The 144179-nt window shown below is 39.3% G+C and overlaps 2 protein-coding genes across 2 annotated transcripts in view; both read right to left on the reverse strand.

Annotated features, from left to right (window-relative positions):
* Nucleotides 1-28368: 28368 nt before the first annotated feature.
* On the reverse strand, nucleotides 28369-118721 carry pid1 (phosphotyrosine interaction domain containing 1). Its single transcript, XM_061925681.1, has 3 exons — nucleotides 118527-118721; nucleotides 69459-69605; nucleotides 28369-30447 (listed from the first exon to the last, which is right to left on the reverse strand). The coding sequence occupies exons 1-3, from the start codon at nucleotides 118554-118556 to the stop codon at nucleotides 29947-29949; spliced, it is 678 nt and encodes a 225-aa protein (XP_061781665.1). The 5' UTR covers nucleotides 118557-118721; the 3' UTR covers nucleotides 28369-29946.
* A 2811-nt stretch (nucleotides 118722-121532) lies between these two features.
* dner (delta/notch-like EGF repeat containing) overlaps nucleotides 121533-144179 on the reverse strand; it is a 114986-nt gene continuing 92339 nt past the window's right edge. The window contains exons 8-13 of the mRNA XM_061925682.1: nucleotides 142159-142392; nucleotides 137045-137167; nucleotides 136855-136968; nucleotides 131231-131362; nucleotides 130872-131118; nucleotides 121533-126906 (exon numbers count right to left, since the gene is read on the reverse strand). Coding sequence (XP_061781666.1) covers nucleotides 126795-126906; nucleotides 130872-131118; nucleotides 131231-131362; nucleotides 136855-136968; nucleotides 137045-137167; nucleotides 142159-142392 — 962 coding nt within the window. The 3' untranslated portion in view covers nucleotides 121533-126794. The remainder of the gene's footprint in view (nucleotides 126907-130871; nucleotides 131119-131230; nucleotides 131363-136854; nucleotides 136969-137044; nucleotides 137168-142158; nucleotides 142393-144179) is intronic.

Here is a 144179-nt window from a genome sequence, read left to right on the forward strand (position 1 = left end):
CACACAGAAAGATCCCGAGGCCGGGATTGAACTCACGACTACTCAGGACCTTCGTATTGTGAGGCAGACGCACTAACCCCTCTTCCACCGTTTAATTGTTTGTGTTTTTTTAGCAATTCGCCTTTCCTTTAACATTTTAATTAGAGATTTCCGATAAATGCTTTAAAATGTAATATCAGAAATTATCGGTATCGGTTTCAAAAAGTAAAATTAATGACTTTTTAAAAACGCCGCTGTACGAAGCGGTACATATCCGGTAAAACACAGACGTAGGCTAGTATACTCTGGACTGAAACTGTGTGCCTTCATTGTTTTTGTAGCTGTCGTTTTGAGGCATGTTTAAAAAAAATAAAAAATAATGCACTTTGTGAAAGTCAAAGTATAGTATTTCCCATAGTTGTAGTGGGTATCAGAATTATCTCAGGGAGAGCATGTTCCAAATTCCAAGCTGCTGTTTTGAGGCATGTTAAAAAAAAAAAATACACTTTGTGACTTCAATAATAAATATGGCAGTGCCATGTTGGCACTTTTGTCCGTAACTGGAGTTGAAGTTGTTCTCTTATTTTGGAAAACCTTGTTTTTGATTGATTGATTGAAACTTGTATTAGTAGATTGCACAGTACAGTACCGGTACATATTCCGTACAATTGACCACTAAATGGTAACACCCGAATAAGTTTTTCAACTTGTTTAAGTCGGGGTCCACGTTAATCAATTCATGGTAAAGTTACATTGTTTAATGCATCACAACAAAATTAGGCATACTAATGTGTTAATTCCACGACTGTATATATCGGTATCGGTTGATATCGGAATCTGTAATTAAGAGTTGGACAATATCGGAATATCGGCAAAAAAGCCATTATCGGACATCTCTAATTTTAAGTCATTTTAATTTTGTAACAGCTGAATGAGCAGCACAGTTACAGTATAAATAAATATGTATGAATGAATTAGTCATCTTTGTTGTTAGTAGGCATATGCCTAAAATAACTTAAGATGCATTTAGAAGTCGATGGAAAATTACAGCCATTAAATGTGTGTATGCTTTATTATCCGACTAATCGTTAAGATAATCGTTGACTAATCGAAATGATCGTTAATTGCAGCCTTACTCCAGATCCAAGATACCACAATGTGTTGTGAAATCTTGTCTTCAAATGTGTTCAAGCCTCACATTATCAGTAGAAGAAACAAAAAAACAAAAAGAAGACTTTCCTTCCAGATGGGAGATATGTCTTTGTATGATTTAAAGAAGACATTATTATTCATGAGGAAAAAGTCAATTTGTTTCAAGTAGAACATCTACTTCTCCTTGTCTTATTTATTCATGTGTTGAGCGAGCTGCAGAACCTGCTGGGGAAGAGGCCAAGGACAAAGGCTCATTAATGATGTCAAGAGGCACCGACAACCTCCACAATTTTAGGCCAACAGTCGAACAAGACAATTTGTGGCGCTAGTAAGAAGAAATGAGGTTTGTATTCACACTGACTTTCTATATGTGTGACTGACCATACTATAGATCTAATAAGATGTTAAACTGGACCACTAGCGGTGTGCCAGCAAAAGTATGCTCACTTCAGCTACAGGACTTTTGGTTTTTGTGACTGTTCCATTCACTATATTGCCAAAAGTATTTGGCCACCTGCCTTCACTCGCATATGAACTTGAAGTGCCATCCCATGGAATTGTCCAAAATGTTTTGGTGTCCTGGAGCATTCAAAGTTCCTTTCACTGGAACTAAGGGGCCAAGCCCAACTCCTGAAAAACAAACCCACACCATAATTCCTCCTCCACCAAATTTCACAGTCGGCAAAATGCAGTCCGAAATGTAGCGTTCTCCTGGTAACCTCCAATATAATCGGACTGCCGATATTATCGGCCGATAAATGCTTTAAAATGTAATATCGGAAATTATCGGTATCGGTTTCAAAAAGTAAAATTCATGACTTTTTAAAACGCCGCTGTACGGAGTGGTACACGGACGTAGGGAGAAGTACAGAGCGCCAATAAACCTTAAAGGCACTGCCTTTGCGTGCCGGCCCAATCACATAATATCTACGGCTTTTCACACACACAAGTGAATGCATGCATACTTGGTCAACAGCCACACAGGTCACACTGAGGGTGGCCGTATAAACAACTTTAACACTGTTACAAATATGCGCCACACTGTGAACCCACACCAAACAAGAATGACAAACACATTTCGGGAGAACATCCGCACCGTAACACAACATAAACACAACAGAACAAATACCCAGAACCCCTTGCAGCACTAACTCTTCCGGGACGCTACAATATACACCCCCCGCTACCCCTACATCCCCCCCCAACTCAACCTCACCCCCCGCCCCCCTAACCCCTCCCACCTCAACCTCCTCATGTCCCAAATTCCAAGCTGCTGTTTTGAGGCATGTTAAAAAAAATAATGCACTTTGTGACTTCAATAATAAATATGGCAGTGCCATGTTGGCATTTTTTTCCATAACTTGAGTTGATTTATTTTGGAAATCCTTGTTACATTGTTTAATGCATCCAGCGGGGCATCACAAGAAAATTAGGCATAATAATGTGTTAATTCCACGACTGTATATATCGGTATCGGTTGATATCGGAATCTTTAATTAAGAGTTGGACAATATCGGAATATCGAATATCGGCAAAAAAGCCAATAGAATAGATCATGTTGATTTGGACAAAATTAAAGCACTGTACTTTTAGTACATAGTGGAAGCTTTACTTTCTAATAGAGATTTCCCAATCATGATCATGGGATCGGATCGGAGGCCAATATCTGCTTTTTTTAAACTTGATCAATGATCATCTGATGAGCTGCCGAGCGCAGCCGATCTTTACCACAGCTGTGTCCTAGTGCAGTTGGTTTAGACATTTTTTTTTTTTGAATTTTTACCAAGAACCACCTCAGAAAACACTTTGCTCTCCAAGTGCCACCATAATGACCAACATTACGGCCTGAATATTAATTTAAAAAACAAGGCAGAGGTTTTATTCAACAAGCACGTTGAATATTTTTGGCCACTGTTGCATTACGCAAAGTTTGAACGGTAACACTGTTTGAATATAGGAAAATAAAACACCGTACCTAAGTAATGAATCAAATCAAATTAATGGTTTCCAATGGCCTCGAAGGCATTATTGTTACATGTATACTGGACTCATGGAAGAAGACCCATTTAAATAGCCCAAGGGGAACAATTACTGGATTCTCCCCAGGTGCTGACAATCCAGCCTGTGCTACTGGTGTAAACCAATAATTTATGTAAATAATATGTAAATGAGGCATGTAAACGAGTGTTAAAACATGTCAGCTCATGCCTTCAGCATAGAGTGACATATTTTTAAAATGTATTCTAATAAATCATGTCACTCTCATGGCATCAGACTCCCCTTGCAGCTGTAGCTGCTGTTCTACCCTGTACGGTTTTAGTATATATATTTTATTTAATACATCATACCTTCTGTCACCAACAAGTCTGTCAGAGAGCAGCACACTAGGGTGGTGTGACATGTTGACAGTTTCAATAACCAAGAGACTACCCTTCCTGGTGACAGCTCGTTTGACCTCCAAAGAGCTTTTAGTAACTTAAAATGTTTTAAATACTTGGATCAAGTCAAAACTTTGCATATTGTGTCTAGAATGAGAGTAGATTTACAGTCTTTAATGCCACAGTTATTAATGTGTGAAGTCGAAACTGAAGCAGTCACATATGGTTATTTTTACACAGAAGTTAAGCACTAAGCTTTTTAATACGTTTTAAAAAAGTGAAATAACAGTGCATATGTTGTGCAGGCATCATGGTGGAATTAGCATAAGCCTCACAGTCTGCAGGTATGGGTTCAAATCTCCGAAGTTGACATGTTCTCTCCCAATGTTCTGTTACGGCATTTCGTGAACACCAATCCAAGTCGAAGTCTTTGAGCATGAACTAAAGAAGCCTACTTGGATGAAAGGCCAAAAGACAAACTGAAGAGTCCAGGTGTGATTGATTGAATGCCCTGAGAATACAATGACCTGGATGAATGAGAACATCCACGGACTCGTATTCGGCCGACGTTTCATGTTGCGGTATTCGGTGGTAACGGCATTTTGTGGTACACCATTTTCTGTTACATCATATAGTCGTCACTCCGTTTCATGGTTTCGGCCTTTTGTGGTTTCGGCCTTTTGTGGTAAAGATGTTTGGTGGTTATGGCGTTTCCCGTTACGACATTTTGTATTACGACGTTTCGGACGTTTGTATTACGACGTTTCGTATTACGTTGTTTTGAATTACGCCCCTTCAAATTATGATGTTTCGTATTACGACGTTTCACATTACAACGTTTCGTTATTACGAGGCTTTGTATTATGTTTCATGCTGCAGTATTCCCTGGGTAAAACATTTCATATTACCCTATTTCGTGTAACAAGGTTATAAGTTATGATATTGCGTGGTTAAGGCATTTTATGTTAGTGTTTCGTAGTTATGGCGTATCGTGGTTTCCGCGTTCCGTGTTGTGGCGTTTCAAGTTACGTTTTGCACTACGACGTTTCGTATTATGTCGTTTCATGCTACGGCGTTCCCTGGGTAAAACATTTCATATTACGCCATTTCGTGTTACAAGGATTTATGTTAGGGTATTCCGTGGTGAAGGCATTTTATGTTAGTGTTTGGTGGTTACGAATTTTGGTGGCTACGGTGTTTGGTATTACGACGTTTCGTATTAAAGCATTCTCTGGGTAAGACATTTCATATTATGCCATTTTGTATAACAACGTTTCATGTATCTGTATTCTTTGGTTACAGCATTTGGTGGTTACGGTGTTTTGTGGTTACGACATTTTGTGGTTACTGCGTTTAGCGTTACGGCGATTCGTAATACGACGTTTTGTATTACGACGTTTCGGACATTTGTATTACGACGTTTCGTATTACGTTGTTTTGAATTACGCCCCTTCAAATTATGATGTTTCGTATTATGATGTTTCACATTACGATGTTTCACATTACAACGTTTCGTGTTACAGTTCGTATTACAAGGCTTTGTATTATGTTTCATGCTGCAGTATTCCCTGGGTAAAACATTTCATATTACGCCATTTCGTGTTACAAGGTTATAAGTTATGATATTCCGTGGTTAAGGCATTTTATGTTAGTGTTTCGTGGTTATGGGGTATCGTGGTTTCCGCGTTCTGTGTTGTTGCGTTTCAAGTTATAACGTTTTGCACTACGACGTTTCGCATTATGTCGTTTCATGCTACGGCGTTCCCTGGGTAAAACATTTCGTGTTACAAGGATTTATGTTGGGGTATTCCGTGGTGAAGGCATTTTATGCTAGTGTTTGGTGATTACGAATTTTGGTGGCTACGGTGTTTGGTATTACAATGTTTCGTATTAAAGCATTCTCTGGGTAAGACATTTCATATTATGCCATTTTGTGTAACTACGTTTCATGTATCGGCATTCTTTGGTTACAGCATTTGGTGGTTATGGTGTTTTGTGGTTACGACATTTTGTGGTTACTGCGTTTTGTGTTACGGCGTTTCGAGTAATGCCGCTTGGAGTTACGTTTTGCGTTACGTTGTTTTGCATTGTTTCGCATTACGACATTTCTTATTACAACATTCTGTGTTACGATGTTTCATATTACGACGTTTAGTGCTACAGTATTCCCTGGGTACAACATTTCATAGTATGCCATTTTGTGTTACAAGGTAATGATAAATGATAAATGGGTTGTACTTGTATAGCGCTTTTTTACCTTCAAGGTACTCAAAGCGCTTTGACACTACTTCCACATTTACCCATTCACACACACATTCACACACTGATGGAGGGAGCTGCCATGCAAGGCGCTAACCAGCACCCATCAGGAGCAAGGGTGAAGTGTCTTGCTCAGGACACAACGGACATGACGAGGTTGGTACTAGGTGGGGATTGAACCAGGGACCCTCGGGTCACGCACGGCCATTCTTCCACTGCGCCACGCCGTCCCTTTAATATTACGGTATTCCGTGGTTAAGGCATTTTGTGTTACAGTGATTGGTGGTTACGCCGTTTGGTGGTTACACACTTTAATGTTACAGCTCTATGTTATGACCTTTTGTGTTACAAAGTTTCATGATTGCATATGCACTCTAATATATCAATAGTATCCAAATAGAAAAAGACAACTAATTAACAAAATGAAATAAATACACAGGTGGAAAAATATGCCGTCGCACACTACTACAATGATGAGAGACAACTTGCTTTTGTTTGTTTTTTAGTGATTTTTTCAAATGCCTTTAGCCTTTATTAGGACTCTCAAGTGTGAGTCAGACTCTTCTAGTGGCAGTGCATCAACAAAAAGGAAGGTGAAAGTGAAAAGCAAAGTTAAAGTAAACATCGCAGAATGCTTAGAAAGTCAGATTAACCAGAATGTAAACAGCTTCTTCCATTACATTTTTACATGCGAATGAACTAATTCACTTATCTTCCTTTTTCTTTCCAATGTGAAGAATGTCACACAGTGCATTGTCTCTATGCAATCATTTTGTCCACCTATGAAAGCTATTTTTACACGTTCATCCTAGTCATCCTTTTCCATTTAAAAGCCCAGTAGAAGCTACACTAGACCACCCCAGCAGATAAGACGAAAACACGGTGCTGTGACGCCTGCCCTGTTTTCAAAGATGTTTTTGAAGGTGTGATATAATCCATCTCCTTGCTTCCCAAGAACACACTGAGATTCATGGCTTCAGGGTCAAACCAGCCGGCAGCCTGCTGCTTCAGATGCTCTGACTAAATGTCATGACCGTAATGCTTCTCCTTCTGCTGGAGAGCTGGAGAACACATTGTTGGAAAGAAGTGTTGATGTTTGCTTAGGTCCACACCGAGATAGCGCCTTTAGACTTAGACTTAGACAAACTGTATTGATCCACAAGGGAAATTGTTTATGTTGTCCTGTGGATCATCCAAAAGTGGAAATCCGGTCAAAACATGTGAAAACATTCTTCAAAAATTTACAAAATGTGACATTCAGACACACTTATTGGACATTGTAATAAATAATGGGATTTTAAAAAAAATAAAAAAATGTATTTGTTATATTTTTACAAAATGTATATTTTAAATTACAAGCCACCAGGATCTAGGGATTATCTTGATTATTAATGTATAATTAATTAATCAGGTCAAATAATTTGACATCTGTTCAGTAACATATGTTATGTTTTATATTTTAAATACTAACTAAATATAAAATGTATAAATATTATTTTATTTCTTCATATTCTGACAACATATTTCTTCTTTTTCGTACAAATTACCAGTATCCAGTATACCATACTTGCCAACCTTGAGACCTTCAATTTCGGGAGGTGGGGGGTGGGGGGCGGGGAGGGGGGCGTGTTTGGGAGAGGGGCGTGGTTGGGGGCATGGTTAAGAGGGGAGGAGTATATTTACAGCTAGGATTCACCAAGTCAAGTATTTCATATATATATATATATATATATATATATATATATATATATATATATATAAGAAGTACTAAGTCAAGTATTTCATATATATATATATATATATATATATATATATATATATATATATATATATATATATATATATATATATATATATATATATGTCTTAATAAGGTTATCCAAAAAATAGTGCTCGATACCGTAGTAGAGCGCAATATATGTATGTGTGGGGAAAAAAATCACAAGACTATTTCATCTCTACAGGCCTGTTTCATGAGGGGGGGTGCTCAATCGTCAGGAGAATCTCCTGACGATTGAGGGTACCCCCCCTCATGAAACAGGCCTGTAGAGATGAAATAGTCTTGTGATTTTTTTCCCCACACATACATATATATATATATATATATATATATACATACATATGTGTGTATATATATATACATATACATATATATATATATATATATATATGTATCCCTCAACAAGTGACCGTCCAGACCTGTCATCCCTCAACAAGCGCAGCGAAATTGTCACAGCATGCCGCCATAGACGGAAACACCTCCTAGGTAACACATGAGCCAATCACCACGCCCCTAGGCCAGCCTGTACCCACCCACTCTGTGCCCTATATAAACCATGGTATGCGAATGCTCCCATTAAAATCTTCTGATGATTGAGGGTAAACCCCCTCATGAAACAGGCCTGTAGAGATGAAATAGTCTTGTGATTTTTTTTCCCACACATACATATATATATATATATATATATATATATATATATATATATATATATATATATATATATATATATATATATATATATATATATATGTATATGTATATATATATATATATATATATATATATATATATATATATATATATATATATATATATATATATATATATATATATATATATATAAATAAAAGAAATACTTGAATTTCAGTGTTCATTTATTTACACATATACACACACATAACACTCATCTACTCATTGTTGAGTTAAGGGTTGAATTGTCCATCCTTGTTATATTTGTCACTATTTTTCTAACCATGCTGAACACCCTCTCTGATGATGCATTGCTGTGTGGCACGCAAAAAGTGCTTTCATCAAATGCACTAGATGGCAGTATTGTCCTGTTTAAGAGTGTCACAACATTGCTGTTTACGGGCAGACGAACTGCTTTACAGTAGACAAAAACGTGACTGCTGTTGTTGTGTGTTGTTACCGCGCTGGGAGGACGTTAATGAAACTGCCTAATAATAAACCTACATAAGAAACCAAGAACTCGCCCTCGATCATTCTACAGTTATAACGTCATTGGGCAGACACGCTGTTTATATTGTGTGCCTGAATTTCGGGAGATTTTCGGGACAAAATTTGTCCCCGGAGGTTTTCGGGAGAGGCGCTGAATTTCGGGAGTCTCCCGGAAAATCCGGGAGGGTTGGCAAGTATGCAGTATACCTACAATTAATCAAATACGTTAATATATTAAATATACTGTGTGTAGTGATAATAGTAAAATGATGGATTTTGTATGAAATCATTAAATGTAATTAGAACTGGATATAAAATGTACAATAATTGTATTTTATTTTTATTTTGACAACATATTTATTTTAAATTAAAAGTTATCAGGCATTATTAAATTAAAAATAAATCATAACTATTTAACTAAGGCAGGGGTCGGCAACCCGCGGCTCTAGAGTCGCATGCAGCTCTTTAGCGCCGCCCTAGTGGCTCTCTGGAGCTTTTTCAAAAAATGTATGAAAAATGGAAAAAGATGGGGTGAAAACAATATATTTTTGTTTTAATATGGTTTCTGTAGGAGGACAAACATGACACAAACCTCCCTAATTGTTACAAAGCACACTGTTTATATTAAACATGCTTCACTGATTCGAGTATTTGGCGAGCGCCGTTTTGTCCTACTAATTTTGGCGGTCCTTGAACTCACCGTAGTTTGTTTACATGTATAACTTTCTCCGACTTTCTAGGACGTGTTTTATGCCACTTCTTTTTCTTTCTCATTTTGTCCACCAAACTTTTAAGGTTGTGCATGAAAGGTGAGTTTTGTTGATGTTATTGACTTGTGTGGAGTGCTAATCAGACATATTTGGTCACTGCGTGACTGCAAGCTAATCGATGCTAACAGGCTATTTAGGCTAGCTATATGTACATATTGCATATGCCTCATTTGTAGCTATATTTGAGGTCATTTAGTTTCCTTTAAGTCTTCTTAATTCCATGACACACTATCTGTATGTAATATGGCTTTTAATTTTTTGCGGCTCCAGACAGATTTGTTTTTGTATTTTCGGTCCAATATGGCTCTTTCAACATTTTGGGTTGCCGACCCCTGAACTAAGGTAACATTGTAAACATTTGTATAGTCAAATATATCACATATTATTATTATATAACTACATTTAATTTATGTATTAATAACAACTTAATATGGGACTCACAATAACTTTATTTTTTCAAATTTGGATAAATATACTTTTTCCTCCAAATTAAAAGTTTCCAGGATCCTTTTTTGGAATATACAAAATAATGTTTTTCCCAAAAAATAGTCTGGGATATGAATAATAATATCAATCTGAAGTATTTTGACATCAATTCAATGAATTGGAAACAGAAACGTTGAAGGGTATGACTCATTGCGTGCTTTAGTACCAAAAAAAGTTAGTGTGTCTATGCCTCTAAAAGCTGAGCTATCATGACACCTGGTGGACAAACAAGATCATGACGCCTCGTCCTCAACTATATTCCACTCTCCTTTTTTAGGCAAAAACGTCATTACTGTTGGCTTCTTTTGATTGATTTGGAGACAGGACAGATTTCCATCAAGAAGCTTCTGGCATCATTGTGATTGGGCAAAATGAACATTATGTGCTGGACAAGATTTCGCCACTTTTTGCCGCAATGGTGTGAGTAGGACTTTGCGGTTTCTTCTGAGAGCAGATACATGAAAGCGTGAAGTGAAGTGAATTATATTTATATAGCGCTTTTCTCTAGTGACTCAAAGCACTTTTAAATAGTGAAACCCAATATCTAAGCTCCATTTAAACCAGTGTGGGTGGCACTGGGAGAAGGTGGGTAAAGTGTCTTGCCCAAGGACACAACGGCAGTGACTAGGATGGCGGAAGCGGGAATCGAACCTGGAACCCTCAAGTTGCTGGCACGGCCACTCTACCAACCGAGCTAAGCCGCCCTAAAGCGGTGGTTTCACCAAGATTTTGCGATTCCTCTTAAGCTTGGAGCAGATACATTAGTTGTAGTTAGTGATTTATAGACAACATCATGGAGCTTAATAATATTCACGAGGGACACAAGCTCCGTCGCAAACACCTGGGCTAAAAAGCTAAGAAAGAGAAGGTAACACGATAGTATTCTGTTTTGCATCCTCTTCTACTGATGTTTTTTTTTTTTTGTACTTTGAGGTTAATTTTGCTTGAGAATTTCAAGAGAAATTCACATTTCCGGCAGCTTTCCAAGGGTGGGAACACACAAGGATGCAGGGTTAAAAAAATAATAAAAAGTATGAAAAATGTCCCAATAAGCATAAGAAAATGCCATTGACAAGCAGACACTGAATATAAGGAAACACAGGCTATGGTGTCCATATTAGGGATGCACGATAATGGATATTTGAACCTATACCGATAACCAATAATATCTAGACCAGTGGTTCTTAACCTTGTTGGAGGTACCGAACCCCACCAGTTTCATATGCGCATTCACCGAACCCTTCTTTAGTGAAAAAAAAAAAAAAAAAAAAAAATTCTAATTCAAGACAAAGTTATATGTTTTTGGTAAAACTTTAGTATGGGGAACATATTCTAAGTAACAAAGACTTAATTTAGAGTTATTTGGTTAGGGCCAGGGTTAGAGGGTTAGGATTATAATAAGGCCATGCCGAATAAGGCATTAATAAGTACTTAATAATGACTAGCTAAGAGCCGATATGTTACTAATTTGCATGTTAATAAGCAACTAATTAATGGTGAATATGTTCCCCATACTAAAGTGTTACCATGTTTTTTTACTGGTGCACAAAATGAACCGTGCATGAACATCACCTTGTTCAAAGAACAAAACCAACACAGTGCATAAACTCACAACAAATTAAACACCTGCAAATCAGTGTGACTTCTGCTGTTGCCGTATCCGTAATACGCCGATAGGGAGAAGTTTTTATTTACACGTTGAGTCGGGTGTGTCTTGACCTCCGCCAAACCCCTGAGCCCGACTCACCGAACCCCTAGGGTTCCATCGAACCCAGGTTAAGAACCACTGATCTAGACCTTTACAACCGATAACGACAACCAATATTTATGTATGTTTGTGTGTGTGTTCATATATATATATATATATATATATATATATATATATATAGATAGATAGACATATACACACACACACCTATGTATAGGTATGTATATATAATTATATGGGTGTGTAATATATTAATTTTCTTCTTTTTTTTTTACAGTACAGACTAGTGAAAATGCAGGGACTAAAAGTGTGAATTTTATTTAAATTGTTATTTTATATGATATTATCTATGTATACTGTATATATACATACAGTCGTGGTCAAAAGTTTACATACACTTGTAAAGAACATAATGTCATGGCTGTCTTGAGTTTCCAATGTTTTCTACAACTCTTATTTTTTTGTGATAGAGTTATTGGAGCACATACTTGTTGATCACAAAAAACATTTATGAAGTTTGGTTCTTGTATGAATTTATTATGGGTCTACTGAAAATGTGAGCAAATCTGCTGGGTCAAAAGTATACGTAAAGCAATGTTAATATTTGGTTACATGTCCCTTGGCAAGTTTTACTGCAATAAGGCGCTTTTGGTAGCCACCCACAAGCTTCTGGTTGAATTTTTGACCACTCCTCTTGACAAAATTGGTGCAGTTCAGCTAAATGTGTTGGTTTTCTGACATGGACTTGTTTCTTCAGCATTGTCCACACGTTTAAGTCAGGACTTTGGGAAGGCCATTCTAAAACCTTAATTCTAGCCTGATTGCGTTTGCTGCGGTCGCCGCTATTAACTCTAGGTATTGGCTTCACGATGGTGAATTTAAAGTGACATCCGGTGATCAGATTTGTTGCGTTTGAGCTTGTCTTTTTCCCTCCAAGTAGAACTTCTGCATTAAATGTCTTCCTGTGACATGGTAACGCCCACACCAATGACTGCAGCGCTACAGTATGATGCTTTTCTCGGTACGCAACAGACAGTGCACGTAGTATCACTGTCATGTCTGTGTAATCATGTTTTGTTTTAAGTCATGTTTTGTTTAGTTATAGGACTCTTTAGTTTCTGTCTTTTCACTCCCTTGTCTTGTTTCCATGATTACCCCATTAGTTTCACCTGTTCCACGTTTGGACTCATTGTGCACTCTTGATTGTCACCATAGCAACCCATTAGTTTTCACCTGTCACGTCACGCACCTGTTTCACGTTTTGAGTTACGCACCTGTTTTCGTTAATCAAGTCTGTAGTATTTAAGTTCAGTGTTTGTCTTTCTGGTGACATCCCCACATTTATGCTCGACCCATTTCTAACTCCTTTTCATGTCCATCATTCACGCTGCTCCTTTTTTGTCCATGCCAAGTAAGTTTTCTTTATTCAAGCCACAGTTTGCAAGTTTTGTTTAATTGTTCATAGTTTCTGCCCTTGTGCAAGTTTTGTGTTTATAGTCAAGTTTTGTACTTCCGCCCTTGTGCGCGCCTTTAGTTTGTTCCTTTTGTTATTGTAAAATTAAATATGTATTCACCTGCAAGTCATATCTGGTCCAAATGTTCATTTGCACCACGGGAGAACAAACCACGCCATAGTCCATGTCGTGACAGATGTCACCAGCAAAAAAGTTCTCCCGCAAGACATTTGGACAATTTTGACGAGGGAACATGGGCGGTCCTGCGCGCGATGGAGGAGGAAACTCTGCGCTACTCCTCCGTGGAGTACAGAGACTCCATTTGGTCCCAGGAATGCGGGGACGCAGCGCAGTGCCGGAAGCGCCGCTCCCGACGAAGGACTTCAGGAAGAACTTCCGCGAGCCAGCAGGACACGCCGCTCCCACAAGCCCCTCCCCCTCCAGGCGGAAGCAAGCAGCAGCCAGCCCGGCTTCGCCCGGATGACGTCAAAGACCAGGATTTTTTTTTTCTGAATTCTTTTTCTTTTGATTCCCCGCTCCCCAGGACTCAAGCCACACCCAAGACACAAAACAATTTTTTTTCACCCACTCAATCCCAGGTAGAAAAAAGACAATTTGGACAATTTAAAGGGGAAGTTTCTGCCCTCCTCCGCCCACCCCTACAGAGAGTTCCAGACCGCAGGGAGCGCGTCTGGTATCCGCCCCTTGAGGGGGGGGGCTAGGGCTGGGAATTGTTCAGGTGGCGTGGCTCAGCATCACGATGTCAAGCCACAGCCTCCAGCACGGCCGCCACCACCAGTCTTCCGCCATGCCAAGCCACAACCCCCAGCTAGGCCACCTCCACCTGCACCAGTAGCAGCACCACGGCTAGCACCACGGCTAGCTGCTCCAAGGCTAGCACCACGGCTAGCTGCTCCAAGGCTAGCTCCACGGCTAGCACCTGTCGCAGCTCCACGGCTAGAACCTGTCGCAGCTCCACGACTAGAACCTGTCGCAGCTCCACGGCTAGCACCTGTCGCAGCTCCACGGCTAGCACCTGTCGCAGCTCCACGGCTAGCACCTGTCGCAGCTCCACGGCTAGCACCTGTCGCTGCACCACGGCTAGCTGCTCCACGGCTAGCACCTGTCGCTGCTCCACGGCTAGCACCTGTCGCAGCACCAAGGCTAGCACCAGCTGCCGCACCAAGGCTAGCACCAGCTGCCGCACCAAGGCTAGCACCAGCTCCACCACGCCAAGTTCCACGGCAGACTCCAGTACCCGTACCACGCCTAGCCGCATCATGCCAAGCTCCGGTACCAGCTCCACGCCAAGACCCGCCATGCCAAGACCAAGACCAAGACCCGCCATGCCAAGACCAAGACCAAGACCAAGATCCGCCATGCCAAGACCAAGACCCGCCATGCCAAGACCAAGACCCGCCATGCCAAGACCAAGACCAAGACCCGCCATGCCAAGACCAAGACCAAGACCCTCCACGCCAAGACCAAGACCCTCCACGCCAAGACCAAGATCCTCCACACCAAGACCCTCCACGCCAAGACCAAGACCCGCCATGCCAAGACCAAGACCAAGACCCGCCATGCCAAGACCAAGACCCGCTATGCCAAGACCAAGACCAAGACCCGCCATGCCAAGACCAAGACCCGCCATGCCAAGACCAAGACCAAGACCAAGACCCGCCATGCCAAGACCAAGACCCGTCATGCCAACACCTAGACCAAGACCAAGATCCACGCCTAGACCAAGACCAAGACCCACGCCTAGACCAAGACCAAGACCCACGCCTAGACCAAGACCCACGCCTAGACCAAGACCAAGACCCACGCCTAGACCAAGACCAAGACCCACGCCGAGCTTCGCCGCCGGACGCGCCACGCCGTCTTCGCCGAGCTTCGCCGCCTGACTTGCCACGCCGAGCTGCCACGCCTGCAAAGATGACGACGCGCCTGTCTCCTCGTCAGCCACGGATATGGCCGCTACCTGGTCGCCCGCCACGCCAAGTGCGCCCACCTCCCAGTCGGCCACGGATGTGGCCCGTCCCGGGTCGCCCACCTCGCCTGCTGCAGCGGCGTTCCACTCGCCGCCGCCACATGACTATGCCTCGATGGATTCGGAGCCACTTGGGCTGGCGACCCACCGCCATGTCCCCCTCCCGCCCTCCCATGACTCTTGTTAATTTTTTTCTTGGACATCTGGGATCTGTCCGTAAGGGGGGGTTCTGTCATGTCTGTGTAATCATGTTTTGTTTTAAGTCATGTTTTGTTTAGTTATAGGACTCTTTAGTTTCTGTCTTTTCACTCCCTTGTCTTGTTTCCATGATTACCCCATTAGTTTCACCTGTTCCACATTTGGACTCATTGTGCACTCTTTATTGTCACCATAGCAACCCATTAGTTTTCACCTGTCACGTCACGCACCTGTTTCACGTTTTGAGTCAGTCCATCATTCACGCTGCTCCTTTTTTGTCCATGCCAAGTAAGTTTTCTTTATTCAAGCCATAGTTTGCAAGTTTTGTTTAATTGTTCATAGTTTCTGCCCTTGTGCAAGTTTTGTGTTTATAGTCAAGTTTTGTACTTCCGCCCTTGTGCGCACCTTTAGTTTGTTCCTTTTGTTATTGTAAAATTAAATATGTATTCACATGCAAGTCATATCTGGTCCAAATGTTCATTTGCACCACGGGAGAACAAACCACGCCATAGTCCATGTCGTGACAATCACGACATCACAAACAGTATATGCAACCATGCCATAGGGGAGGGGAGGGGAGGAGGAGCCAGGCACAACACGAAGATGATAAGCCTTTATCATTTCCGGCTCTCTTTATTGGTTGATTTTTCATTATTGAATTATTGATGGGACGTTATACATAATTGGCTATTATCAGTCAATAGTTATCAGCTGGCGATATCCTGCATCCCTAGTCTATATATCACCATATGTATATGTATTTGTTGTTCATAATGTTAACCATATCAGGTTAGAAGTAATCATGGACCAACATGCAATTAAGTGATGAAAATAATTAGGGATGTCCGATAATGGCTTTTTTGCCGATATCCGATATTCCGGTATTGTCGAACTCTTAATTACCGATACCGATATCAACCGATACCGATTTATAAACCGATACCGATATATACAGTCGTGGAATTAACACATTATTATGCCTAATTTGGACAACCAGGTATGGTGAAGATAAGGTCCTTTTTTTTAAAATTAATAAAATAAAATAAGATAAATAAATTAAAAACATTTCCTGAATAAAAAAGAAATTAAAACAATATAAAAACAGTTACATAGAAACTAGTAATTAATGAAAATGAGTACAATTAACTGTTAAAGGTTAGTACTATTAGTGGACCAGCAGCACGCTCAATCATGTGTGCTTACGGACTGTTTTTATTGATATATAATGTAGGAACCAGAATATTAATAACAGAAAGAAACAACCCTTTTGTGTGAATGAGTGTGAATGAGTGTAAATGTATCTTGTGTTTTTTATGTTGATTTAATAAAACAATTTTATTTTTTTTAAATAAATAAATAAAAAACACAACAATATCGATAATAAAAAAAACGATACCGATAATTTCCGATATTACATTCTAAAAGCATTTATCGGCCGATAATATCGGCAGGCCGATAATATCGGACATCTCTAAAAATAATACTTTCACATGACTTTATCCTTACTGTCTATGCAGGAAAATACGCTACAGTTCTGTAGATGACATCACACCAAGAGGGGGCAACATTGAGCCTGGCGATGGAAAGGTGGCGTTCCAAGTACAGTTAGGTATAAACAGATTACTAGAGATGTCCGATAATGTCTTTTTTGCCGTTATCCGATATTCCGATATTGTCCAACTCTTAATTACCGATTCCGATATCAACCGATACAGATATATACAGTCGTGGAATTAACACATTATTATGCCTAATTTCGTTGTGATGCCCCGCTGGATGCATTAAACAATGTAACAATGTTTTCCAAAATAAATCAACTCAAGTTATGGGAAAAAATGCCAATATGGCACTGCCATATTTATTATTGAAGTCACAAAGTGCATTATTTTTTTTAACATGCCTCAAAACAGCAGTTTGGAATTTGGGACATGCTCTCCCTGAGAGAGCATGAGGAGGTTGAGGTGGGCGGGGTTGGGGTTGAGGTGGGGGAGGCGGGGAGGGGGTAGCGGTGGGTGTATATTGTAGCGTCCCGGAAGTGTTAGTGCTGCAAGGGGTTCTGGGTATTTGTTCTGTTGTATTACGGTGCAGATGTTCTCCTGAAATGTGTTTGTCATTCTTGTTTGGTGTGGGTTTACAATGTGGCGCATATTTGTAACAGTGTTAAAATTGTTTATACAGCCACCCTCAGTGTGACCTGTATGGCTGTTGACCAAGTATGCATGGCATTCACTTGTGTGTGTAAAAAGCCGTAGGTAATATGTAATTGGACCGGCACGCAAAGGCAGTGCCTTTAAGGTTTATTGGCGCTCTGTACTTCTCCCTACGTCCGTGTACCACTCCGTACAGCGGCGTTTTAAAAAGTCATAAATTTTACTTTTTGAAACCGATACCGATAATTTCCGATATTACATTTTAAAGCATTTATCGGCCGATAATATCGGCAGCCCGATATTATCGGACATCTCTACAGATTACTTAAAAAAATATTGATATTATGGGAAATGACGACCAGATAATTTTTCAGGATCAAAAAAACTAAGAGAACCTGCTAGTGAAATTTTGATCATCTGGACGCTATGGGTCTCGTTTGACTAACTGGCTTTTGGCCACTTCAGAGGCACCATTTTCCCCCAGACTTTGAGGAGATGCGCAGAAAAAAATGTCTATCTTTGCACCTTATTCCAAGAAAATAAAGTTCACATGACGACACAAACATAACTTCCACATTTCGTTTTCCCCGGAGACCGAGCACGCCATCTCATCTGTAGGAGATTGCGAGTTTTGTTCCAGCACAGAGTACAGCGAGCTTTGAGACCTTATCCCGCTCCACATTTCATTGTGACAGGAATCTAACCTCATGCGAAAGCTTCAGGGACCAATTCCTCCAACAGGATGTATGAGCAGGGGTCTGGTCATGATCACAGGAAATACTTTATGTCAAAGGCATCTTGCTCTGTGATAAACATTAGCTTGGCGTCCTTCACATTTGGGTTTGATCAGCATGTTTGTTTATTGCTAGATTCCGTCGCGGTGTGGCTGTCACCATATTGTGTAACGTCTGTTTTCAGTACAGACTGAAGAGGAAGGAATGTGGTCCACTATCAGCACACCCGACACATGTCGCACACATACAGTGTCTCATATTCACATCCATACCTTAAAAGTTGGGCCCTTGACCCGTTCCTGGGGTGGATGACGAGCGGCCAGCTGGATCAGTAACAACGTAGTATTGAGAGCTGACCTCACCCTCAGTGGAGCAGTTAGACAGGCTGTCAGGGTGGCCTCTTTCTGGGGTCCGCAGGGCCCCCCTCCTGTGCTCGTGCTGGAAGTGGGTCAGTCAGGAAGTAGCTGGAAGAAAACGGGACATGAGGCTTTGTTAACGGGGAGTTATAAAAGCGCTGATATCGGGGTCAAATTATCTACTGTAATTATGGTTGATGCAACATTGTATTCATTAACAGAACAATGTTTGCACTGTCACTGATACAAACCCCAAGACGTGTGATATGAATATTAAAGCAAGCATGTTTATTTTGATTTGGAGTGTAACAACAGTGTCTGCGTGTTGTGATCATACTTGCCAACCCTCCCAAATTTTCCGGGAGACTCCCGAAATTCAGCGCCTCTCCCGAAAACCTCCCGGGACAAATATTCTCCCGAAAATCTCCCGATTTTCAGCCGGAGCTGGAGGCCACGCCCCCTCCAGCTCCATGCGGACCTGAGTGAGGACAGCCTTTTCTTTATGACAACAGGGTGACAAGAACTAAATCATCCAGACTACAGATACATTGTATTATTATGTTTATCTTACCTAAAAATAAATATATTTATTAATAAAAAAATTAAAAAAATTGTTTTACTATATTTTGCTAAAAACATCAAAATTAATTGTATTTGTATTTATTTTTTCTGACTTTTTATTACATCCAGCCATAGAATTATACATTAAAATAAACATATTTGAAATCATTAATTTTAAATGATCATAATAATTCATTTAAAATGACCATATTTAATTATTAAAATAATTACTTGTTTATCAACAACTTTAGCATTTTATTCATTACATTTTGAAGCTCTCAGAAGCCAAGTTATGTTATATTCCTTAAGATTTATTTATGCAAGTTTGAAGTATCAATTATCTAAACACAGTTTTGTTTGCATACTTTCAGGATGTAGATATATATATATATATATATATGTACGTATGTATATATATATGTATGAAATACTTGACTTGGTGAATTCTGGCTGTCAATATACTCCTCCCCTCTTAACCACGCCCCCTCAACCACGCCCCCGTACCGACCACGCCCCCCACCCCTCCACCTCTCGAAATGGGAGGTCTCAAGGTTGGCAAGTATGGTTGTGATAACTCTTTCAAAACAAACGTGCATGTTGGGTTTTTTTCAAAATCAAAATTTAATAATAAACAAATGAGCTACTTAAAATGTGACTCATCTCAGACAACATTATTTTGTAGACAATGTGATGAGGTAGGGAATATTCTTGGAAATCGTAAGCTAATATTCATGTTACCTTCATTACGGCAAATATAAATGCATTTCTTAGTATTTTAAGTAACAGTATCACTGGAGGACGAGGCTAAACACATTGCACGCCGAGAGAATGCAGCATGCCAATAGCTAAGCTAACCGCCTGAAACAACGCCAGGGAATAAGTGCTTAGTAAAGTTTAAGAAGTGTAGATGGAAGAGTGTTACGGAAACTGGAAATTAACAAGCAGATTAATAAGAGTCCAGAGAGAGGATAATATAACAACTGTTGGTGTGTCAGCGTTGTCACAGTCAGTAAACAACACATAAGAGGACAGCGGATCGATCTATAAATTGGTGATGTCAATACCAAGAGGGTAGTATCAGTATATGATCGATACGAGACTGAGGAGATTAATATTTTTATTTTCTCAAAAATATTTTGGATGTTGATTTTGTTAATAATTATGTGGACACGGGATGACATTGAGGGCAAAACCCAATGGTTTTAAATGAGTAGTGGATAGTAGTTTTTACTTTGGTTTAGTAATAGTGTACTTCGGACTTTGTTTTGCTCAAACAATTGGATGTAATAAAAGAGAATAAGGAACTAGTTTAAGTATTGTTTTAATATTGTGAAACTGTTAGTAGCACTCTGCACCAGGAATATATTGAATAATTGAATACACTCATGGATGATCTGCATTGAATCGGCAGCATAAAACCCCTGATCTAAACATTTCTATAATAGCGCAATGTGTTCGGTTTACAGGACAGACTAGTGAAAATGCAGGGACTAAAAGTGTGAATTTTACCTAAATTGTTATATATATATATATATATATATATATATATATATATATATATAAAATATATATATATATAAAATCTCCTGACGATTGAGGGTACCCCCCCTCATGAAACAGGCCTGTAGAGATGAAATAGTCTTGTGATTTTTTCCCACACATACATATATATATATATATATATACACTAGGGCTGCAACTAATGATTAATTTGATAATCGATTAATCTGTCGATTATTACTTCCATTAATCGATTAATAATCGGATAAAAGAGACAAACTACATTTCTATCCTATCCAGTATTTTATTGGGGAAAAACAGCATACTGGCACCATACTTATTTTGATTATTGTTTCTCAGCTGTTTGTACATTTTGCAGTTTATAAATAAAGGTTTATCAAAAAATAAATAAATAAATTTAAAAACAAATTTAAATAAAAAAAAAAAAAAGGCTCTGCGCATAGCATAGATCCAACGAATCGATGACTAAATTAATCGCCAACTATTTTTATAATCGATTTAATCGATTAGTTGTTGCAGCCCTAATATACACACACATTTTTTAAATAAAATTCACACTTATAGTCACTGCATTTTCACTGGTCTGTTGTGTAATTATTTTTTTAGAAATAAATAAATAAGTCTGTATATATATATATATATATATATATATATATATATATAAATATATACCGTATATATAAAAGGCAGCACGGTGGAGGAGGGGTTAGTGCGTCTGCCTCACAATGCGAAAGTCCTGCGCTCGGGATATTTCTGTGTGGAGTTTGCATGTTCTCCCCGTGACTGCGTGGGTTCCCTCCGGGTACTCCGGCTTCCTCCCACCTCCAAAGACATGCACCTGGGGATAGGTTGATTGGCAACACTAAATTGGCCCTAGTGTGTGAATGTGAGTGTGAATGTTGTCTGTCTATCTGTGTTGGCCCTGCGATGAGGGGGCGACTTGTCCAGAGTGTACGCCGCCTTCCGCCCGATTGTAGCTGAGATAGGCTCCAGCACCCCTCGCGACCCCAAAAGGGATAAGCAGTAGAAAATGGATGGATGGAGATATATATATATATATATATATATATATATATATATACACAGTATATATTTTCACTAGTCTGTCCTGTAATTATTTTTTTTATAAATAAATAAATTATATATATATATGTATGTCCTGTAATTATTTTTTTTATAAATAAATAAATAAATTATATATTATATATATATATAAAATGTATTTATAAAAAATAATTACATATATATATATATATATATATATATATATATATATATATATATATATATATATATATATATATATACATATATATATATATATATATGTATTTTTTTTAAATAAAAAAATTAATTATATATATATATATATATGTATATATATTTATATATATATATATATATATATATATATATATATATATATATATATATATATATATATATATATTATATTTCATGGTAAAGTATAATTTTAGAATGCGGGGGACAGGTATTTTGCAGTATTAAATGTATTCCTAATATTTCAAATTGTACCAATTATATAAACAATACAAATAATAATTATTTTAAATGTACATTTTATTTCCCAGAGACTCCAATCTTCATATTAAAATGTTTACACAATAATAAACAAATGTGGCAGTTTGCAACCTATGACGAATCACTGCAGAGGATGCAGTACTCGCAGTTGCCAGCAGGAGGCAGTGTGCTCCTACGTAGGACATCAACACCCCAGCATCCATTTTGCCTCCAATTCTCTTGCTGCTTTTGAGCTGCAAAATGATGGCCAGCAATAAAGGCAGCTTGTTATTTAGTTATTGATGTGGCCACTTTGAAGGCATTCGAGCACACGAGAACTATGAGCACAAACAACGCGATAAAAAAACAAAAAACAGAGATGGAATGGCAGGAATGAGTAAAAAGTCTCACAGGATTCACTAAACTGTCAGACGTCCCCCTAAAACATGCTCCCAAACCCTGGGAGGTTTTGTTTATGAGATCGTCAAAGCATTGAGACCACACCAAGATCTGTTGTTACCCATAAATGTCCATGAAGGCATCAAGTCTACTCACAGGGGAACATGTTAGTACAATAACAAACTTTTTTGCATCCTATCACTGACATAAAACAACTAATCCAGATTGTAGGATTTTGAATAAAGTTGTTTTTGGACCTGCACCAACGTGGTCTGTCTCCATGCCTACAAAGGGTAAATGTGATTTTATGGAATTTCCACAAATAAAATAAAGTTTTCACAAATCAAAAACTGTTTTATGAACCTAGGGTCTGTGGGATAAACTAGTCCTGATTTGACACATCCAAGTACAGAGGGTTTTGACCTGGACTAAAGTGGTCTACATGTCTAAAAATGGGTTAAAATGGGCATTTACTGCATTTTCACAACTAGATTAAACATTTAACTAATCACAAACTGTGTTTTATGAACTTTCAGGGTCTGTGAGATAACCAAGTCCAGATTTGAGAGCTTTAAATACATTGGGTTTTGATGTGACCTGGACTAATGTGGGCTACATGCCTAAAATGGGTTAAATGTCTATTTACTGCATTTTCACAAATAGAATAAAACATAAACAACATTGCAAATCACATACTGGATTTTTTTTTTTTAATCTTCAAGATTTGTGCGATAATGTAGTCCAAATTTGACACCGTTTAAGTACAGTGTAGATTTGGGATTCATGGTTTTCGGAAAGAAGCCGGATCCTTAGGAGCCGTTTCTTTCAAAGAGCCGTTCAAAAGACTGGCTCGTTATTATTGAGTTTTTTTATGTTTTTTTATCAGACAAGTTGAAAAACTTATTCGGGTGTTACCATTTAGTGGTCAATTGTACGGAATATGTACTGTACTGTGCAACCTACTAATAAAAGTCTCAATCAATCAATCAATCAATCAAAAGGGAAACAGTAGTATCAGTTATACAATAAGATGTAGATGAGGAAAAAAAACATGTGCACAAATATTACTTAGGGATATTCTGAAATATTGGCTATATACAGTATATATTTTTTTGGTTGGTTTTCATTCATTCCATGCTCTGACAGTGACATCCCCAGTTTGAATTTTCCCTCACCTAAAAACATGTGTAGAATTTTAACAATATAGGGCAAAAAATAAGTTAAAAAAATTCAACGCATTAATAGATATAAAAAGTATAAATACAACTATAATTTTAAAAAATAAGACATAATAAAATTGTGAGTACAAAATTGGTGTGTGTGTACGTTTCAACTACTACCCTTATAATAGTTAACCTAAAATATCAAACCAAATAAAAATGTTAAAATAAACAAAATATAATTTTAAAAATGTTAATAAAATCTAAATATTTCTATAGTTTTACAAGTAATATATATATATAGATATAAATGTTTTTGATTAATTCAAATGCAGCTAAGTTTTCTTTGACTAATTTTTCTAGCCCTGTTGCCTGTCAGGAAGTCCGCGCACGTGCAGAGTGGGCAATTTATCGACGCAAAAATGTATCTGTGAATAAAAAAACAGCTTCCAAACAAATGGCTCACATCTGGGAATCGGTTCTCGTTGTTCCCTTAGAGGGGCCTTATTGAGCAAAAACAACTTTTCTTATCTATTGGTACCTGCTGTTGTGTACGTGGGAGCTTCACAAAATCAAACCGGCAATGCAAGGATATTTACAAAATGATCTTGCCTTCCTTCATACTTCCACCAAACGAGCTGTTTGGGATTTGCACAACCTGTGATGTCACCGGTCGAGATAAAGTTCACCGGATTATCTATATATGGTATAAATGTGCTTTGCACGCATCCGCCATTGCAGTCCATCTTGTAGTCAATAAGCTTCTTTTTCTCTATTGTCTTGTCCTCCCCTGTTGCCATTTCTAATACAAAGTAGCATTTAGTTCTTACTTATATCTGTCAGTAGACTCGCTATGGAAGCGCTAAACACTACAACAAAGAGAAGACGTAGTCGAAGTAAATAAGACTTGTCTACAAACCAACGCATTCTGAAGAAATGGTCAGAAAGTGGCTTGAAGATTGTCTGTAAAACATACTCTATGCTACATTTTAACCAAATAACCACCATTACATGTTATGTAGACCAGTGGTCCCCAACCTTTTTTTTGGGGCAGGGGGAATTTTAATGGTAATTTTTATTTTTTTTTTGTCATAAAAAAATACAATCATGTGTGCTTACGGACTGTATCCCTGCAGACTGTATTGATATATAATGTAGGAACCAGAAATATTAATAACAGAAAGAAACAACCCTTTTGTGCGAATGAGTGTGAATGAGTGGGGGAGGGAGGTTTTTTGGGTTGGTGCACTAATTGTAAGTGTATCTTGTGTTTTTTATGTTGATTTAATAAAAAAAAAAAAATAAATAAAAAAAAAAAATATATATATATATATATATATATATATTTTTTTTTCCTTGTGCGGCCCGGTACCAATCGATCCGCGGCCCGGTGGTTGGGGACCACTGATGTAGATCATAAGGAAGTGTTTTGAATGTAGAAAAAATATTGAATATGATCTCTTTAAAAGAGTCATTAATAAGACTCGATTCGTTCGCGAACATCACATCTCTCTTACAGTGGTTTTTGACCGAGACCTGGACTAATGCGGTCTACATGCCTAAACAGGTGTAAATGTGTTTTTATTGGACTTTCACAAATAGAAAGAGGTTTCAGAGATCACAAACATCTTAATACATTATTATTTTTATTTTAAATGGTTCCATTGATGAATCCAGTCCAAATATGAGATTTTAAATAAATTGTATTCTTATGTGGACCTGAACTAATGTGGCCGACAAGCCTCCACATTAGTTAATTGTGTCTTTATAATATTTCCTTAAACGTCTTAAACGTTGTTATAATGATTATTTACACAACATTTTTATGTTTTCGTATGTGCTCTTATTTTGTCGGAAGCTAACTTCCGGTTTCTTATGCAGATGTAATATACAGGGTTTTTTTTGTTTTTGTTTTCATAAACAGACAAATGGATTTAATATTCCTCAAACAATCCCATGTGTTTGAAGTGTAGATTTTCAATTCTAGTTTAAATATTATGTATTACTGATGAAAATTGATCATTGAAAGGCTAAGAATATCATAAATCACTCGTAACTTAGGTGGCTGACCGTAGTACTTAACAGCAATATTAAAGCTAAAGAACCTGACATAAGTGTAGCTTGTTTTATACCACTTATTTGAAGAAATATTGTAAAAACAATTAAATTGTAATATTTGGCAACATATTTAAGCATCACAATTGTTAAATTGGTTCAAAATTACCTTCAGTGGCACACATTAGGAAATCAGCAAGTACAATTTACACCTGTTTACCTGACAAGCCGCCATTTTGAGGAACATCCTGGTATTTTGGTCACATGACAACAAGTTTCCCCATACAGTCGCCCCTCGTTTATCGCAGTTTATTGAAATTGACTATATTCATAACTAGAGCATTAAAAAACCTGTTTACGACTGTATGCCCAAATCCAGCACGCCCTGAAAGGGACAAGCGGTAGAAAATGGATGGATGGATGAATACGTTTTTCAACCTTTAAAATATAGCATTGCTGGCTGAGGCTAAGCCAATGAGTGGCCACGATACTGAACAGTGCACTCTGATTGGTTGAGGAGCCGTGTAAAAGACAGGCTCTTTATTATAGTTCTGTTTTTAAAATGTTATTAAGAAAACAATCACTGGCAGCAGTTATAGATGTGGAACTGGATCATTTAAATTTACACAAATATTACTTTATTGGTGGGAATTATTTAAAAATATTAGCTCTAAAAATATCGGCTATAATTTTATTTTGTTAATTTGTTTTCATTGTAAACAGTACTACCCACATGCTTTTGACTGTGACATATTATTTAGAATTTTCCTTAACCTTGAAATATTTAAAAAAACAAAACATTTTAGCATTATAAAAATACACAAATGAGAATTAATAACCTGCGGTGAGGTGGCGACTTGTCCAGGGTGTACCCCGCCTTCCGCCCGATTGTAGCTGAGATAGGCTCTAGCACCCCCCGCGACCCCGAAGGGAATAAGCAGTAGAAAATGGATGGATGGATGGAATTAACAACATGTATTTCTCTATATAAAAAGTAAGAATAAAAACTAAAATAATAAAGATGTAAATAGAAAAATGTACAGTACGCTTGAACTACTTTACATATCAGAACAAATAACCTAAAAAGATGATACAAATAAATAAATACACAAATAAAAGTAAAAAACATAAATAAAAAGTTAATAAAAATGTTACTGTTTTCTTTCAATCTTACTCATTGTTTGTTCCAGTTGGCAGTTTGGTGACGCTATATCTGCATTTACATAAAAAAATCAAATAAAAAAAATGGCTCACAACTGCTAATCAAATCTTATCGTTCACTTAAAAGAGCCGTTCAAAAGACTTGAATCGTTTGTGAACCTCACATCTCTACACTACTACTGTAGTCATGGTTGCCTTAATGCAGTGGTCCCCGGTACCGGTCCGTGGATCGATTGGTACCGGGCCGCACAAAAAAGAAAAAAAGAAAAGAAAAAGAAAAAAGAAAAAACTTTTTATTTATTTTTTAAATTAAATCATTCTGTTATTAATATTTCTGGTTCCTACATTATATATCAATATAGATCAATACAGTCTACAGGGATACAGTCCGTAAGCATACATGATTGTAATTTCTTATGACAAAAAAAAATAAAAATAATAATAATTAAAATAACCAATCAGAAGCCTGCGATTTTAACGCAGAATGCAATGATTGGTGTTCATAGCTGTCAATCACAGACAGCTCTGCTTCGTGTAGCGAGGGTGTACTCTCTCTCGGCAACGTTGTTTTTTTTCCCACTACTCCGGGCGGGGGGCGAACCCAGGTGTGAGAGGCGAGCGTGCTGACTACTTAGCTAAAAGTCGCGAAAGAGATGTATCCGTGAATGAAATAATTAAAAAAAAATTGGTAGTATTGACATTTTTAGTTCATTTAACCATGTGTATTTGTGAAAATGAGTAATTTTGGTTAAAAATCTGGTAGTATCTGCTCGAAATAAAAAAACATCAGTAATGTAGCTGATAAAGTCACAATATTTGAAGCGCGATGTGGCGAAGAACGACTGTAAGTAATGGGAAAATGGATTTAAGTCAAGTCTTTATTATTAGTTGGGTACTCGAATACCCGTGAATCAGCGAAAGCTGCGAGCTGAGCGAGTAAATATTTCCTTTTTCGACCGTCACGTCTCTTATTATTTACCAATAAAAGATGAAACACATCGAAATGGCTGCTACAGCCTTTAATTTTGGTGTAAACATTTGGACTGCTCCGTTCTACATTAAACGGATGTAATCCCTAAATGGTTACATGCAATATTTTTGTCCCCATCCATCCACTTTAATTAAATCTTTTGTTGTCTGGGTTTTTTTTTTCCAAATCCACTGTACTGCTGTATTGAATAAATCATCAAACCTGTCAAAATATAATGAGTAAAGTGTGTGTGCAAGCTTAGGCTGTACTGTACTGTCTTGGCAATGCGTCAGAATATTGGGAAACAGAACATACTTTGTTTATGTCCTCCCACACCACGACCACAACAAGGACTTCACCAATCCACTTGACATCAAACAAGAGTTAATGGAAACATGTGAATAAAACGATGGCGTCTGGAGAATAAAAAGAGAGCCTCACACGACATTGTCTGGGTAAATGCTTTATATGCAACTGTTGCTTGATCTTTGCAGACACTGTATAGAAAACACTTAGGTAACATTTGTCAAACATTTAAAGCAAGTCTGAGCTTCCAAACAGACTGGACAGAGTAATCAACAGTTTTCTCCCACTTGAACCTGCACACGTCTCTTGCGACCACATTCAGTCTCATCCAACACACACACACACACGTATATATCACTTCTATCAAACTCTCCACTTATGATTCACAGTAGGCTTTATAACACTGTTCCTTTATGGTACGATATATGTCAGCTTGTTTTTAAATTTAAAATATCTATCAACATTTACTCTGTAATATTCGGGAACTGACATATTTGTATTTACATAAGCTTATCAAGTGGGAATCCGACACAATGTGCACGTTTGTACAGTATGTAGAATTAAACGTATGGCTGAACATTTGTTGTAACTTAGCTTGAAGCCTTGTCTGGTTTGTAGGCTGCGTGTGGACCAGCACTGGTTCAACGTTCTTTTTGAAGAAAATCCCCCAATCATCTGCTGACTATAGTACCATTAGAAAAGAATAATCCCAGAAAGCTCCTTGATGGCGTGAGGAGATGTTGGGAGATGGTGTGTAGCATTTTTAACTCCTCATAATTTGGCAGATAGGATGTCTGTCGGAAGGCTCCTTGGTGTCAGCATCGCCCTCAAACTGGGCACAGTACCTTGCTTGTTTGAGGAATTCCTCGTCTCAAACCTATCACGCGACATCCATCGCCTCAACTATTCATCTGGCCTTTTTCCGTTTTCTACGAAGGCTGTTTTGCACACAATCACATACAAACACGGAGATAGAACAGAATCCGGACACATTCATGGCCACACATACTAAATAGGACTTAGACCATGTGGGATGGAAATCGAGGCACGTAATCTGGCAGGCACCAATAAGCCTGGATTTTGGTATGTTTGAAACAGAAATTGGACATGAACGATTGGGATGTCCCAGAGCTTCCGGCCCGTTCAGAACATCTGAAATATCTACCCGGTACCTACGTTCTTCTGCTGCCTTACACCTACTGAAGTACCTTTGTAGTTATTGATTTAAGTACCATCCACACCAGTAGATGTCTTTGCAGGGAAATTATTTTTTGGAGAAGGTACCATAAGGTTTATGAAGTGCTTTCAATGTATAACCTTGTTTGTGTTGATCAAAGATGAAGGCATTCATGCACATAGAATCAATGCCGTCTCCAGAACTCTCGATTGGGGCCTCGAATAGTCAGATGCCAAGCACTGCTGGGTCCTGATAAAGGCTTTCTTAAGACAGGGGTCTGAAGAACAGGGATTGCATTTTGCTTGAAGAACTAAATACAAGTACCTCTGTTTGTGGATGTGGGAAATTGGAATGTAAATATCTAAGAAATGTCTTCAGGGTCGACTTTAAATTTGAAGTTGTATCATCAAGAAGAGAGTCCGCTATTGATGTCCATTGAGAAAGTAATAGGGGAGAATGAGAGAGAGCAGCTAATCTGACCGTCCTTCCCTTCACCCCTTGTCTTGCAAGAATGGGGATCAGGAGTTGTGATGATTGGCAGTTCAACCGTCGTCCGGGGTGGAATCTTCAGGCGTAGACAACTCCTCAGCGAACTCATCTGACGAGCCGCTCTTATTGATGCGCCCGTCGCTGCGCATACTGTGGAAAGTCTTGCGGAAAGCCTCCATCATCGAGTGCGCAAGCTTCTTAGCCTCCAGCTTGCTCTCGCACTCCACCGCGTGGCAGTGCATCTGGAAGGACAGGTCGTCGTTGATCTCCCGATAGATCCAGGCAAATACGTTGGGTCGGACGCTATGGTCGGCTGTGCAGTACGCGATCCTTGCCACCTGGTAGGTGTCCATGGTTACTGAGGCCTCTGCTTGCCCGTCCAGGTGGTGGAGACGTACCTGGAAGGGCCGTATCTCCAGCAAAGAGCCGCCCGATGGGACCATACCCTGCTGTTGAGCGAGGCCACGGTGCTCCACCAGACCAACCACCGCTGACTCTGTGCAGCCGGACAGGAAGTTGGTCCCAGAAACCGTCACCTTGCCCAGGTAGGTCACCTGCAAGAAATGACAAACAGTTTCTAAGACTGATAATGTCCGTGAAGGAAGAAGATTATTCCAATCAGATGGAGTTTCAACTTTTTTCTTTGTAAATTCTAAGGACTGCAGTAAAAGGATTAGTAACATGTCTAAGAGAATATGGAGCTATATACTGAACCAAAAGCTGTTTCAAGTACATTCTAACATGTACTTTTAAAAGAAACAAGACCCAGTGAAAATTATGCATAGATTTTAGATTAAACCAATGACCGACTCGTACACGAGGCAATGTCTAGTTGTGAATGGACAGCTCAAGACAAATTTGCACATGAAGTTGTCCAAAATGTTGAGAGGTTTGAGGATAGAGTCAGTGGTGTTTCGGTGGACAACATCAGCATAATCAGATACAGGAAGTAACTGTGGGTAAATGATTATTTTTCTAACTTGATTGATCTGTAAAACAGCCAGAAATATTCTGACCAATAAAATCAATACAAGCTTTAAAAACACGCTCAGGACCCATTCAAAGATCAAGTTATTTGAATACATTAACTTGCTCTGGTGGAGTTCCATCGCTAATATTAACAAGCAACTGAGCGAACGCCTCATTCAGTCATGTGTTTTGTGTCCCGCCTGCAGGCAAAAAGCAGGGCGCAGCATTGTTGCGGAGGCAGAGCCCTCCTCATCACTTGCTACCCAGTACACAGTACACTGGTCACTTCTCAGCAGTGTTGGGTTAGTTACTGACAAAAGAAAAGTATTGAGAATGTCTCCATGTTAAGAAACTCGACTTCTGGCTTTGCCATGATGTCTTGTTAGTTGTTATAAGAGTAGCGTATGTGTGTGAGTGTGTGGCCCTTTAAGATATGACAGCATGTGAGGTGAGTGACGCCAGTGAGTGAGTGGGCGAGAGAGGTGAGCAAGCGGCAACAGTGAGTGCGTGCAGGTGATCTAGCTTGGTGGATGGCTGCGTCCAATAAAGTCACAAAGTTGCAACAAACCGCCTCGTCATTCACCCTCAGCTGTAAAGACCCACTTCCGGGTAAAGTTAAGGTTGTTAGCCCCGAAGTACATAGGCCCTGGAGGAACGTGTCCCCCGCCCCCCCACACAAAGCACGGCTTTCCTTTTCCTTGTGACACAGAAGGACGACACCGCAGCACTCCAATAAAATACACTCAGATCTTCTGTTTCTAGCCGATACTACATAAAAAATAACGTAAAATAACGCAGTAACGCATCATGTAGTAACGGTAACTGAGTTACTGAATATAAAAAATAACGCGTTAGACTGCTAGTTACCACCGAAAATAACGGCGTTACACTAACGCGTTAGTCCCAATACTTCTTCTCAGTGTCTTTTCTGTGTTTTTTGACAAGGTTTATCCATTTTGCTGACTCAATATGAGTCCCAAAAACTCAACAGGACAGCCTGATTCATTGTTTAAGTACAGTGTTTTATGCCCTGATGTGGGATCTGAGCCGAGGATGTCGTTGTGACTTGTGCAGCCCTTTGAGACACTTGTGATTAAGGGCTATATAAATAAACTTTGATTGATTGATTGATTGATTGAAATACCGTCACAACGTCAGACAAGCAGAAATGCACAAAGCTTGTCTATTAACAGCGGAAGTCACTGCTTCTTCTTCTACTTCCGTTTTCGGTATGTGCTGCGCATGTCAAAATAAAGTATTCCGATTTAAGGTGTGATGCATGAAAATGCACGTCATAACTAGAATATTTTTTCAGGGTCCATGTACACGGTAAGATTCTAATCTGAATGATGATCAGAAGAAATACATTTTGGCTAGTGACAAAAACATACTGATACCTACTGTAGAGCAGAGGTGGGTAATAACGCGCTACATTTATTCCGTTACATCTACTTGAGTAACTTTTGGGATAAATTGTACTTCTAAGAGTAGTTTTAATTCAACATACTTTTCCTTTTACTTGAGTATATTTATAGAGAAGAAACGCTACTTTTACTCCGCTCCATTTGTCTACATTCAGCTCGCTACTCGCTACTGATTTTTATCGATCTGTTAACGCACGCTTTGTTTGTTTTGGTTTGTCAGACAGACCTTCAAAGTAGGATCTATCGCACACCTGCGTTTCACCAATCAAATGCAGTCACTGGTGACGTTAGACTCCGTTTCACCAATCAAACAGAGCCAGGCGGTCACATGATTAACAAGCTTAAGCTTACATGAACTCAACGTCATATTTGAGGAAGCACATCGCGGTAAGTAACGTTAGTAGATATTTTGGCTGTCACCGTAGGCTGATGTTAGCTTCCCTGCTATGAATCACTGTCAAATGTACATCGTGTGGGGACATTTATTAATGCACTGCAGCCTCATAGACAGACAAGACACACACACTCACGCATGCATAGAAACACCAATCAGAAGTGCACAGTGTGTTCCCAGGTGCAGCCCACACCTATCAGTTTATGGTTTGCGTAAAGGCTAACTTGTTATTTTCCTTTGTAATTTCTGCCTACTGAGCCTATGGTGCTGTTAAGTTATTGTGGCTCAATTTGCCTAAAATTTTTTTATGTTAATGTATTATTATTTAATATATATTGTTGTTTTAGTTGCTTAAGAGATATTCCTGGCTCTGAATTTGCTCATTGTTATTTTTATGTTTTTGTGCATTATTTGCAGTGTTGGGACTAACGCGTTACAAAGTAACGCGTTACTGTAACGCCGTTAGTTTCGGCGGTAACTAGTAATCTAACGCGTTATTTTTTTTTATTCAGTAATTTAGTTACCGTTACTACATGATGCGTTACTGCGTTATTTTACGTTACTTTTGATGTAGTATCGGCTAGAAACAGAAGCGCTGCGGTGTCGCGTTCTTCTGAATCTTCCTCTGTCACAAGCCGGAGAGAAGAAAAGAGGCGCGGTCTATGTGTGTGTGGGTGTGGGGGGAGGTGATCCGCGGTTTGATATATGAAACAAACAAAAAAAAGTTGTTGTCACGTTCAGTCCACACACAGCGTGGTCATGGCGAGCGGAGTAACGGAGGAGCTTGAACGCCCCCGCCATTGAATCGGTGTGTTTATAAGTGCAGACTCGGTTGTGCAAAACGAGGGTTTTAAACACATGCTGAACGTGCTTGAACCACGTTACGACATCCCGTCGCGCACCCACTTGAGCAATAAGATTGTGCCAGATCCTTATGAGCAGGAGAAGAAAAAAGTTGTGGATGAACTATCCCGAGCATCATCTGTTGCGCTCATGACAGACGGGTGGACGTCCAGCGGAACTATAAGCGCTCACTTCATCACAGCAGACTGGGAGATGAGAAGACACGCCCCCTCTACGAGAGTCACCTTGCGCAGGTACTGACACAAGCAGTGGAGGAATGGAAGATAAAGATATCCCAGTCACACGTGATAATGCCAAAAATCAAATAATTACAGAGAATGAGGCAGGACTGGGACCACAGATAGGTGCTTTGCACATGTAGTGAATTTGGCATCACAGAAGGGAATCTCAGTCAATAGGATGGAGCGCCTCTTTGGGAGGATCAGGAAGGTTTCTTACTTCCACCCAAGCACAACAGCTGCTCATGTGCTTAAGACAAAGCAAGAAATGCTAAAGCTGCCTGCTCATACATGATGTCCCAACGAGGTGGAACTCCACTTATGATATGTTGGAGCAGCAGGCAGCTATATACTCTGCATTGACCCACAACACCCTGAAGACAAATGTCACCCTGTCTGATGATGATGTGAGAGTGGCAGATGAGGTCCTCCAGGTGCTTAAAAGTGTTCCATCTCTACTGAGCACTGAAACTTCACCATCTGTGTCAATGATCCTGCCACTGAAAACAAGGATTCTACAATCCATGGCTCCAAGTGTGGAAGACAGCAGCATCACTCCAGATGTCAGGCTTTATTTCACTACCTATGTTTCAAGGAAGATGATGTTTCTTTTTATGTTGCACTTAAACTTGTTTTTTATTAATGGTCATTGGTCCAAGTTTAAAGAAAGGAGGAATGCCTTTTTATGTTGCACTGTTTTTCATTCATTATGTTAAAAAGAAAATAAAAATGTATGTCAAGTTGATCAACAGATTGTATTATTCTCCAGTGCAATAACAGTACTGAAATGAAGGCAAAAAGGGCATTAATGGGAGCTTTAAAAAAAAAAGAAGAAAAAAGGAAGTAACTAAATAGTTACTTTTCACAGTAACGCATTACTTTTTGGTGTAAGTAACTGAGTTAGTAACTGAGTTACTTTTGAAATAAAGTAACTAGTAACTGTAACTAGTTACTGGTTTTCAGTAACTAACCCAACACTGATTATTTGTTGCCGTCATCATTAAACGAACAGGTTACTCATCAGTTACTCAGTACTTGAGTAGTTTTTTCACAATATACTTTTTACTTTTACTCAAGTAAATATTTGGGTGACTACTCCTTACTTTTACTTGAGTAATAAATCTCTAAAGTAACAGTACTCTTACTTGAGTACAATTTCTGGCTACTCTACCCACCTCTGCTGTAGAGGTAAGGGTTGGAATCAGTCCAAAATGATGCAGTTTGTCCAAAAGAAGATAAGAATCAACAACAACATTATGTTATGGAAGCACAACAACATCAAAAACTTGTGGTCTCTTGGCTGCTGAGCGATCAAACCTAGTCCCATTTTTTTCCTCTTTAATCTCCTACCCAACGAGAAATCTTTGCCATTTTGCTAAACGAGCGTCTGCAGGGAGCTCTATAGAATACCATAACAACAACACGGCATACCAGGATCGCGGCAGACGGCGCCGATCACGACGGATAAGAAAAGAAGTTCTCCGCACAATTCTTGATGGGAAGGCGGCCAGTCTGAGAACAGCCCAGCAATAATAGCTGACTCGTGCCCTTTCGCCACACTACTCTTTATGGCTTTACAAAAACACACAGAGGAGGGGCCTTTGGCGAGCCGAATACTCGAGTACTTTTCACTCCCTATGTTTACACTTCTCTTGCAAGATTTTATTACATTTGACACTGCGGAGGATGTAAGGATATGACATGCAATTATTACTGCAATTTCACTGTATTACATGATATGACTGAATGATGTATATATTATAATAACATCTGGATTATCTCACCAGTCTTTTTACTGCACTGACAAAACCCCAGTGTTTCCCATACATCAGGGGTGTCAAACTCAAATACAGAGTGGGCCAAAATGTAAAACTGAACAAAGCCGCGGGCCAAGGTTGAACAATTTAATCTTTTAATAGGGACCCAAACAAGTTTTGCATTGAATATTGAACAAGCGAGGCTTAAATAACTTTAGTGACATGCAAAATTGAGTTTCAAATAATAACAATAATAATTTAAAAAATATCAATGGCATATCAAATAAAATTTAAATAAAAATTGAATGCCTCTTTTCTATTTGCAGCCTTCTGAGGTAAATATCAAAATAAACTTTTTCCACAGGCTAATAATACATTTGAAAATAAAATAACAATAATGAATGAATCAAACATTCAAGCCTTGAAGTAGCAAGAGAAAGTGCATGAATAAAACGTTAATTATTGCTCAGTTTGCTACACCGATTTGCTTTAACACTGAATATGGAACAAGCAACGCTTATATAACTTAATAGTGCAAAATCAACTTTCAAAAAACAAACGAAAAAAAATCAATGGTATATTAAATTAAATTTAGATAAAAAATTGAATGCCTCTTTTCTATTTGCAGCCTTCTGAGGTAAATATCAACATTTGGTGGTAGCGGGGGGGTGTATATTGTAGCGTCCCGGAAGAGTTAGTGCTGCAAGGGGTTTTGGGTATTTGTTCTGTTGTGTTTATGTTGTGTTACGGTGCGGATGTTCTCCCGGAATGTGTTTGTCATTCTTGTTTGGTGTGGGTTCACAGTGTGGCGCATATTTGTAACAGTGTTAAAGTTGTTTATACGGCCACCCTCAGTGTGACCTGTATGGCATTCACTTGTGTGTGTGTAAAGGCCACATATATTATGTGACTGGGCCGGCACGCTGTTTGAATGGAGGAAAAGCAGACGTGACGATATGTTGTAGAGGACGCTGAAGGCAGTGCCTTTAAGGCACACCCCCAATATTGTTGTCCGGGTGGAAATCGGGAGGGTTGGCAAATATGAGTATTAGCGGTAAATGTGGTGTTACAGCGGCACCGCCGCTGTATAATACCGGCGGGCCAGCTCTAATGGTAATTTGATATGGCCTCAAAGGCCATATTAAATTACACAGCGGGCCAGAGTTTGACACCCATGCCATACATGCATTTATGTTAAGATCCGTGGCCCGGATCATAGTTTGTTTACGTTTTGTCTCTTGTTGGCTCAGTTGTGTTTCAGCACCCCTGTTTTGTGTCTTCTTGGTTGCCATGGTTATTTATTGTTTTAGTGTTCGGGATGCTCAACTGTTTCCAAGCGCTAATCAGAGAACTATTTAGTCCTGCCTTTTCCCGTCACTCAGTCTGGTTTCCTTCTGTAACGATCGGGTCGCATGGTTATGAGGAGGTCGTTCTCCCAGGATGCAGACGGACAACTCCGGACGAGGCGTGCAGGTCGGAAATTATTTATTAGTATAAATCACACAGGAACAAACAAAGGCGTGCCAATAGCACGGTAGGCAAAGCTTAAAGGCCTACTGAAATGCGATTTTCTTATTCAAACGGGGATAGCAGGTCCATTCTATGTGTCATACTTGATCATTTCGCGATATTGCCATATTTTTGCTGAAAGGATTTAGTAGAGAACATCGACGATAAAGTTCGCAACTTTTGGTCGCTGATAAAAAAGCCTTGCCTGTACCGGAAGTAGCAGACGAGTAGCGTGACGTCACAGGTTGTGGAGCTCCTCACATCTGCACATTGTTTACAATCATGGCCACCAGCAGCAAGAGCGATTCGGACCGAGAAAGCGACGATTTCCCCATTAATTTGAGTGAGGATGAAAGATTTGTGGATGAGGAAAGTGAGAGTGACGGACTAGAGGGCAGTGGGAGCGATTCAGATAGGGAAGATGCTGTGAGAGGCGAGTGGGACCTGATATTCAGCTGGGAATGACTAAAACAGTAAATAAACACAAGACATATATATACTCTATTAGCCACAACACAACCAGGCTTATATTTAATATGCCACAAATGAATCCCGCATAACAAACACCTCCCCCCTCCCGTCCATATAACCCGCCAATACAACTCCAACACCTGCACAACACACTCAATCCCACAGCCCAAAGTACCGTTCACCTCCCCAAAGTTCATACAGCACATATATTTCCCCAAAGTCCCCAAAGTTACGTACGTGACATGCACATAGCGGAACGCACGTAGGGGCAAGCGATCAAATGTTTGGAAGCCGCAGCTGCATGCGTACTCACGGTACCGCATCTGCGCATCCAACTCAAAGTCCTCCTGGTAAGAGTCTCTGTTGTCCCAGTTCTCCACAGGCCAATGGTAAAGCTTGACTGTCATCTTCCGGGAATGTAAACAATGAAACACCGGCTGTGTTTGTGTTGCTGCAGCCGGCCGCAATACACCGCTTCCCACCTACAGCTTTCTTCTTTGCTGTCTCCATTGTTCATTGAACAAATTGCAAAAGATTCACCAACACAGATGTCCAGAATACTGTGGAATTTTGCGATGAAAACAGACGACTTAATAGCTGGCCACCATGCTGTCCCAAAATGTCCTCTACAATCCGTGACGTCACGCGCAGGCGTCATCATACCGAGACGTTTTCAGCACGATATTTCGCGCAAAATTTAAAATTGCACTTTAGTAAGCTAACCCGGCCGTATTGGCATGTGTTGCAATGTTAAGATTTCATCATTGATATATAAACTATCAGACTGCGTGGTCGGTAGTAGTGGGTTTCAGTAGGCCTTTAAGGAGGCTAGCACGGGAGGAATCAAACTATAGAACAATACCGTATTTTTCGGATTATAAGTCGCAGTTTTTTTCATAGTTTGGCCGGGCTCCAGTGCGACTTATATATGTTTTTTTCCTTCTTTATTGTGCATTTTCGGCAGGTGCGACTTATACTCCGGTGCGACTTATACTCCGAAAAATACGGTACTTAGCGTATGGGTTTGCATGGAAGCAGGTAGAAAATGTCGTTAGCTATTGCGTGATGCAAACAAGGAAACCAGACTGTGTGACGGGAAAAGGCAGGACTAAATAGCTCTCTGATTAGCGCTCAGAAACAGGTGAACGTCCTGAACACTAATCAGAGACAGGTGAAAACAGTAAATAACCATGGCAACCAAGGAGACACAAAACAGGGGTGCTGGAACAGAACTAAGCCAACAAGAGACAAAACATAAACAAACTATGATCCGGGCCACGGATCTTAACAATTTACTTGCGACATTCGCTCACTTTTTCATAACGCACACTACACAGTGACGTCAACGTCGAGAAAAATAATCAAACATAGCGTATATCAGACTGACTCGCGCGTAGCATCCATGACAGGGACCAGACACCCGTGTCCGGCTTGGTGCACATGCTTCCCATCTTCCACAGGTGGTGTTTAGTCTGCCCCTGCCAGGGTTACCTCCCACTTTTTTTTCTCCGCCGTTTCTTCAACTGAATGGGGTCTTTTAGAGAGCGCCTGCATAACAATCCGCCAGTCACAAGGTGTGTGGTTTTACTAGCCAGTGAACAGGGAAGAATGTAACACAAATATCAGGAAGTATGAAAAAATAATAATCAACATGGCGGTTTTCACACCACCAAAACATAATGCTTCACTGCCAGTTCTTTGGTCAAATAAAATGCACACAGTGGAAGCCAAAAACCTTTCTGGGCATCACTTCTGTCCAGGGTGTGAACACTCTAAAACCTTTTGGGTGCGTTGGAAGTAGGCAGAGGTGGGTAGTAACACGCTACATTTACTTAAGTAACTTTTTAGATAAATTCTACTTGTTTTAATGAAACATACTTTTTATTTTTAATTGAGCATATTTGAGAGGAACAAACACTACTTCTACTCTGTTACATTGAGTTTCATGTAACGTCATGGTCACATGGTTAGGCGCGGGTCGTTCTCCCAGGATGCAGCAGGAACTCCGGAGGCAAGGTGCAGGTGAGATCATAGGCGCCGGTTCAAAAACGACAAACACATTTTGGAAGAATATTTGCACCGCAACACAACATAAACACTACAGAACAAATCCCCAGAATCCCCTGCAGCACCAACTCTTACGGGACGCTACAATATAAACAAACGCCATTGGTGGATCTACGCCTATACCACGTATAATAGCGTACTATGATTACATCGATATTTTTTAACATCACAAAATCTTCTTCCGTTTTTTTTTGTATTTATATAATTTTTATAAACTCAGGAAATATGTCCCTGGACACATTAGGATTTTGAATATGACCAATGTATGATCCTGTAACGACTTGGTATCGGATTGATACCCACATTTGTGGTTCCATCCAAAACTATTGTAAAGTACCAAACAACAGAAGAATAAGTGTTTATTACATTTGAACAGAAGTGTAGATAGAACATGTTAAAAGAGAAAGTAAGTAAGTAGATTAATAATGAATTTTGTACCACTTGTCCTTAATAATTTTGACAAAATAATAGAATGGAAAATAACACAATATGTTACTGCATACGTCAGCAGACTAATTAGGAGCCTTTGTTTGTTTACTTAATACTAAAAGACAAGTTGTCTAGTATGTTCACTATTTTATTTAAGGACAAACTTGCAATAAGAAACATATGTTTAATGCACGGTAAAAAAATTTTTTGTTAAAATAAAGCCAATAATGAATTTTTTTGTGGTCTACTTTATTTAAAAAAGTACCGAAAAGTACCAAAAAGTACCAAAATACTTTTGGTACCGGTACCAAAATATTGGTATCGGGACAACACTAATACACACACACCGAGCACCCACTGGCAGAAATGTAGATCGCCACCTATGGGTGAGACAATGATTTATTTGCATAAATCATACAGGATACAAAATAAATAAAACTAGCATGCCGATCGCACGGGAAGCAAAGCCAAGGAAGTTAGCGCGAAAGCTTAGCATAAGGAATTAAATAAGTAGACGACGTAACTTGTTGCATCGAAGCAAATAAGACAGACAGACAGTGCCCAGGAGCAGGTGAGCGTCCCGAACACTAATCAGAGGCAGGTGAAACTAATCAGCACCCATGGAAACCAAAACACAAACCCAGGGGTGCTGAAAACAGAACTGAGGTAGTCAAACTAACAGAACAAAACATGATCCGGGCAACAGATCATAACATGTCAGTCCGATCATTGCTTGTATTTAAATCACAATTATTCATAATTATTGATTAAGGCTTGCCAAGACATATTCTTAAGTCAGCGATCTTGCTTCCGTTTTACTGCCGTCTTACAGGCACCGTTTGGAAACAATTAATAGATGTAAATACATATTTACAAAATATTTATGTGTAAAAAAATAATTTCACAAGGTATACATATCTGCTGCTTATAGTCTAAGCGACTAATATATGGAAACATATTTTTTTCTTCTAAAATTTAGTGCGTGCTGCTCTATAGTCCGACCAAAATTAGGTAATATTTTTGACCGCTGTAACATTACACACAGTTTGAACAGTAACACTGTGTTTAAATTCAGGTAAATAAAACACTGTACTTAAAATATGAATCAAATCTTTGGCGTAGCACGAGATAGAGCCCGCGTACCACAGTTTGAGAATTATTGAATGTTTAAATTCTCTATGCCAACACAAGATGTTTGATAGAAAACGCTCAAACATAGAATGTGCTAGCTTGATGATACTTTGCACTGGATTTGCCTAAGACATGCTACTAATTAGCATTAGCAATTTTACATGGCGATTTCGACACCTTCAAATTTGGTCATGAAAACCACAACTAAGATGTGAGTTACAATCAAACAGCTGGTGAGTAATACATAGAATACTTACAGTACAAACACTTTGTAAGGCGCAACAAAAGACAACATTGCCACATTCAACTGAATGACAAAGACTACTTCTTAGCTCGTCAACACACACTGTTGTCTATACACTACTGTCATTTAATGTATTGGAATTGCAACTGCACGCAAAGTCTACTATATAATACTTGCAAATGAGACTCAGATATGTAATAAGAAAAAAAGATATAACAATTGGACAGCAATGTTATTATAATCAGCTAATTTTTATATTACATTAAACAATTAGATTTATTTATTAAAAAATTAACATTCATTAACACACAATTTACCAAAAATTGGTAATGTAGAGTCGGTACTCAACTGGTAAAAGGTAACCATCCGTTACTGGAAGTGACTTTCAATGAATGCATGTCTTATTACTTATGAATGAAAATGTCTAAATTCAGTTGAAAGCTACCATTTGCCAAAATGACTTTTTAACGGTAGTCATGGCCAACGAAAGTAATAATGTTGTCGAAAAGTCATCATGATGAGTGATCCAAAAATGCAACGAGCCAAAGCCGCCGCCCCCACCCAAGGCTGGACCGTATCCATCGTACGGCCAGAGTTTGATATTGAATTTCTTGTTTAAATTGTCGTCATTCATCTGCCTGCAGTGAGAGACTTCCATTCACAAAGTGAAGGCCAAAATAAAGGGGACCACAAAAATTGTCATTACTGGCGTTATTTTAACACAGAATCTCATGATAGATTAAACATATGTTTCTTATTGCAATCAAAGATCAATTTGGGCATTAAATAAGATAGAGAACATACCGTATTTTTCGGAGTATAAGTCGCACCTGCCGAAAATGCATAATAAAGAAGGAAAAAAACATATATAAGTCGCACTGGAACCCGGCCAAACTATGAAAAAAAACTGCGAAAGTCTATTTTGCGAAAATAATATTACCACAGAGTTGAGAAGGAGCAAAGATCTTCAATATTTGTGCCACGCCGTCCTTGACACATTGCAAGTGGTGCTCTAGTTTTTTTTTTAATGCATACTAGTATAGTAAATAATAGTCCGCTTACCACTATTTCGCCCACAGAATCTGATGAACACCCATTCAAAAAGCACCAACAATACTCCATTTACATTTCGTGACTTGAATATTAACCAAGTATTAGTGATATTGTTATTATAAGCAGAAATTTGCGTCCTTTCTGATTTCAATGCGTAAAAAGACACAAAAAGTGTGTTAATTCCAACAGTGCAAACTAATTAAATTAAAGGAAATATTATTTATGGGTTATACTTGTGTAGCGCTTTTCTACCTTCAAGGTACTCAAAGCGCTTTGACACTATTTCCACATTCACCCATTCACACACACATTCACACACTGATGGCGTTAACCACGACCCATCAGGAGCAAGGGTGAAGTGTCTTGCTCAAGGACACAACGGACATGATTAGGATGGTAGAAGCTGGGGATCGAACCAGGAACCCTCAGGTTGCTGGCACGGCCACTCTCCCAACGGCGCCACGCCGTCCTTGACACATTGCAAGTGGTGTTCTAGACTTTTTTTTTAATGCATACTAGTATAGTAAATAATAGTCCGCTTACCACTATTTCGCCCATAGAATCTGATAAATACCCATTCAAAAAGTGCCAACAATACTCCATTTACATTTCGTGACTTGAATATTAACCAAGTATTAGTGATATTGTTATTATAAGCGGAAATTTGCGCCCTTTCTGATTTCAATGCGTAAAAAGACACAAAAAGTGTGGTAATTCCAACAGTGCAAACTAATTGAAATGAAAGGAAATATGATTTATGGGTTATACTCATACTTGCCAACCCTCCCGAATTTTCCGGGAGACTCCCGAATTTCAGTGCCTCTCCCGAAAATCTCCCGGGACAACCATTCTCAAGAATTTCTCCCGATTTCCAGCCGGACTTAAGGCACGCCCCCTCCAGGTCCGTGCGGACCTGAGTGAGGACAGCCTGTCGTCACGTCCGCTTGGCCAACCAAAAAGTAACCACAGAACACTAGTTCTGTGATTACTTTTTGGTTGGCCAACGGTTTACATTGTATTGCGCAACTACGTAACTACATCACCTCACCTGGTTATTGACTCCAACCCAGAATATTACACTGCCCATACCTACGCTCCTTCAAAGGCTGTGCTACTGGCTGCAAAGCATTGCACTTTCAAATACAACAGTGAGTAGATAAGAGTGTTATGTGTGTATATATGTGTAAATAAATAAACACTGAAATTCAAGTGTTTATATTATTTATATGTATATATGTATATAATAAAATACATATATATATATATATATTGCTAGATTTCACTGAAAGTCAAGTATTTATTCTATTTATATATATATATATATATATATATATATATATATATATATATATATATATATATATATATATATATATATATATATATATAAGAAATACTTGAATTTCAGTGAATTCTAGCTATAAATATACTCCTCCCCCTTAACCCCGCCCCCCCCAAATCTCCCGAATTTGGAGGTCTCAAGGTTGGCAAGTATGGTTATACTTGTATAGCGCTTTTCTACCTTCAAGGTAAACCATACTTGCCAACCTTGAGACCTCCGATTTCGGGAGGTGGGGGGAGAGGGGTGGGGTGGCCATGGTTGGGGGCGTGGCTAAAAGGGGAGGGGTATATTTACAGCTAGAATTCACCAAGTCAAGTATTTCATATATATATATATATATATATATATATATATATATATATATATATATATATATATATATATATATATATATATATAAGAAATACTTGACGTTCAGTGAATTCTATATATATATATATATATATATATATTTATTTTATTATATATATATTTTATTATATATATATATATATATATATATATATATATATATATATATATATATATATATATATATAAAATAAATACTTGAATTTCAGTGTTCATTTATTTACACATATACACACACATAACACTCATCTACTCATTGTTGAGTTAAGGGTTGAATTGTCCATCCTTGTTCTATTCTCTGTCACCCTTTTTCGAACCATGCTGAACACCCTCTCTGATGCATTGCTGTGTGGCACGCACAATAGTGCTTTCATCAAATGCACTAGATGGCAGTATTGTCCTGTTTAAGAGTGTCACAACATTGCTGTTTACGGCAGACGAACTGCTTTACGGTATACAAAAAGTGACTGCTGTTGTTGTGTGTTGTTGCCGCGCTGGGAGGACGTTAATGAAACTGCCTAACAATAAACCCACATAAGAAACCAAGAACTCGCCCTCCATCATTCTACAGTTATAACGTCATTGGGCAGGTACGCTTTTTTATATTGTGGAGGACCTGAGTCCACCTGAATTTCGGGAGATTTTCGGGAGAAAATTTGTCCCGGGAGGTTTTCGGGAGAGGCGCTGAATTTCGGGAGTGTCCCGGAAAATCCGGGAGGGTTGGCAAGTATGAGGTAAACAAAGCGCTTTGACACTATTTCCACATTAACCCATTCACACACTGATGGTGTTAACCACGACCCATCAGGAGCAAGGGTGAAGTGTCTTGGTCAAGGACACAACGGACATGACTAGGTTGGTAGAAGCTGGGGATCGAACTAGGAACCCTCAGGTTGCTGGCACGGCCACTCTCCAAACAGCGCCACGCCGTCCTTGACACATTGCAAGTGGTGTTCTGCACAAGAAGCGTGCAAATTTACTGAAGCGACAATTTGGCAGCCGACTTGTTTGAGAGTCTTAACAAGAGTGGGAATGTATCGGGAATCTTAGGTTAGGTCTTAAATCTTAGGTCCCTTTGGTTGGAAAAAAGAAACCACTCAGAGTCAAAAACAATAGGAATAGTATTTGTGTGAGTCAAACTGGACTCCAGCTTTCATTACAAGTTCTGGATCAAATCGATACCCTAAAAGCATCCATCACCCCCCAACACACATCTGCAGTTGAAAAGCCAAGCAGGCATCTTAAATCATCCCAGAGATCTGCAGAGTCCTCCCCTTTCTTTCAACTTCCCATGTGTTTCTCCTCTGTTGTCTCCGCTTCTTCTCCTCATAACTTTCCTCACTCTCCCTTTTATTGGTTTCTTCCGTGCACACATCATCTGCTACTCCTTCATCCAGCTATCCTCACGTTCCCTCTACTGTTTTGCTCTCTTTCATTCAGCTGATTGTTAACAGCTCGGAGCGGCCAGACATTGGTTCCGCGTGAAGACAGCCTGGAGACGGTGTGAGGTAAGGAGGCGCTGAAGAGGAAGTGTGCAGGCAGACACATGATTCAGAAAACATGTTGAGAAAAACAGAGGCAACCTTGAAGGTCGGGGAGGGAAACAAAACAGACGTCACTTTGCCATTGCAAGTATCCACACAACGGCTTAGCAATGCTTTGTAGAAGATAAATGAAAGTACAGTTTTCTTAAATGTCTTAGGAGTGGCCTTACGAATCCCTGAATTGTGCATTAAGAATTTGCTCGATGTGGAACTGATGGCGTCTTGGAAATGCTTGTGACGTGAAGAGTGTCTCCCTAGCATGAGTCAAAGGCTGGCTAATCGCTTCCACATCTCACTTTTAATGGTAATTAGGGATGGGTAAGCTTACTGAATTCAATCCAAGAATAGGTATTGACGGAAGTCCGTTGGTACGTGTGGAGGTCTTGCTCCTCCGGGTTCCCTGGACCACCAATGATGGACATTACAGCCGTGTTCATCTTTGCGAACAATGATTTATTTTTCAATAAAGGGTGCTTTTCAGCCATGTTTAAGTTTCTCCACCATCAACAACCTCCTTTCTTTCCTGACCGCTGCCTTTAACAGAGCGACAGGTGATCAGACAAACACTCACAGCTGTGTCATCTACGCACCTGTCACTAATCTCGAAGCCGATCCAAAAAAAATAATGCACTTTGTGACTTCAATAATAAATATGGCAGTGCCACGTTGGCATTTTTTTCCATAACTTGAGTTGATTTATTTTGGAAAACCTTGTTACATTGTTTAATGCATCCAGCGGGGCATCACAACAAAATTAGGCATAATAATGTGTTAATTCCACGACTGTATATATCGGTATCGGTTGATATCGGAATCAGTAACTAAGAGTTGGACAATATCGGAATATCGGCAAAAAAGCCATTATCGGACATCTCTAATTACTAGCATGATTATTGTCATATAATCATGGCAATAACGTTGCTGAAGCAACCGAGAAAGCCTTACTTTTGCGCCTGTCCAAACCGGTCATTGGATATCTCAGTAAAAATGGATGTTTATTGGATAACAATGAACAAAGCCCGTACATGCAGCACATACGCAGAGGGAGAAGAGTGAGGCGTATCGTTTCAAGATGGGAAGCCGGTTTGAAGGTCAATGCGAAATACGATAGAAGAAAGCGGCGGATGCACAGAGGGAGACAAAGCAAACATCCGCAGCGCTGTGAGTTGTCTGCGTCCAGGGAAGGTGTAGTGCTGGAGCACAGCTGCTTGGGTTATCGCTGGAGAAGAAGCAGCAGGAAGCACGGGAAGAGAAGATAATGCATGGGATTCAGCGACAATGTTTTGGGAAAACAGCAAGGAAAAGATAGAGGAACAAGGACTGTGATGAGAACTGGTTTGGAAGAAAGTCTGGGAACACGCTACGGTACAAAAGTGCAAATATTTTGTCAGCATTGGCAGGTTCCCACACAGCGGCCAGAGAACAAACATCTCCCTCACAATGACGCTTAGAACAGGAGAAGGTGTGTGTTGAAGGTCAGAGGCCCCGTTTACACTGCACACCAAATCTGAATTTCTTTTGCCCTGAAGTGACACAGATCAAATTTTTCTTTGCCAGTCTAAACGCTCCAAAGTGCTTCAAATCTGGTCTTTTGGCATCAGTTTCAGGCCACGTCAGAAAATAGTCTGATTGGAATCTGATCTTTTCAAATGTGACTTCAGTCTAAACAGCAATGAGACCTGAATGCGACTCGTATGTGACTTTTTCGATAGCTTTGGGAGAGCTACGTCATTCTGCCAGCAGAAGTGGATATTTCATCACAACTCGTCAATAGTGCGCTAATGATAGACTATTAGGGATGATGTTTGATAATTATGTCTTTATTGAAAGAAAAATCTATGAAAAGAAAAGTTGTTTGCAAATGTGGTTACAATTAGAGACGGCCGATAAATGCGTTAAAATATAATATCGGAAATTATCGATATCGTTTTTTTTATTATCGGTATCGTGTTTTGTTTTTGTTTTGTTTTTTTATTAAATCAACATAAAAAACACAAGATACACTTACAATTAGTGCACCAACCCCAAAAAACTCCCCCCCCCCCATCATTCACACTCATTCACACAAAAGGGTTGTTTCTTTCTGTTATTAATATTCTGCTTCCTACATTATATATCAATATATATCAATACAGTCTGCAAGGGATACAGTCCGTAAGCACACATGATTGTGCGTGCTGCTGGTCCACTAATAGTACTAACCTTTAACAGTTAATTTTACTAATTTTCATTAATTACTAGTTTCTATGTAACTGTTTGTATATTGTTTTACTTTCTTTTTTATTCAAGAAAATGTTTTTAATTTATTTATCTTATTTTATTTTATTAATTTTTTTTTAAAGTACCTTATCTTCACCACACCTGGTTGTCCAAATTAGGCATAATAATGTGTTAATTCCACGATCGGTATCGATAATTAAAGAGTTGGATAATATCGGAATATCGGATATCGGCAAAAGCCATTATCGGACATCCCTAGTTACAATGCTAAAAAATGAAAAGTTAAAGCTAAAAAAAGAAATACACTTAATTGAGTTAACATTATTTCTTTATAGGGGGAATATATGTTTGTACCCTGCTCAAATCTCTCAGTAAAGTTATTCATTGAATTATACCTTTTTGTTTGGAACTTTATTACACCTTGGAGCGCTTTCTCCGGTCCATTGTTTTTCCTGCTTTCGCTATCTGAGCCTAATGACTGAGCTACGTGACGTCATTTCTTCAGGCTGTCACCTATTAAAACCCATTTTTATTCACTGGCTTTTAACCCAGCATGAGACTTTGAACTGTTTTTAGCTTTTAACTTTTTGAACTGTTTTTAACTTTTAAACTGTTTTTATTTAACAAACTGTTCTTAGGGTAATTTATATTTGCTTTTTAAATGTGTATTTTTATTTCTGTTTTAAACGTAATTTTTTAGTCTGTCCTTTGCCTTCATTTCTTTGTGGTGTACAGCCCTTTGTTTTTCAACTGTGCTTGTCTTTAAAGGGCTTTATAAATAAAGTTGGTGTGGTATGGTATGGTATGGTGATGTCCCACAGGGCATTTCTGGTCGGGACGGGATTCGTTCCCAGGGATCCGAATAAAGAACCAACTCTTTTTCTTTACTATAGTGGTCTCGATAACGGGTACCGGTTCTCAAAAAGGGATTCGAGTCCGAGGACTCGGTTCTTTTCTTATCGAACAACCGGGAATACCGGTTTCGAGTATCATCCCTATAGACTATATGTAATATATAAATATATATTTTGATTCCGAAGAAATAGCGATCGTTGAAGTACCGCATTTGCTTACATGTTACGTACATTGCGTAAGTTGTTCACGTAAGTAAGTTGAAAAATAAAGCTAACGTAGACTCACGCAGATGTTGCCTCTACTTAAAGGGGAACTGCACTTTTTTGGAATTTTGCTGACTGTTCACAATCATTATGAAATACTTTTTTATTTATGCATTCTAGTACCGTATTTTTTGGACTATAAGTATAAGTACTAGAGATGCGCGGATAGGCAATTATTTCATCCGCAACCGCATCACAAAAGTCGTCATCCACCCGCCATCCACCCAAACTAACATTTTATCAAATCCACACCCGCCCGCCACCCCCCACCCGCCTGTTGTTATATATCTAATATAGACAATGCAAGGCATTAGTGAGGCTAGAAAGCTTTTGCCTGTTAAAGAAAGGAGACTGATCCAATGCAGCAGAGGCACTCAACGCGTGCCACGCACTAATATCTCTTGGCCACGCATTAGTGGCTAAGAGATATTAATGCGTGATAATATTATTTATCATTATTATAGTATTATTGTCATTTCCGTTAAGAAAGTGTTGACTATTGTTGCCAATGCCCTGAGATCAGGAGTGCGTTCCTCACACTTTGTGTGCGCAGTTGCAGCAAGCAGAACGAGGCTTTTAAGAAGTTAAAAAAATGTTTTAGAAAGACTAGGCCTATATTTTCGTTAGGTAAAAAAAATGTTCTGAATTTATTTCAATGAATATTAACTTGTTAACGTTATAATGCTCAAATAGGGACGAGGGCGGGGTGCACAGTGAAACAGTAAACAATTTTGCGACAAAGATGAACCTTTATTGATTGATCTGCAGTCATGACAAAATATCAGACAATCTCCATTGTCAACGACAGGCAGGAAAATAAAGATAAACACATAGCCTATGCTGTAGGCATAGGCATAGGCTCATACGTTTTTAAGTTGAAATAAAAAAATAAATAAAAAATGTGCCTCAAACTTAAATTATACAATAACATATGTATGTCATCCCTATTTAAACAAAAATAAATTAAATAAATAATAATAATAAATTACCTGCAACTTATTGGCCAAGGCAAATAGCTGGTCTTTTTTCCCCTGGTCTTTAGTATTCCTTTTTTTAGTTTGTCGTGTACCACGTTTGCTGCCGGCGTTGCCATCTTTTTTTTTTTTTCTGTTGTGTTGTGTTGTAGTGTGCTGCAGTGCCTGATGAATAATTGCCTGTTTCAAAGAGTACTGCTTGTTTTTCGTATGTGGGTAACAACATTTAACTATGTATATATATTTCCGAATTGGTTCAACCGCCACCCGCCCGATCTTTTTAAAATCTATTTTTTTCGTCATGTCACCCGCCCGACCCGCGGATTATTCGCGGACTCCGCGGTTGTGTCCGCAAACCGCGCATCTCTAATAAGTACTATAAGTGAGAGTATTTTTGACGTCTTTAATCATTACATCGCAACTGCTAAATAACGCATTTTTCGGAGTATAAGTTGCACCGGCCGAAAATGCATAATAAAGAAGGAAAAAATATATATAAGTCGTACTGGAGTATAAGTCGCATTTTTGGGGGAAATTTATTTGATAAAACCCAACACCAAGAATAGATATTTGAAAGACAATTTAAAATAAATAAAGAATAGTGAACAACAGGCTGAATAAGTGTACGTCAGGGGTGCTCACACTTTTTCTGCAGGCGAGCTACTTTTCAATTGATCAAGTCATGGGGATCTACCTCATTCATATATATAATTTATATTTACTTATTTATGAAATATATGTTTTTGTTAACAAGTTAAAGGTGTTTAATGATAATGCAAGCATGTTTAACACATATAGTTAATATTGTTAATACATTAAAGGTGTTTAATGATAATACAAGTATGTTTAATACATATAGTTAATATTGTTAACAAGTTAAAGGTGTTTAAAGATAATGCAAGCATGTTTAACACATATAGTTAATATTGTTAACAAGTTAAAGGTGGTTATAAATAATACAAGCATGTTTAACACAAATAGTTAATATTGTTAACAACTTAAAGGTGGTTAAAGATAAAACAAGCATGTTTAACACATATAGTTAATATTGTTAACAACTTAAAGGTGGTTAAAGATAATACAAGCATGTTTAACACATATAGTTAATATTGTTAACAAGTTAAAGGTGGTTAAAGATAATACAAGCATGTTTAACACATATAGATTCCTTTCTTTCATGAAGACAAGAATATAAGTTGGTGTATTACCTGATTCTGATGACTTGCATTGATTAGAATCAGACAGTGGTGCTGATAACGTCCGCATTTTCGAATGGAGGAGAAAAAAAGTCCTCCTTTCTGTCCAATACCACATGAAAGTGGTTGGTTTTTGGCATCTTATTTGTCCAGCTTCCGTACTCCTTTGTATACACTTTACAAGAAATACATTGTCGGCAAACTCCGTAGCTTGCTAGCTTGTGCACGCCAGCTTTCTGAGACTCTTATTTTGGTAGCGCAGGCAGGATGAAGCAGTTTTGACGACAGGTACATCGCCAGAGTCTGTTGAAATAAAGTGTTTCTCGCCTTCCAGTCGGTAATTTTAATGAGCTGGCAGCAGCCAGCGTCATCTCAGAAGACCCTCGGGTGCCGTGAATGTCAATCAAGTGACGAAAGTGACGTCATAGTGAAGATTTATGATCACTCATTTTTAGGACTATTTTTTTAATGCCTGGCTGGTGATCGACTGACACACCCTCCGAGATCGACCGGTAGATCGCGATCGACGTAATGAGCACCCCTGGTGTACGTTATATGACGCATAACTGCGATGGATCAAAATTGTGATTAATCTTATTTGAAAAATCGATCGTTTGAAGGCGCTACAAATGCACACAGAATGTTTGACAGTGGAACAACGAGAAAAAGGACATACGTGAGCATACCATTGCGAGTAAAGACTTTGAAAGAGCAATGACCACACGAGACTCTAAAAAGACCAAAGTCATGTTTATATGCTGTCACATCATCCTATGCTAACCTGCTAATTAGCGAGCTCGCCAGCAAGCTGGCACCGGCATAGAGTACGGAGACGGTCGAACACAAATGTCGCCCTGTCAGAGACGGACTGTATTTTGGCGTTCTCCCTCAGAAGGCCCCTGTGTCTGCATCCCCCCTACATGACCGAGAATCCACAGCTTGGGAATGCGGCATTCCTGAGGAGGTTGTTAACATTCCTCTAAACTTATTGAATCAGCACGGCACAGCTGGCTTTACTTGCCAAGACATGCAAGATGGATATATATTTCTTTTTTTTTTTTGCTAGTGTGTGTGCGTGTTTGTGTTGCATGGCGAGAAGGTGTCGCGGATGTGTGTGAAGAGCCAAACAGAGACTGAGTGTTTCAGTGGAAGTCAAATTAGTAGTAGCTCAGTGTGTATAAAAGAAGCTTTCATATCCTAAGTGCAGCCAGAATCTCGATATATCACACTGACGCCATGCTCCCAAATATCTCTGGACAGGAACTCTGGACTCACTCGCAAATTTGACAGCTATATAATTATTTTACAATTAGAACTGACTGACAGTAAAATGTTGAATATCAGGCGGGGCTGGGCGATTATGTGATCGTAATCGTTGATCGCGGTTAATTTGAGTTTAAACACTGTGGTCAGGTCTTAGCATATTTCCTCGATAAATCATGGCGAAAAAAGTCTGTTAGAAGTTATAGCAGTAGTAAACAGTAGGGAAGGGTTACGATGCTCGGTATGATCCTGCACGGAACAATCCACCTTTATTGACTGTGATCCTGTGTTTGATTGATTGATTGAGACTTTAATTAGTCGATTGCACAGTACAGTACATATTCCGTACAATTGACCACTAATTGGTAACACCCGAATAAGTTTTTCAACTTGTTTAAGTCCACGTTAATCAATTCATGGTAATAATTCATGGTGTGTGTCTGTGAATGTGTGAAAGTGTGTCTGTGCGTGCAAGCATCTCCTTCCACCGTAGCGAAAGTAATTCATGTTGAATCGCGTTGTGCCTCGTCCCCTTACACAGCTGGAAGTGCAGCCCAGAAAAATCTAAATAAAGAAATATGACTAACACCAGTACAGAAGTCATACTTGCCAACCCTCCCGGATTTTCCGGGAGACTCCCGAAATTCAGCGCCTCTCCCGAAAACCTCCCGAAAGAAAATCTCCCGGAATTCAGCCGGAGCTGGAGGCCACGCCCCCTCCAGCTCCATGTGGACCTGAGTCCAGTGTGCGCACACAAGGAGACAAAGCAGAAGAACGAGACCGTAGTCGAAGAGCGCAGGGGAGACGCTTCTCCAGGGCCGATGTATGCTCGGGGCAACACCCTTCACTTTACCCGGCAGTGGGTCTCCACAGCGGACGACTTTAGGGTGAATGATGAGTCCAGCGATTAGTTGCAAATCTTGCTTTATTGATTGCTTGCACAGCCAATCCAACACAAAATCAACTAGTCCCTCCCCGCACTCACGCTACCGCTCCCTCTCTTCTCTCGCCCACACACTCACTGACGTCACTCACCTCACATGCTGTCACCTATTAAAGGGCCACACACACACATACTCTACTCTCATAACACACAGTACAGTTAGTAGAACAACTGTGTTTTCATTACTGTGTATTTGATAGGTGCCATTGCCCCGGAATTGTATTGCATTGTACTTTCAAGTACAACAATGAGTAGATGAGTGTTATGTGTGTGTATATGTGTAAATAAATGAACACTGAAATTAAAGTATTTCTTTTATTTATATATATAATAAAATAAATAAATATATATATAGCTAGAATTCACTGAAAGTCAAGTATTTCATACATATATATATATATATATATATATATATATATATATATATGTATGTATGTATGTATGTATGTATATATATATATATATATATATATATATATATATATATATATATATATATATATATATATATATATATATATATATATGTATATATATATATATATATATATATATATATATATATATGAAATACTCGAGTTGGTGAATTCTAGCTGTAAATATACTCCTCCTCTCTTAACCACGCCCCCAACAACGCCCCCCGCCCCAACCACGCCACGCCCCACCCCCGACCACGCCCCCCACCCCCCACCTCCCGAAATCGGAGGTCTCAAGGTTGGCAAGTATGACAGAAGTTGAAACAACATTTTGAAGGAGCAGACACTTTAGTTTCACTATCTGCTGCAGCTCACCAGTAATTCTGCCCCGAATGAGGACTTGCAGGCACTCAGTATTGGTCCCGACTGGGAGAATCAACACAACCATTGATTTAATCAGCAAATACATTTTTAAAACTAAATATTTTTAAATCAGATTTTTTGTTTATGTGTTTGCAAGGATTCCACTCCTCTGGATTCCACTCACGTCTTCATATATGTTAAGACACCTTTTCTCATACCAATCGCACACTTCCGGCTTCACAATAATAGCGTTACGCGCATACTTGCCAACCCTCCCGGATTTTCCGGGAGACTCCTGAAATTCAGCGCCTCTCCCGAAAACTTCCCGGGACAAATTTTCTCCCGAAAATCTCCCGAAATTCAGGCGGAGCTGGAGGCCACGCCCCCTCCAGCTCCATGCGGACCTGAGTGACGTGTCGACAGCCTGTTTTCACGTCCGCTTTCCCACAATATAAACAGCGTGCCTGCCCAATCACGTTATAACTGTAGAATGATGGAGGGCGAGTTCTTGGTTTCTTATGTGGGTTTATTGTTAGGCAGTTTCATTAACGTCCTCCCAGCGCGGTAACAACACACAACAACAGCAGTCACGTTTTCGTCTACCGTAAAGCAGTTTGTCTGCCGTAAACAGCAATGTTATGACACCCTTAAACAGGACAATACTGCCATCTACTGTAAATGCATATTTGACAATAACATCTATGGCTTTTAGAGAGTGCAGTGCACAACTGCGCACACAATAAGGAGACAAAGCAGAATGCATCATCAGAGAGGGTGTTCAGCATGGTTAGAAAAATAGTGACAGAGAATAGAACAAGGATGGACAATTCAACCCTTAACTCAACAATGAGTAGATGAGTGTTATGTGTGTGTATATGTGTAAATAAATGAACACTGAAATTCAAGTATTTATCTTATTTATATATATATATATATATATATATATATATATATATATATATATATATATATATATATATATATATATATATATATGTATATATATATATATATATATATATATATATATGTATATATATATATACATATATATATATACATACATACATATATATATATATATATATATATATATATATATATATATATAATAAAATAAATTTAAAAAAAAAATAAAAATAAAAATAAATAAATAAAAAAAATAAAAAATAAAAAAAATTAAAATATATATATATCTAGAATTAACTGAAAGTCAAGTATTTCTTATATATACTTGGTGAATTCTAGCTGTAAATATACTCCTCCCCTCTTAACCACGCCCCCAACCACGCCCCCACCCCCAACTACGACCCCCCCCCCCCCCCCCCCCCCTTTTCAACTTTGGGCCTATAACAATCCGGATGGTTCTTTTCCTCTTTGGTCCAGAGGACACGACGTCCACAGTTTCCAAAAACAATTTGAAATGTGGACTAGTCAGACCACAGAACACTTTTCCACTTTGTATCAGTCCATCTAAGATGAGCTCAGGCCCAGCGAAGCCGACGGCGTTTCTGGGTGTTGTTGATAAACGGTTTTCGCCTTGCATAGGAGAGTTTTAACTTGCACTTACAGATGTAGCGACCAACTGTAGTTACTGACAGTGGGTTTCTGAAGTGTTCCCGAGCCCATGTGGTGATATCCTTTACACACGGATGTCGCTTGTTGATGCAGTACAGCCTGAGGGATCGAAGGTCACGGGCTTAGCTGCTTACGTGCAGTGATTTCTCCAGATTCTCTGAACCCTTTGATGATATTACGGATCGTAGATGGTGAAATCCCTAAATTCCTTGCAATAGCTGGTTGAGAAAGGTTTTTCTTAAACTGTTCAACAATTTGCTCTTTGTTGACAAAGTGGAGACCCTCGCCTCATCCTTGTTTGTGAATGACTGAGCATTTCATGGAATCTACTTTTAAACCCAATCATGGCACCCACCTGTTCCCAATTTGCCTGTTCACCAGTGGGATGTTCCAAATAAGTCTTTGATGAGCATTCCTCAACTTTATCAGTATTTATTGCCACCTTTCCCAACTTCTTTGTCACGTGTTGCTGGCATCAAATTCTAAAGTTAATGATTATTTGCAAAAAAAAAAAAAAAGGTTTATCAGTTTGAACATCAAATATGTTGTCTTTGTAGCATACTCAACTGAATATGGGTTGAAAATGATTTGCAATTCATTGTATTACGTTTATATTTACATCTAACACAATTTCCCAAGTCATATGGACACAGGGTTTGTAGATATATGAATACCGTTCATTTGTAATGTACATAACATAATGTACATAGTATCAGTATTTATTCAGGTAGAAATATCACAGATTACATGACCAAACATCTTTGACAATTGTAGATACCGGTAATCCACATATTGTGTTATTAATGAGTGAAACTGGTATCTTAACATGGAAGTGTAGCTCCTGCTCTGAATGCAAGTGCTCCTACAGCAGGAATACAAATTCTGCATTCCTACAAAACACAAAATCTGACAAGACACCAACGCACAGCAAGTCATTCAAAGCATGTTTGGTGTTGAACTGTTTAAAAAAACATAATGTTTAAAAACATTTCGTCAAAGCAAACTAATCGTCCAGTCATGGTAACAAAAACTTGAAAACGCTTTGTCTCGGGTACACTTATCAATGAAAAATTATGTCTAATCACGATTCATTCAAATTAATCGCGATGTATATTTTAATCGTTTGACAGTCCTAATTAATATATATACAATTTTGGAATGTCGTGATACCACAAAGCTATCGTTATATTTCCTACAACTCAATGTATCCGAAGCTATTCTGTCTGTATCCTGAGCTTTTACTGACGGACAAACATTTGGGCATGCCGATACAGAACATTACTGTCCTAAACATCGTAGCCTAAGGGCATGGGGAGCTCTGGTCATATCGCCCATTAATCTGCTAATCATCTCACTATCGTTGCTGTTGGTCGCGTTATCCGTACACCGGCGATAAAGTAATTGTTCGTCAGGCACACAGAGTTAAATCAGAATGTCAAGTCCAGAGGAAAAAGGCATTCTAGAACGCAGATAACAGATAAGCTGATGGCTGACAGGAGATTAAAGTTTGCAACTTCAAAAGCAGAATAACTCCGTGTCCTTTTAAGTTTTCACACCTCTTTTCATTTCCAAGGCAAAATGTTCATAAGAGGTTCAAAAAATGGGCAACATTTGTACTTGAATGCTACAATTGTGTTCACATGTAGTGAAGGCCATTTTCATCGAGCAGCACGGAATTCACAGACGTTTGACAATGGACAGAGAAAAGTTGAGAAAGGTACGATAACAACGAAAGATGCGCCAATCGATCAGTATCGGACAATTTATGTGAATTTCGGCCAAATCCTTTCAATGCCGATCACAAAAACTGATACCTTCTACTTTAATTATTTTTGGTTCCCTGTCTGGCTAGCAGCTATGTCCATACACAGTGTGGAGTAGTTCCCCTTAGTCAGGGATTTTCAAACTGTGGTACGTGTACTACTAACGGTACGCCAAATAATCACTTGATTAAAGTGTTTTATTTTCCTATATTCAAACACATTGTTACTGTTCAAACAGGGTGAAATGTTACACAATATTAAATATACCTGTTATACTTTGGTTTTGAAGAATACTTACACCTATTATGCTATTATATTCTGATGTTGGTCACTATGCTGGTACTTGGAGAGCCAAGTTCTTTCTGAGGTGGTACTTGGTGAAACAAGTTTGAGAAACACTGCCCTCAGTTAATAATCCCCAACACTTTTGAGGCAAATAAACTTGTTGAATTAGGTCCTGACTCCTAACATTGAGCAGCTCAAACATAACGTTGAAACAACATGCTTTTTAACGACGTTTAATCAATGCTGGGTTCTGACGTTGATTTGACCATTGAATTTTGGTCATGTCCTAACCAATTTTCTACAACAGAAATACAATGCTGAAACAACACGCTTTTTGACAACGTTTATTCAATGTCAGGTTGTGACGTTGATTTGACCATTGAAATTTGGTCATTTCCCAAACAACAACGTGGATTCAAGGTTCGACATCAACGTTGTCTCAATTTACAAATACAACTATTTTGCAACGTTGTTTCAAAGTCACTTTTAAAGGACATGTAAGTATAGTCAACGTTGTATTAATGTCTTGTACCTGCTGGGACATTTCTTCCAAGTATTATTATTGCTACAAACCGAGTAAGAACAAGAAGAAGCAGATAAGAAGCTAATCGCTAAACTAGCTGCTAATAGCTTAAAACACTAGAAATAAGTGCTTAGTAAACTTCAAGAAGTCTAGATTGAACCATGTTACAGAAACAGAAAGCAGCTAATAAAAGGAAATAAAAAATTAATAAGAGTCTAGAGAGAATCATATAACGATGCTCTGTAAATGTGTAGCGGCCAGGCGTACACATAAGGGATGTATACTGTATATCAGTAGGGTCGATACCAAGGGTAGTATGATCCATACTAAAGTGACTTACTCAATGAATTAAATTGTACAAAATCCTTATTTGTATATTTTGATATAGTTTACAAATTCAAAGAATAAGTCCCAGCAAGAAACAAATGATTTAAATGAGAGATATTTGCTTTTGTCTAGTTATTGTGTGCTATTGACTTGGTTTTGCTCAAACAATTGTAAGTTAAAATATTGTGTTGATACGATTACATAGTCGTCTTATGTTTTTTTCTGTTTATAACTGTGTTTAAAATGTGCAATTATTACAATTGATCGGATGATCGGAATCGACAGTACAAAACCCTGATCGGAACACCTCTAAAAAGAACCGATCTATATCGTACACGTTTTGCCAATATACCGTTGAAGCAGTGATATACACGCGGAATCTAGATTTATGAACCCATCACTGTACAAACTTTTCGATTTACGAACCACAGACCGAATAAAAATATTATTTGTTGCATGAATCTTTTTTTCAGTGTTCGAACGTTTCGTCCAACCATTGTGTGCCTTGCAGAGCAGCCATGTTGTGCCCGGCAGCACATCCATCGTGAGCGAGCATACAGTATATATCTGCAGTGTTTTATTCAGTCAGCACAGTACTGTTGATGTTAGTGCTACTTTGTGTGCTTGTTAAGTGTTTTCTAGCATTTGTACAGCATTTTGTACAAAAAGGGCATTACCGGTAAAAGGCTGATCATTAAGAACCGTCACTTCAATAACTAGAATGGAACGGGGAAGTAACAACACATGCCTTTTCATAACAAAGCTAATCTTTTAATAACAAGCAATCCGGCTATAGTGCATCGGCCTGGTGTGGTGTGGTGTGACGTAGGTGAAACAGCTACTGTAATCTGCTCAACACGTGGTAAAACACAAGACAGATCAGGATTTACCATTCTACCATACACAGTATATATGTATGTATATATATATATATACAGCCCTTTGAGACACTTGTGATTTAGGGCTATATAAATAAACATTGATATATATACATACATACATATATATATATATATATATATATATATATATATATATATATATATATATATATATATATATATATATATATATATATATATATATATATATATATATGTATATATATATATATATATATATATATATATATATATATATATGTATATTTAAAAAATATATTTTGATATCTGCATATATATGTAAACATGTATAAGGTTTAGGCTATATATGTGTGTGTGTGTGTGTACATATATACATACAAGGGTTGTACGATATACCGGTATTAGTATAGTACCGCGATGCTAATGAATCATATTCGGTACTATACCGCCTCTGAAAAGTACCGGTTCGCTACACCCCACACCCGTAATGATCCTGTAACGACTTGGTATCGGATTGATACCCAAATTTGTGGTATCATCCAAAACTAATTTAAAGTATCAAACAACAGAAGAATAAGTGATTATTACATTTTAATAGAAGTGTAGATAGAACATATTAAAAGAGAAAGTAAGCAGATATTAACAGTAAATGAACAAGTAGATTAATAATTAATTTTCTTCCGATAATGTCTTTTTTTCCGGTATCCGCTATTCCGCTATTGTCCAACTCTAAAATACCGATTCCGATATCAACCAATACCGATATATACAGTCGTGGGATTAACACATTATTATGCCTAATTTTGATATGATGCCCCGCTGGATGCATTAAACAATGTAACAAGGTTTACCAAAATAAATCAACTCAAGTTATGGAAAAAAATGCCAACATGGCACTGCCATATTTATTATTGAAGTCACAAAGTGCATTATTTTTTTTTTACATGCCTCAAAACAGTAGTTTGGAATTTTGGAGGTGGTTGAGGTGGGCGGGGTTGGGGGGGGGGGGGATAGCAGGGGGTGTATATTGTAGCATCCCGGAAGAGTTAGTGCTGCAAGCGGTTCTGGGTTTTTGTTCGGTTGTGTTTATATTGTGTTACGGTGCGGATGTTCTCCCGAAATGTGTTTGTCATTCACATCGGGAAGCAATCCGCCATTTTCTCAAACACCGAGTCAAATCAGCTCTGTTATTTTCCGTTTTTTCGACTGTTTTCCGTACCTTGGAGACATCATGCCTCGTCGGTGTGTTGTCGGAGGGTGTAACAACACGAACAGGGACGGATTCAAGTTGCACCAGTGGCCCAAAGATGCGAAAGTGGCAAGAAATTGGACGTTTGTTCCGCACACTTTACCGACGAAAGCTATGCTACGACAGAGATGGCAAGAATGTGTGGATATCCTGCGACACTCAAAGCAGATGCATTTCCAACGATTAAGTCAAAGAAATCTGCCGCCAGACCCCCATTGAATCTGCCGGAGTGTGTGAGCAATTCAGGGACAAAGGACCTCGGTAGCACGGCAAGCAATGGCGGCAGTTTGTTCCAGCAGACGAGCGAGCTAAACCCCCTGGATGTCTTGGCTCACACCGTCCCTTAAACTGGACAGATCAGCTTTCAGGAAAAGAGCGCGGATGAGGGTATGTCTACAGAATATATTAATTGATGAAAATTGGGCTGTCTGCACTCTCAAAGTGCATGTTGTTGCCAAATGTATTTCATATGCTGTAAACCTAGTTCATAGTTGTTAGTTTCCTTTAATGCCAAACAAACACATACCAATCGTTGGTTAGAAGGCGATCGCCGAATTCGTCCTCGCTTTCTCCCGTGTCGCTGGCTGTCGTGTCGTTTTGCATACGGTTCAAACCGATATGGCTCAATAGCTTCAGTTTCTTCTTCAATTTCGTTTTCGCTACCTGCCTCCACACTACAACCATCCGTTTCAATACATGCGTAATCTGTTGAATTGCTTAAGCCGCTGAAATCCGAGTCTGAATCCGAGCTAATGTCGCTATAGCTTGCTGTTCTATCCGCCATGTTTGTTTGTGTTGGCTTCACTATGTGACGTCACAGGAAAATGGACGGGTGTATATGACGATGGTTAAAATCAGGCACTTTGAAGCTTTTTTTAGGGATATTGCGTGATGGGTAAAATTTTGAAAAAAACTTTGAAAAATATAATAAGCCACTGGGAACTGATTTTTAATGGTTTTAACCATTCTGAAATTGTGATAATGTTCCCCTTTAAAACAGCAGGAACAAAGCGTGTTCATGACGCGGAGTTTGGTGGACAGTTCAAACAGGACTAGATTGTCTTGGACTGGAAGAGCTGGCGTGGTTGCAAATGTGCAAACGAGCTCAGAGTCTCGTTGGATGTGAAGTGGATTGCTTTAACAGCAGCGAGCCAAGCAAGGGAATGAGAGGTGGCCTTTCATCCATGCTAGCTGTTAGCTTTGGCAGGGTGACAGCAGTCCTCAGCCAGCCTTCCTTTCTGTTTGCAAACTGGGACTGAAGGCTTGAAGGGAACTGAGTGGAGGTGGAGGAGATGAAGGAAGCATAAGAGAGAATACAAAACAGCCTGTGAGGATAATAAATGGTGTCACTGCGTACTGTTGCATATAAAAGTCAGCGGGGAGAGCAGAGCTGTGGTTGTTTCTTAAGATTTCACCCTTTTTCCTATTTCGGGGGTAGAAATGTGTGGAGGTGGAGTCAGATGGGGCAGGTAGTGACTCAGACAGGACGGTGCACCTGCCAACAGATGTCCAGTTCGAGTGCTTGCGTTTGCAAACAGATGGGAGAGATTACTGTGGTGTGGCCGGTGCGCTGCTAAATAGTGGTAGTGGTAACCACGGCAACATGGCTGGGTATTCTCCACAATGCTGGAAAGAGCGGTGAGCTCAGAGGCTGCGAGTGGATGTTGGGATTCACACCAGGAAGAGAGGACTATCAAGGCCAGCAATGTTCGCCTTTCACCTAGGCGACATATCAATATTTGTCTTCCATCGTGGCAATGACAGCCAACTGCTACACATGACTACGTGCTCCAGCCCGGGGCTCCAACCTCTCAATGCGAGTCCAGATCACTCGGCATCGAGCTGTCATCTTCGTTGTCTGGCACAAGCTGAGATGAATTTCGTCTTTTCTGACCTATAAATCTTGTTACAATGTAGGATTATCATGTTAAACAATGCCAAAGCATCAAATCATAAGGTCCATGCATTCGGGCGTGAGCCTGCACGCAGTTTTGGATGCCTCTGCCCTGCGGCTTTCGGAGTATTTTTTTCAACACTGGTGACACATTGATGGGCGGACTTATGTGGGCAATATTGGACATACTATGTCGGAAAGCCTCCTCCCTACTCTGCTCAGCCATGACTGAAACTCCTGCACTGCAAAAAGTCAGTGTTCAAAAAACAAGACAAAAAAATACAAAAATGAGGGGTATTTTATTTGAACTAAGCTAAAATTATCTGCCAATAGAACAAGAAAATTATGCTGGTCAAAACTTTCCAAAACAAGTAAAATGAGCTAACCTCAATGAACCCAAAAATACCTTCAAATATGTATATTCTCACTAATAATAACAAGTAGTGATGGGTTGATAAGGCGTCATGAAGCGTTTCGACACATTGCAAAACTGTATTGATACTGTGTCGATACTGTGTCACTAAATACTGATATCTGCTGGACATTAAAAATCCCTACAGGCAACCTATGGACCGACTCAACTGACACTGATTTTATGACCTAGTACAGGGGTCGGCAACCCGCGGCTCTAGAGCTGCATGCGGCTCTTTAGCGCCGCCCTAGTGGCTCTCTGGAGCTTTTTCAAAAAATGTATGAAAAATGGAAAAAGATGAGGGGAAAAAAATCTATTTTTGTTTTAATATGGTTTCTGTAGGAGTCCAAACATGACACAAACCTCCCTAATTATTACAAAGTACACTGTTTATATTAAACATGCTTCACTGATTCGAGTATTTGGCGAGCGCCGTTTTGTCCTACTAATTTTGGCGGTCCTTGAACTCACCGTAGTTTGTGTAGATGTATAACTTTCTCCGACTTTCTAGGACGTGTTTTATGCCACTTCTTTTTCTGTCTCATTTTGTCCACCAAACTTTTAAGGTTGTGCATGAAAGGTGAGTTTTGTTGATGTTATTGACTTGTGTGGAGTGCTAATCAGACATATTTGGTCACTGCATGACTGCAAGCTAATCAATGCTAACAATGCTATTTAGGCTAGCTATATGTACATATTGCATCATTATGCCTCATTTGTAGCTATATTTGAGGTTCCTTTAAGTCCTCTTAATTCCATGACACACTATCTGTATGTAATATGGCTTTTAATTGTTTGCGGCTCCAGACAGATTTGTTTTTGTATTTTTGGTCCAATATGGCTCTTTCAACATTTTGGGTTGCCGACCCCTGACCTAGTATATACAATAATATAAACCAAGTCATTGTATTTCATTTAGGATTATTTCATAACTTCATTTAAATACAAATATATTTTTTTATCTTTTTTAGATACAGTCAATAAATAATGTGAACATGTATCATAACATGGAAATCTAAGAGAATGTGTTGTGAATGAGGATGCTTGTGCACCTGGAATTTTTTTTATTTATTTTTTTACGCATTTTTATTTAAAAAAAACAGTTTTTCCAACGTATTCAATTTTAGACGCTTTCCCTTCTTAGTTATTATTTCTCCGGCTGTAGAAAAGACCCGCTCACAGGGCACAGAGGAGGCGTCAGTGCGACACAGTTCGCGTATCGGTCACGTGACCGAAACAGTTCATGATCGGTCACGTGACTTTCTAAAAGCGGTACGCGCACCGACACAGGGTTTTGCTCTATGAGCTTGACACATGCGCCGATGCATCGGTGTTGCCGGACCCATCACTAATAACAAGTGTACTTTTCTTGGTTGAAAAGAAAAAGAGACCTTTTTGCCTAATATGTTGAAATTAATTAAATTAAGTAAATGCTAGTGCCATTATCTTGACATAATGATATGCGCTCGGCATCATGATTTTTTTTTTCATGCTTGAAGTAATAAATAAAATGATAAATGGGTTATACTTGTATAGCGCTTTTCTACCTTCAAGGTACTCAAAGCGCTTTGACACTATTTCCACATTCACCCATTCACACACACATTCACACACTGATGGCGGGAGCTGCCATGCAAGGCGCTAACCAGCAGCCATCAGGAGCAAGGGTGAAGTGTCTTGCCAAAGGACACAACGGACGTGACGAGGTTGGTAGAAGGTGGGGATTGAACCCCAGTAACCAGCAACCCTCCGATTGCTGGCACGGCCACTCTACCAACTTCGCCAAGTAAGAAATTATTACTTTAAAAAAGTAGTTTTATACGTGTGAGTGTTGATGACACAGCTTTGCAACACTTGATATTCTAGTTTCAAGCATGTTTTACTCAATATAGGTCATCAAATCTCAGCAACAAGCTGTAATAACTTACTGAGATCATTTAGGACCAAAACCCTTAAAACAAGTAAAACACTAACATAAAATCTGCTTAGTGAGAAGAATTAGCTTATCAGACAGAAAATAAGCAAATGTAACTCTTATTTGAGATATTTAATCTTACTTCATACTTGCCAACCCTCCCGAATTTTCCGGGAGACTCCCGAAATTCAGCGCCTCTCCCGAAAACCTCCCGGGACAAATATTCTCCCGAAAATCTCCCGATTTTCAGCCGGAGCTGGAGGCCACGCCCCCTCCAGCTCCATGAGGACCTGAGTGAGGACAGCCTTTTTTCATGACGGGAGGACAACAGGGTGACAAGAACTAAATCATCCAGACTAGAGACAAATTGTATTATTATGTTTATCTTACCTAAAAATAAATATATATATATATATTTTTTTAAATAACTAAATACATTTTTACTATATTTTGCTAAAAACATCAAAATTAATTGTATTTTTATTTGTATTTTTTCTGACTCCTTATTACATCCAGCCATATAATTATACATTAAAATAAACATATTTGAAATAATTAATTTTAAATTATCATAATAATTCATTTAAAATGACCATATTTAATTATTAAAATAATTGCTTGTTTATCAACAACTTTAGCATTTTATTCATTACATTTTGAAGCTCTCAGAAGCCAAGTTATGTTATATTCATGTTATATTTATTTATGCAAGTTTGAAGTATCAATTATCTAAACACAGCTTTGTTTGCATATTTTCAGGATGTATGTGTATATATATATATATATATATATACTGTGTATATATATATATATATATATATATATATATATATATATATATATATATATATATATATATATATATATATATATATATATATATATATATATGAAATACTTGACTTGGTGAATTCTAGCTGTCAATATACTCCTCCCCCTCTTAACCACTTCCCAACCATGCCGCGCCCCAGCCCCGACCACGCCCCCACCCTCCACCCCCCACCTCCAGAAATCGGAGATCTCAAGGTTGGCAAGTATGTCTTACTTAGATTTCAGTTTTTGCAGTGTGTATGTTCCTTCTTGTTTCATTCCCTCCCGCCTGAACTGCAAAAACTGAAATCTAAGTAAGACTAAATTAAGTCTTTGTTACTTAGAATATGTTCCCCATACTATAGTGTTACCAAAAACATATAACTTTGTCTTGAATTTGAAAAAAAATTTTTATTTTTATTTTTCACTAAAGAAGGTTTCGGTGAATGCGCATAGGAAACTGGTGTGGTTCGGTACCTCCAACAAGGTTAAGAACCACTGTTCTATATGTTATAGTTATTTGAATGACTCTTACCATAATATGTTACGTTAAAGGGGAACATGATCACAATTTCAGAAGGGTTAAAACCAATAAAAATTAGTTCCCAGTGGCTTATTTTATTTTTCGAAGTTTTTTTCAAAATTTTACTCATCACGCAATATCCCTAAAAAAAGCTTCAAAAAGCCTGATTTTAACCATCTTTTTTTTTACACCCATCCATTTTCCTGTGACGTCACATAGTGAAGCCAATACAAACAAACATGGCGGATAGAACAGCAAGGTATAGCGACATTAGCTCGGATTCAGACTCGGATTTCAGCGGCTTAAGCGATTCAACAGATTACGCATGTATTGAAACGGATGGTTGTAGTGTGGAGGCAGGTAGCGAAAACGAAATTGAAGAAGAAACTGAAGCTATTGAGCCATATCGGTTTGAACCGTATGCAAACGAAAACGACGAAAACGACACGACAGCCAGCGACACGGGAGAAAGCGAGGACGAATTCGGCGATCGCCTTCTAACCAACGATTGGTATGTGTTTGTTTGGCATTAAAGGAAACTAACAACTATGAACTAGGTTTACAGCATATGAAATACATTTGGCAACAACATGCACTTTGAGAGTGCAGACAGCCCAGTTTTCATCAATTAATATATTCTGTAGACATACACTCATCCGCTCTCCTTTCCTGAAAGCTGATCTGTCCAGTCCAGTTGGAAATGCATCTGCTTTGAGTGTCGCAGGATATCCACACATTCTTGCCATCTCTGTCGTAGCATAGCTTTCGTCGGTAAAGTGTGCGGAACAAACGTCCAATTTCTTGCCACTTTCGCATCTTTGGGCCACTGGTGCAACTTGAATCCGTCCCTGTTCGTGTTGTTACACCCTCCGACAACACACCGACGAGGCATGATGTCTCCAAGGTACGGAAAACAGTCGAAAAAACGGAAAATAACAGAGCTGATTTGACTCTGTGTTTGAGAAAATGGCGGATTGCTTCCCGATGTAACGTCACATTGTGATGTCATCGCTCCGAGAGCGAATAATAGAAAGGCGTTTAATTCGCCAAAATTCACCCATTTAGAGTTCGAAAATCGGTTAAAAAAATATATGGTCTTTTTTCTGCAACATCCAGGTATATATTGACGCTTACATAGGTCTGGTGATAATGTTCCCCTTTAACATACCAGGGACGTTCTCAGTTGGTTATTTATGCCTCATATAACGTACACTTATTCAGCCTGTTGTTCACTATTCTTTATTTATTTTAAATTGCCTTTCAAATGTCTATTCTTGGTGTTGGGTTTTATCAAATAAATTTCCCCAAAAAATGCGACTTATATATGTTTTTTTCCTTCTTTATTATGCATTTTCGGCCGGTGCGACTTATACTCCGTAAAATACGGTATATTTAATACATTACACATTTTTGAACAGTAACACTGTGTTTAAACAAGGGTACTTTAATCAAGTAATTATTTGGCGTACCACTAGATGGCGCCCACGTACCACCAGTTTGAGAATAACTGATCTCGACCAGAAGGCAGTTTTAAATCTAGATTAAAATCACAGGTCCACTTTAAGGTGTTTGGGAGTGAGGTTTAACAACGTAACTGCTTGGCCTCCATTTCGCATCGTGAATATTTCAGTTCGAAGAAAAAAAAACAGCCAATTGCCTTGTCCTGACCTAAACTATACTCTTAAAAGGGTGAGCATGACACATTTCATGGTAGGACAGCGTGACCTCACTGAAAAACACTGACGTGTACCATTGCCTCACCCATTAAAAGTGTGTGATTGTGATGCACTAAAGTGTCCAAATGGGAACAAGACATGGGGGTCACTGTCTAGGCTAGAAACCTCTAAGTAATGACTGGGCGTCCTGCTCCACATGCTTAACCATAGCTACACTTTACTTTGAGGAAATGAATGTCATCGCGACAATATGACGGGAATGATCTCATCTGGAAGACATACTGTCATCACTTGTTGACAAGGGGCGCACAGCAGAGTGAATGAATGTGATTCATAACTTTTACATGAATAAAGTAGTTGGGTGATTTGGCCTGGAATGTATATTGTGATACATATTGCAGCCTCCTGCTATAACAATGTATATCACAATTTGGTATGTAAATGATAATAGAGAATAGAAAGGCTCTTAATTTGGCTGTTTACACATTGGGTCATTTCCAGTTGTATTATTTTCTCAAAACTGTTATTAATCTACTTGCTAATTTACCCTTAATATCTGCTTACTTTCTACTGTAACACTTCTGTTAAAATGCAATGAAAATGTATTCTTCTGTTGTATGGAAACGTTACATTATCTATGCACTTTGTGACTTCAATAATAAATATGGCAGTGCCATGTTGGCATTTTTTTCCTTAACTTGAGTTGATATATTTTGGAAAACCTTGTTACATTGTTTAATGCATCCAGCGGGGGCATCACAACAAAATTAGGCATAATAATGTGTTAATTCCACGACTGTATATATCGGTATTGGTTGATATCGGAATCGGTACATAAGAATTGGACAATATCGGAATATCGGATATCGGCAAAAAAGCCTAATTACCACCATGTAAAAGCTCCATCATCGGCCAAATTTATATAATTAAATATATTGCACAACCCTAGTCGTGTCACTGCTATTCTGTACTAAAAATGTAGTGAAAGCGATTGTATTTTTTTAACACAACATTAATGGGAAGATAGGGACACTTTCGGTACTGCACGGTCTTGACGTAATTGTGAAACAATTTTGTTCCTGCACAGCATGAAAAGTCAAAAAGAAATGGAATCTCCATAGCGCCTGTGAGTGTGTGAATTAGTGACAGACTGTGAGAGTGTGCTAGTACAGGCTGTGCTAATGACTTTCACTTCATGTCCACATTTGAACTGAAGGAAGTTCGAGGTCATGTCTTTGATGTCTCATCACTTTCGGCTTCGACATTGCAACGCAATGCAAAGTGTGTGTTTTTGCACATCTACGCGTGCTAACACCGTGTCCACCGTCTTTACCATGGGACCGTGGAGTGGCCAGGCAGGGTGGGAAAGTGCATGGAGGAAATAAATGGAACCTTTGTATTGATTAGGCAAACAATTGGATTATGGGTGTTGTAATAGTATTATAGAATTAGTACTAAGGAGATTATACGGGCGCATGTGCTTTTACCTTATATCCAGCATGGGTCCGGCTCTTTGTAAGCGGTGTGGTGGAGCAAAGTTCAATGGCTTCGGGCTCATGGAAGATCACCGTGGGCAACGGCTCCTTCCTTAGCGTCAGCACATTCAGCTTGGTCTTCAGCATGCTCTGAAAGTGCTGAAGCAGAAAGACGATAAAGATTAAGCTTTTATCAAACCTTCATTAAATATCAAACAGCTGCTTTTGCTTGAAAATGGAACCTTAATAGTACAAGCACAGAACACAATACAAGGGAATTAGGAACGGAAAGGTGTCTACTCTTTTTGTCTCTAATGGCAAAGGTTTAACCTCTGGAATAGATTCCTTTACTTAAGGGGGAACTTAATTCAAAATCCCAAACAACCAAAGATTAGACTGCCTTCCGGAAGAAAAAAAAGTGGAGGCCCGTGGAGACAGATCCAGGGCAAGAACTGGGGATGAATGTTACAACAGAAAGCTGCACTCGCCGTCAAAACATGAAAAGCACACTGGAAAAACCTCACTATCTCACCAAGTATACATTTCTAGTTTCTAGTCAAAATATCTAAACAAACTTACTCCCCTGAAAAGTCCTTTTTTTCAGTCATACAAACCCCGTTGTCACGACTAGGACTGTGGCGTGGTTTGTTCTCCCGAGGTGCAAAAGATTTGGACCATACGTGGTGTGAAGGGGAGTACATGATTTATTTAAACACTATAACTACAAAAAAAAGGAAGCAAACAAAAGGCGCGCACAAGGGCGGAAGTACAAAACTTGACTATAAACACAAAACTTGCACAAAGGCAGAAACTATGAACAATTTAACAAAACTTGCAAACTATGGCATGAATAAAGAAAACTTACTTGGACGAGAAACCGGCATGAAAAAAGAGAAGCAAGGGTCTTAAGGGTGTGTGGAGAATGTGGGATGTCGCCAGGAAGACAAACTGAAAACAATGAACTTAAATACTACAGACATGATTAACGAAAACAGGTGCGTGACTCAAAACGTGAAACAGGTGCGTGACGTGACAGCTGAAAACTAATGGGTTGCTATGGTGACAAACAAGAGTGCACAATGAGTCCAAACGTGGAACAGGTGAAACTAATGGGTAACCATGGAAACAAGACAAGGGAGTGAAAAGCCAGAAACTAAAGAGTCCAATAACTAAACAAAACAAAACATGACTGATACAAAACATGGTCACACAGACATGACACCCGTTTCCATATGAGTTGGGAAATTGTGTTAGATGTAAATATAAACGGAATACAATGATTTGCAAATCCTTTTCAACCCATATTCAATTGAATGCACTATAAAGACAAGATATTTGATGTTCAAATTCATAAACTTAATTTTATTTTTGCAAATAATAATTAACTTAGAATTTCATGGCTGCAACACGTGCCAAAGTAGTTGGGAAAGGGCATGTTCACCACTGTGTTACACCACCTTTTCTTTTAACAACACTCAATAAACGATTGGGAACTGAGGAAACTAATTGTTGAAGCTTTGAAAGTGGAATTCTTTCCCATTCTTGTTTTATGTAGAGCTTCAGTCGTTCAACAGTGCGGGGTCTCCGCTGTCGTATTTTACGCTTCATAATACGCCACACATTTTCGATGGGAGACAGGTCTGCACTGCAGGCGGCCCAGGAAAGTACCCGCACTCTTTTTTTACAAAGCCACGCTGTTGTAACACGTGCTGAATGTGGCTTGGCATTGTCTTGCTGAAATAAGCAGGGGCCTCCATGAAAAAGACGGCGCTTAGATGGCAACATATGTTGTTCCAAAAGCTGTATGTACCTTTCAGCATTAATGGTGCCTTCACAGATGTGTAAGTTACCCATGCCTTGGGCACTAATGCACCCCCATACCATCACAGATGCTGGCTTTTCAACTTTGCGTCGATAACAGTCTGGATGGTTCGCTTCCCCTTTGGTCTGGATGACACGATGTTGAATATTTCCAAAAACAATTTGAAATGTGGACTCGTCAGACCACAGAACACTTTTCCACTTTGCATGAGTCCATCTTAGATGATCTCGGGCCCAGAGAAGCCGGCGGCGTTTCTGGATGTTGTTGATAAATGGCTTTCGCTTTGCATAGTAGAGCTTTAACTTGCACTTACAGATGTAGCAACCAACTGTATTTAGTGACAGTGGTTTTCTGAAGTGTTCCTGAGCCCATGTGGTGATATCCTTTAGAGATTGATGTCGGTTTTTGATACAGTGCAGTCTGAGGGATCGAAGGTCACGGTCATTCAATGTTGGTTTCCGGCCATGCCGCTTACGTGGAGTGATTTCTCCAGATTCTCTGAACCTTTTGATGATATTATGGACCGTAGATGTTGAAATCCCTAAATTTCTTGCAATTGCACTTTGAGAAACTTTATTCTTAAACTGTTCGACTATTTGCTCACGCAGTTGTGGACAAAGGGGTGTACCTCACCCCACCCTTTCTTGTGAAAGACTGAGCATTTTTTGGGAAGCTGTTTTTATACCCAATCATGGCACCCACCTGTTCCCAATTAGCCTGCACACCTGTGGGATGTTCCAAATAAGTGTTTGATGAGCATTCCTCAACTTTATCAGTATTTATTGCCACCTTTCCCAACTTCTTTGTCACGTGTTGCTGGCATCAAATTCTAAAGTTAATGATTATTTGCAAAAAAAAAAATGTTTATCAGTTTGAACATCAAATATGTTGTCTTTGTATCATATTCAATTGAATATGGGTTGAAAATGATTTGCAAATCATTGTATTCCGTTTATATTTACATCTAACACAATTTTCCAACTCATATGAAAACGGGGTTTGTACATAAGAACTTTTCAGGGGAAAAAAAAAACTACTTTTGAGCATCACAAGTTGGTTATAAGACAAAAACTTCACAATTCTTGTAAGTATAGCTCATAATAGTTTTTAATTGCTAATTTCAAGATCACTTTTAAGTTTTTAAAGCTTAAATATGTCTATTTCGAGAAATCTTACCAAGACAATTTTGACTTGTTCCATTGGTATATTTTTTGCTTATTACAAGCAAAAATAACTTGTATTAATTATTGTTATTTTTTTTAATCTTTTTGAAAGGCCCATTTTTTCCAGGGCAAGTAGCCTTTTCTTACACTACTAAGTTTTCTGAGGCCAAGCAAAAAGGGATGATCCTGGTGGAATTCTTTGGTCGTGTCAAATCTGAGCAATTCGCAAAATTATTAGTGATTATATTTATACAACAAAAAAAACTTTCCAAAAAAAAAATACTACTTTTGATCATCACGAGTTTGTTATAAGACACAAAACCTCACAATTCTAGTAAGTATAGCTAATAATAGTTTTTAATTGCTAATTTCAAGATCACTTTTAAGTTTTTAAAGCTTAAATATGTCTATTTCGAGAAATCTTACCAAGACAATTTTGACTTGTTCTATTGGTATTTTTTTTTGTTCATTACAAGCAAAAATAACTTGTATTAATTATGAATTTTTTTGTATCTTTTTGAAAGGTCAATTTTTTCCAGGGCAAGTAGCCTTTTCTTACGCTACTAGTCTTCTGAGGCCAAGTAAAAAGGGATCATTCTGGTGGAATTCGTTGGTCGAGTCAAATCTGAGCAATTCGCTAAATTATTAGCGATTATATTTATACAACAAAAAAAACTTTCCCCAAAAAAAATACTACTTTTGAGCATCACGAGTTTGTTATGAGACACAAAACCTCACAATTCTAGTGAGTATAGCTAATAATAGTTTTTAATTGCTAATTTCAAGATCACTTTTAAGTTTTTAAAGCTTAAATATGTCTATTTCGAGAAATATTACCAAGACAATTTTGACTTGTTCCATTGGTATATTTTTTTTGCTCATCACAAGCAAAAATAACTTGTATTCATTATTTATTTTTTTTTAAAATCTTTTTGAAAGGCCCATTTTTTCCAGGGCAAGTAGCCTTTTCTTACGCTACTAGTTTTCTGAGGCTAAGCAAAAAGGGATCATTCTGGTGGAATTCTTTGGTCGAGTCAAATCTGAGCAATTCGCTAAATTATTAGCGATTTTATTTATACAACAAAAAAAACTTTCCAAAAAAAAAATACCGGTACTACTTTTGATCATCACGAGTTTGTTATAAGACACAAAACCTCACAATTCTAGTAAGTATAGCTAATAATAGTTTTTAATTGCTAATTTCAAGATCACTTTTAAGTTTTTAAAGCTTAAATATGTCTATTTCGAGAAATCTTACCAAGACAATTTTGACTTGTTCCATTGGTATATTTTTTTTGCTCATCACAAGCAAAAATAACTTGTATTCATTTTTTTATTTTTTATTTTAATCTTTTTGAAAGGTCCATTTTTTCCAGGGCAAGTAGCCTTTTCTTACGCTACTAGTTTTCTGAGGCTAAGCAAAAAGGGATCATTCTGGTGGAATTCTTTGGTCGTGTCAAATCTGAGCACTTCGCAAAAGTATTAGTGATTATATTTATACAACAAAAATAACTTTTTAAAAAAAATACTACTTTTGAGCATCATGAGTTTGTTATAAGACACAAACCTCACAATTCTAGTGAGTATAGCTAATAATAGTTTTTAATTGCTCATTTCAAGATCACTTTTAAGTTTTTAAAGCTTAAATACCGGTATGTCTATTTCGAGAAATCTTACCAAGACAATTTTGACTTGTTATATTGTTTTTTTTTTTGGTTCATTACAAGCAAAAATAACTTGTATTAATTATTAATTTTTTTTGTATCTTTTTGAAAGGTAAATTTTTTTCTAGGGCAAGTAGCCTTTTCTTACGCTACTAGTTTTCTGCGGCCAAGCAAAAAGGGATCATTCTGGTGGAATTCTTTGGTCGAGTCAAATCTGAGCAATTCGCAAAATTATTAGTGATTATATTTATACAACAAAAATAACTTAAAAAAAAAAAAATAACTACTTTTGAGCATCATGATAAGACACAAACCTCACAATTTTAGTAAGTATAGCTAATAATAATTTTTAATTACTAATTTCAAGATCACTTTTAAGTTTATAAAGCTTAAATATGTCTATTTCGAGAAATCTTACCAAGACAATTTTGACTTGTTCCATTGGTATATATTTTTTTGCTCATTACAAGCAAAAATAACTTGTATTAATTTTTTTTTTTTAATCTTTTTGAAAGGCCCATTTTTTCCAGGGAAAGTAGCCTTTTCTTACGCTACTAGTTTTCTGAGGCTAAGCAAAAAGGGATGATCCTAGTGGAATTCTTTGGACGAGTCAAATCTGAGCAATTCGCTAAATAAGATTGTATTTACACTACAAAAATAACAGACATATTAAGAGTCAGCAAAACCTAATGTCAAATATAACAATCCTCATTTGGATCACCACAAGATTGGACACCTTTATAGATAAAAATAAGAAATATCATCTTAGAGAAAATGTAATTTAAAACATTTGTACGCACCTACAACACTAAAGACCTTCAGTATATCCGTATGTGGAATTAAATTATGGAATGGATTAAGCAAAGAAATCAAACAATGTACTAATATGATCCACTTCAAGAAACTCTTCAAACTTAAAGTGTTTACAAAGTACAAAGAAGAACCATGATAAACATTCTGAATTTATTTCATCCATCCGTTCATTTTGTAGATAATCTTATTTATCTCACCATATGAAATATAACTTATTTCACTAATTATTATTTATTTTTAATGGTATTACTTATGGAGTATAGTGTGAATAAATTGAGAACAGGAAGTGAACAAAAGTTTTAGCAACTGTTATGTAAAGGAGAAGGGGTAGGATTAAATGAACTCTGCTTCTTCCTACTCCTTTTTGAACATGTTTCATAGAGAAACTGTAAATCGTGATGTATCGTGTTGTGTGCATGCATGTTCCAAATAAACTCAAACTCAACTCAACTCAACTCACATCATGGGTTGTCATTACTTTGTCCTCATTAGGAGTTGTTGGTTTTTACTTTGTCAATGCAAAAACAAACAAAAAAGAGTGAATACAAATGCATGATTTGCAGACACATACATTGGTCATATTGCGCTTGGAATATCACAAAATAATGCTACAAATTAAAGTACCAGTAGAGTGGAAAAACAAGTTGCCTCTACATTGAAGCTATTATCATATATATCTGATTTATGACACCAAAGGACTTAAAAAGTTTGCAAATAATTAGATATGATCAAAATAGTATCAACCTCACGGAGATTGTTGTTGATCGGCCAGACGTGCATGTAACTTATGCAACATAGGAACTTAAAGAAATCCACCTGTATTGCTTGCCAAGGTCTGTACACTCATCTTAAACCAGGGGTCTCAAACTCAATTTACCTGGGGGCCACTGGATGCAGAAACTGGGTGAGGCTGGGCCGCAAGAAAAGATTTCTTAAAAAAATCTAACATGCACTTTTTAATGAATTCACCTTCTTTGAATGGCTATACCACCCTAGCAACATACTTGACAACCCTGCCGATTTTTCCGGGAGACTCCCGAATTTCAGTGCCCCTCCCGACAATCTCCCAGGGCAACCATTCCCCCGAATTTGTCACGATTTTCACCCGGACAATAATATTAAGGGCGTGCCATTGATGTGTGGGGGCGCAGGGTTGGGGGGGCGGGATTTGGTGGTAGCGGGGGTGTATACTGCAGCCCGGAAGAGTTAGGGCTGCATGGGCTTCTGGGTATTTGCTCTGTTGTGTTTATGTTGTCTTACGGTGCGGATGTTCTCCTGAAATGTGTTTGTCATTCTTGTTTGGTGTGGGTTCACAGTGTGGCGCATATTTGTAACAGTGATAAAGTTGTTTATACGGCCACCCTCAGTGTGACCTTTGTGGCTTTTGATCAAGTACTGTATGTCTTGCAGTCACTTACGTGTGTATACAGAAGCCAAATACAACATGTGACTGGGCTGGCATGCTGTTTGTACAGGTTGTAGAGGGCGCTAAAGGCAGTGACATCACGGCACGACCTTAATATTGTTGTTTGGGTGAAGACATTCGAGAGAATGATTGCCCTGAAATTCGGGAGTCTCCCGGAAAAATCGGGAGGGTTGGCAAGTATGACGCTGTCAAGCGCCATTCATATAAAACTCGCGGGCCGCAGTAACATTAAATTTTCATATTAAGGTGCGGGCCGCAAAATAACGTCTTGCGGGCCGCAATTGGCCCGCGGGCCGCGTGACTGAGACCCCTGTTTTAAACCAAATGTAAATATCTACAAATACCTCAATCTAATCAGTTATGGATGCATTTAAATGTGCGACAAAGTCGTCTGATGTTGCTCGGTAGGAAAGATCCAAGTGCAAGTGGACTTGAAGATGAACGTCGTCATAGGAAACCAGGAGTTTGATAAACCTTTGAGTTCATTACTGACTGTTATTTCAGTTTTTCGCTCTGAGGACTTGAAGGCAACACCACCTTAGCAGGCTGTCAGTAAAACGTCGGAGGGAATCATTTAATAAGAAAAGCTTTCACAAGGGAACTAAGATAGCAGGCCAAGAAACTGTTTTCAATCCCACTTGAAAGGTTTTGTGTATTTCCTCCTTAATATCTACAGTATGTAGACACAAATTGACATGCTGAGCAAATCAATGGGCTTGGTTTAGAGCGAGCCAACTGTCGGCTGTCTGCCAATGTCGAGTACAACTGTGAGAGTCTTTGGCTGCAGGTTTTGTGGTCTGTAGGCACTGGTCAGTTGAACATGTAGAAACAATAACACTGACCCTACAGCATTGCACCACAAGAGTTATGTCTCTATGTCATTAGGTGCTTTAAGGATAAGGGTTAGGATGGTTTGCGATCTGGCCTCAACAGTCAGAATCTATAATCAATTATTGATGAAATGCCATTAACTTTGGTAGGAAACATATGTCAAGAACATAATAAATGTTGAATAGGTTAAGAAGTGAAGTGAATGAGATTTATATAGCGCTTTTTTTCTAGAAACTCAAAGCGCTTTACATAGTGGAACACATTATCTACATATTTAAGATACATTCAAACCAGTGTGGGCGGCACTGGGAGCAGGTGGGTGGAGTGTCTTGCCCAAGGAGCAGTGACTAGGATGGCGGAAGCGGGAATCGAACCCTGGAACTAGGGATGTCCCGATCCGATATTTGGATCGGATCCGCTGCCGATATTTGCCAAAAATTGCGTATCGGCAAGGCATGGGAAAATGCCGATCCAGATCCAGTTTAAAAAAAAACTCCGGTCCGTGTTTTCCAACGCACCGATTTAAATAATACATTCCACTTTTCTGCTGCTCCGTAATTTCCGTTCCGCATTTTCCAGCACACCTTCAACACATCCACAGGTCTGTGAATTCTCACGCAGTTGCTTTTAGCTGCTGGCATTACACGACAGGCTTTTCTCACTCTTTCCTGTGTCTCCCTCTCACAGACAGCAAGTGCACCTTCTTACACACGTCACATACTGTCACGACATACGTCACATAGGTATACGTCCTCCCCGAGCAGAGAGGTAGCAGCATGGCTAACGTTAGCTGTGATGCTAGCGCAGCCGTGCGAGCAACGCTCCCTCTAAGGTGCTCGCCTGTGCAATTGCGCACTGTTTAAGCGTCCTCTGCGCATAGCAAATCTATGCCACGCACAAAATCAAATAAAAAAATAAGCGCATAACAATTTTCGACACACGGACACGACAGAGAAAACAGTTTTCGTCATCATTGTTCAAATATTGTGACGTCTGTCGAGACGCTTATCTCCATTCGGTGCCACACGCCCACACCATCAAAATGTTGAGGCAAAAATTTCCACATCAACACTGTATGAAAAAAATAGTGATTTTTTTAGTTGTGATTTCCTTCTCTGCATGAAAGTTTAAAAGTAGCATATATTAATGCAGTATGAAGAAGAATGTTTTAATGTAGACATGCAAGCCTTGAAAGAAAATTTTGAAAATCAAGACTACATTTACTGCAAATGGGTGCATTTCTACCTTATATTTTAACTTTAGATTTATTCTCATATCAAACTCTTTGGCTGTCTTTTTGACACTTACATCCGGCGCCCCCCTCCACACCCTGGATTATAAATAATGTAAATAATTCAATGTGATTATCTTGTGTGATGACTGTATTATGATGATAGTATATATCTGATAGTATATATCTGTATCAGTGGACCCCGACTTAAACAAGTTGAAAAACTTATTGGGGTGTTACCATTTAGTGGTCAATTGTACGGAATATGTACTTCACTGTGCAACCTACTAATAAAAGTCTCAATCAATCAATCAAAACACACAGAATCATCATACTGCTGTGATTATATGCATCAAGTGTTCATTCAAGGCTAAGGCAAAATATCGAGATATATATCGTGTATCGCAATATGGCCTTAAAATATCGCAATATTAAAAAAAGGCCATATCGCCCAGCCCTAGTTCAATGATGCCATTTCTGTTTGTCATGTATAATTTTGTCTATTTTGTGTTTATCCTTGAATAAACAGGTCAGTTTCTTGTTACCAACCATTGTGTATTATTCAAACTCCCCTAATTCAGCTGGCTAGTTGTTATCAAGAGTACTAAAACTCTTTTCAACATGATTCTGACAACTAATTAGGCTAAATAACTTTAAACTTTAATACATGCTCGGATAGGCCAGTATCAGTCAGTATCGGTATCGGTCAGTATCGGTATCGGATCGGAAATGCAAAAACAATATCGGTATTGGATCGGAAGTGCAAAAACCTGGATCGGGACATCCCTACCTGGAACCCCAAAATTTCTGGCACGGCCGCTCTACCAACGGAGCCACGCTTTCCCCAAGAAATAGATAGTTAAGAATAGGGACATTTGATCTGAGTTTTATGCTGCTGATTCCTATACAGATCATCCACAGGGTTTCCCCTTAATGTAACTGATGGAGGCGCACCGTCACAGCAAAATCATAGCCACCACACCTTGAAAATGAGTGTTTTTTTATGTGAAAACAATTCAAACTAATATAACGTATTGTAGCCTCCAGAAGAAGTCCCACAAAGTCTGACGCTATTTTTAACTTTTATTGCCAATCTTATGATAACAACCGGCCTAATCTATAAAATTACATGTACTATTAATGGACGTGTTGTGTGTGATCTACTAACACTGCATGTACAAATCAAAAGTGATGCAGTCTGCCTTATTTAAATTACGACTTTGTGTGTACTATACGGAGGCCGGGGCATCACCACGGAGACTTTGGATCATTTACTGCACATTCCTTTCATCATGCTCATGCTCATGGGAAAGAGGCTGCACTTACTGTGCTCAACACACACAAAATGCTACTAGAAGAAGTTGTTTCATATAGGAAAAGCGTTAACAAAATATATTATAAAAAAACAAAGGCATTAAAAAAAAATTAAAAAGTGAGCAGACACCAAAACGCTTCTATTGAATTTGTTTTAATCAGCCCCTTAAGTCAGTGTTTTTCAACCTTTTTTGATCCAAGGCACATATTTTTCATTGGAAAAATCCCGAGGCACACCACTAGTAGAAAACATAAAAAAATGAAACTCAGCAGCCGATATTGATAGTAAAAAGTCGTTCTCGCAATTGTTGGATATAATTTCAAACCATAATCAAGCATGCTATAGCTCTTGTCTCAAAGTAGGTGTACTGTCACGACCTGTCACATCACCCCCTGACTTATTTTGAGTTTTTTGCTGTTTTCCTGTGTGTAGTGTTCTCTATTTTGTTGTCGATTGTCATGTCATGTACGGATGTACTTTGTGGACGCCGTCTGCTGCTCCACACGCTGTAAGTCTTTGCTGTCGTCCAGCATTCTGTTTTGGTTTACTTTGCAGCCAGTTCAGTTTTAGTTTCGTTCTGCATGACCATCTCTAAGCTTCAATGCCTTTTCTTAGCGGCACTCGCCTTATGTTTATTTTTGGTTTAAGCATTAGATACCTTTTTACCTGCACGCTGCCTCCCGCTGTCGTCTGCATATTGTGATCGCGACAAACCATGTTCCTGACATCTGCAAAGCAATTATCTACCTGCTGACACCTACTGATATGGAAAAGTATTACACGGTTACTCTGCCGAGCTCTAGACAGCAAAGACGCGGCACATTATTTGCGGATTATAATTACTGGTTTGCCAAAAATATTTTTAACCCAATTAGGTGAAATGACATCATCTCCCACAGCACACCAGGCAATATCTGGCACAGTGGTTAAAAAACACTGCCTTAAGTTAAGTTAAGTTAAAGTACCAGTGATTGTCACACACACACTAGGTGTGGTGAAATTTGTCCTCTGCATTTGACCCATCCCCTTGTTCACCCCCTGGGAGGTGAGGGGAGCAGTGGGCAGCAGCGGTGCCGCGCCCGGGAATCGTTTTTGGTGATTTAACCCCCAATTCCAACCCTTGATGCTGAGTGCCAAGCAGGGAGGTAATGGGTCCCATTTTTCTAGTCTTTGGTATGACTTTGAACTCACATAACGATCTCAGGTCACCCAGAATGCAGCTATAAAATGATAAAAGAATGTTGCTGAATAGAGGATATGTTAAATATTTTTAATTTCTGACAGACCATGCCATTATGTTGAAAACATGTATGACAGAGGATTCTCTGTCTATAGTCTGTCTTTGCAGCGGGAGCACTGATGCCAGTTTGCACTTACTTTTGCAGACCTGCTAAAGAAAATGCTAAATAGTGCCTGAAAAACGGGGATGAGTGTTGATAAATCCCATTATGCGTGCTGTATAATGTATTTGCCATATCTCCTCCCAGTATTGTGGGCTTTTTAACGATCAGCATATATTCTGCATAGTAATGAAGACAGAGATGCAAAATGGTTTTCACACCTTATTAGGCTCACTTAGGAGATGAAATCTACTTTGCACACGTTTAGCAGATCAGCTTTGCGTGTGCTATTCGGTTTGCACGTGTTTTAGTACTTTACTTTTTGTAAAACAGGCCCTAAATTGCAATTACAGTTGTAAGTCTAAGACGTCAGTGTATAGTTTTTGGTGTATTTTGTTTTATGTTGCGCCAAAAAGTGTTAATACTGTAAGAGTTGAACATATTACGCACTAGTTGTTTGCTTGTAACATGTATCTTAGTTGTAGTTTTCACTAACAAATTTGAAAGTTTGGAAATTGCCACCTAAAATCGCTAATGCTAATCAGTAGCATGCCAATTGCAAAGCCAATGTATTAGCATCAAACTAGCGTTTTTTAACTTGACGTTGGAGCGTTTTTGTCATTTTCAATTGCGTTAAGGTGTGTTGGTGAGCTGGCAGGGATCATCAACAAATTGTTCAACCTCTACCTGTCCCTGCCACCGTCCCACAATACTTTAAATATGTCACAATCGTTCCCAATCCCAAAAAAACCCACCAGAGACTACCTCAATGACTACAGACCCCTAGCCCTTATGTCTGTAGTCATGATATGATTTGAGGGTATAGTCCGGTTCTCAGGAGGATATCGGAATGTGCGCTATATTGCATTTTGAATATTATGTTGCAACTAGATGAGGCAATTCCTGAAGGAATTGCGTGTGAATGCTCCAATGCTGAAGTTGAACTTCAAAATATCTAATTGTTGAAGTAGAGCACACAATTCCTGAACAGGCTGAATATTTTGAAGTTTGAGTTTGAGTTTGAGTTTATTTCGAACATGCAAGCTTACAACATGATACATCACAATTTCCAGTTTCTCTTTTCAACATGTTCGAAAAGGAGTAGGAAGAAGCAGAGCTTATTTAATCCTACCCCTTTTCTTTTACATAACAGTTGCTAAAACTTTGGTTCACTTCCTGTTCTCAATTTATTCACAATATACTGCATAAGTAATCACAATAAAAATAAATAAATAAATAAATAATACTCGGTGAAGTAAGTTACACTTCATATGGTGAGATGAGTAAGATTATTTTGAGAATGAATGAATGGATGGATTAAATAAATTCAGAATGTTTATCATGGTTCTTCTTCTTTTGTTGGAACAGTTTGAATCGGATAAAAAATGTGGGAGTTGTGGAACTTTGAAGATTGTCCCATTGATTTCAATGGGAATTTCCCAAAAATGTGGGAATTTGGGGAAAAGCGGGAATTTAAGAAAAAAATGATAGACAAAATTTTAATGATCCGAATGAGTTAAAATGGTTGGTGTAGGAATTTTTCAAATCGGTTGAGAAATGTTAAAGTAGTAACATGTTGAATTGAGAAATGGTATAGAATTCCTGGAATTTCGGGAATTTTCCAGCTCAAAAAACTACTTATTTTTTTGTCCTAATTGAGAGGAATGTTTTGACGGTGGAACGGTTGAAGTGGGTTGAAAAATGTGGAAGGAGTAGTTGACAGAAAAAAAGGTGGAAATAGGGCTTTGGGAAAACAGGAACTCTGGAAAGTTTGAAAAATGGCCAATTCATTTTGAATGGGAAAACTGTCCCAGAAAACCTGGAATTCTGGGAATTTTTGGAATTTGTCAAGGGAAAACCCGCGATTCCCCAGTTGGAAGTTGGAACGGTTTGAATCGGAGGAAAAATGTGGAAGGTAGAGCGCGCCAAAATCTGGAGAAGAAGAAGAAATTGAATAATAAACAGATTAATTTTGGTGTAGAGAAGCATATGTGTGAATGCTTTGGCGCATCCACACAATGACGTCAGAAAGTAGCACATTCATCACTTAAGTGTTAGATACAACATGCGTAATCCTGTGATGATCCTGAAGTCAAGTTCCACTGCTGGGGCCACAGCAGCAATTAAAACAAATGACAAAAGGGAGGTGTGCGTGTCAGAAAAGTGGGATCCAAGGCATGAAAAAGATGTGTATGGAGCAGATGGAGAAAAATGAGAAAAAGAAAGAAAAAAGGTTCAGAGTTGTGAAAGTAAAGCCACATGTGTGTAAACGCTTGCTGACCTCCGCGTCAGCACTTTACAGCTTCCTGACAGCGGCTCGCATTCCTGCGGCCGGGCCCGGGCACTGCGTGGAGGGAGAGGAGGTTGCCCACCCCCCACCGGGAACGAAAGACCTGAGTGCAGGGCCCCCGCCGGATTTGATTCGCAATATTTTTAACACTCTTCCTCAATGTGCCAAAGTCTTCTCGTCAAGACCTGGCAGTGAGGGACTCTATTTTGAGTGGGACTTGGACTTGGACTCCATGGTCCAACCAAGTGTTATGAGACGAGGGTCCTGTCTGCACTGTACAATACACAATGGCTGGCGTCACATGGAGACCTCAGAAACCTCAGCCAGGATTAGAAAAACACAAAGGCTCTGTTCTGAGATTTGCATTTCACCGACTGCTTTGCGCAAGCCGAATTATTTTCAGGTGCCTGATCCCAGCTGATCAAACTGTCTCCGGAAAATAAACACGTGACTTCCACACAAACAAATCAACTCTGTATTAACTTGCGCAATTTTGTAGGGAAAAAAAAAAACTAGAAATGAACTGATAGAACTCTGTGGTTCCCACCAACGTGACATCCTAGAGCAGTGGTTCTTAACCTGGGTTCGATCGAACCCTAGGGGTTCGGTGAGTCGGGCTTAGGGGTTCGGCGGAGGTCAAAACACACCCGACTCATCGTGTAAATAAAAACTTCTCCCTATCGGCGTATTACGGATACGGCAACAGCAGAAGTCAGACTGATTTGCAGGTGTGTAATTTGTTGTGAGTTTATGCACTGTGTTGGTTTTGTTCTTTGAACAAGGTGATGTTCATGCACGGTTCATTTTATGCACCAGTAATAAAACATGGTAACACTTTAGTATGGGGAACATATTCACTACTATTTAGTTGCTTATTAACATGCAAATTAGTAACATATTGGCTCTTAACTAGTCATTATTAAGTACTTATTAATGGCCTTATTATAACCCTAACCCTCTAACCCAGTGGTTCTTAACCTTGTTGGAGGTACCGAACCCCACCAGTTTCATATGCGCATTCACCGAACCCGAACCGTAATCATAAAATGATGTTATTATTATTCTATTGTACCCTATGTCCCGGCAAGAAATCTGCAATCAAAGAACTCTGGCTTATTAGTGATTCCCAAAGCCCCAAAAAAGTCTGCGGGCTATAGAGCGTTTTCTATTGGGGCTCCAGTACTATGGAATGCCCTCCCGGTAACAGTTAGAGATGCTACCTCAGTAGAAGCATTTAAGTCCCATCTTAAAACTCATTTGTATACTCTAGCCTTTAAATAGACCCCCTTTTTCGACCAGTTGATCTGCTGTTTCTTTTCCTTTCTCCTCTGCTCCCCCTATCCCTTGTGGGGGGGGGGACACATGTCCGGTGGCCATGGATGAAGTGCTGGCTGTCCAGAGTCGGGACCCGGGGTGGACCGCTCGCCTGTGTATCGGTTGGGAACATCTCTGCGCTGCTCCGCTTGGGATGGTTTCCTGCTGACCCCACTATGGACTGGACTCTTACTATTATGTTGGATCCACTATGGACTGGACTCTCACAATATTATGTCAGACCCACTTGACATCCATTGCATTCGGTCTCCCCTAGAGGGGGGGGGGGTTACCCACATATGCGGTCCTCTCCAAGGTTTCTCATAGTCATTCACATCGACGTCCCACTGGGGTGAGTTTTTCCTTGCCCTTATGTGGGCTCTGTACCGAAGATGTCGTTATGGCTTGTGCAGCCCTTTGAGACACTTGTGATTTAGGGCTATATAAATAAACATTGATTGATCATTGATTGATAAATGGTAACACCCGAATAAGTTTTTCAACTTGTTTAAGTCGGGGTCCACGTTAATCAATTCATGGTCATGTGTGTAAGGTGTGTAATTTGTTGTGAGTTTATGCACTGTGTTGGTTTTGTTCTTTGAACAAGGTGATGTTCATGCACGGTTCATTTTGTGCACCAGTAAAAAAACATATAACTTTTTCTTGAATTGAAAAAACATGTTATTTTTCACTAAAGAAGGGTTCGGTGAATGCGCATATGAAACTGGTGGGGTTCGGTACCTCCAACGAGGTTAAGAACCACTGGCCTAAACTGACCCCAACAGGAGACGATACGAGGACCTAGCTGAACTACCCGATCTCTACATTGTTTATCAGAGTGTTTTAGCCTTTTTGAGTTGCAAAATGTCGCAAAGGAGATCTACTTATATGGATCCATTTCGCCCATAGTCTGCAAAATCTACCAAATCTGACTCGACCATGAAAATCCTTATCAAAGACTTAGAGATTTAGGGCTATATAAATAAACAATGATTGATTGATTGATTATTATATTAAAGAAATACTAATAAAGATATATTTTACAAACAGAAAGTTACAGGAATGGACACATGATTCCATGTTTACATCTCATTGTGCAACATGTGAATGTTTTAGTGGGAACTAAATGCGATATCCGAAAGGGGTACAAATTATTTCCAAAGTAGGACCCCCGCCCAGTAATATAATAGTAGTACACAGCTCATGAAAAACAATATGTTATTGTCATTGTAAGTGGGCAAAAACATTTATATTAGAAAATAATCTCATGGAAATGACTGCTGTCATTTGGTTATAATAATAAAACATTGAACTTGTTATTTAGTCAGGTTTGGGACAGGTGTGCTGCAGGTGTAACCACAGTGCATGAGCACGTCTGACGTCGCTCACATGTGCTCCACTGAATGCTCAAGGAGTTTTTGTGTTTGCTCACACATATGGAAAATTAGAGGGAACATTGTTAGGGGGTATCAATAATACGCCGACAGGGAGAAGTTTGTATTTACACGATGAGTCGGGTGTGTCTTGACCTGCGCGGCGGAGGCTCTGCCGAACCCCTGAGGCCGACTCACCGAACCCCTAGGGTTCGATCGAACCCAGGTTAAGAACCACTGCTCTAACCCTAACCCTAACCAAATAACTCTGAATTAAGTATTTGTTACTTAGAATATGTTCCCCTAGTGTCCAAAAAAACTCTAAATTAAGTCTTTGTTACTTAGAATATGTTCCCCATACTAAAGTGTTACCAAAAACATATAACTTTGTCTTGAATTTGAAAAAAAAACATTTTATTTTTCACTAAAGAAGGGTTCGGTGAATGCGCATATACAACTGGTGGGGTTCGGTACCTCCAACAAGGTTAAGAACCACTGTCCTAGAGACATCCAGTGAGGAAAACACAAATTATGCAGCAGATCTGATCTATTATAGGTATCGTATTATTGCTGCAGGTTTTAATTAGGGCTGCTCAAGTGATTCATTTTTTTTAAATCAGATTAATCACACACTAAACCGGTGATTAATCACGGGTTATTATTTGCTTGCATAAATAACATTTGCTGAAGAAAATATCCCAATGTTAAAGTTAAGTTAAAGTACCAATGATTGTCACACACACACTAGGTGTGGTGAAATTTGTCCTCTGCATTTGACTCATCCCCTTGTTCACCCCCTGGGAGGTGAGGGGAGCAGTGGGCAGCAGCGGTGCCACGCCCGGGAATCATTTATGGTGATTTAACCCCCAATTCCAACCCTTGATGCTGAGTGCCAAGCAGGGAGGTAATGGGTCCCATTTTTTATAGTCTTTGGTATGACTTGGCCGGGGTTTGAACTCACAACCTACCGATCTCAGGGCGGACACTCTAACCACTAGGCCATTGAGAAGGTACTGTTTGGGTACAAATGCTATTTGGTAGTCAGAATGTGATACAGGAAAGTTTTTTAAATGTTTTACTGAAAAGCAAGTCATTTATTTGCTTAAAACTCGGTGAAAAGAAGTATAGTCAAAATTAAGTGCCTGTGATGAAGTGGCGACTTGTCCAGGGTGTACCCCGCCTACCGGCCGAATGCAGCTGAGATAGGCTCCAGCGACCGCCCGCGACCTCGAAAGGGACAAGCGGTAGAAAATGGATGGATGGATGGAAAATTAAGTGCACATTTTGAAAGTCTTTGCAGTTTGCAATAATCTTGCAAACAAGGTACAAACAAGGTAATCAATAATGTAGTAAACACACTCATACAACAACTTAACATAGTGCACCATTTACTCTTCTTTAGTTTAAACTAGAGATGTCCGATAATATCGGACTACCGATATTATCCGCCGATAAAAGCTTTAAAATGTAATAACGGAAATTATCGGTATCGGTTTCAAAATTATCGGCATCGGTTTCAAAAAGTAAAATTTATGACCTTTTAAAAAATGCCGCTGTGTACACGGACGTAGGGAGAAGTACAGAGCGCCAATAAACCTTAAAGGCACTGCCTTGGCATGCCGGCCCAACCACATAATATCTACGGCTTTTCACACACACAAGTGAATGCAAGCCATACTTGGTCACCAGCCATACAGGTCATACTGAGGGTGGCCGTATAAACAACTTTAACACTGTTACTAATATGCGCCAGACTGTGAACCCACACCAAACAAGAATGACAAACACATTTCGAGAGAACATCCGCACCGTAACACAACATAAACATAACAGAACAAATACCCAGAACCCCTTGCAGCACTAACTCTTCCGGGACGCTACAATATACACCCCCCGCTATCCCTTACCCCCACCCACCTCAACCTCCTCATGCTCTCTCAGGGAGAGCATGTCCCAAATTCCAAGCTGCTGTTTTGAGGCATGTTAAAAAAAAAAAATGCACTTTGTGACTTCAATAATAAATATGGCAGTGCCATGTTGGCACTTTTTTTTATAACTTGAGTTGATTTATTTTGGAAAACCTTGTTACATTGTTTAATGCATCCAGCGGGGCGTCACAACAAAATTAGGCATAATAATGTGTTAATTCCATGACTGTATATATCGGTATCGGTTGATATCGGAATCGGTAATGAAGAGTTGGACAATATCGGAATATCGGATATTGGCAAAAACGCCATTATCGGACATCTCAAGTTTGTTTACTTTTTTCAGATGACAATGCTGATATCTTTGTTTTGGTACAAATGTCCAACGTTCTCCAGGAAGCAAAATATGTTCACAATTAGTCTGTAGTTGCAAGTTGATGCTCTAGTTTGGGTAGTAGAGTTGGTTTATTCTTGCTGTAATAGTGTCTCTCCAAGGTACTATACGACAGATCAGCTGTGGTGATATGAACCACATCGTCATGGTCTTCACAGATGTCAGATGCCTCTACATGCGGTGGCTGGCCGTTTAGCAAAGGCATTGTTTAACTTAACTGTGCTACTTTGGTTGACAACATTGAATCAGTAACCTTTGCCAGCAACGTATCTCAAGCACTTTGGAGTGTTTTGACTGGCAAAAAAAATCGGATTTGGTGTGCAGTGTAAACGGGGCCAATGTTAAAATACAATTCAGAATTTTTCAAATCCGACTCGGGCCTCTAAGGCAGTGGTTCTCAACCTTTTTTCAGTGATGTACCCCCTGTGAAATGTTTTTTAATTCAAGTACCCCCTAATCAGAGCAAAGCATTTTTGGTTGAAAAAAAGAGATAAAGAAGTAAAATACAGCACTATGTCATCAGTTTCTGATTTATTAAATTGTATAACAGTGCAAAAATATTGCTCATTTGTAGTGGTCTTTCTTGAACTATTTGGAAAAAAAGATAGGTTTTTATTTATATTTACAAAGGATTTTTTAATTGTTGCTATTTTTAGAATATTTAGAAAAAATCTCACGTACCCCTTGGCATACCTTCAAGTACCCCCATTTGAGAACCACTGCTCTAAGGTATGTGGCTATAAATCAGATATGTATCCCATGCGACTGCAGTCTGAACAATCGGGCCGCATTCATCCGGCCAATTCGTCACCAAAATGCGACAAACGTCATCATTTTCGCCAAAACAGACGGTCGCAAAAATAAATATTAGACGAATGAGTAGAAAACAGGCGAAAAGATGTTTTACAACACCACCTCAAACACTCCGTGGAACACACATAGAAAACGTGGCGCCATATTTTGGGCGAGTCCGCTCACTGCAGGTGTTGTGAAAATGTACTCCTGGTTTTGCGCCTCGAACCGGAAGTATATCCTGTTTTGTCTTCTATTCGTCTATAGCAGTGATTCTCAAACCGTGGTAGTGGGACACGGGCTCCATCTTGTGGTATGCCAAATAATCACTCGATTAAAGTACAGTGTTTTATTTTCCCATATTCAAACACAGTGTTACCGTTCAAACTAAGTGTAATGTTACAGTGGCCAAAAATATTAAATATAATTTGTAAATAAAACCTCTGCCTTGTTTTAATGAATACTTAGACTTACTACGCTACTGTACTTGATGGTCATTATGGATTTGTTCTGAGGTAGTACTTGGTGGAAAAATGTCTGGTCTATAGTGTTTCTACTCGTAAGGATTCTTCATCACTCCAAGCAACGTTTGTAAGTTTTACAATATAACTAAAACTGTTTATACTTAATAAACCGTCCCATGTGTGATGTCCATAGGGGTGTTTTCATGCATATTTGACCGTGCTATCGTAATGTAAGTGTCTCTATTAGTATTATTAACTTACAATGGCATTCTTTTGGTATTGTTCGAGTTTCGTAAATTCACCAAGACGTCACCGTGGAGATATTGAGTCTGTTTAGCTGATTGGAGAGCTAGCTTCCGCAGCTAGTGGGTCCATGGCAATGACTTCTGTTTTGTTTGATCAGCCGTTTTACAGGCGCTGTTTGGAAACAATTAAGGTATGTAAATAAATATTTACAAAATCTCTCCTACCGGTATATATCCGCTGCTTGTGGTCTGGTGCGGCTAATGTAAAAATATGAATTTCTTCTCAAATTAAAAAATGACTTATATTTTATCAAATATATTAAATTATACAAAAATACTCCTACTTTAACCTCCATTTTTGTTTATAATTCTGATAACTAACACAAAAATAAACACATGCATCAATTAGCTGATTGAAGTAACTAAACTATACTCTAAAATCTCTGTTAAAGGGGAACATTATCACCAGACCTATGTAAGCGTCAATATATACCTTGATGTTGCAGAAAAAAGACCATATATTTTTTTAACCGATTTCCGAACTCTAAATGGGTGAATTTTGGCGAAATAAACGCCTTTCTAATATTCGCTCTCGGAACGATGACATCACAATGTGACGTCGCATCGGGAAGCAATCCGCCATTTTCTCAAACACCGAGTCAAATCAGCTCTGTTATTTTCCGTTTTTTCGACTGTTTTCCGTACCTTGGAGACATCATGCCTCGTCGGTGTGTTGTCGGAGGGTGTAACAACATGAACAGGGACGGATTCAAGTTGCACCAGTGGCCCAAAGATGCGAAAGTGGCAAGAAATTGGACGTTTGTTCCACACACTTTACCGACGAAAGCTATGCTACGACAGAGATGGCAAGAATGTGTGGATATCCTGCGACACTCAAAGCAGATGCATTTCCAACGATAAAGTCAAAGAAATCTGCCGCCAGACCCCCATTGAATCTGCCGGAGTGTGTGAGCTATTCAGGGACAAAGGACCTCGCTAGCACGGCAAGCAATGGCGGCAGTTTGTTCCCGCAGACGAGCGAGCTAAACCCCCTGGATGTCTTGGCTCACACCGTCCCGAAGATGATCAAGAGAAGAATATCGACCCTAGCTTCCCTGGCCTGCTGACATGAGGGTATGTCTACAGAATATATTAATTGATGAAAACTGGGCTGTCTGCACTCTCAAAGTGCATGTTGTTGCCAAATGTATTTCATATGCCGTAAACCTAGTTCATAGTTGTTAGTTTCCTTTAATGCCAAACAAACACATACCAATCGTTGGTTGGAAGGCGATCGCCGAATTCGTCCTCGCTTTCTCCCGTGTCGCTGGCTGTCGTGTCGTTTTCGTCTGTTTCGCTTGCATACGGTTCAAACCGATATGGCTCAATAGCTTCAGTTTCTTCTTCAATTTCGTTTTCGCTACCTGCCTCCACACTACAACCATCCGTTTCAATACATTCGTAATCTGTTGAATCGCTTAAGCCGCTGAAATCCGAGTCTGAATCCGAGCTAATGTCGCTATAGCTTGCTGTTCTTTCCGCCATGTTTGTTTGTGTTGGCTTCACTATGTGACGTCACAGGAAAATGGACGAGTGGTTAAAATCAGGCACTTTGAACCTTTTTTTAGGGATATTGCGTGATGGGTAAAATTTTGAAAAAAACTTCGAAAAATATAATAAGCCACTGGGAACTGATTTTTAATGGTTTTAACAATTCTGAAATTGTGATAATGTTCCCCTTTAATGCCGGTACATTCTGTGGTCTGTAAAATATGGTAGTAGCAAAAACGGGCTTCTTACTGGTCTGTTTATTTTCTATTGATGATTACAAACTAGTACTGTGATTAGCTGGAAGATGCAAAAGCATTGCATTGATCACCTTTATCCAACTAAAGGTTTCTCGTGTTTAGCAATCAAACTTTTTTTAAACTTCATCATTACCACATGACATTAACATTCTGCATTACTCATGCTCAAGTTGTCACACTAACTATTGCCTGTCCATGTGATTAATGTTCATTTAGTGAAAAAAGGAACAGTAAAAGAGGAATTTCGTCTTTAAAATGCCAACGTTTCACAATGTCGCCCTTTCAAACAGTTCAGATATTTATATTTTATGAATAAGAATGCTTGGCAAACAGGTTCAGCGCTGTCAGCTGATTTTGAGCTACTGCATCACAAATAGCCTAACCCAAATTATTGGGTTATCATGACAAATATTGAGTAAAAAAAAGAAAAAGTGTCCACCACAAAATGAAAGAAGAACGATCTCCCTAAATATGCATGCGACTAAACCCTGATAACACTCGCCAAGGAAGAAGATAGAGAGTGTCTTGTTCGGCCTCCTGCAGTGATGACTTTAACAGGCAACAGATGGTAGGTTTAACTTCTCGTCCCCTTAGGGAGCGGTACAGGAAAAAGGTTCCCGGGTTCATTTTATGGTATGAATGCGCATAACAGAAAAAGTAAGCAGTAAGCATCCCATTTATGCAACAAACTGTTGATGGATGAAATTTCATCAAAGGCTGTAGTGACTAGACCAGTGGTTCTTAACCTTGTTGGAGGTACCGAACCCCACCAGTTTCATATGCGCATTCACTGAACCCGAACCGTAATCATAAAATGATGTTAATCAATTCATGGTATCCGTATTTTTCGGAGTATAAGTCGCACCGGAGTATAAGTTGCACCTGCCGAAAATGCATAATAAAGATATATATATAAATCGCACTGGAACCCGGCCAAACTATGAAAAAAACTGCGACTTATAGTCCGAAAAGTACGGTAAATATATACTATCAGCATAATACAGTCATCACACAAGTTAATCATATACATTGAATTATTTACATTATTTACAATCCGGGGGGTGGGATGTGGAGGCGGGGGTTAGGTTTGGTTGATATCAGCACTTCAGTCATCAACAATTATATCATCTGAGAAATGGACATTGTAACAGTGCAGGTCTAACTTGGTAGGATATGTACAGCGAGCAGTGAACATAGAGAGCTCAGAAAGCATAAGAACAAGTATATACATTTGATTATTTACATTTGATTATTTACAATCCGGGGAGGTGGGATGTGGTGGGGGGAGGGTGTTAGTCTAGGGTTGTAGTTGCCTGGAGGTGTTGTTTTAGTGCGGTTTTGAAGGAGGATAGAGATGCAATTTCTTTTACACCTGTTTGGAGTACATTCCATATGGATGTGGCATAGAAGGAGAATGAGTTAAGACCTTTGTTGGATCGGAATCACACAGGTATTAAAAACTACCACTACTAGTCCTTCAGAGACATGAAACTTTGGCTGATTATTGATAAAAGACTAAACAGAAACTAAAAAAAGTATATGCAGTTAACAAATGCAACTGGTTTAATTCACCTTCTGGCTCAACTCTTGGGCAGTTTAGGTTTTAAGTAGGGCTGCAACAACTAATCGATTAAATCGATTAAAATCGATTATAAAAATAGTTGCCGATTAATTTAGTCATCGATTCATTGGAACTATGCTATGTGCATTTGAAGGTTTTTTTTTGTGTTTTTTTTTAAATAAACCTTTATTTATAAACGGCAACCTTTACAAACAGCTGAGAAACAATAATCAAAATAAGTACAAAACAGCGCCAGGGCAGCGCTGAGGCTCCGTCTCATGAGGTGGAGGTAAGCTAGCCAGTGATGTGTCATGTACAGCTCACGTGACGACGCCGTGTCCTTTGCTGGAAACATTCGAAAAATGGCGCAGGAAAACAGTACGGATAGTTCAGCAGAAAAACATCTTGAGGTTATTGCTTCAATGGAGAAAAGTGTACGACCTAAGTCGTCAAAAGTGTGGGAACACTTTACTTTAAAGACTTCAAAGAAGACCGTTTCCTGCAAAATGGCACGGAAGTACAACATTGCTTCAGGAGCACCTGAAAATGAAACATGTTGGAGCCATGGATGAAGGGAAGAACTCACGGTACGTAACTTTTTAAGTCCATAGTGGCAACAGGCATTCATGAGTTCAGTTTTTTGTGAGTAACGTTAACGTTATGCCTTTGTTGCAACGCGGGGCTGATAATGTGTCTCCGGCACATTTGACTCCGTTTTGAGAGAGTTACCAATTTGGAAATAAACGTAACGGACAGAAATATCTCAGGTTGGTTTCATAATGGATCAATGTAGCCGGGCCCAATAAAGCTATATAAATATATTTAGATTTGAGTGACGCTTTAGTATAACTAAACGTTATGAAGGTACTGGAATATTTCATGCTATTATTCAGAGGCAGCCTAAAAGGAATCCTTTATTATTCACAACAGAAACGTGTACAATATCTGATTCAGTTCTGATCTGATGAGTTACATTTCTGTGTTATTATTGGTGTATGCTGCATCCCCAATGTCCAGAACATGGTGCCAGTATGCTGTTTTTTTTTCAATAAAATACTGGAAAGGATAGAAATGTAGTCTGTCTCTTTTATCCGATTATTAATCGATTAATCGAAGTAATAATTGACAGATTAATCGATTATCAAATTAATCGTTAGTTGCAGCCCTAGTTTTATGTATGTTTAAACATCTTAAATTACAAATTTGTAAGGCATTCACTCAATCTCACAACCAGGGGTAGGTGAAATTAATCAGTTTAAACAAGAAAATGGCATTACAATTGTTCATCCATCTTTTGGAGAGAATTGTTGAAGCCTCGGAGAATTGTCTAACTGAAATTAACGCAGGTAGCAGCATGCTAAGAAAGTTACAGGTCATGATTCGGTCCAATCCATAGAAGGACGTGCTAGCTCCAATCTGCTCTCCTTTGAGCCATCCTCATCCTGAGGTAGCCTTACTGATATGAAATATCTATGGTATGTATCATGTTGTGTTAGTCACCCCCCCACAGGTAGGACGCATACCCGCAGAGCACTGCTTGGCACAAATTGTCACTCTCTAATCTGTCCTACTGTATATTTTACAGGCCCACCCTCAGTTGCAAGGCCAGTTTACAAGAGGTAATAACATCTGAAAACCAAGAGAGGACTGTGGTAGAGCATATGTGTCCCTACACTGGCATCATTTGAGGCTCATTATGTCGTCAAGGGAAAATGGAGGGTGCAATAAAAGTACCCAAATCCAAGCCAGTGGGCAGTAGAATGCATATTCAAATAACCATTAATTTTCACTGCAACATCTCAAATTAAACTACAATGTGAACACACTACACAAGTAGAGATCTCCCGATCTCCTGACTGTGAGGCCTACATGGTAACCACTACTGGAGCATATAACATACAAACCCCGTTTCCATATGAGTTGGGAAATTGTGTTAAATGTAAATATAAACGGTATACAATGATTTGCAAATCATTTTCAACCCATATTCAGTTGAATATGCTACAAAGACAACATATTTGATGTTCAAACTGATAAAAAAAATTTTTTTTGCAAATAATCATTAACTTTAGAATTTGATGCCAGCAACACGTGACAAAGAAGTTGGGAAAGGTGGCAATAAATACTGATAAAGTTGAGGAATGCTCATCAAACACTTATTTGGAACATCCCACAGGTGAACAGGCAAATTGGGAACAGGTGGGTGCCATGATTGGGTATAAAAGTAGATTCCATGAAATCCTCAGTCATTCACAAACAAGGATGGGGCGAGGGTCACCACTTTGTCAACAAATGCGTGAGCAAATTGTTGAACAGTTGAAGAAAAACCTTTCTCAACCAGCTATTGCAAGGAATTTAGGGATTTCACCATCTACGGTCCGTAATATCATCAAAGGGTTTAGAGAATCTGGAGAAATCACTGCACGTAAGCAGCTAAGCCCGTGACCTTCGATCCCTCAGGCTGTACTGCATCAACAAGCGACATCAGTGTGTAAAGGATATCACCACATGGGCTCGGGAACACTTCAGAAAACCACTGTCAGTAACTACAGTTGGTCGCTACATCTGTAAGTGCAAGTTAAAACTCTCCTATGCAAGGCGAAAACCCAGAAACGCCGTCGGCTTCGCTGGGCCTGAGCTCATCTAAGATGGACTGATACAAAGTGGAAAAGTGTTCTGTGGTGTGACGAGTCCACATTTCAAATTGATTTTTGAAACTGTGGACGTCGTGTCCTTCGGACCAAAGAGGAAAAGAACCATCCGGATTGTTATAGGCGCAAAGTTGAAAAGCCAGCATCTGTGATGGTATGGGGGTGTATTAGTGCCCAAGACATGGGTAACTTACACATCTGTGAAGGCGCCATTAATGCTGAAAGGTACATACAGGTTTTGGAGCAACATATGTTGCCATCCAAGCAACGTTACCATGGACGCCCCTGCTTATTTCAGCAAGACAATGCCAAGCCACGTGTTACATCAACGTGGCTTCATAGTAAAAGAGTGCGGGTACTAGACTGGCCTGCCTGTAGTCCAGACCTGTCTCCCTTTGAAAATGTGTGGCGCATTATGAAGCCTAAAATACCACAACGGAGACCCCCGGACTGTTGAACAACTTAAGCTGTACATCAAGCAAGAATGGGAAAGAATTCCACCTGAGAAGCTTAAAAAAAGTGTCTCCTCAGTTCCCAAACGTTTACTGAGTGTTGTTAAAAGGAAAGGCCATGTAACACAGTGGTGAACATGCCCTTTCCCAACTACTTTGGCACGTGTTGCAGCCATGAAATTCTAAGTTCATTATTATTTGCAAAAAAAAAAAAAAGTTTATGAGTTTGAACATCAAATATCTTGTCTTTGTAGTGCATTCTATTGAATATGGGTTGAAAATGATTTGCAAATCATTGTATTCCGTTTATATTTACATCTAACACAATTTCCCAACTCATATGGAAACGGGGTTTGTAGATAACAAACATAGTGAAACAAAGATAATGAAATAAAAATACATCAAATTCAGCTAAAATATTTTTTTGAATAGAAGATAATTTTATTTGAATAGGTACACACTTTTGTTGCCAGAAATCGGAAGTGCGCTGCTATGGAAACGGAAATCAATGCGCGGAGCAAGAAATTATCAAAATACGGTTAATATTGTACATATTGTTACAAATGTGTCAGTTACTACATTATATATATACTTGCAGTGTGTATATAAAATGTTGATGGAGGGTTTTGCCGTCGTTTTAGAGGGTTTTGAAGGCTACAATGGTGACTCCCATTAGCCACATTTTCCAAGCATTTTTTAATCATCATTAAAATTCTAAAAAAAAGAAACATGTTCTTGTCTCTCATGATGATTGTGAAAAAGTGCAGTTTTCCTTTAACCAAATATGACATTTAATTTCCTAATGTTGGTTTGAAAGATCAAGTACTGTGGGCAGTAAGTCGGACCCGTTTCCAGTGAGGGTTGGACTCCGCCAAGGCTGCCCTTTGTCACCGATTCTGTTCATAACCTTTATGGACAGAATTTTTCTAGGCGCAGTCAAGGCGTTGAGGGTATCTGGTTTGGTGGCTGCAGGATTAGGTCTCTGCTTTTTGCAGATGATGTGGTCCTGATGGCTTCATCTGACCAAGATCTTCAGCTCTCACTGGATCGGTTCGCAGCCGAGTGTGAAGCGACTGGGATGGGAATCGGCACCTCCAAGTCCGAGTCCATGGTTCTCGTCCGGAAAAGGGTGGAGTGCCATCTCCGGGTTGGGGAGGAGATCTTACCCCAAGTGGAGGAGTTCAAGTACCTCGGAGTCTTGTTCACAAGTGAGGGAAGAGTGGATCGTGAGATCGACAGGCGGATCGGTGCGGCGTCTTCAGTAATGCGGACGCTGTATCGATCCGTTGTGGTGAAGAAGGAGCTGAGCCGGAAGGCAAAGCTCTCGATTTACCGGTCGATCTACGTTCCAATCCTCACCTATGGTCATGAGCTTTGGGTCATGACCGAAAGGACAAGATCACGGGTACAAGCGGCCGAAATGAGTTTCCTCCACCGGGTGGCGGGGCTCTCCCTTAGAGATAGGGTGAGAAGCTCTGTCATCCGGGAGGAGCTCAAAATAAAGCCGCTGCTCCTCCACATCGAGAGGAGCCAGGTGAGGTGGTTCGGGCATCTGGTCAGGATGCCACCCGATGTGTTTCGGGCACGTCCGACCGGTAGGAGGCCACGGGGAAGACCCAGGACACGTTGGGAAGACTATGTCTCCCGGCTGGCCGGGGAACGCCTCAGGATCCCCCGGGAGGAGCTGGACGAAGTGGCTGGGGAGAGGGAAGTCTGGGCTTCCCTGCTTAGGCTGCTGCCCCCGCGACCCGACCTCAGATAAGCGGAAGTAGATGGATGGAAGTACTGTGGGGTCACTGTGAACACTAATAAATGAATTCCTGAGTCTGATGTTGGCCAGTCTAAATCTAGACTAGCAAGAGTCAATCCTTGTGGCAAACAAACATCCATCTCAAACAGGGGATGATGTCTACTGAATGCTCAGAATCAACCCAGAGTACCAAAGGCTTCTGTTCGCCGCTGTGCAAATTTGAGCTGCCTATAAAAAAAACATTCACAGGAATTTTGATGGATTCTTTTTCCCCGACAAGGCCACAACCTTCCCAAAGCAACCTCAGACAGACACAGAGACAGACGTCGAAATAAATAAAAGCGGGTAAAAATGACAATAGAAACCCATCAGCGTTTCCGCCTACTCAGGTCTATGCGGTTTTTTTCTTCAGAAAAAGGCGAGTTTGTCAAGTGTCACACACGGTCAAAAAGTGGAAACCATGGCTAAAGAAAGAGCTGCTGACACAGGGAAAGACATGTTTGGTCGCCACAGGGCTTTTCAAAAGAGCACATTGTGTCTGAGTTTGTATGTGTGTGCACTTGGGCTAAGAACAAATAAAGAAAGAGAACAGTGGGAAACACAAAAGCTTTATAAACTACCGTATTTTTCGGACTATAAGTCGCAGTTTTTTTCATAGTTTGGCCGGGCTCCAGTGCGATTTATATATGTTTTTTTCCTTCTTTATTATGCATTTTCAGCAGGTGCGACTTATACTCCGAAAAATATGGTAATCTACATGCCAGCATTGGTACCAAAAGGCCTCACTATGCTGTGTGTCTGAGGGGTATTACAATGTACATCATAGTACCACATCAAAATTAGTGATGCACCGAATTTTCGGTCGTAGAAAATGCAACTTTGGGTCATTCTCGGCCAAAATCAGATCTGCGTGTCAGTGCTCTAATGTGTGTGTCGGTGTTTAGATCTATGTGTCTGTGTGTGTGTTCTTGTATTTCTATCCTTGTTGAGACACCAACAAGGAAAAGTAGCTTCCATATGAAGAGCGGTGAACAAGTTAGGACATAAATCATGGTACCAATACGGAAAACCATCGCATCTAATAGAGAATGTCTCATTTGCACCCCTGGTGGTGAAGTCTATCAAAATTAGGGTGGTCCCAAAAAGGAGGGATTTTTTCAAATCGACTCTGTGTCGGTTTTAAAAGTGCTCCTCCTCTGGTCAACATATGAAATAACAAGTGTGTGTAAAAATTTGAAGTGCTCCCCCTCTGGCCAACGTATGTAATAACAAGTGTGTGTAAGAAATTGAAATGTGACCCCTTTGGCCAAAATTAATAAACAAATACAAAATAAATATACTGTAATAACTTAAGTTACAACACTCGTAACTTAGATCTGATATCAGGGAAACATTGTTTACTGGATTGTTCCGCTCGAAGTGTTGTATGCAGGGGACCAAAGATTTGGAACCGGCTTAATGAGAGCCTCAAGATGCTGTATCCATTCTCCAACTTCAAAAAGAAACTGAAAACGTACCTATTAACCACCTATATTTAATGCCTCATGTGGGGTAGACTACTGTTGGGTTTTGCATGGTTGAATGAATGTATGTATGTATGTGTATGCTTGCTTTAGTACTATTATCTTGTGTTAATCATATAGCGTTGTTTTTTGGTTTTTTTTGTTTGTTTTTTGTTGTTGTGCTTTCTACCACGTTTCATCATTCCATGTACATACTGTCCTCTGGACCCCCTGTCAAAAGCTTCTTCTAGCTTATTTGGGGGACCCTTTCACGTACCAACATCTTTAAATGATGATATTTCACTACTATTGTAATTGTTATATGGTATTGTGAATAAACTTGAAACTTGAAACTTGAAAACTTGAAGTAAATAATGAAGATTAAAAAAACAATTACAAACAAAAAATGAAAATAAATGAACTAAAAGCAGTCTTTTTCTCACAATGTGTCGACTTTTTTCTTATAAAATTTGGAACAACTTTTCATATTCTTTCTGTTTCTGTAAAATTGCAATGTTTTCTCGTAAAATTATTACTTTTGTATGTAATATTTTTACTTTTTAATGCAAAATGGTGGTGACATTTGTCATGTAAAATTCTGACTTTTATCACAATATTGCCGATATTGTTGTTGTTCTTGTAAAATAGTGACATATTTTGGGTAAAATGATGACTTTTGTCATAGCTTTGCCAAGTAAAATTCCGATTATTATAACATTGCCAAAATGTTAAAGTTTTCTTATGAAATTGTGACTTTCGTCAAGTAAAATCACGACTCTCTTCATAAAATTGTCAACATTTTAAGCTTTTCTTGTAAAATTGGGACTGTTATTAAGTAAAATTCCACAGTTTATTGTGATTATTAATCATTATCAGGACATCGAATTATATTAAAATAAATAAAAATAAATTATATTTTTGTCCATAGCACTACTTTGAGGCTTTTTAAATCAAGTGAGAGAGTGTGAGAATTTCACATCCATCCATGATTGACAGAGTATGAGTGTGACACTCAAGATATTGAGTTTGATGACTCGGAAATTTCCAACCCTGGGTAGAATATTATTAATACACACCTACTTGTGACATAGGAATAGTATGCAAAATTACAGTGTTTTCAGACATTGCTATAGCTCCGTTCGAACGGGAATATTTATTTAAACGTTGTCTGTACATTTGTTGTTCTTGTTTAAACTCTTTGAAACTCTTGGCAAAATGTACTATTTTATAGCTACCCGACGCACCTGTCTTTTCTCCCTGCCTGATATCCTGCCTAAAACTGAGACACAAATGCAGCAAGACATCGGTCATTGCTATGGCAACAGAGGAGCACAGACAGCAAGAATGTGGACATATGCCAATGAAAGACAACAACGAGACAAGACCATAAATATATCATAAATAAATCCAGATTGACCCACTTAATCCTGCCTCAGGTGATGTAAAGGATACTTCATGACAATGGATTAATTAATTACTTGTTTGTTCGTCAAGAATTAATCGATTGTGTGAAATAGATTGACAATTAATCCCGTTTTGAAGCAATTGAGGCGAACTAGGGTGTACTACTTGACTGCAACCAGCAGAGGCGCTGTTTATTCAGTTTCAACGTGTTCGTTTCCTGAAAAAGAGGTTTATTTTGTTGTTGTTGTTTTTTTTCATTGTACAACAAGTTCGGCAAGAATTTGGCCAAAATATTTCCACACCGGCCATTTTGCTTGGCAGTCATCTTTTTTCCTCCTAATTTAGCGAAGGCTCTGTTCCTGCATGTGTGTAGGCTAGCGGTCCCGCCTCCGCCCACCGAGACAAAGATTGTGGACGGATGACAAGAGGATTCCCTCCGTTCATTCAATTCTACTACTGAGTAAATGTGTTAAAAGTGCTGAGAGCGATAAACAGATTGACCTTTCTTGTGCATAGAAGCGACAAAGAAAACAAACACATGGACAATCGGAAATAGTAATTTATCGATGCCGGCAAAGTTATCGAGTGTGTTTCATTTATTGTTCGATTAATTGATTTATTGACAATATTTCCAGGCCTACTAAATCTATAAAAAATACCAATTCAACAATTGTTGTTTCCTCAATGAATCAAGCAAGTAAATTAAGTTGTTGAAGACCCTGTATTTCTAGCTCAGGCAAGCACAGACCTCCACCAATGCTAAATGGTCCTAATTCAGCTCCAATTGGTACATTTACATAACATTACATGGATGCTCCAATGTTGTCCATAGCATTCATAACTTATATTTTATTAAATATATTAAATTATACAAAAATACTCCTACTTTAACCTCCATTTTTGTTTATAATTCTGATAACTAACACAAAAATAAACACATGCATCAATTAGCTGATTGAAGTAACTAAACTATACTCTAAAATCTCTGTTAAAGGGGAACATTATCACCAGACCTATGTAAGCGTCAATATATACCTTGATGTTGCAGAAAAAAGACCATATATTTTTTTAACCGATTTCCGAACTCTAAATGGGTGAATTTTGGCGAATTAAACGCCTTTCTAATATTCTCTTCTCTTTCTAATATTCTCGGAGCGATGACGTCACAACGTGACGTCACACCGGGAAGCAATCCGCCATTTTCTCAAACACATTACAAACACCGAGTCAAATCAGCTCTGTTATTTTCCGTTTTTTCGACTGTTTTCCGTACCTTGGAGACATCATGCCTCGTCGGTGTGTTGTCGGAGGGTGTAACAACACGAACAGGGACTGATTCAAGTTGCACCAGTGGCCCAAAGATGCAAAAGTGGCAAGAAATTGGACGTTTGTTCCGCACACTTTACCGACGAAAGCTATGCTACGACAGAGATGGCAAGAATGTGTGGATATCCTGCGACACTCAAGGCAGATGCATTTCCAACGATAAAGACAAAGAAATCTGCCGCCAGACCCCCAGGAAAAGAGAGCGGATGAGGGTATGTCTACAGAATATATTAATTGATGAAAACTGGGCTGTCTGCACTCTCAAAGTGTATGTTGTTGCCAAATGTATTTCATATGCTGTAAACCTAGTTCATAGTTGTTAGTTTCCTTTAATGCCAAACAAACACATACCAATCGTTGGTTAGAAGGCGATCACCAAATTCGTCCTCGCTTTCTCCCGTGTCGCTGGCTGTCGTGTTGTTTTCGTCGTTTTCGCTTGCATACGGTTCAAACCGATATGGCTCAATAGCTTCAGTTTCTTCTTCAATTTCGTTTTCGCTACCTGCCTCCACACTACAACCATCCGTTTCAATACATGCGTAATCTGTTGAATCGCTTAAGCCGCTGAAATCCGAGTCTGAATCCGAGCTAATGTCGCTATAAACTTGCTGTTCTATCCGCCATGTTTGTTTGTATTGGCATCACTGTGTGACGTCACAGGAAAATGGACGGGTGTATATAACGATGGTTAAAATCAGGCACTTTGAAGCTTTTTTTAGGGATATTGCGTGATGGGTAAAATTTTGAAAAAAACTTCGAAAAATAAAATAAGCCACTGGGAACTGATTTTTAATGGTTTTAACCCTTCTGAAATTGTGATAATGTTCCCCTTTAATGCTTGACCTCTGTTGTCTTAACAGAGCTTTCTGGAGAACAGCCACCCAGTCTCTGGAGTCCCTGCAGAGCCGAGGGATGGAGGAGTTCTCCAAAGTGGCCTCCTTCTTTGGAGAAGACAGCAAGTCCACCAGCACAGAGGCCTTCTTTGGTATTTTTGAAGAGTTTATTCACAAATTTGAGGTGAGCGAATGAATCAGAACTGTGGCCATATTACCGTAATCTATTCAAAGCGTCTCATTTAGTCACCGGGTGGCGATATTTCAGAAAAATGTGTTCAATCTTTGGATCGTTACTTTTGTTGTATCAGAGAGCTCTCAGTGAGACCCAGACTCCAGAAAACCCTAGAAGTCCCCGATTGTCCTCCCCACTGGCCTGGTAGACCCAGCAGAGTGACATTCCTACTGGAAGTTACAGGCAGTTTTGTCTGTGTTTTCTTCCTAGGAGCAGTTGTGTCTGTGTTTTCTTCCTAGAGGGCGCTAGAGCGCAATTTTGAGTTTTGGGGTTGGGTTTTTTATGAGAGCACAATTTTTGCCAGTCCTGATGTGTGTGTCCAGTTTGGTGAGTTTTGAAGCATGTTAAGGGGGTCAAATTACAGCTCAAAGAGGCAAAAGTGACTGTTTTTACTAAACTTTTGTTTTGAAGGGGCAATTGCAAACTTCCTGTTGATTTCTGCTGAAAGATGTTAGTGTATGAAATCTAGGTCTAAGTGAGACCTACATAGAGGTTTTTGTTTCATGTCTCTACGACATTCCTACTGGAAGTTACAGGCAGTTTTGTCTGTGTTTTTTCCTAGGGGGCGTTAGAGCGCAATTTAGAGTTTTGGGGTTTGGTTTTTTTATTAGATTGCAATTTTTGCCAGTCCTGATGTGTGTGTCAAATATGGTGAGTTTTGAAGCATGTTAAGGGGGTCAAATTACAGCTGAAAGACGCGGTGGTATAATAATAAAGAAAGAAAGAATAAAACGCACGAAATACAATAGGTTCCTCTGTCCCAAAGAGACATTCGGTCCCTAATTAATATAATGCAAAAGGTAATGTACAGTATGTAAGCATGACGGTCCAGTTTTGACTGAAAGGGAGTGGGAAGAAGATACTTTATTTAATCCTCCCACCCCCAGTTCTCAATTCAGTGATTAATACATTGAGTTTCACTGTTACTTTGTTTAAGGATTATAATACAAATGTTGTATCATGGTGGCATTACTACAGGTAACAATAATTATTACATTGTAACAATAATTTGTATCAACAATGTAGGAATAATGAATATACCAACAATGGTAATAGACAACATACCAACAATGGTAATAGACAACATAGCAACAATGGTAATAGACAAAATACCAACAAAGGTAATAGACAAAATACTAACAATGGTAATAGACAAAATACCAACAATGGTAATAGACAAAATACTAACAATGGTAATAGACAAAATACCAACAATGGTAATAGACAACATACCAACAATGGTAATAGACAACATACCAACAATGGTAATAGACAAAATACTAACAATGGTAATAGACAAAATACCAACAATGGTAATAGACAAAATACCAACAAAGGTAATAGACAAAATACCAACAATGGTAATAGACAAAATACTAACAATGGTAATAGACAAAATACCAACAATGGTAATAGACAAAATACCAACAAAGGTAATAGACAAAATACCAACAATGGTAATAGACAAAATACTAACAATGGTAATAGACAAAATACCAACAATGGTAATAGACAAAATACTAACAATGGTAATAGACAAAATAAATGATAAATAAATGATAAATGGGTTGTACTTGTATAGCGCTTTTCTACCTTCAAGGTACTCAAAGCGCTTTGACACTACTTCCACATTTACCCATTCACACACACATTCACACACTGATGGAGGGAGCTGCCATGCAAGGCGCTAACCAGCACCCATCAGGAGCAAGGGTGAAGTGTCTTGCTCAGGACACAACGGACATGACGAGGTTGGTACTAGGTGGGGATTGAACCAGGGACCCTCGGGTCGCGCACGGCCATTCTTCCACTGCGCCACGCAAAATACCAACAATGGTAATAGACAACATGGCAACAATGGTAAGGAAACATTGAGACAAAGTACAACAGTAGGTCACATTAAAGACCCTCATCTCTATATTTGAACCATACCCGATGTTTGTATAATAGTTTAAATACATTAATAGTTTGGCATTGCTTGTGTTGTAAGTCCAGTTTTTTTTCCAGAGTTTTACTCCGCATACAGACACACAAAAACGTTTATGCGTGGTTTGAGCTCTCGGCAATGAGAAATATCCAAATATCCATATGATCAAGACGTGCACACAGATAGTCTTACATGCTGACCAAGTTGCTGTTTGGTTAGCCATCAGCCAACCCTAACAGTCACCTGTTCTGTTACCTGTATATAAATTGTGCTGTGAACCAACCTATTTGCCTGCTGATTGATCTGAGCTCCTCCAACAATATCTAACATACTTCCCAATTTTATAGTCTGTCCGATCATTCTGTCCTAATATCAGGCAGATTATTTATTTACCGTATTTTTCGGACTATAAGTTGCAGTTTTTTTCATAGTTTGGCCGGAGGGTGCGACTTATACTCAGGAGCGACTTATGTGTGAAATTATTAACACATTACCGTAAAATATCAAATAATATTATTTATCTCATTCACATAAGAGACTAGACGTATAAGATTTCATGGGATTTAGCGATTAGGAGTGACAAATTGTTTGGTAAACGTATAGCATGTTCTATATGTTATAGTTATTTGAATGACTCTTAACATTATATGTTACGTTAACATACCAGGCACGTTCTCAGTTGGTTATTTTTGCGCATACTTGCCAACCCTCCCGAATTTTCCGGGAGACTCCCGAAATTCAGCGCCTCTCCCGAAAACCTACCGGGACAAATATTCTCCCGAAAATCTCCCGATTTTCAGCCGGAGCTGGAGGCCACGCCCCCTCCAGCTCCATGGACCTGAGTGAGGACAGCCTTTTTTCACAAAGGGAGGACAACAGGGTGACAAGAACTAAATCATCCAGACTAGAGACAAATTGTATTATTATGTTTATCTTACCTAAAAATAAATATATTAATTTAAAAAAACAAAACTAAATACATTTTTATTATATTTTGCTAAAAACATCAAAATTAATTTTTTTCTGACTCCTTATTACATCCAGCCATAGAATGAAAATAAACATATTTGAAATAATTAATTTTAAATGATCATAATAATTCATTTAAAATAACCATATTTAATTATTAAAATAATTGCTTGTTTATCAACAACTTTAGCATTTTATTCATTACATTTTGAAGCTCTCAGAAGCCAAGTTATATTATATTCCTTAAGATTTATTTATGCAAGTTTGAAGTATCAATTATCCAAACACAGTTTTGTTTGCATATTTTCAGGATGGATATATATATATATATATATATATATATATATATATATATATATATATATATATATATATATATATATATATATATATATATATAATGTATGAAATACTTGACTTGGTGAATTCTAGCTGTCAATATACTCCCCCCCTCTTAACCACGCCCCACCCCACCCCCAACCACGCCCCCCACCTCCCGAAATCGGAGGTCTCAAGGTTGGCAAGTATGTTTATGCGTCATAAAACGTACACTTATTCAGTCTGTTGTTCACTATTCTTTATTTATTTTAAATTGCCTTTCAAATGTCTATTCTTGGTGTTGGGTTTTATCAAATAAATTCCCCCCAAAAATGCGACTTATACTCCAGTGCGACTTATATATGTTTTTTTCCTTCTTTATTATGCATTTTCGGCTAGTGCGACTTATACTCCGGAGCAACTTATACTCCGAAAAATGCGGTATTTAGCAGTTGCCATGTAATGATTAAAGACGTCAAAAATGTTCCTAAGAATGCTCTGCAAAGAGACGTCGTTTTTTTTAACAACTTCACCAAACTGTAATGAGTGACGCAACTTATTTGTTGAAAAGGAGCCAGATATGCTGAATTATGCTATTTATGCTTCTTCTGCAGATGTGCAGAAATGACAGATTCCATCTGTTTGTGTAGATACAGTATGACTCTAGTATATGCTGTCAGAAGAAAGGCTGATAATAACAATACGTTTAATTGTTTTTCAATTGTCTTGTCCTTTTTAGATGCAAAACATATGTTTTAGAAAGAAGTAAACAATAAGTGGAATTGTCATTCATTTCCTGTGTGTGTATTTATAATTCTAAGACATTTTTAGGGCCTTGGCAGCTTTTGCTGCTCGTGCCCTAAAAATGTCTGCAGCTACTGCAACAAAACCGGGAGCGAAAACATGGAAAGTATGGAACATTTCAAAAACATGACTAACTTACTCAATTTGGAAAGCGGACCTTGCTTTTAGTGGCAGTTAGTGTGTTATGTGAGAGCATTTAAAAGCAGAGGCATGTCGGACGGGACAGCAGGGAGGAACGGAGTTATGTTAAAAATGGACTTCAGGTCAACTTTGTCCATGCATCTTTCTAAATACAGAACACAATCATTACAAAATGCACTTTTCTTGTTGTTTTGTTGCTGTTTTATTGACCGTCCTTTGTTGACATAAAATTGTGGTACTTTGTTTTACTCAGCACTTTACCCGTCCTTGCTTTTAAATGGACAAAAGCTTGATATTTTGATTGTTGTAACAGCCTAATGAGCTGCACAGTTAATAAATAAGTGTTTCTGAATGAAGTATTATTGTATTTATTGTTGCACATGCCTTAAAACATTGTATATAATGAATGTTAGAGATGTCCGATAATATCTGATAAATGCTTTAAAATGTGATATCGGAAATTATCGGTTTCAAAAAGTAAAATGTATGACTTTTTAAAACGCCGCTGTGTACACGGACGTAGGGAGAAGTACAGAGCGCCAATAAACCTTAAAGGCACTGCCTTTGCGTGCCGGCCCAATCACATAATATCTACGGCTTTTCACACACACAAGTGAATGCAAGCATACTTGGTCAAGAGCCATACATGTCACACTGAGGGTGTCCGTATAAACAACTTTAACACTGTTACAAATATGCGCCACACTGTGAACCCACACCAAACAAGAATGACAAACACAATTCGGGAGAACATCCGCACCGTAACACAACATAAACACAACAGAACAAATACCCAGAACCCCTTGCAGCACAAACTCAACAATATACACCCCCCACCCCCACCTCAACCTCCTCATGCTCTCTCAGGGAGAGCATGTCCCAAATTCCAAAAAAATAATGCACTTTGTGACTTCAATAATAAATATGGCAGTGCCATGTTGGCATTTTTTTTCCATAACTTGAGTTGATTTATTTTGGAAAACCTTGTTACATTGTTTAATGCATCCAGCGGGGCATCACAACAAAATTAGGCATAATAATGTGTTAATTCCACGACTGTATACATCGGTATCGGTTGATATCGTAATCGGTAATTAAGAGTTGGACAATATCGGAATATCGGATATTGGCAAAAAAGCCATTATCGGATATCTCTAATGAATATGAAAGCTGATGGCTAAATTAGAGCCACTAAATAGGTGTACGCCTCAAAATCGGCCATAATGTTTTGTATTCAACAAATAGTTTTCATACAACATCGACAGAAACTCTGAAAAAGTGTGTTATTGTTCGTGCGACGGCGCCATCTTTTTGACGAGTTCGCTCAATGCAGCTTGTTGCGGGTTGAAAATGTATTTCCTGTTTCGTTCCTTGAACCGGAAGTGTTTGTCTGTTGCGTTTCTGCTCGAAAGGATTCTTCATTCATCACTCTGAGCAACGATTGTAAGTTTTACAATATAACTAAAACTATTCATACTTACTAAACCGTCCCATGTGTGATGTCTATAAGAGTGTTTTCATGCATATTTGTACGTGCTATCGTAATGTAATCAAGTTAGCGTCATCTACGAGTATCTGTGTAAGTATTATTAACATACTATGCCATTCTTTTTGTATTGTTTCAGTTTCGTAAATGAACCAAAACGTCACCGTGGACTTATTGAGTCTGTTTAGCTGATCGGAGAGCTGGTGGGTCCATGACGGTGACCTCTGTTTTGTTTGATCAGTTTTACTACCATGTTACAGGCCCCGTTTGAAAACAATTAAGGTATGTAAATAAACATTTACGGAATGTTTCGTACCGGTATATATCTTCTGCGGCTACAATTTGTAAACATATTTCTCTCTTACAAAATTTGGTGGGTGCGGCTTAAATACGGTAACCTATTTACAGTTTAACTGGATAAACGTTGTCAAATAATATGAAAGCATGTATTTGTCACAAAGATGAGTATTTATTTAACACATAAACCCTAGGCTTATATCTTTGTACTAACCAAATAAACTGCACAAGAAGAGACTCGTAAATAGCTGACGAAAAATGTACATCCAATTGTGTTGTGCTAAAACAAATAAACAACCGTATTTTCCGGACCATAGGGCACAACGGATTATAAGGCGCACTGCCGATGAATGGTTTATTTTTAAAATCTTTTTTCATATATAAGGCGCACCGGATTATAGGGTGCATTAAAGGGGTCATATTATTATTTTTTTTCTAAATTTAAAACCCTTCCTTGTGGTCTACATAACATGTAATGGTGGTTCTTTGGTCAAAATGTTGCATAGATTATGTTTTACAGATCATCTTCAAGCCGCTTTTTGACAGTCGCTTCAGGATGCATTGTTTTGGGGGCGGTCTTATTTACGTGGCTCACCTTCGACAGAGTCTTCTCCCCGTCATCTTTGTTGTAGCGGTGTAGCGTGCAAGGACGGGAGTGGAAGAAGTGTCAAAAGATGGAGCTAACTGTTTTAATGACATTCAGACTTTACTTAAATCAATAACGGAGCAGCATCTCCTCATCCGGAAACAACAACAAGGCCGGAAATGTGTCCCGTGAAAAACCGTGCAACCGGAACTTTAATAACTAAAGTTCCTTGGGTGAATAATGTAAACTCACTACACCGGTATGTTTTAGCGCTTTCATGGTGTGTTTACTGACAGATATAAGTAAGAACTTCACACTACTTTATATTAGAAATGGCAACAGCAGAGGATGAATGTCACATAACAAGAAGATAGAGAAAAGGAAGAAGCTTATCGACTACAAAGACGGACGCGCGCAATTTTTTCAGGACTTATGCAGATCCCAAATACAGATCAGCGGGTACCAGAAGGTAAGAAAAGTTGCTTTTGCATAATATTGCGAAACAAAACGCCAGATAATATGTCTTACCTTATACACACACCATAATAATACTCGTATGTTTAATGTGCCAACAATCCATCAAGCGTTGCGGCTTCATAGCTTACCAAAGTCGTACTAAAACATTTTGATAGATTTTTCAGCACCGTGTGCACTGTCAAGTTTTGATTTAAAAAAAAAAGGATTTTAAGTGCGCCTTATTGTCCGGAAAATACGGTATATTAATAATGAATATTGCTTCGAAGCCGTCCGGAAGTCGTTTTCCATGGCCTCATCGAACTCCTCCCATGTCCGAGTTTTTGTCCATGGTTCTCGCCCGGAAAAGGGTGGAGTGCCATCTCCGGGTTGGGGAGGAGATCTTGCCCCAAGTGGAGGAGTTCAAGTACCTCGGAGTTTTGTTCACGAGTGAGGGAAGAGTGGATCGGATCGGTGCGGCGTCTTCAGTAATGCGGACGCTGTATCGATCTGTTGTGGTGAAGAAGGAGCTGAGCCGGAAGGCAAAGCTCTCAATTTACCGGTCGATCTACGTTCCCATCCTCACCTATGGTCATGAGCTTTGGGTCATGACCGAAAGGACAAGATCACGGGTACAAGTGGCCGAAATGAGTTTCCTCCGCCGGGTGGCGGGGCTCTCCCTTAGAGATAGGGTGAGAAGCTCTGTCATCGGGGAGGAGCTCAAAGTAAAGCCGCTGCTCCTCCACATCGAGAGGAGCCAGATGAGGTGGTTCGGGCATCTGGTCAGGATGCCACCCGAACGCCTCCCTAGGGAGGTGTTTAGGGCACGTCCGACCGGTAGGAGGCCGCGGGGAAGACCCAGGACACGTTGGGAAGACTATGTCTCCCGGCTGGCCTGGGAACGCCTCGGGGTCCCACAGGAAGAGCTGGACGAAGTGGCTGGGGAGAGGGAAGTCTGGGCTTCCCTGCCTAGGCTGCTGCCCCCGCGACCCGACCTCGGATAAGCGGAAGAAGATGGATGGATGGATGGATGGATGGATAATAATGAATATGTTGAATTAAGAGCACAAAAAAAGGGACAGTTCCACCACTTTAGTCATAATTTTAGTGCTTAAGAAACTTCTCTATGACTTTAGTTCCAGACTTCTTCCGTTTGTCTGATATTGTCATTACTGCCACAAGTACCGTATTTTTCGGATTATAAGTCGCAGTTTTGTTCATAGTTTGGGGGGTGCACTTTATACTTTGGAGCGATGTATGTGTGAAATTATTAACACATTACCGTAAAAAATCAAATAATATTATTTAGCTCATTCACGTAAGAGACTAAACGTATATCAGTAAGAGAGTAGGAGTATATCAGCAATCGTCACACACACACACACACGTCAACCAATAAAAATGTGGCGTTGGCGGGTCATGGCAGAAGTGCATTGTGAAAAAAAAATGCTACTTACTACTACTTCCGTACCTATGAAAATTGATCATTTCAACATTGGCAGTACCTTATAAAAACTGAGAAGGGCTGAACAAAAATGGCACCGAAAAGGAAATCATATACTGCAGGTTACAAGCTGAAAGTAGTGAAATATGCAGCAGAAAACGGAAATCGGGCAGCAGAAATAAAGTTTGGAGTAAGCGAGAAACTTGTAAGGGACTGGCAAAAAAAATTCCCCAAAAATTGCGCCTTATACTCTAGTGCGACTTATATATGTTTTTTTCCTTCTTTATTATGCATTTTCGGCCAGTGCGACTTATTCTCCGGAGCGACTTATACTCCGAAAAACACGGTGGAAAAGCTGAGTAGAGCCTGCTCAGTGGCCTTGTCGTTAGAGTGTCCGCCATGAGATCGGTAGGTCGTGAGTTCAAACCCCGGCTGAGTCATACCAAAGACTATAAGACCTCCTTGCTTGGCACTCAGCGTCAAGGGTTGGAATTGGGGGTTAAATCACCAAAATGATTCCCGAGCGCGGCCACCGCTGCTGCTCACTGCTCCCCTCACCTCCCAGGGGGTGGAACAAGGGGATGGGTCAAATGCAGAGGGCAATTTCACCACACCTAGTGTGTGTGTGACTATCAGTGGTACTTTAACTTTTTTTTACCACTGCGACCCATACGGACCACAGCTGAGAAACGGAGTCTACTGTAGGGGGCGCTCACGACACAGCAATGGTTAAAAAGACTGCCATAAGTGCACAAAAAGGCAAACTAGACACAAAGCAAGCACAGGGAAAGCTATGCTGCATGAAGGTTCAAATCAAAACAATGATCCACTTAAAGAGCATCCTGATTGACAACCAGGAACAGGTGTGTCCTGATTGCCAATCAGGGACAGGTGTGGAAAAACAGGTGACAAAAGGACTGCAACTGGAAAGGAAACAATACAACGCACAGGAACATTAAAAAGAAAAGTCCAAACCTGTTATACAATTGATAAATAGTGGGCAATAAAGCACATGACCTATATTGGGATACATATTTTTGCCTATTGCCAATTAATTGTAATGTTTAATGTTTAATGTTTTGGGTGCATGAGGTTGTCGGGCAGAGTGCATGTCAATCAACGGCGGACTCGACAACACAATACCACACTAAAGTGACCACAAAGTACTTTTTCAAGACTGGAAGATAAGTTGCTTAATCCAGTGTTTTTCAACCACTGTGTCGCAGCAAGAGATACAGTCTGGTGTGCCGTGAGAGATTATGCAGTTTCACCTATTTGGGTTAAAAATATTTTTTGCAAACTAGTAATTATATAGTCTGCAAATAATGTGCCGTTGTTTAGTGTCGGTACTGTCGATAGCTCGGCAGAGTAACCATGTTATACCATACCATATCAGTAGGTGGAAGCCGGTAGCTAATTGCTTTGTAGATGTCGGGAACACGTCGTGTGAGACAACGATGGTTTGTCGTGATCACAATATGCAGGGAACAGCGGGAGGCAGTGTACAAGTAAAAATGTATCTAATGCTTAAACCAAAAATAAACAAAAGGTAAGTGCCCCTAAGAAAAGGCATTAAAGCTTAAGGATGGCTATGTAGAACGAAACTAAAACTTAGCTGGCTACAAAGTAAACAAAAACAGAATGCTGGACGACAGCAAAATCTTACAGCGTGTGGAGCAGAGTACATCCGAACATGACATGACAATCAATGTCCACACAAAAAAAGATAGCAACAACTTAAATATTTTTGATTGCAAAAACAAAGAATATCGTTCAAAGGAAGACATGAAACTGCAACAGGAAACAGGAAAAGACACCAAAATAGGAGTGCAAGACAAGAACTAAAACACTACACACAAGAAAACACCAAAAAAGTCCAAATAAGTCACGGCGTGATGTGACAGGTGGTGACAGTACACCTACTTTGAGACAAGAGCTATAGTGATGCATGGTTGGTTATGGTTTAAATTCATATACAACAATTGCGACGACGACTTTTTACTGTCAACTGAGTTTAGTTTTTTTAAGTTTTCTGCTGGTAGTGTGGCTCTGGATTTTTTCAATGAAAGAAATGTGCCTTTGCTCAAAAAAGGTTGAAAAACACTGGTATATAGTAGATAGTATATGTAGAACGAAACTAAAACTGAACTGGCTACAAAGTAAACAAAAACAGAATGCTGGACGACAGCAAAAACTTACAGCGTGTGGAGCAGAGACGGCGTCCACAAAGTACATCCGAACATGACGTGACCACAATGTCCACACAAAGAAGGAGAGCAACAATTTAAATATTTTTGATTGCAGAAACAAACAATAGCGCTCAAAGGAAGACATGAAACTGACTGAAACAGGAAAAGACACCAAAATAGGAGCGCAAGACAAGAACTAAAAAACTACACGCGGGAAAACACCAAAAAAAGTCCAAATAAGTCACGGCGTGATGTGACAGGTCGTGACAGTACACGTACTTTGAGACAAGAGCTATAGCGATGCATGTTTGGTTATGGTTTAAATTCATATACAACATTTGCGACGACGACTTTTTACTGTCAACTGAGTTCCATTTTTTCAAGTTTTCTAATGGTGGTATTCCTCTGGATTTTTTTTAATGAAAAAAATGTGCTTGGCTCAAAAAAGGTTGAAAAACACTGGTATATAGTAGATAGTATATGTATAGAACGAAACTAAAACTGAACTGGCTACAAAGTAAACAAAAACAGAATGCTGGATGACAGCAAAAACTTAGGCGTGCGGGGCAGAGACGCCATCCACAAAGTACATCCGAACATGACATGACAACAATGTCCACACAAAAAAAGATAGCAACAACTTAAATATGTTTGATTGCAAAAACAAAAATAAGAAGGTAGAAATGAAATTGCAACAGGAAACAGGAAAAGACACCAAAATAGTAGCGCAAGACAAGAACTAAAACACTAAACACAGGAAAACACCAAAATAAACACAATCACGGCGTGATGTGACAGGTCTTGACAGTACACCTACTTTGAGACAAGAGCTATAGTGATGCATGGTTGGTTATGGTTTAAATTCATATACAACAATTGCGACGACGACTTTTTACTGTCTACTGAGTTTCATTTTGTAATTTCTGCTGGTGGTGTGCCTCCGGATTTTTCCAATGAAAAAAATGTGCCTTTGCTCAAAAAAGGTTGAAAAACACTGGTATATAGTAGATAGTATATGTAGACCGAAACTAAAACTGAACTGGCTACAAAGTAACCAAAAACAGAATGCTGGACGACAGCAAAAACTTACAGCGTGCGGGGCAGAGACGGCGTCCACAAAGTACATCCGAACATGACATGACAATCAATGTCCACACAAAAAAAGATAGCCACAACTTAAATATGTTTGATTGCAAAAACCAAAATAAGAAGGTAGAAATGAAATTGCAACAGGAAACAGGAAAAGACACCAAAATAGTAGCGCAAGACAAGAACTAAAACACTACACACAGGAAAACACCAAAATAAACACGATCACGGCGTGATGTGACAGGTCTTGACAGTACACCTACTTTGAGACAAGAGCTATAGTGATGCATGGTTGGTTATGGTTTAAATTCATATACAACAATTGCGACGACGACTTTTTACTGTCTACTGAGTTTCATTTTGTAATGATTTCTGCTGGTGGTATGCCTCCGGATTTTTCCAATGAAAAAAATGTGCCTTTGCTCAAAAAAGGTTGAAAAACACTGGTATATAGTAGATAGTATATGTAGAACGAAACTAAAACTGAACTGGCTGCAAAGTAAACAAAAACAGAATGCTGGAGGACAGCAAAAACTTACAGCGTGCGGGGCAGAGACGGCGTCCACAAAGTACATCCGAACATGACATGACAACAATGTCCACACAAAGAAGGAGAGCAACAATTTAAATATTTTTGATTGCAAAAACAAACAATAGCGCTCAAAGGAAGACATGAAACTGACTGAAACAGGAAAAGACACCAAAATAGGAGCGCAAGACAAGAACTAAAAAACTACACGCGGGAAAACACCAAAAAAATTCCAAATAAGTCACGGTGTGATGTGACAGGTCGTGACAGTACACCTACTTTGAGACAAGAGCTATAGTGATGCATGTTTGGTTATGGTTTAAATTCATATCCAACAATTGTGACGACGACTTTTTACTGTCAACTGAGTTCCATTTTTTCAAGTCTTCTAATGGTGGTATGCCTCTGGATTTTTTTCAATAAAAAAAATGTGCTTGGCTCAAAAAAGGTTGAAAAACACTGGTATATAGTAGATAGTATATGTAGAACGAAACTAAAACTGAACTGGCTACAAAGTAAACAAAAACAGAATGCTGGACGACAGCAGAAACTTACAGCGTGTGGAGCAGAGACGGCGTCCACAAAGTACATCCGAACATGACATGACAACAATGTCCACACAAAAAAAGATAGCCACAACTTAAATATTTTTGATTGCAAAAACAAAGAATAGCGCTGAAAGGAAGACATGAAACTGCAACAGGAAACAGGAAAAGACACCAAAATAGTAGCGCAAGACAAGAACTAAAACACTACACACGGGAAAACACCAAAAAAAAGTCCAAATAAGTCACGGCGTGATGTGATAGGTCGTGACAGTACACCTACTTTGAGACAAGAGCTATAGTGATGCATGGTTGGTTATGGTTTGAATTCATATCCAACAATTGCGACGACGACTTTTTACTGTCTACTGAGTTACATTTTTTAATGATTTCTGCTGGTGGTGTGCCTCCGGATTTTTTCAATGAAAAAAATGTGCCTTTGCTCAAAAAAGGTTGAAAAACACTGGTATATAGTAGATAGTATATGTAGAACGAAACTAAAACTGAACTGGCTACAAAGTAAACAAAAACAGAATGCTGGACGACAGCAAAAACTTACAGCGTGTGGAGCAGAGACGGCGTCCACAAAGTACATCCGAACATGACATGACAATCAATGTCCACACAAAAAAGATAGCAACAACTTAAATATTTTTGATTGCAAAAACAAAAATAAGAAGGTAGAAATGAAATTGCAACAGGAAACAGGAAAAGACACCAAAATAGTAGCGCAAGACAAGAACTAAAACACTACACACGGGAAAACACCAAAAAAAAAGTCCAAATAAGTCACGGCGTGATGTGACAGGTCGTGACAGTACACCTACTTTGAGACAAGAGCTATAGTGATGCATGGTTGGTTATGGTTTGAATTCATATACAACAATTGCGACTACGACTTTTTACTGTCTACTGAGTTTCATTTTTTAATGATTTCTGCTGGTAGTGTGCCTCCGCATTTTTTCAATGAAAAAAATGTGCCTTTGCTCAAAAAAGGTTGAAAAACACTGGTATATAGTAGATAGTATATGTAGACCGAAACTAAAACTGAACTGGCTACAAAGTAAACAAAAACAGAATGCTGGACGACAGCAAAAACTTACAGCGTGCGGGGCAGAGACGGCGTCCACAAAGTACATCCAAACATGACATGACAATCAATGTCCACACAAAAAAAGATAGCCACAACTTAAATATTTTTGATTGCAAAAACAAAAATAAGAAGGTAGAAATGAAATTGCAACAGGAAACAGGAAAAGACACCAAAATAGTAGCGCAAGACAAGAACTAAAACACTACACACAGGAAAACACCAAAATAAACACGATCACGGCGTGATGTGACAGGTCGTGACAGTACACCTACTTTGAGACAAGAGCTATAGTGATGCATGGTTGGTTATGGTTTGAATTCATATCCAACAATTGCGACGACGACTTTTTACTGTCAACTGAGTTTCATTTTTTTAAGTTTTCTGCTGGATTTGTTCAATGAAAAAAATGTGCCTTGGCTCAAAAAAAAGGTTGAAAAACATTGGACTAACCCAACCCGTGCAAGACAGTCTTGACACCCTCATACGTGTAAATAAAACTATAATTGTATATTTTAGAAAAATGACAACAATAGTAAAATTACACAACTTTATCCACCGGATGATAGCAGCGGAATGCCGTTGCTAGGCGACCCAAGAGTCGTGGGGTTGTGTAACCACTTGGAGCGCCCATGAATACATTGAAGAGGATGGTGGTGTCATTTATGAACAAACTGCAGATCACTCTGGAATATTGAAAAAATAATCCAAATCATAATTTGTCATTGTATCTTGTTGACGTCTGGGCATGAGGAGGGGATTGTGCAAGTTGACTTGGCAGTCAGTCCCAGGCCCACATCTGGAGAACATTATGTCTGCAGGAGACTGGAAGAAAGGCCCCTGCTTATCAAACTACGTGTCATTAATGTGTAATTGTTAATAAATGTGTGTAAGCAGGTAATTCACACACGTCACCCTGCTGGCCTTCTTCTGCCACGAATAGAACAAAAAACGTCGTCTTCACGCCGGAATTAGGCCGCCGTTAATGATGAATATTGATTCAAAACCGATATGTGGTCTTTTTAAGCACCGGAAATGAAGAAAAATGATACATCTGCGCGGCGCGTAAACGGACGTACTGTGTCCGTGCACTTGAACGCAACGCCAACATACAAAGGCGTGCGCTGAAAAAGGACAATTTGCTCGTCTTTCGGACAGGTTTTAACCGTTAAAAACGTGTCTAAAAAGCATGGGTAGCGAGGTGAAGACAGACAAGACAAATAGGACGTCAGCAACGTAAACACAGCATATTGATTTGAGTGACGTCATTCAACGTGGCGTCCTACCTGCAGTCGTTCCGACGCGGGTTGCCACATGTTATCAGAATGGAAGAGTCTCCGTCTTGACGGCAGCTTGTTGTCGTTTCGTAGTCCGCCTCACATCTGTCCGCCTCTCTGCCCTCCTTCAGCCAGGAGTCGGCGACCAACGATGTGTTGCTCCGCCTGGCTGCGGTCGCTTCCTCCGCCGGCAGGGGGCGGTCACCCCGCGTGGAGAGTGCGCGCCTGGTGCTGCTTTCAGGGACTCGCGGAAATTTCGGACAGCTCACTAGTCGGAGGTTTAGCTATTGTGTGACATTGTTAAATATTAATGAATATTCAGGTAAAGAGTGTCCCAAGTGAGCATTTTTTAGTGTTAAAATTTAACGCTGTTGTAAGTAACACAATGATTTTATTTAAACCAACAAAATGTACTTCAGTGGTAAATAGTCTATATTTTTCCCACATTTACAAATGAAATTGAATGAATCGTTCGGGTCGAATTATTGCCTTCATGGCTGTCACTATAGGTGTCTTGTACACACCTGGAGCGCGTCAACAACAGTCAAGTTGTTGTTTTGACAATTATGAATGTAAATTCCTGTCTGTATTATGAAAGCTTTTTTTTTTTTTTACTTTGAATATATGTAAGTGAATTTTGAGAACTAAATATTTCAAACAAAAAAAAATGTGAGCAAAATGTGTGTGTTTAAAAACAGTTTGCTGAATTTTAGTGTAAAAAAAAAAAGATAAAAATTAAGTGTAAAAAAATTAATTGCAGAAAAAAATTCAGTATAAAAAAATCAGTGTATAAAAATTCTGCGCTGAAATATTTGTTGCTTCAAAACTTAATACTCACTTCCGATAAATTAAGACTTAAGTGATCGATCCTGTCTTAGAACCAGCCAAGGAGGTGCTTCAATCTTCATTTATTAAAAGTCAGTACTAATTTGTAAAGCAACAAATATTCCTGCACAGAATTTATATTTACAGTTTTTTTCCACTGAATTTTTTACAAAGAAATTTTGTGCACCAAATTTTTTTTTTACACAGAATTTTTTTTACACTCATTTCTCTGCACTGATTTTTTTTAAACACACAAATGTTAATTGCTTGCCGATTTTTATTCACTGAAAACTGTCGCCTTAATAGCTGTCTTGTACACACCTGGGGCGCGTCAACAAGTCATGTTGTTGTTTTGACAATTATGGATGTTAATTCATCTCTGTTTTATGAGAACTTTTTTTTTTTACTTAGAATTTATGTAAGTTAATTTTTTTGCATTTGAATTTTGAGAACTGAATATTTCAAATAATGCTGACAATTGCATTATATAAAACATTTAGAGTTTAAAAACAGAGTGTGCTAAATTTTAATGTAAAAAAAATAATTGTATAAAAATTAAGTGTAAAAAAATTAATTGCAGAAAAAAATTCAGTATAAAAAAATCGGTGCTGAAGTATTTGTTGCTTCAAAACTTAATACTTCCGATAAATTAAGACTGAAGTGACTGATTCTGTCTTAGAACCAGCCAAGGAGGTGCTTCAGTCAGTATTAATTAAAAAAAAAAAAAATTCCTGCATTGAATTTATATTTGCAGTTTTTTTCCACTGAATTTTTTACAAAAAAAATGTTGTGCACCAAATTTTTTTTTACACAGAATTTTTTTTACACTAATTGCTCTACACTGATTTTTTTTAACAGACAAATGTTGCTTGCCGATTTTTTTTCACTGAAAACTGTCGCCTTAATAGCCGTCTTGTACACACCTGGGGTACAAGTCATGTTGTTTTGACAATTATGGATGTTAATTCATCTCTGTTTTATGAGAACTTTTTTTTTTAACTTAGAATTTATGTACAGTAAGTGAATTTTTTTGCATTTGAATTATGAGAACTGAATATTTCAAATAATGCTGACAATTTCATTATATAAAAAAATCAAGTTTAAAAACAGTGTGCTAAATTTTAATGTAAAAAAAATAATTGTATAAAAATTAAGTGTAAAAATATTAATTGCAGGAAAAAATTTGGTATAAAAAAATCCGTGCTGAAGTATTTGTTGCTTCAAAACTTAATACTTCGGATAAATTAAAACTGAAGTGACTGATTCTGTCTTAGAACCAGCCAAGGAGGTGCTTCAGTATTAATTTTTAAAGCAACAAATATTCCTGCATTGAATTTATATTTGCAGTTTTTTTCCACTGAATTTTTTACAAAAAAATGTTGTGCACCAAATTTTTTTTTACACAGAATTTTTTTTTACACTCATTTCTCTACACTGTTTTTTTTTTAACACAAATGTTGCTAGCCGATTTTTATTCACTGAAAACTGTCGCCTTAATAGCTGTCTTGTACACACCTCTGGCGCGTCAACAACAGTCATGTTGTTTTGACAATTATGGATGTTAATTTTTGTCTGTATTTAAAACTTTTTTTTCTTTCTAGTGTCTAGCTAGCGATTAACGTTTTAGTTGCTAGCGAGTTATTAGCGGCGCAATACTGTTATTATTTGAATATTGTTAGTATTGCACAATAACAAGGTACCTGTAGGAGCAGTTTAATGTAAAAAAAACAATCATATTCTCATACAAGACATTTAAGTAGGGGGCCCCCGCTCCTTTTTTCTATCAGTTTGGGGGTCCTAGCCCTGGAAAAGGTTGAAGACCACTGGCACAGAAAGTTTATGCCCTGCTAAAACCCACATCTAAATAACAGTTGTGTAAAAACGAGTCCCCTTCCGCTCTGACCATAAGCTGAAGTCCGAGCCGTGAAATACCAGACTGCAGCGAGTGTGCGCGGACATGGACGTGTCTGTAATTGTCGTGTGCGACATGCGTCTGCACGCAGTCCCCGTCTGTGTGGAGCCATGTTTACACAGGGAACATCTGGATAAAGCCTGAGGTCACTGAGGCTGTTCCCATTACCAACACTCCATAAAAGGGCCTTCCCACACCGCTCAGTCTACCACCTGCAGACAAAAAGTGATAGTCAAAGTGTTTGGAAATCATCCACTTGGTTCAAACAAGACACCAGCTTTCGACCGACATGTTTCACTTTAATCTTGACATTATTTAACACAGATGTTACGTAATAATCAGTCTTTATTGGTCTTTCCAGCACAGGAACTATTCTGTAACGATACTCCAAGTGAGTTAGTGTAGAACGGAAACACTGAATAAAACTACCTTTATTATAATCAGGGGCACACTCTAGGCCCCGTTAAAAAAAATACCCACCACAAACCTGTTTTGGGGAGTCTCTGTCAGCCAGGCTTTATGGCGCCCCTGATTATAATCACACCTAGTCTTTAGCCCGGGGGTGTCCAAAATGTTTCCACTGAGGGCCGCTCACTGGAAAATTAAATGTTGGTCAACGTTAAATCAATAGAATGTTAAAGGGACCACGACCGTGAATTGATTAACGTGGACCCCGACTTAAACAAGTTGAAAAACTTATTCGGGTGTTACCATTTAGTGGTCAATTGTACGGAATATGTACTGTACTGTGCAATCTACTAATAAAAGTTTCAATCCGGGAAGGGATTCATATGGCCCCATTCCTGTGTGGATCTTGGGTGAGAGGTGGAGAGGTGGGTTCATCATGTCAAAATTGATAGAAAAAATATATTTAGTTAGAAAGATTAAGTCATGTATTTATTTTGTATTAATTTATGAGTTTTTTTTAAATATTATATATATATATATATATATATATACCATTTTAAAATTATTATTTTTATTTTATTTCATTTTTAAATACTTTTTTGACACGCACTATTTCCAGGCTTTGGCTGACCACATAAAATTATGTGGCGTGCGAGATCTGGCTCCTGGGCCTTGAGTTTGACACCTGTGGCCAAGAGTACACTTATTAATGATAAAAAAGTATATCTATCTGCGATTAATTTTGAGTTAACTATGAATAAACTGCGATTACTCGCGATTAAACATTTAAACCATTTGACAGCCCTAGTTATTAGTGTCAAAATTGCAACACGTTCTTGTTGCATTACACCTGTTTGCTCTTTAATTCCACATTTTAATGTGTTTTTTTTTTTTTTTAATAGCTACAGGCAACACTTTGGACACACCCGTTCTAGCCTAAGTTTCACTTAAGCACATAAAGTGGCAATATAGTACATTCTATACGATTCATACACCAATGAGAAACTTGCATTTAAAGAACAAAGACAGTAAGTATTTACTAAAAAGGCAGAAAACAAGGTTCCGCGTGACTAATAGTCTTCCACGTGTGTTCTACTGTACTTACCACAACAGAATATTTGGCACAATCTGGACAGAGTAATAATACATCTGCAGGGGAAAAATAGCCACCAAGAAAAGGATCTTCAAATATTACAGCGAGAACATCAAATCTAACCATGCATGAAGTAAGGCAACCTACTGCAGGATCGAGTTAAAATAGAAAAATATACAGCGTACGCAGTGACAACTATTTCTACAACAACTGTGCTGACTTGTCAGCTGTGTCTGATTGTTTAGTTTTTTTTTAACAAATCGGGCTCCTGAGTTGCAGGCTCCGACTGAAGACAGACAGTTGGGTGCAGACTAATCGTCACTCTAACCGTGCCCGCAGATTACTGGTACTGATGGTACTTTGTCCGTAACTTGCTGCTCTTATGCTACAATAAAGCTTTAAAAGCGTGAACGTCGACAGGAAAATAGATCCTCCGTATTTGTTCATTGAACCTACAGACATACAGGTGGTCCTCGGCTTTTTGAACGAGTTCCGTCATCAACGACGCAAGTTTTAGTGTAAGTCGGAACTCTTTCCGAAATAAAGACTTTGGTCAGTCACACTGTACAGACACTAGTAGGGAGGGATATGAATTACAATAAAACTCTACGTTTAAGGTATAAATGAAACAAGTAACAAAGAGTAGGACTGTCTTTGATAAGGATTTTCATGGTCGAGTCAGATTTGGTAGATTTTGCAGACTATGGGCAAAATGGATCCATATAAGTAGATCTCCTTTGCGACATTTTGCAACTCAAAAAGGCTAAAACACTCTGATAAACAATGTAGAGATCGGGTAGTTCAGCTAGGTCCTCGTATCGTCTCCTGTTGGGGTCAGTTTAGACCAGTGGTTCTTAACCTTGTTGGAGGTACCGAACCCCACCAGTTTCATATGCGCATTCACCGAACCCTTCTTTAGTGAAAAATAACATGTTTTTTTCAATTCAAGAAAAAGTTATATGTTTTTTTACTGGTGCACAAAATGAACCGTGCATGAACATCACCTTGTTCAAAGAACAAAACCAACACAGTGCATGAACTCACAACAAATTACACACCTTACACACATGACCATGAATTGATTAACGTGGACCCCGACTTAAACAAGTTGAAAAACTTATTCGGGTGTTACCATTTATCAATCAATGATCAATCAATGTTTATTTATATAGCCCTAAATCACATGTGTCTCAAAGGGCTGCACAAGCCACAACGACATCCTCGGTACAGAGCCCACATAAGGGCAAGGAAAAACTCATCCCGGTGGGACGTCGATGTGAATGACTATGAGAAACCTTGGAGAGGACCGCATATGTGGGTAACCCCCCCCTCTAGGGGAGACCGAATGCAATGGATGTCGAGTGGGTCTGACATAATATTGTGAGAGTCCAGTCCATAGTGGATCCAACATAATAGTAAGAGTAGTGGTCAATTTTACAGAATATGTACTGTACTGTGTAAACTGTACTGTTTCATGTAATGTATTCTCTTCCTTTGCAATCTGCTAGTAGACGTTTCAAAAAATCAATCAAAAAAGCTGCAAATCAGATGGAAAATTAGAGGGAACATTGTTTGGGGGGTATCCATAATACGCCGATAGGGAGAAGTTTTTATTTACACGATAAGTCGGATGTGTCTTTACCTCCGTGGCGGAGACTCCGCCGAACCCCTGAGGCCAACTCACCGAACCCATAGGGTTCGATCGAACCCAGGTTAAGAACCACTGGTTTAGGCTCTGGCACTGCGCATTGAGACAGCCGAACTTGACTAGACTTAGACTTAGACAAACTTTAATGATCCACAAGGGAAATTGTTCCACTCAGTAGCTCAGTTACAATGATGGAAAGTGTAAGGATGGAAAGGACAATGCAGGCATAAATAGACTAAATATAGCGATAAAATATACGGCGGAACCTCGATTTAAGAAACACTTATTGTACAAACGTTTCGGTTCACGAACCACAGACCGGATAAAAATACGCTTTGGTGTACGGACCTTGTCTCAGTCTACGAATGTTTCCTCCACCCATTGCGTGTCTCGCAGAGCAGCCATGTTGTGCCCGGCAGCACATCCAGTGTTCATTCAGTCAGCACAAGCTGTGTTATTTTTAGCCTTTTTCCAACATTTGTCTGTTTTTTTCTAGCTTAATATGAGTCCAAAGAAAGCAATGGACAAGTGAAACGTTCAGAAAGTATCCACAGCGTTGTCAACACTGCCTCCCTTTCCCTTCTTCTGCACGCAAAGAAGATTGACTGACAAGATAAAGTTGATTGTTTTATTTAGTCCTAATCATTGTAGCAACCTGGCTGGTAGAGTGCACCACAAAGCTAGTGACAGTGTGTGTGTGATTTTAGCATGGCGACATTTCAGCTAGTTGTTGTTGTTTTGACTGTGTCATCACATAGGTAGTTGATTCATCACCCCCATGTTATGTTTGTTTGATATACAGTAATGTAAAGCACTTTATATTGTCTACAGTGTACAATATTTTACTAAAATATGAACTTTTGTTGAGGCTGGAACCCACTTTTCGTGTTTACATTGTTTCCGATGGAGAAATTTGCTTCAATATACAAACTTTTTTATTTACGAACCCTGTTCAAGAACCAATACAATTTGTAAATCGAGATTCCACTGTATCTAAAAGAGGTAACAGTTTCCGCACCGTTGCCAGAGGGGGGCAGTGAGAGACATTTGTTGACTGAGCCGACTGGTCGGGTTCAACGTCCGACGATTTGACTGTGAGGTTGACAGTCGCCTTCTCCAAATGGAATTGTCAAATAATCGACTGTTCTAAGATACGCCTACAAAAAAAAGACAACGATTCCTTATGTACATTTTACGCTTTCAATAATCCGAACCAACTGATTTCTCATCCCCACCTTGAACTTTTAGTTTTGCTAATTAGCCTAAGACCGCAAAAAACATCCCTTACTTTATTACTTTTCAAGATTCCAAACAATCTTTTAGTCTCAATCCCAATAATGTGACGCTGCTTAGGTGTCATTTAACGTGCTCAAAAATTACATCCTTAATGATCGCGACAGTCGAGCACAATTCCCCTCTCTGAGCTTTTTATCTCTTTCATTTTTTACACTTTCCTTTTCTTTGGCGCACTGCCATCCGAGACATAACCTACAAGACACAATGAAGCGCAAAAAGTTAACTAATAAGTAGGGATGTCCGATAATGGCTTTTTGCCGATATCCGATATTCCGATATTGTCCAACTCTTTAATTACCGATACCGATATCAACCGATATACAGTCGTGGAATCAACACATTATTATGCCTAATTTGGACAACCAGGTATGGTGAAGATAAGGTACTTTTAAAAAAAATTATAAAATAAAATAAGATACATAAATTAAAAACATTTCCTTGAATAAAAAAGAAAGTAAAACAATATAAAAACAGTTACCGGTACATTGAAACTAGTAATTAATGAAAATTAGTAAAATTAACTGTTAAAAGTTAGTACTATTAGTGGACCAGCAGCACACACAATCATGTGTGCTTACGGACTGTATCCCTTGCGGACTGTATTGATATATATTGATATATAATGTAGGAACCAGAATATTAATAACAGGAAGAAACAACCCTTTTGTGTGAATGAGTGTAAATGGGGGAGGAAGGTTTTTTGGGTTGGTGCACTAATTGTAAGTGTATCTTGTGTTTTTTATGTTGATTTAATAAAAAAAAAAAAACAACAACAAAAACAAAAACGATACCGATAATAAAAAAAACGATACCGATCATTTCCGATATTACATTTTAACGCATTTATCGGACATCTCTACTAATAAGCAATGTTTTCCTTCCTCAGTGTAGACAAACCAGTCTTGTGCTTACGGACGCAAACTACTTTTTTAATGAATTCATGGAAGCGTGTTTTTTTAACCAATAATGTGAAACGAGGACCACCTGTATTGGATTTTGGGATCTTTGCTTTCGTATTCTCTAATTCTACATTCAGACTGACTTTCCAATACACGCCTGTGTGTACGTGTGCAACATGTGGTGAGTTGCTGTGTTTTACAAATCCTTCGTTTTTATCAGAGTAACCAAAGGTTTGTCATCCGGACTGTAGTCTTCGTAGTTGATGGGAGTGGCGTCGTACATGGCAGGCCGGGACTTCTTGCCAAATCTGAAAGGAAAACAGAAAAAAAAATCAACATTGCGTTTTGCAGGACTTATTTCCATCCATTTTGTAGAAGGGTGGCACATGGACCAAGGAAGAAACACTTAATTGTAGTGAGAATCTGGACAAAGATTACCACCGTTAGGTGGAGTTATGGTCTGTCTGTTGGTTAGTTAGCAACATAACTCAAAGATTTAGGTAAAACTTTCAGGAAATGTCAGAACTACGTTAAGGAACAATTTATGAGTTTTTTTTTCCATTTTTACAGCGTTACTTTATGTTTTCAATGCGAGCCTCTGCTTCTCTGTATACATTCCGAGCGGCCTCGCCTCCACCCGCAGAGACAAAAAAACTGGATGACTGAAAACAGCGTTCACTCAGTTTCTCTAATTCTGATTTAGATAGCTAGAAAAATTATGGACACATTTTCATTAAACCTGCAGGAAATATCAGAAATGGGATCAGTAACATATGATGATATTTTCGGACTGATCCGGATCATTTTTACAATGTTATTTTACGTTTACGTAACAAGTAGAGCTATGTAAAATAATAGATTTTCATTTTTAGCTAAATCGATTCACAGTGCATAAAATAGCCAGCGGGAAGTCCCAAGTTAAAAAAAATAAAAATAAAATAAATATATATATATACATTTTTTTTTTTTTTTTTAATCTGTCCTTTCTAATTCATTTTCTACCGCTTGTTACTCACGGTGTCTCCTAGCCACTCAGGCAAATCATGTTGTCTAAAAATGCATTTTCCCATCGATAACGTGACATCATCAGTGGCAAGTGCGTGCTCTTTTAGTCAATTAGTGCGCGAGGAATATACATAAATATATATATATATATATATATATACAGCCTGGCCCCAAATTGTTTTAACCCAATGCGGCCCCAGAGTCAAAAAGTTTGGGGACCCCTGATATAGATTCTCCATCACCCCCACGCCCTGCCCCGGTAGTTAGTTTAGCTACCAACAACGAGTATTCCGGGGCAAAACAAAAGAAGGTGAGGATCTTACTAACATAATATTATTACCCGATTTATTACAGAAGAGAAGCCATTACAACTTTTGTTGGCAAAGATTTACGTCCGCATTCGCCGGCTTCAGCTCGTGTTTCATCATGCAACGCAAACTTCGGACTGAAACTGTTATTTCTATGTATTACCGAGAGGGACAAGTGGTAGAAAATGGACGGATACTTGCAACTGAGCGTCTTGTAAGACCACCACTGAAGAAAGGACAGCAGCCATAATTTTGTTTGCATTTTCCTTTAATTGTTGTAAATATTTGTTTGTACTGTAGCACTTTAAGATGTATTTAAATGAAAAGTGCGTAACAAAATCTATTACTAATATTATTTATTATTTCTGGCGGGCCTTGTGGCATCCTACTCTGTTCAGGGGTCCTTGAACGCACCATAAAAACACCCCTGTCTTGTATTCCTCTCAGTATAGACCAGGGGTCACCAACGTGGTGCCCGTGGGCACCAGGTAGCCCGTAAAGACCAGATGAGTAGCCCGCTGGCCTGTTCTAAAAATAGCTCAAATAGCAGCACTTACCAGTGAGCTGCCTCTATTTTTTAAATTTTATTTATTTTCTAGCAAGCTGGTCTCGCTTTGCTTGACATTTTTAAGTCTAAGAGAGACAAAACTCAAATAGAATTTGAAAATCCAAGAAAATATTTTAAAGACTTGGTCTTCACTAACTGACAAAGAAACAGATAACAGATTTGGTGTCCAGTTCAAAGTGTGACATGATTTATTTAAAAATTTGAGAGTTGACTTTTGTATTTTACATGAGTTATTATTTGTACAAACATGGTGCAAAGTAATTCATGATTTGTTAAAAAATGTTAGTGGCTAGCTAGTTAAAATGGGATATTGTGATTTCACAAGACTGTCTTAGAAGTGATCATTTGAAAATGTTCAATTTGAAAAATGTGCACTTAGAGAAAATATAAAAATAAAGTGTTGCATATTGATATTTATCTGTTTCTATATATATTTATTGTGAGAAATCATTAAGATGATCAGTGTTTCCACAAAGATAAATATCATTAATTATTAATAATAACATAGAGTTAAAGGTAAATTGAGCAAATTGGCTATTTCTGGCAATTTATGTAAGTGTGTATCAAACTGGTAGCCCTTCGCATTAATCAGTACCCAAGAAGTAGCTCTTGGTTTCAAAAAGGTTGGTGACCCCTGGTATAGAACGATCACTCTGTTGGGACGGCGTGGCGCAGTGGAAGAGTGGCCGTGCGCGACCCGAGGGTCCCTGGTTCAATCCCCACCTAGTACCAACCTCGTCATGTCCGTTGTGTCCTGAGCAAGACACTTCACCCTTGCTCCTGATGGGTGCTGGTTAGCGCCTTGCATGGCAGCTCCCTCCATCAGTGTGTGAATGTGTGTGTGAATGGGTAAATGTGGAAGTAGTGTCAAAGCGCTTTGAGTACCTTGAAGGTAGAAAAGCGCTATACAAGTACAACCCATTTATCATTTATCATTCTAACAGAGCACAGCTTGTAGGTTCTTACTTAGACAGTATGACAGTATTTTTTTAACGAAGAAATACGTTAATGTCTCTTGTTTTCATGTTAGCATTTAAGCTAGCGAACCGGCGCCAGTCAGTCTGTGAGTTTATCATAGTGCAGTCATCAATCTGGGGTTTTTCGACCATTTTTAATTTAAAACGGCACTGTGGAGGTCTCGCTCCTCCGGGGTCCTTGGACCACCAATGACGGACATGACAGGCTTGACTGTTTGGAGATTTTGTTTATTTTGCAATAAAACTTCTTCTCTGCTTTTTAGCACTCGCCTCTCGTGCCCGTCTCGCTCTGCCGGTTGCTTTTCAGCATTCCGCTTCTCTGTCTCGCTCTCGCTCGGGTTCGATCTCGGGTTCTCTCTCTCTCATTAACTCCGACTTCACCAACCACGTCCTTCTCTGCTGCTGCCCTTTTGTAGAGTGACAGGTGATCACACAACTGCGCCGAAGTGGGCCATCTACGCACCTGTCGCCAATCTCGGAGCCGGTGTTGTACCGAAATCTGTTACCCATCGGAATTTGTAACTCCAGGGGGCGATGTTCCCATGGCGTTTGTTTGATGGTTAAACGGCAAGCCCAAAGAGGAGGAGAAGAAGAACGCTTGCGTAAAAGGCGTAAATAGGAAATCAATGACTTGCTTTCATTATAGTATGAGTCCATTGTATCGCGTAAATAGCGTAAACTATCCTTAATGCTGAAACGTCAGTTGTCAGTATGTATGTGTGTGAGAGAGAATCAACAGCTGATACAATGGACTCATACTATAATGAAAGTAAGTCATTGATTTCCAGAATATGTGTAATTTATTAATGCTGAAATTCTGACAACTGACGTTTCAGCATTAAGGATAGTTTACGCCATTTATGCAAGCGTTCTTCTTCTCCTCCTCTTTGGGCTTGCCGTTTAACCATCAAACAAACGTCATGGGAACATCGCCCCCTGGAGTTACAAATTCCGATGGGTAACAGATTTCGGTACAACACCGGCCCCGGCACACCCCGCCTCGCTGCAGCTCCGCAGGCCACGCCTCCTCACAGGCACTACTACTACGTCGGGAGTTTTACCGCAGTTATCATTAAAACCGTTTATCGTTACATCCTTCTTTAGAATACACAGCAAAAAGAAAGACGTGTGTGTTCTTGTCTCACATAAGGATCGTGAACGATGGGTAAAATTCCCCAAAATATTGCAGTTCCCCTTTGAGGCATTGTGGATGAGGTTTTTGCACAGCAGCACTTGCTAGCTTATATACTCCTGTTTTCACTTTGTCTTTTCTATCGGGAAAATATATTTTTAATCGGAACAAATCAGACGTCGACTGATTGCGTTCAATCCTAGACGCCCGACACAAAATTCCAACTGCACTGACTTGATCCTACAAAGACTCCTAGCATGGGAAGTGAAGCGCAGTCACTGGCCTGGCGTGGCGGATGGAAGCGATGGCGTTGCTGAACTCGCTGTCTATGCTGCGGCAGTTGTAGAACTCCTGGTAGGCGTGGCGTGACGAGCCCTGGTACTCGATGCGGCTGATGCGACAGATGCCCACGATGAGGATGATGAGCATGAGGACGAAGGCCACACACAACGCTCCGATGATGATGTAAAGGGAATGGCGGGGCATGTTAGTCAGAGTTTCCTCCGAGTGCTGTGGCTTCCATTGCAGGTCTGAAACACACACACACACACACACACACACACACACACACACACACACACACACACCAACAGTTTACCTCCCGCTTGTATTGAACATGAGTATTTTGACAGGCTGACTTACGGATCTCACAGTTAGGCCCCACCCAGCCAGGCAGACAGTGACAGGTGAAGCCATGTGATTGGTCAACACAAGTGCCTCCATGGTGACAAGGGTTGCTCTCACACTCGTTGATGTCGACCTCGCACCGCCCCCCTGAATGGGTTGACAGGTAAAGTTTACATTTCTATTATTCCGAAGAAAGTACATTTAACTGTGGCATCGTTTTCTTCCTCGACATCGTCTGCTTAAGAATAGCCTGCCACTGGATGGCACTGCTGTGTTCAACATGACCAATAAATAGGACTTTATTGATGGCGGCTGTAATCAAACCACTCTTGATCCACAGCCAGACGGCTATATATAACAGCCCTGCTTCCTACAAAACGCTGATTTATCTGACGAGTCTGAGCCATGATTTAGAATGCACACCAGTCAGTCCTTTAACGACGCTTGCAATGTTGCGATCACAAATTCAGTCAATCCCGACCATTTCTTCACACCCATGCCAATTTTATCCAATCACCGCAACTTTACTCCAAATTCGACTTGGACTGTTGGTCGCGCCCACATCATTTTGAAGTATATTTACTATATTGTTATCAGCTCGGGAAAAGAAAAAAATACAATACATTGGATTATTTTACCCTTTTTTATTTCCCGATCAACATTTTTGGATTCCAATCCTGATCCGATCCGATTATAGAACTAAAAATATTTCATAGTAACTAACTAAAGTACTGTATATTCCGGACAAAAAAACGCTACTTTTTTCGTGAGCTTTGAACTAGAGATGTCCGATAATGGCTTTTTTGCCGATATCCGATATTGTCCAACTCTTAATTACCGATTCCGATATCAACCAATACCGACATATACAGTGGTGGAATTAACACATCATTATGCCTAATTTTGTTGTGATGCCCCGCTGGATGCATTAAACAATGTAACAAGGTTTTCCAAAATAAATCAACTCAAGTTATGGAAAAAAATGCCAACATGGCACTGCCATATTTATTATTGAAGTCACAAAGAGCATTATATTTTTTAACATACCTCAAAACAGCAGCTTGGAATTTGGGACATGCTCTCCCTGAGAGAGCATGAGGAGGTTGTGGTGGACGGGGTTGGGGGGGGGGGGGTATAGGGGGTACCGGGGGGTGTATATTGTAGCGTCCCGGAAGAGTCAGTGCTGCAAGGGGTTCTGGGTATTTGTTCTGTTGTGTTTATGTTGTGTTACGGTGCGGATGTTCTCCCGAAATGTGTTCGTCATTCATGTTTGGTGTGGGTTCACAGTGTGGTGCATAATTGTAACAGTGTTAAAGTTGTTTATACGGCCACCCTCAGTGTGACCTGTATGGCTGTTGACCAAGTATGCTTGCATTCACTTGTGTGTGTGAAAAGCCGTAGATGTTATATGACCGGGCCGGCACGCAAAGGCAGTGTCTTTAAGGTTTATTGGCGCTCTGTACTTCTCCCTACTTCCGTGTACACAGCGGCGTTTTAAAAAGTCATACATTTTACTTTTTGAAACCGATACCGATGATTTTGAAACCGATACCGATAATTTCCGATATTACATTTTTAAGCATTTATCGGCCGATAATATCAGCAGTCCGATATTATCGGACATCTCTACTTTGAACCATGCAGCTGTTAGAAAGGTGAGGCTGATCTATGGATTTTTACCTAGTAGTAACACCAACACATAGACTGAAAAGGTATGTTATTGTTTGTGCTATTTTTTGGACGAATATGCTCACTGCAGGTGCAGCGCGTTGAAAGTCTACAGTATTTCCTTCTGTTTCGTGCCTTGAACAGGAAGTACAAGTGCCGCTCCGTCTACTAGTCATTAATAGCGTTTCTACCTGTACGGCTTATTCATTCATCACTCCAAGCAATGTTTGTTAGTTTTACAATACAACTTCAACAATCCATACTGATAGCAGTGTTTTCATGCATATGTTGACGCGCTATCGTAATGTAATGAAGCTAGCGTGGTTGGCCTTAGCTAATATGCTAACATATTTACTAGTGTCTGTTTTAGTATTTTTAAGTTACGACATTCTTTTTGTATCGTTCCAGTTTCAAAAATTCCTCAGTTAGTTCCCCAAGACATCATCGTGGAGTTATTGAGTCTGTTTAGCTGATTGTACTCAAACGAGAATGTTATACAGTCATCACATTTGTCAACAAATGTTACATACAAAGTCAGTTTTCTGATGTTTTCTATGTGAGTGGTGGCAAATTATTTTGCACCTATGCAACACTGTGGTGGAACGCGAACATCGCTTGTGAGTCTGAAAATCAAAATGTTTTAACCCCTACATATTTGTGGTTTTTTTTTTTTTTTTTTCCAGGAGCTCTGTGCTCTTGTATCATCCTTTTGTGTTCCTGATGTTTCCATCTTGTTTTCATGTGGGTTATTTGTTTTATTCTTATTTATTGGTTCGGCACCCTTCGGGGCTGTGTGACAAAGGGTGGCACTTAAGTGACTTCTGCTGTGATTTTTTGTGAACTTCTGGATCTGCCTCCCGGGAGCCTTTTGGCCATGGAGACCAGCTGCTGGGTCTCTGCCACACTGAGTTTGTTTGTAGAGACTGGAGGAGATGCGGATGAAGAGACACGGCTGCGGAGCTGGAGCTGAGCGTCGACAAAAACAAGCTTCACAGTGTCTTGGCTGAATGAGCAGGTATCGGACACCTCGGTCTCTTGAGACGTATCCTCGCTCATCCATGCGGACTGTACCCTGGCCGAGAGTTAGTGGCCGGCCGAGAGTGGAGTCGGCTCTCTTGATTGCTTTGTTGGGTCTGCTCCTGTCTCTGGCCATGCTCCCCCTCACCCCAGCAGAAGATGGCCTGGAACAACCGCAGAGGCCACCACAGTGTATATGTTTTTTTGTTGTTGTCTTTGTTTTACTTTCGATTTCAATTCTGTACACTGCTGCTGGAATTTTTATTTTCCTGAGGGAACTCTCCTGAACAAATCAATAAAGTACTATTTATGTATCTATCTATCTTTTGTAGCTGTATCAGGACTCAGGACTCCGCTTCCTCCTTCAGGACTCCTCTTCCTCCTATCCAGGAGATTGCAAAAAGCCGCTGCCTGACCAGGGCTTAGAAAATCTGCAGAGACTCCTCCCACCCCCACCAAGGATTGTTTTCACTGCTGGACTCTAGAAAGAGGTGCCGCAGCCTCCGTAGCAGAACCTCCAGGTTCTGTAACAGCTTCTTCCCTCAGGCCGTAAGACTCTTGAACGCATCATAATAATCCCCTCAATGTTATTGAAAAAACAGATATGTTTTAAAACATTGCAAAAGCACCAAGACTGCCAGAAATTCAGGCATTTTTCTGTGCAACGATCACAAAAAAAGCCTGCAAAATCCAAGAGGGAATGAACAGTACAGAAAAAGCAAGCGTCAAGTAAAACAACATCTTGGTAGTAGTAGGTTGCACTTTGCATGTAGAACCTAGTCATGGTGTCCCGCGGGAGTCTATACAGTCGTGCTCATAAGTTTACATACCCTGGGAGAATGTATGATTTCTTGGCCATTCTTCAGAGAATATGAATGATAACACAAAAACCTTTCTTCCACTCATGCTTAATGGTTGTGTCAAGCTATTTATTGGCAAACAACTGTGTTTACTCTTTTTAAATCAAAATGACAGAAGAAAGTACCCAAATGACCCTGATCAAAAGTTTACATACCCCAGTGACTTTGACCTGATAACATGCAAAAAAGTTGACACAAACAGGTTTGAATGGCTAATCAAGGTTCCAATCCTCACCTGTGACCTGTTTGTAAATAATGTGTGTATATAAAAGGTCAGTGAGTTTCTGGGCTTCTGACAGACCATTGTATCTTTCATCCAGTGCTGCACAGATGTTTCTGGATTCTGAGTCATGGGGAAGGCAAAATAATTGTCACAGGATCTGCGAGAAAAGGTAATTGAACTGCATAAAACAGGAAAGGGGTATAAAAAGATATCCAAGGAATTGAGAATGCCAATCAGCAGTGTTCAAACGCAGATTAAAGAGGAACATTATCACCATACCTATGTAAGCGTCAATATATACCTTGATGTTGCAGAAAAAAGACCATATATTTTTTTAACCGATTTCCGAACTCTAAATGGGTGAATTTTGGCGAATTAAACGCCTTTCTAATATTCGCTCTCGGAGCGATGACGTCACGTTGTGACGTCACATCCGGAAGCAATCCGCCATTTTCTCAAACACATTACAAACACCGAGTCAAATCAGCTCTGTTATTTTCCGTTTTTTCGACTGTTTTCCGTACCTTGGAGACATCATGCCTCGTCGGTGTGTTGTCGAGGATGTAACAACACGAACAGGGACGGATTCAAGTTGCACCAGTGGCCCAAAGATGCGAAAGTGGCAAGAAATCGGACGTTTGTTCCGCACACTTTACCGACGAAAGCTATGCTACGACAGAGATGTCAAGAATGTGTGGATATCCTGCGACACTCAAAGCAGATGCATTTCCAACTGGACTGGACAGATCAGCTTTCAGGAAAAGAGCGCGGATGAGGGTATGTCTACAGAATATATTAATTGATGAAAACTGGGCTGTCTGCACTCTCAAAGTGCATGTTGTTGCCAAATGTATTTCACATGCTGTAAACCTAGTTCATAGTTGTTAGTTTCCTTTAATGCCAAACAAACACATACCAATCGTTGGTTAGAAGGCGATCGCCGAATTCGTCCTCGCTTTCTCCCGTGTCGCTGGCTGTCGTGTCGTTTTCGTCGGTTTCGCTTGCATACGGTTCAAACCGATATGCCTCAATAGCTTCAGTTTCTTCTTCAATTTCGTTTTCGCTACCTGCCTCCACACTACAACCATCCGTTTCAATACAAGCGTAATCTGTTGAATCGCTTAAGCCGCTGAAATCCGAGTCTGAATCCGAGCTAATGTCGCTATACCTTGCTGTTCTATGTGCCATGTTTGTTTGTATTGGCATCACTGTGTGACGTCACAGGAAAATGGACGGGTGTATATAACGATGGTTAAAATCAGGCACATTTTGAAAAAAACTTCGAAAAATAAAATAAGCCACTGGGAACTGATTTTTAATGGTTTTAACCCTTCTGAAATTGTGATAATGTTCCCCTTTAAGAAGTGGAAAATGAGGGATTCAGGTAGACCAGCAAAGATTTCAGCCACAACTGCCAGGAAAATTGTTCGAGATGCAAAGAAAAATCCACAAATAACTTCAGCTGAAATACATGGTGGTGGTGTGGCTGTTTCAAGATGCACAATAAGGAGGCACTTGAAGAAAAATGGGCTGCATGGTCGAGTCGCCAGAAGAAAGCCATTTCTGCGCAAATGTCACAAAGTATCCCGCTTACATTATGCCAAACAGCACAGAGACAAGCCTCAAAACTTCTGGAACAAAGTCATTTGGAGTGAGGGCTTTCTTCAAATTCTCCCAGGGTATGTAAACTTCTGAGGTCAACTATACATGAACCAGTGCGGTTCAGTGCAGTACTTTTTGAACTTGTACGCTCCCTTTAGGAAATTCTGTGCTAAGAACTGGATTTTTTACTCATTTCTAAAATGTCATCAGTCATCTCGTAATGTACACTAACAACCTTGCCAGTAGTACCAAGCAGAAGCAACATTTACCCATGTATCCAGGTGGGCAGGCACAGGAAGCATTGAGTCCTGCACTCTCGCAGTGACCTCCGTTGAGGCACTTCATTTTCAGACATGGGTCCTTGTAAATTTCACAATGTTTACCTGCACAAACACACACGGACATAATTAGTTCGTAGTTAGTTTTTTTTAAATGAAATGATGTGTATTGTCGACACACCTTCAAACTGTGGCGTGCAAACACATTCGTAGGCATTGATGAGGTCCCGGCAGGTGGCATAGTTTTGGCAGGGCGCAGACAGACACTCATTGTACTCTTCTTCACAGTACAAACCGTGGTAGCCTAAATAGGACACACAACAGAATACATTCAGTTCAGTTCATTTCCAACATTCATACGATACAATGTAATGCATCACATATTTCCAGTTGTTTCATTACAGAACGTCCGAAAAGGAGTAGGAAAAAGCAGAGTTTATTTAATCCTACCCCTTTTCATACATAGCAATTTTATCCCATGTCCTTGTTCTCTGTAACAGAACAGTGAATAAATAAATAATAAATACATAACATACCATAGTAAGTAAACAAATATTAAATACATAAATAATCTTCATCTCAAAAGAAAAAAAAAGAAAAAGGGTTCAAGATGTTCATCATAATTATTGTTCCGTGTACTTTGTGAACATAGATTGAACAGTCTCTTAAACTGAATCATATTGGTGCTTTGTTTGATTTCTTTGGTTAATCTATTCCATAATTTAATTCCACATACTGATATGCTAAAGGTTTTAAGAGTTGTACGAACATACAAATCTTTTAAATTTGATTTTCCTCTATGGCAGGGGTGTCAAACTCATTTTAGCTCGGTGGCCACATGGAGGAAAATCTACTCCCAAGTGGGCCAGACTGTTAAAATCACGGCACGATAATTTAAAAATAAAGACAACTCCAGATTGTGAAGTGAAGTGTGAATTATATTTATATAGCGCTTTTCTCTAGTGACTCAAAGCGCTTTTACATAGTGTAATCCAATATCTAAGTTACATTTAAACCAGTGTGGGTGACACTGGGAGCAGGTGAGTAAAGTGTCTTTCCCAAGGACACAACGGCAGTGACTAGGATGGCAGAAGCTGGGATCGAACCTGGAACCCTCAAGTTGCTGGCACGGCCACTCTACCAACCGAGCTATATTGTTTTCTACAACTGAAGATGTGTTGTACTGGTGGCACCACATGATTATTGCCAAACTCCACCCTACCCAAGAGGACATCTCCAACCCCATTTAATTGTTGTGCTGAATATTTAGGGATCTTTAACAACTAGTCCTATTAAGAATCCTCTTTGTTTAAAAATAGAACAAGCACATTCTGAAATTGTACAAATCATAATGTTGTTGTTTTTTTACAATTACCTGTTGCAGTTAATAGTATATATACTTTTATTTGTCGTTGTTTATATTTTCTGAATAAATTATGTGATAATGTTCATTAGTCAACTCATTGGTGTTAATTTTCAATCTATCAAGATAAAATAATTATATCAAAATCAAATTACAGGAAGTTATTTATGTAGTTTGATCATTTTTCCTCGACCGATGTACTCACGTGGTTTATTTTGTACATATGTAGCATCATCTACAAAGATACAAAGAATTGCTATTGCAACATCCAGTGGACACATTTAGAACAGCTGTTTCTTTCATAAAAAAATTTCAGGGTAATTTTTACTTAACAAACTCATCCCATGGGCCGGATAAAACCTGTTCGCGGCCCTGATCCGGCCCTCGGGCCGTACGTTTGACACTCCTGCTCTAAGGTTATACTTCTCCTCGTTTGTTGAGAAAAACTGTTGTACATTCTTGGGTAGTAGCAGGTTATAGTTTGCTTTGTACATCATTTTAGCTGTCTGCAAATGCACCAAATCGTTGCATTTCAATATTTTTGATTCAATAAATAAAAGGTTTGCATGTTCTCTATATCCAACATTATGTATTATTCTACCTGATCTTTTTTGTAACATCGTTAATGAATAAAGCGCACATTTATAGTTGTTTCCCCATATTTCTGCACAATAACTCAGATATGGTAACACTAGCGAGCAGTAAAGAATATGAAGTGATTTTTGTCGAGGACATGTTTTGCTTTATTCATTAATGACGTGTTTCTTGCTACTTTAGGTTGGGGTTAGTGCGTCTGCCTCACAATACGAAGGTCCTGGGTTCGATCCTGCGCTCTGCATCTTTCTGTGTGGAGTTTGCATGTTCTCCCCGTGACTGCGTGGGTTCCCTCCGGGTACTCCGGCTTCCTCCCACCTCCAAAGACATGCACCTGGGGATAGGTTGATTGGCAACACTAAATTGGCCCTAGTGTGTGAATGTGAGGGTGAATGTTGTCTGTCTATCTGTGTTGGCCCTGCGATGAGGTGGCGACTTGTCCAGGGTGTACCTCGTCTTCTGCCCGAATGCAGCTGAGATAGGCTCCAGCGACCCCGAAAGGGACAAGCGGTAGAAAAATGGATGGATGGATGGATTTAACATCTATCATTACACCCAAAAATGTTTTTTCTTTTACCCTTTCAATATCTAAATGTCATGGAAACCATTAAACCACCAAAGCCAATGAGACATTTGATGACACTAAATGCACCATATAGACAAAAATAATGGGACCTGGCTATTACGCCAGGTAAGAGGTCACCACACTAAAGCTCTTTGAGGTCAGGGTTCTCTAAAAAAAAAAATCATCCATTCATGTGCTTTTTGGTGCTCAGGAGCATCAGAAAAGAACCTTTCCAAAACTCATACCACAAAAAAAGCATACAGTTATTACATTCATCTTTCTTAAAGCTGCAAAAGCGCTGTTTTAAATGTGTGTTTTATGTTGTGACGCACGTGTGCTGACTCCATTGAACACAACACAGATGAGCACAATGATAAGAGGGCCAGTGAAAGCCTGGTGGGTCCTTTCAGAGAAATGCCAATCAAATGTCAATTGCTCTTTTTAAAGACTTTCTGCTTTCTGTGGTGAAGCTTAGGGACTGCATGGGATTCTCTGATGTATTACAGGAAGTCGGGGAATGAGATTCTTCCATATTTCAGATCCCCGGCAGCTACTGACACACACACACACACACACACACACACACACACACACACACACACACACACACACACACACACACACACACACACACACATTACCTCAAACACCGGCTGACATTTTGATGTGTGTGTGTGTGTTAGTGTGATGTCTGGCATGCTAATTTGGAGCCACCGGTTTTACCAGTCTTATTAGGCTGAGCTTTATTGGATTGGAGGGGCCATGTCTGCTCAACCAGCAAGTAGTCACAGCCAACGAATTGACACACACACACACAGCCTTGCACTGCAACTGCTTTTCCATGGCAACCAGACAACTGAGGAAGAAATGAATTGGCTGGAAGAAAACGACAAAGTGCAAAATAACGAAAAGATGAAATAAGAAGGACTGGGGTGAGTCATTTGTGCAATTGGACAATACAATTCATGTCTGCATATTACATGGAACTCCTTCATTTCCTAACAAAGCTTTTGATTTTGAAACTATTTCTCAAATTGTCTCAGCCTGTACATATTAAAGAATGGTGCTTTTATTTTGAAGGCTTGACATCACAGACTACAGGATGTTTCACATCGATGTTTCCGGAAGCTCTGCTGCTCTGGTAGTACAATACCGGATATTTTCTTTTTTTTTTAAAGAAAGTAAAATAGGGGGAAAATAAGGTAACATCATTGCTATAATATTACTGATGTGCTTTTAATGTGAAGGGCTGACGTTAGTGGCTACAGGATGTTTTACGTCAATTTTTTAAGAGGCTGTGCTGCTCTGATAGTATTAGAGAGGGATTGGTTTCATGAAAGTTCAAATATGGGAAAATAAGGGAACATGACTACTGAGTTTTCACTGGGACGGTATGGCTTGGTTGGTGGCCGTGCCAGCAACTTGAGGGTTCCAGGTTCGATCCCCGCTTCCGCCATCCTAGTCACTGCCCTTGTGTCCTTGGGCAAGACACTTTACCCACCTGCTCCCAGTGTCACCCACACTGGTTTAAATGTAACTTAGATATTGGGATTTACTATGTGAAGCGCTTTGAGTCACTAGAGAAAAGCGCTATATAAATATAATTCACTTCACTTCACTGTTATGTTTCTGGAAGCTGTGCTGCTCTGGTAGTTCCAGAGTTGTTTTTTCCTTTTTTACATGAAAGTATAAATAAGGGAACATGACTACTATAGTGAAAATGTGGCATTTCACTGTTGTGCTTTTATTTTGAAGGCTTGCCTCTACAGGCAACACAGTGTTTTTCACTGTTCTGTTTCTGGAAGCTGTGATGCTCTGGTAGTTCCAAAGGTTTTTTTTGTTTTTTTTACATGAAAGTAAAAATAAGGGAACATGACTACTGTAGTGGCAGCACGGTGGTAGAGGGGTTAGTGCATCTGCCTCACAATACGAAGGTCCTGAGTAGTCTTGGGTTCAATCCCGGGCTCGGGATCTTTCTGTGTGGAGTTTGCATGTCCTCCCCGTGACTGCATGGGTTCCCTCCGGGCACTCCGGCTTCCTCCCACCTCCAAAGACATGCACCTGGGGATAGGTTGATTGGCAACACTAAATTGGCCCTAGTGTGTGAATGTGAGTGTGAATGTTGTCTGTCTATCTGTGTTGGCCCTGTGATGGGCCTTCCGCCCAATTGTAGCTGAGATAGGCTCCAGCGCCCCCCGCGACCCCAAAGGGAATAAGCGGTAGAAAATGGATGGATGGGATGGACTACTGTAGTGAAAATGTGGTATTTTACTGGTGTTCATTTATTTTAAAGGCCTGCCTCTAAAGGCTACAGGATGTTTTACTCTGTTGAGCTTTTCTGTAAGCTGTGCTGCTCGTAGTACCAGAATGTTTTTCTTTTTCACATTAAGTAAAAAAAGGGAACGGAACTACTGTAGTGAAAATGTGGTATTTTACCGATATGCTTTTATTTTGAAGGCCTACCTCTATAGGCTACAAGGGGAAGCTGTGCTACTCTGGTAGTTCCATAGAGTTTTTTCTCTTTCTTTACATGCAAGGAAACATGAGGTAACAGAATTACTGTAGTGAAATTGTGGTGTTTTTCTGGTGTGCTTTCATTTTGAAAGCCTGCCTCTACAGGCTACAGGATGTTTTAAGCTGTTATGTTTCTGGATACTGTGCTGCGCTGGTAAAATTCTGGATCACAAAAAGAGGATCAACATATGTCAAAATATATATCAAATCAAAGAATGAGTTCCACTTGTTTGTGGAGACGTGACATGTGACGTCTCACCTGGGACACAAAGACATCTGTAGCTGTTGCCCACACTGCGACACACTCCGTGGGCACACGGGTTCAAAGCACAGAAGTCGACCAGCTGGGCACAAGTGGGGCCAGTGAAACCAGACGTGCAGCTGCAGCCAAACCCCAGGGGACTTGGACCCTGAGGGTGGCAGGTTCCATTGTTGTGGCAAGGCCGAGACGCACACGGATCCACCTTCTGCTCACATGTCGCCCCCTGAAATCCTGCATGGGAGGTTGTATCAGCAGGTGGAAGGAAGAGAGAAAGATGGACAAAATTAAGTTGGGTTTTTCCTCATATGTGAGTAGTAAGGACGTTCTGATCAGGTTTTATGATGCCGATCCCGACCATTTATGAGTGAGATTAGCCAATAATAATACAGATCACATGTATTAACTGTAAATGTTTCAATTCATATATGGACAGTATAATGATATCAACACAACATTTTAACTAGTTCCTAACTCTCTTTTTTTACATACAATTGTTGGACCAAACAAAGTTAATAGTACACAAGCAAAAACTACTATCTACTACTCATTTAAATCCTTTGATTTTTGCCCTCAAAGTCCTCCTGTGTCCAGGGAATTATTCAGAGTTTGTGAGCTTAGGTTAGTTTAGCTATTAGATGTATTTAAATAGGGTTGTATCAAAAATGCTTTGAGTAGTTTCTTGTAATAAATAATATTGAGTTAAGTAAAACTGCAGTTGCATTAAATGTGTTTTTTTCTGTCAAAATTAAAATACCTCAAAGTGCTTTATTGACACACATAATTTCCCGACGATGTTGAGGGCCATTTGACATGTTTTAAATAACATGTCACTATTTTACACCTGTGCTAAAGTGGGTTTATCACAAATAAATGTATTATTAAATGTAATTTTGTAAAAATCCTTATAAAAATTAACTAACACATTTTCTGGGGGAAACTGATATTTATACTCAAATGCAGTTTATTCACCACAATGGAGGTGAATGTTATTAGCTTAAGAGAGAGGCTCCACACTTTGTATGGAGACACAGCTGCTAGTTGCTTGTCAGCCGGGGGACTAAAAATAAATACAGTGTCTGCCAGAGGTGATTAAAAGGCATGAATCCCTTTTTTTAGGAACACTAATACAAAAACTCACAATAATGTCAGATTGGATGCTAAAAACGTTATGACAGACCACCTCAAAAAACAGAATGGATTTTTTTTTTTTTTTTTTACCGAATGAGAAACCCAGAATGTACATGAAAATAAAGAAGAAAGCCCGCCCACACTGCTTGGTGCCTCATCTGAGTGGCTGTGACGTAGATTACCGTAATAACCCGTATATCACGGAGAAGCGCAGAGTCCGACCATTGAAATTCTAGAAAGAACTTGTGGCAAAGTACAAAACTGTGGTCTGGGTTGCTTTCCCCTCGCCATGTTTTGCAAAGAAGAATCTTCAATTACGATAAGGGATGTAAAATGATAATTTATTCGTTTAATTCATTATCTAAATGTTTTCACATTGTTTCCTGCATGTTAAACTATAATCAGTCTCTATAAAATGTGTTTTTGTTGAAATTTTGTGTGTCTGGAGCAGATTCATTGGATTTATGCTGCTGTTGGCGCAAAGGGCGTCCATGAATAGGCCACTGAGGGAGCCGCGGCCTGATGGGCACTTGTGCGGCAAGCCAGCTGGAGGTCGAGTAGGCGACAATGCTGGAGACGATGACGACAGTGCCGTTTGACCGCCCGCCGGAGACGAAGATGACGGCGCCGTGGGATGGCACGCCGGAGACGAAGATGACGGCCCGCCGGAGATGAAGATGAGGGCGCCGTGGGACGGCCCGCCGGAGATGAAGATGGCAGCTGTGTCGTAGAAGGAGCCGCTGGAGACGAGGATGGCGGCTGCGTCGTAGAAGGTCTGTTGGCGTGTTCAGAGCCGGAGGAGCCCGCGGAGGACGCAGCGCAGCAGGCGGAGGAGCCCACGGAGAACGCAGCACAGCAGGCGGAGGAGCCCACGGAGAACGCAGCACAGC

Source organism: Nerophis lumbriciformis, linkage group LG30, assembly GCF_033978685.3.
Source record: "Nerophis lumbriciformis linkage group LG30, RoL_Nlum_v2.1, whole genome shotgun sequence".
NCBI lineage: Eukaryota > Metazoa > Chordata > Actinopteri > Syngnathiformes > Syngnathidae > Nerophis > Nerophis lumbriciformis.

Coding starts and splice junctions, on each gene's coding strand:
- pid1 (XM_061925681.1), bottom strand. CDS start 118,556: ATGTGGCAACCCGCGTCGGAACGACTGCAG. Junction 69,606..118,526: donor CCGCGTCGGAACGACTGCAG/GTAGGACGCCAC, acceptor TTTCTGCTTCAG/CACTTTCAGAGCATGCTGAA. Junction 30,448..69,458: donor GGACCCATGCTGGATATAAG/GTAAAAGCACAT, acceptor CATTTCTTGCAG/GTGACCTACCTGGGCAAGGT.